This window comes from Simochromis diagramma, unplaced genomic scaffold, assembly GCF_900408965.1.
Source record: "Simochromis diagramma unplaced genomic scaffold, fSimDia1.1 OVJJ01000596.1, whole genome shotgun sequence".
Taxonomy (NCBI): Eukaryota; Metazoa; Chordata; class Actinopteri; order Cichliformes; family Cichlidae; genus Simochromis; species Simochromis diagramma.
Genome location: NW_024387245.1, coordinates 21,938,909 through 22,081,332, shown reverse-complemented (window position 1 = coordinate 22,081,332; position 142,424 = coordinate 21,938,909). Strand labels below are relative to the sequence as shown.

Sequence of the window (142,424 nt, the reverse complement as noted above, 5' to 3'; positions counted from 1 at the left end):
TTATGCTCACAGAGATGATGTCGCCCGAACGTGTCACTGCACAACACCACATGGTGTGCACGCGCAGAAAGGCTGAATGTTAAATGCAGTGCTCTTAATGAATGGATGTCATTAGCTAAGTGCAGAGAAGTTGGTTTGTTTTCTTTATCTTCTTGCATCACCATATGCAACACTTTAACCTCTTAAGCCCCAATGCCCCCTGATACGGGGGCAAAAGGCAGGAGATCAGTTAGGCTTGGGGCTTAAGAGGTTAAAAGACTGTTTGTATTACGGATGTTATTTAGCCTTATACATTTATGGTGTTTGGTGGTAAAAAGCAAGAAGTTACATTAACGATCAAAAGTATTGAGTCATTTTTCTTCCAAGTAGTCAGCCTTTCTTATTATTTCTAAAGTGATCTTGAGCAATAGTTCTCCAGGCTTTCTTCAGACATGTTTGTTAAGTCCCTGTTCTATGAATCAATCAGCATGAAAAGGTTTGAAATCAAAGGATGAACCAGTGTTGGGTCTGCACACATCAGACAATATAGCAAAGAACTCATTTTACATTGTATCTAGGGGCTCTTTGTTAGTAGCAGCCTGTCAGAAAACCCCATAATCTCTCTTTCACTGAATCTATGAAAAAAAAATCACAAAAATGATAAAGTTTTACAAACATGAAAGAATATTTTTGTACCAGCAAGGTGATTCTTAAAGAGCTGTGAGCTAAAAATCAGGCATGTATTGACATGGTTTGCAAAGTCTCCTTAAAAACATTTGAGGAAACTGAACAAGTGGCAGGCCTAAAAAATAATCTACAGCAGATGAACAGTATCTGAAAGTCATATCTTTAAAAATCTCTTAAGGAAGGGAAACAGAGAAAAAGGATGGGGTGTTCCAAATTACACAAGGGTTGGACTGAAAATCAGTGGAACAAGTCATGAATCAGCTGAAAAGTTTGCTTCACCTTTATCAGTGTGTACAGAGGAGGTTGGGAGAGATGTACAACAGTGAGCCGATTACAACAGGCTATGCACAGGATACACTGCAGATACATTATGAACATTCAACAACGTGTTTTGTCGGTGGGTTTAAAAAAATATTCTGTACATGGAGAATTAGCAATATTCAAATTATTAAAGTGAAATTCATTCCGCTTGTGCTGGTTATGGCCTCGTTTTGGTATATTATGTGTTGGAGTCTCTTTCTTTATAATTATCATTAATTAACTTCAGAAAAAAGTGTTAAAAAAAGGAAGGGTTTATCAGGAAGAGAAATGAGCTTCTCCATTGTGATTTGCAGGCTTGTTGTTTTGTTTGTTTTTGTTTCCTGTCTTCTGAGGGATATTTTTCAGTAGATTCTCCATGTTTATGCAGCCTGCATGAAGTCAAGCATGATCAGAGCACACAGGCCAAAGTGTCAGAGATCTGCTTTTTGTAGTCCATTGTTGACTTATAGTTTAAACTTTGCAGACTCACTGTATTCCATCGTATTATTATGGAGTGATCCTCTCAGCACTGCAGTTCCATTTCAAATGTTATTATGAAACCTCTCTGACCCTTTCTTGACCTCATGATGTTTTCTTTCAAGGTCAAGAAAAAGTGACTCAGAAAAGATCTAACCCCCTTTTGACTGCTCAGCTGCAGCTCTAGTAACTTGAATACTTGCACTCTAATAATTATTTGCTTCTTCATTTTTAAATTATTCACCTTTTTATAATAATCCGTGTGTGTTTTACCAGCCAGGTAGGCCTCCTGAAGTTTGTTTTATTGGTGTGTTGTCCTTTTATAGGGCTGGAGTAAATCAGCCGAGACAGAAGACTGATGAGTTGTTTGTCCCACTGAAAACTACTTCCAGATGAACAGAATCAGCTTTACCTGGAATAATGAGCATGCATCAAGACATGCCAAGATGTTGTGCAAGTGCCGTTAAGCAGTCAGGTGAAGCAAATTTCAAGCCTATCTGATTCATCAAAGACACCTGATATGCGTGACTGAGATTGTGTCAGTCATTGCGTGCAAATAATTGATCTAATTGACCATGGCAGTTTCATCTTTAAATACCTAAGTGATTTCTTGTGTGCAGACTAGACAGTTGAATGTGTGTGTGAGGATAAAGGTGATCTTTCTGGTTTGTGCCTGGTTAAAGTAGGGAAAAAAAATAATCCAAGAAAAAGAAAGTCTGTTTAGTTTGTAATAAAACAAAAAAAATCAGGAATTGAGCGCTGAAAAATTGTTCTGGCATACAGCAAATATGGCAACTTTGTCTACCAGGGCAAACAATATGTGATGAGCCTGCATGACCTGATGAATGGAAGAAAATTTGAATGATCACATGTAATCCATTCAAAAATTACCATCTACACTGTTCCTGATTGGAACTCTGTTCATATGAACAGTTCGGTTTTTGCTTTGTAACTCGCTTTGCTCCGTAAAGTTTTTTAAACAAATTTTCAGTTAGTGACCATAAATAAATATGTACATACTGTCATATGTACATTTTTAATGTTCAGGTATTTGTCAGATTGGTCACATTTCTATTCAGGTTGTACTGTGTGCAAATTCAAAATGTGCTGGGAAAAAGGTGCATGAGAGCACAGCACTGTCTGTGTTTGAGAGCAAGACGTTGTGTCTGATGAGGACAGATAATTGCAGTCAGTGTTACGCCTCAGTGGGTGTTACAAAGCACAGTGATTTTTAAAACCTGAGGGTAATGACAATAACCATCATTATGCTGACCCTTCTGTAGTTGAGACAGCTCCCTTAAAAGCCTGTCATACTTTTTCCTACTCATTATGATGTTAGAGAGAACAGCTATGGCCTAATATGGTCATCCCATGCAGGGACACAGCCAAGAAAGTTGCTTAAGAAAGTGTGTACAACCTTTAAATGATTGAGTGTGTTTATTTATGGTCTCTTCCTTCTTCTTCTTTTGGCTGCTGCCTTTAGGGGTTGATATAGTGGATCATCTACCTCCATCTCTGGCATCCTCATCTGTCACATGAACGCTCTGGATTTCTCATTGTTCCTGTGCTGGACTTTATTTTAAATTGAATGTTGAACCTGAACGAAAGGTTTGTTTGCTTTTTCTTCATTGTACTGTCTGCTTTGAATCCCGCGTTTGGCTAATTCTGCAAAAACAACCAACAAACTTACAAATAAAGACATTAAGCAAACAAACCAAAAATATGCTGTTTAAAATATGAGCTCATATTTTGGTAAAAGCATAAGTTAGGTCAAGAGAAAAACTATGGTACTAAAGTCAAAAGTGTGGCAGAAAAGTACGTAAAGGTGGTTCAGGACATGTTCAAACACAGAGAGCCTGTGGTGAGGTGTGCAGGGATACAGATGGTTCAAGGTGGGGGTGAAATAATATCAGGGATTTGCTCTGAGCTCCTTCTTGTTTGCAGTGGTGATGGACAGGTTGACAAGTGAAGTCAAACAAGAGTCTCTGTGGACTACAACATTTCCAGATGATATTGTGTGGTTTGGAGGAGAAGTTAAATCACATGGAAATATGAATAAAATATCAGGTAAATAAAGCAGACTGTTGAAGATTTATGAAAAACTCACCGCGTGAGGAGGGCTCCATTATTCTAACCAGCAGAAGCAGGCGACCCTTCATAATTATTGATGCTGAGAATCTCAGCATTTTACCAAACACATTGACATTAACATCTTTTTTTTTAAAATCATTTTGCAATCATCCTCTATAAACAGCAGTTCACTGTTGCTGTTGGTTGGTTTTCACAGAAATACTTAGCATACATGGTGGGTACACGTGTGAGAAGCCAGAATTCAAATGACTGGCCTTCATGATGTTTTGAGAGATTCAACTAATGAGGCCTGCTGGCCCCAATTTGCAGCTTTCCATATAATATTTAGTATTTCTTGGAAAATTCCTGATCATTACAGGTTGTATAAATCTCCAGCCTTTTCAGACAGGAGGGTAACCAAACGGTCTTTAGAAACGCAGCTGCAAGAACACAGCAGGATGTTAATACTAGGGACATCTTAAAAAAAGGCGATTATCAATTTTCAATAAAATGATCATTTAAGATGTTGAAAGAAAAATAATCTCATAAAAACCATAAGTAAGGTGTTTTACTCCCCATGTTACAGCTTTAAAACCAGTCATCCTTGCATTCACAGATAAAAAGTTACCAAATATTTATTTTGATTGGATCCAACCCTCCTTCTCTTTCTCCAAGTGAGCAGAACATTTTAACATAATGAGGACTGATTTTACAATTCTTATTAGAGAGTGATGAACAAGAACCTGGTTAACATTTAAAAATGATCAAACCTTTGTTTATAGTGCTGTTCAAACTAATTCACGGTAATAAGTGTGTGGTTGGGGGACATGTTTACATCAGCATGAAGTTCTTGGAACTGCTCTCAATGATCAGAAAAATCTGTATTTTTCACAGAAAGTTTCAGCTTTGGTTATTTTTCACCTAAACTTTAGTATGTACCTCTTTCTAGCTGGACCTCCTTTTGCCTTCAGAGTGACCTTAATTCCTCATCACATTGGTTTGCCAAAGTGCTGTAAACATTCATATAGAAACATCTATATTTACACTATCCGATTTGTATATTTAAATAGCATTAAAAACAAGGATAAAAATGAATTTAAGTGGGGACAAAGGACCTTCTGAACTGCTCAGATCTGCAGCGCTGTGAGGGCCTCCATCTACAGTATTATAACTTTTCCCCAACCTAACAAACTGAGAATATTCTATCAGGAAATCTGTTACCCAGGATCTCTCAGTATGAGGTGCTGGAATATATTCAAAAAAGATTACAGGCATCATAGATCTTGCAGGTATGTGTTGATCTTGTGCAGCATGTAGAGAAGAAGAAGAAGAAAGTGTACTTTATTGGTCCCCGTGGGGAAAATCCCTCTCTGCATTTAACCCATTCACTCAGTGAAGCAGTGGGCAGCCATTGGCGCCCGGGGAGCAGTGTGTAGGGACGGTACCTTGCTCAGGGGTACCTCAGGATAGCTGTTCAGGGGAATCGAACCCCCGCCCTTCCGATCATGGGGCCACCACTCTACCTACTGAGCTATCCCTAGGAACACATTACTCTCTCTGTTCTGATCCTGGAAGGCCAATTGGAATGGGAACCAATGCACAAGTGACTAGTGGTGGTTTTTGATATGGGCGACATGGGCGGTTGCCCTGGGCAGCATCGTGGAGGGGGGGGGCATCATGGCATTGGCAAAAAAAAGTTGCTTGCATCCATGCTGCCCCGACATCATGCCAGCGGATTTTGGGGACTGCACGGGCACCGAAAGGTTTTCTATTGCCCATTTGTGAGGAGTAAGGGCGACCTCCATTTACGAGGTGCATCTGCTGCTTGCTGCACAGGGAGGAGAGGGGCGTTAGCCCTTTGAATACTCTCTCTCTCTCTCACTATGTAAAATATTTATCTGGTTAAATTCAGTGTGGTTCTGCCAACAGTTTTCACAATAGGGCTTTGGAGTTGATGTCACGCCGCAAGGTATTGTGGGAGCGTGGTGTCATTTTCCTGGGCCACGAATCAAAACAAACACACTGTGTCGGAAGGACGACTGCAAGAAACATGCTTAAAAGCAGCTCAAAAGAAAAAGGACGGTATAGAGACCGATTGCATCCGGAGGCGAAGCGACGGTACTTGCAAAAAATGTATGCACATAAAATGAGTGCGTCGCAAATATGGACCTGTATGAAATACGCCAGTGGAGTAGAGACCCAGACGACTTACCGCCATTGTCCTACCCCGATATCTTTACGTACCTTGTTTGTGGAGTCAGCACATACACAGCAAACCAGTTTCGTAATTACATATCGCTGGAGGCGCACATCCAGTTTACTAAAGGCTGGATGCAAGATTTGGCTATTTTCAAGCTGCCAACCTGTGAGAACGTCGTCATTCAAACCAAGCTAAGTCAGCTGGAGTGCGTCGAGTATAATAGCCATTGTCCACCCCCCACCACAATTAATGTTATACATTTATCTATGAATTGCAAAAATCTCGTTGTCATATTATGTGTCCATAATTGCAAAGTAGATGCAAACTACTACATTGATAATCCGGTTAGATATTACTTAAAACCCTTTGGTTGGGGTGGGGGTGGTGTTTACCTCCGACTAGTGCTCTTTGTTGCTGTCGTTGCGTTCGCCGTCTGTGACGGTCAGAATGTGAAGTTCGGATTTCAGATTGCCCCATGTGTAGCGTTGGTACCCAGTCTGGATTTGTTTGATCCATTTCATAGGCAAGCTTCCCTACAGTTGTGCGAAAGAATTAGTGAATCTCTACATAGCACGTATGTCTGCAAAGTCACTCAATATGATGTTTGTTCGCAATTTCTATAACCTCCGAGCGCATCAACAATAAAATTATTAAGCTATAAAGAGTGATATGAACATATATTGAACTTACCGTAATGAAAATGTCTGGAGCACCAACAGATATTTGGAGATGGAAGAGAACTGGATATCAGCTCGTCTCACGGCGGCTATCCAGGCTAGACGCCTTCTTTTGGTAAGGTCCGCTATACAAGCTCCCTCATGTTGCTTCCAGGTTGGGAAAGAATAAAAAGATATACCATTCTCAAGCTTATTTCCTTGCCGGTCGTGCGATCAAACATTACAGCCGACCACACAGCAAATACGAACCATGGCTGATGTGTGTGCTTTCGCTTGAGCTTTGTTTGGCCCAGGAAGATGGCGCCTCAACCAAAAATCCGTGGCATCACGCTCCAAAGCCCTATAAAATATGTAAATGTTAACTCACCTTCCTGCACACTTCTCCACTGCTGTCCTCCTCTGCTTCCCCAGCCCATTCTTAACCTCTCCTCCACACAAACAAAGAAATATCCAAGTGAGAACTCTAACCAAAATTCACTCGTTATCAAAATCAATTCTGAAGCAATCACTTCAGGCCGAAACCTCCTCTTGTTTCCTCTCTGCCTCGCTCCTGTAAAAGAGACACTTACCTGCACAATTACCTGTAACGACTCCAAGTTCTTTCCTAGTAATTCCTGCAATGAAGCCTTTTTAAACTGCAGTCTGTCTCTGGGTTCAGCTCCTTTGAGTCCAAGCATTTGGTTAGTTATGACAGAGAAAGAGACAAATACCCACTAATCAGTGCTAAGCAACAGACTAATAAAATACTGTCAGTCACTAAAACTGAAGCACAAATCTCAGCGTGGAGTGTTTGGGCCTTCTGTAATGAGCCAATCTGCCTGTCTGGTGCATATTCTGTTGTTATCCAGAAAATAAACAGCAGCATTAGAAAATAAACAAGCGCTCTTCTTTTATTGAGTCAAGCAGTTGGTTAAACTGGCTGGTGTTGTACTATGCGGAGATAGTGCTAACAAAAAGCTGTAATGATCATTCAATATTTTTTGGGGAGGGGGACTCATGTCTATTCTCGGTATATGAAAAAGATAAGGGCCTAATCAAAGGCATTAGAAACAATGCTGCTCTGCCATCACTTAAAATAACTGTTCTGTGGCTGATAAAAGCTCAGATCTCTCTCCTAGACTGTGTACATTTCAGTCTTCTTCGTGGTTTTCCAGCCTACCAAAGTAATTCAGACATTTTTTGATTGACATATCAGAAAAGAAACTGTTTGTCTTTTATGTCTTAAAGTTTTTAAAGCGTTTGTATGGTTTGTGAAACGCAGGGCTAGTATATGATATATTGAATACAAAAACTGTATACTATTTTTTTTTTTCAAGCATGGTATTTCTTTCATAAATTTTAAGATGTAAAGATGTATTTAAAAAACAATGAGCAAAGTTGTTTTTTCTTGGCAGTTGCTCGGTCACCTGTCTGACTAAAAGGGTACTTAACAGCCGGCATAACCATCGGGAATCTGTACCTGCTGCTTTGTGAAAGTCATGAGTCAGAGGGCTGAGTGACAACTTATTCAGAGCATTTCAGATAAATCAGAAAGATGGAGCCGTCTGGCTGGGAATAAGAACCTAATTAATTGTGTTTCCTGAGGTGATCGAAGGCAGGTAGGCACTCCACCTCAACGTGATAGAGCTATACAGCAGAAACTTCTTAAAAGTGTTTTTTTTTTCTATTGCAAAATGTATAATTTCAACTGCAATAGAGTCCCTACAGTTGGTATAAATGTTTACTGGAATATACAGAGGCATATCTGCCCCCACACAGTGCACTGAGAGCATATGGATGGATGAATGGATGGATGGATGGATGGGCAAAGGCAGAGCATGCTTATGGGGTTCAGGCAACAAACTACAGGCAACCGGGGCAATCTGCTGGTCGTACTTCATATTCAGAACTCTAGTTGTTGTTTTTACTTGTGTTACATTGTCTCACTCAGTGAACAGAGTTTGTCACATCACTGAATTTTTCTGAAAACTTTAAGTGTCCCACTTGTGTATGCTTAACCTCTTGAGCCCATGTGATCCAGATTATAAAGCTGTGGAATAAGCTCATATGTGAGTCATACAAAAAGGAATTCAAAGTAACTTTGAGTCTGATTGTTGCTCAGTTGCTTTTGTTTTGCCTTTTCGCTGTTTTCCAAGGTCACAAATTAACTTTGACTGTCCACAGAAAGAAATACTGAATCAGACAGTCCTCGCCATAAAACTTGTTGTAAGGCACCTTGACAGTAATTCAAACTCTGACCTCTGTCACCAACATGAATATGCAAATAAGCCTGGAAATTATTCAGTCCAATGAGCCATCGCTTGATAAGCGTGAAGCTTTTGTCAAGCGTTTGGTTGGAGACTAATAAAAGCCGTTTAACCCACACCTCATCTTCACATTCAAGACAAACAATACTGACACTAATGTCCACTTTGAATTACGAGGCGTGAAAGCAGATCCTAAAATACACATTCAGCCATGCAAAGTTTGGAGTGCCTAAGAAGTTCTTGGATTTAAAAAAAAAAAAGAAAAAGTCCTGTGAAAATGCTTCTTAAAGACGGTTAAAAGCCATCAAAATAAAATGAGTACCAGTACAGGACATGATGAACACATTTCAGGTACACCTACTTTTTGGTTTTTGATGAGCTCCCACTCCAGGGACTTCTGGCCGTATAGAGGTGAGTAATGCACATTTTCTGCACCAAAAGGGTCTTTGTAAATTCAGACATTGTTTACACTGTATTTGTTTAAACTAACAAAAACAAACAAACTGGGGATGAAGCCTATAGTTCATGAGGTCTCACTATTTAGGGGAGTCTGAAAAACAGGTTTTTAAGCAAAGCCTTTGATACGTTCTCTCCCTCTCTTTAACATTTAATGAAAGATCTCTTTAAACTGCTGTCATTTATGTTCACCTCTTCTTTTTATAAAATGCCATTTCAAAATAAATGCATCGATATTTTAAAATAGTCACATGCCTCTTAAAAGATCATTTGATGGTTTTATCAGCAACAATTCAGAGCCTCATGCATACGGTCTGCAAACAAAGCTCCCATCATTTAGTTTTCACGTGTTTCCTCCTGACCTGGTCGCTGTTATGATCCATGATATCAGCTGCTCTCCAGAGTCAAAGCTGTAGACTCCAACTCCACTTTTCTGGACAGGAGCTGTTCTGCTCTGGATGTTCACTGCAAGCTATGTGGCCTCTTTAAGCAGCACAGGGTTCAGGTACCCCTACACCGAACTCACTATCAGCAGTGCAGAGCAAAGGCTACAGTCAGTAATTGTAGTCCAAGGCAGTGAAGTTGGAGGAGGTTTTAAGTAAGACCATGAATCTAAAACAGAAACCACAGTTATGCTTTTATTTAATCACATCTTGTTTTTATTTGTGTTTTGTGGATATAGAAACATTTGTACTATATCACTTTACAGGGAATGCAGAATTATTAGGCAAATGAGTATTTTGTCCACATCATCCTCTTCATGCATGTTGTCTTACTCCAAGCTGTATAGGCTCGAAAGCCTATTACCAATTAAGCATATTAGGTGATGTGCATCTCTGTAATGAGAAGGGGTGTGGTCTAATGACATCAACACCCTATATCAGGTGTGCATAATTATTTGGCAAAATGGGTCAAAAGAAGGACTTGACAGGCTCAGAAAAGTCAAAAATAGTGAGATATCTTGCAGAGGGATGCAGCAGTCTCAAAATTGCAAAGCTTCTGAAGCGTGATCATCGAACAATCAAGCGTTTCATTCAAAATAGTCAACAGGGTCGCAAGAAGCGTGTGGAAAAACCAAGGTGCAAAATAACTGCCCATGAACTGAGAAAAGTCAAGCGTGCAGCTGCCAAGATGCCACTTGCCACCAGTTTGGCCATATTTCAGAGCTGCACCATCACTGGAGTGCCCAAAAGCACAAGGTGTGCAATACTCAGAGACATGGCCAAGGTAAGAAAGGCTGAAAGACGACCACCACTGAACAAGACACACAAGCTGAAACGTACAAGACTGGGCCAAGAAATATCTCAAGACTGATTTTTCTAAGGTTTTATGGACTGATGAAATGAGAGTGAGTCATGATGGGCCAGATGGATGGGCCCGTGGCTGGATTGGTAAAGGGCAGAGAGCTCCAGTCCGACTCAGACGCCAGCAAGGTGGAGGTGGAGTACTGGTTTGGGCTGGTATCATCAAAGATGAGCTTGTGGGGCCTTTTCGGGTTGAGGATGGAGTCAAGCTCAACTCCCAGTCCTACTGCCAGTTTCTGGAAGACACCTTCTTCAAGCAGTGGTACAGGAAGAAGTCTGCATCCTTCAAGAAAAACATGATTTTCATGCAGGACAATGCTCCATCACACACGTCCAAGTACTCCACAGCGTGGCTGGCAAGAAAGGGTATAAAAGAAGAAAAACTAATGACATGGCCACCTTGTTCACCTGATCTGAACCCCATTGAGAACCTGTGGTCCATCATCAAATGTGAGATTTACAAGGAGGGGAAAACAGTACACCTCTCTGAACAGTGTCTGGGAGGCTGTGGTTGCTGCTGCACGCAATGTTGATGGTGAACAGATCAAAACACTGACAGAATCCATGGATGGCAGGCTTTTGAGTGTCCTTGCAAAGAAAGGTGGCTATATTGGTCGCTGATTTGTTTTTGTTTTGTTTTTGAATGTCAGAAATGTATATTTGTGAATGTGGAGATGTTATATTGGTTTCACCGGTAAAAATAAATGATTGAAATGGGTATATATTTGTTTTTTGTTAAGTTGCCTAATAATTATGCACAGTAATAGTCACCTGCACACACAGATATCCCCCTAAAATAGCTAAAACTAAAAACAAACTAAAAACTACTTCCAAAAACATTCAGCTTTGATATTAATGAGTTTTTTGGGTTCATTGAGAACATGGTTGTTGTTCAATAATAAAATTATTCCTCAAAAATACAACTTGCCTAATAATTCTGCACTCCCTGTAGAATAGAAAGGCATTTCTGTAAATACTTCTCACTTTATTTTGCATTCCACATTTTTCTTTTTGTGTATTTTATTTATTCTTGCACTGTGTAGCATTTCTCACATACTGAAGGGGGACAGGGTCAGGGCTCACTAATCACACATTTCCTCTTCACTATGCTGATGTCTGCTGACTGAAGCATGACGCTTTATACTGTGGCTTCAGTACACCATCACGATTGATTTGAGAGTGGACCTTCAGCTTAAAACAAAAATAATGTATTAATTTTCATATGGCAATTACATTTTCACATGCTGAGAAGTAATTGGACATTTCACTGATAAACAGTGGTATTCAAGTAATTCTTATATTTGCAAAAACTTAAAAATATGATAGAAATATGATATTTAGTTTTTAAAAGGATGGTTTTGTTTTGATCTATTTCTTTTTCCATTAGCTTGTTTTTGCTGTTATTTGATGAGGAGTTGTCCCCATTTGTGTCGAATAATTTAGGCCGGCTCATACGTCTATATAAATCTCACTCATTTTGACTTTTTAAAAATCTTTTGTAAGAACTTTATTTTTTTATGTGTTTAATTATTTATGTTTTATTAAAATCAAACATTTTACCTCTTTGTTGTTGCACCTAGAGTGCTTAAAACATCTTCCTGATTTCTAAGTTTGTTTTTTAAATATTTGTTACAAATCACATTCTAATATCAGACAAAGATAACCTGAGAAAATATGAAATACAGTTTTTAAATGATTATTTCATTTATTAAGGGAAAAATATCCACGCCTGCCTGGACCTATGTGAAAAAGTAATTGCAGTAATGAGAAACAAATTCACTGACTGATTCCTATCAGTCTGGAGAAGGTTACGAAGCTATTTTTAAAGCTTTGGGAGTCCAGGAGTGCCCGACCAACCAAAATTTCTCCAGCCATCAGTGACACATCCAGGAGACATGCAGCATCCACCCAGAACAACATTGAAGAACTGCAGGCCTGACACAAAGTCTCATCTCACATTTGCCAAAAAACGTCTCGATGATCCCAAAGACATTTGAGAAAATATACTGTGGACTGACGAAACAAAAGTTGAGTCCCGTTACATCTGGCATAAAACAAAAAAATAAAAACTAAACTTGATACCAATATCAAACATGGTGGTGGTAGTGTGATGATCTGAGGCTGCTCTGCTGCTTCAGGACCTGGACAACTTGCTGTAACTGAACCATTCATTCTGTTCTCTACCAGAAAATCCTGAAGGAGAATGTTCAGCAGGCCAAAGATCCGAAACACAAGAGCAGCTCAAATAAATTTGAGCTGGACTAGTCAAAGTCCAGATCTAAATCTAATAGAGAAGGTTTTGTGTTTTTGAGGGAGGGTTGTATAATTCCCATTTTTCTTTTCTCCCTTCTCTTTGAATGAGGCATGTGGGGAGGAAGAAGAGGTCAAGTCCAACCTATTCAAATATGAATTGCCAAGCAGACAATGTGGGTAAGTATTGTGGAGCTACATTTGGCACTGGGGGGAAAGGACAGGGAGCATCTTGTAAATATTCTCCAGGCCCACGTAGAGCAGCAGAAAGCTCAAGAGTGGAAAAAACAAGCTGCACAACAGCAGTTTGGCCTGACTCCGCTGGAGGTCCTGGTACTCATCAGGCCTTAGGCCTGCATTACAACACACAGATCAAGAGGATACTGGATGACTCTTACAGAGGCTGCGCCAACTAGGATCCTCCCAACCATGTGATTCATTTTCTGTTTCCTCTTTCTAAGCTTGAACTTTTTTAAAACTTGTAATATCACAAACGCTGCTTCAAATTGATCTAAAAGCTCAAATTCACCCTTTTTGTCCTTCTCTTTACTTTTTATGATGTCACAGCATAGCTATCTCAAGCCCCATTTAACTGATGCTCAAGTTATAAATTATGGCTGAAAAGACTAGCGGGTCATTTATCAATCAGGTCTACTCCCAGCTACTTTGTCTGCATGTCAAAGGATCTGTGTGTAAGATAGTGAACTCCAAGTTGCCCCAGTGTGAATGTCTGTGTGAATGTTAGGCAGTGGGCTTGGGTACAGAAAAAGCACCTGTATGAATGTGTGTGTGACTGGGGGCATGAGCCTTAAAGTAAAAATGAGGCTGTTTTATATAATATATAAGTACTGGTCAATTTGCCATTTAAGTTGTGAGAGGCAGCCAGAGACTGTGAAGAGAGAATATTGCAGCTCATTTCAGACAGAGGATGAAGTGAGGAGCTACACCAAGGCCCAGCTTGACATAAATGTTAAATGTTTATTTTGAACTCCTTATGAAAAAAGCATAGAAAATGCATAAAAATGAGAAATAGAGAGAGAGCTGGACATAAGCGTTAAAGGTGTACTATACAGGGAGTGCAGAATTATTAGGCAAGTTGTATTTTTGAGGAATAATTTTATTATTGAACAACAATCATGTTCTCAATGAACCCAAAAAACTCATTAATATCAAAGCTGAATGTTTTTGGAAGTAGTTTTTAGTTTTAGCTATTTTAGGGGGATATCTGTGTGTGCAGGTGACTATTACTGTGCATAATTATTAGGCAACCTAACAAAAAACAAATATATACCCATTTCAATAATTTATTTTTACCGGTGAAACCAATATAACATCTCCACATTCACAAATATACATTTCTGACATTCAAAAACAAAACAAAAACAAATCAGCGACCAATATAGCCACCTTTCTTTGCAAGGACACTCAAAAGCCTGCCATCCATGGATTCTGTCAGTGTTTTGATCTGTTCACCATCAACATTGCGTGCAGCAGCAACCACAGCCTCCCAGACACTGTTCAGAGAGGTGTACTGTTTTCCCTCCTTGTAAATCTCACATTTGATGATGGACCACAGGTTCTCAATGGGGTTCAGATCAGGTGAACAAGGAGGCCATGTCATTAGTTTTTCTTCTTTTATACCCTTTCTTGCCAGCCACGCTGTGGAGTACTTGGACGCGTGTGATGGAGCATTGTCCTGCATGAAAATCATGTTTTTCTTGAAGGATGCAGACTTCTTCCTGTACCACTGCTTGAAGAAGGTGTCTTCCAGAAACTGGCAGTAGGACTGGGAGTTGAGCTTGACTCCATCCTCAACCCGAAAAGGCCCCACAAGCTCATCTTTGATGATACCAGCCCAAACCAGTACTCCACCTCCACCTTGCTGGCGTCTGAGTCGGACTGGAGCTCTCTGCCCTTTACCAATCCAGCCACGGGCCCATCCATCTGGCCCATCATGACTCACTCTCATTTCATCAGTCCATAAAACCTTAGAAAAATCAGTCTTGAGATATTTCTTGGCCCAGTCTTGACGTTTCAGCTTGTGTGTCTTGTTCAGTGGTGGTCGTCTTTCAGCCTTTCTTACCTTGGCCATGTCTCTGAGTATTGCACACCTTGTGCTTTTGGGCACTCCAGTGATGTTGCAGCTCTGAAATATGGCCAAACTGGTGGCAAGTGGCATCTTGGCAGCTGCACGCTTGACTTTTCTCAGTTCATGGGCAGTTATTTTGCGCCTTGGTTTTTCCACACGCTTCTTGCGACCCTGTTGACTATTTTGAATGAAACGCTTGATTGTTCGATGATCACGCTTCAGAAGCTTTGCAATTTTGAGACTGCTGCATCCCTCTGCAAGATATCTCAGTATTTTTGACTTTTCTGAGCCTGTCAAGTCCTTCTTTTGACCCATTTTGCCAAAGGAAAGGACGTTGCCTAATAATTATGCACACCTGATATAGGGTGTTGATGTCAATAGACCACACGCCTTCTTATGCTTAATTGGTAGTAGGCTTTCGAGCCTATACAGCTTGGAGTAAGACAACATGCATGAAGAGGATGATGTGGACAAAATACTCATTTGCCTAATAATTCTGCACTCCCTGTAATAATAGCTTTGATTGTTGTGAGTGAGGTTATCAATTATTTCCTATTAGATGAATACTACTCTTTGGACACTGTGTGAAATGTAAATAAAAGCAGAATACAATGATTTGCATTCTGCGTAGACTCATATTTTATTGCATTTGTGGATGAGACAGGAAATTCTGCTCACAGTCAATGATTTCTGAGCACATTCAGGGATTCCCATGATAGACTTGTGCCTGCTTTTAATGCAGTGTTGCCAGAGAGCCCAACGATCACAGGCATCCAATATTGATTTTCTGCCTTGTCCTTTAAACATGATTTCTCTAAATTCTCAGAATCTCTTGATAGTATGTACTGTAGATGAACATTACTCTGAAGTTCTTCAGCAATTTGTAGATAGTTATTTGAAAATTGGTGAACCACTGCCCTTCTTTACTTCTGAGAAAGTCTGCCTCTTTAAGATCCACTTTTTATATTGCATTGTGAATAAAATACAGATTTACGAGATTTAAAATCATTCCATTCTGGTTTTATTTGCACTTCATACAGCGTCCCAATGTTTTTTGGAATTGGGTTTTTTAAAAAAAATAGTTTCCTTTTTGGAGCAAAATTCCAAAAATGAGCGGGCTATAGCATTTCTGAACATTTCTCAGTTTCTGTCTTTGTTATTTACTAGCAAACTAAATATCTGACATCACTTCAGAATTTTTTTAATGTAATAAAAAGTCTGAACTGCCTCAGCACCAAGTGCTTAAAGATTAAACTGATGTCAGGCGTCATACTTTAAGATGGACATGCTTGCTATGAGCGTGTTCGTATGTGTTTGTGTGTACAGATGAGGGTCTCTCCTGACAGTGGTGCCACCCTGATGGCTGGTGAGCGCAGGACAATGGATGGCTGAAAATGAATTTGGACAGCTGAGTGACCGCGGGGCAGCCCCGGCCGAGGGTCGTCGTCTGATGACCTTGTGCTGTCTGCCGTGGAAAGCTGATCTGACAGCACGAAGCCCAAGGCCGCAGACACACATGTGGAAGAGCAGATAGCCACCAGGACACAGACTGACTAACTGTCAGATGTGGAGGCAGGAGGAGAGTGAGGGCTGGGAGGTGTTGAGCCATTAACAACAACACTTTGCTCATCAATTAAACAATTGCTACTCTCCTTTGAATTGGCACGTTTAGAGTTAGCCTGATGAGTAGATCAGACTGCAACATATTAGACAGGTCAAGAGTTCAGTCCCTGTACTCAGTGCTGTGGTATCCAAAAGCAACATATTAAGTTCCTGATGTGTCGTTTTATTTTCTTTAAAAACTGAATTAATGAGTTGGGCAAACTCTCAGCAGTGCACTCATTAAAATTAAAAGTCAAAAAATGTTATGTCCAAATAACTAAAACAGTTAATTTCAGCAACTTGACCCCTACCTGATAAAAATTCCTACACTGTGGCTACATAAGGGGCAGCACGGTGGGACTGGCACTGGCTGTTGCCTCATCCTGTTCCAGATCAAGTCATGACTATGTATCACATGCTGACCGTTTTCCAGGAGTGGGCTTGAACTCAAGCATGCTCAGCTGTTTCCTATCTCCACTTTCTGTTTATTGCCTGTATTTCTACTCCATGTAAAATAGTGCTGGGTATCGATTTCTATAATTGATTCGATTCCGATTCATTTATCAGTACGTATCTATATTTTTATGTCTGTGTACAAAAACAAAGCTGACACTTGTGAGACTTCATCAGAGGTGTAAGCATCACAGCAGATGCCTTGGTGTCAAAGTAACTGAGGATAAAGCACAGAAAAACATGAAGGAGATTTTCCTGGCCTGGCTTTTTATAGCAGATAACCCACTTAAAAATACTCTGCAGTAGCTCAAAAACAGAAGAAAACCATGAATCAACATATGAACATTACCTGATGCTGCTGAAGTGAAACAGAGCAAAGGCACAGAGGTTTATAAGGGACACAGCTAAGCCTTTTGCAATTTGGAATAATTTTAAAAAGTTTAAATTTCTTTGGTGTTGAACAGCAGAAATTGTCCTTGGTCTACAGGACAAAAGTCACTCTTTTGACCCACACCAGTTTTCACACCTTGGCTCGTGTGATTAGGTAAAGGATCAACAGGGGGTCCATGATCCCTTTTGGGGGACACTACCATAGGGCTTAAAATCTGGGACTCTCCATCAGTTGCTCTTGGAATGAAGAAACTTCTCGGACGAGAGGTGAAACGTCTTCAAGGAAACTTTTTTAAAAAGTCCAGACGCTTTTCTTTCCAAGCTCCTTAGACTACAAAGACTTGGATGACTAAGAACTTTCACAGACAGCAGAAGTTAGGCTTTCTTCCAGGAGGTCATTTTAGAAAAGAAAAAAAAAGATAATACAGCAGCCGACAGCGCTGTACACAATGGTAGACTGGTGCATAAAAAGCAAGCGAATAATGCAGAAAACAGAGATTTGAGATCGGAAACTTTTTGAATTACACTGAGAGAGAAAGAGTTGTGCAGGAAGTGTGATTTTATCGTGGTGGAAGCAAAACAGCAAAAGTCAGAGGGAATTAATAATTGTGTTTTTCCAACGTCTAGCGCAGCTTTGATCTTCTTTTGCTGCTGGTTTAATGATTTTTGGCCAGAGAGTGACAAAACCTAAAGGTTCAGAATATGTGAGATGTCGGTTTTCATTACCCGACGGCGTGTCCATGTATGTGCCCTCGGGTGAACGATCCACGCTCTGTGTTTACATCTTTCTGTGGAATCTGCTTACATGCTTTTTAATTTGGTGTTTTAACACTCTGGTGGTTGTTGAAATAGTTTTGTGAGCTTTAACCTGAGATTCTGGCATTTCTGGCAAAACACATTTATATTTAAAAATCAATTTAGGATTTAATGAATCGATATTGCTTTATTCAAACTAAAATCATTTTGAATCAGGAAATAAATTTTTTAAACGACCCCTAATGTAAAACCCCTGTGAGTTTGTCTGTTCTCACCTGGACACTTGTTTGACCCACTGAGTTAGACTTACCTGTTCTGGAACTCGAGGAAACCAGACGGATAACCCTGTGAAAAACAAGTAAAAATACTTATTTGAAACTTTGTCTTGAGAAAACGTTCCCGAGTGATGTTCTGGTCTTTGGAGAAGTGCTTTTCAGTGCTGTCTTTTGCTACACCTTCCTGAAACTGTTCATCAAAACCTGCTAAGTCATTCAGTTGTGTCCTGCTGTTGAGTCCCTCAGGTAAAATTGACAAAAAAAAAAAAAACAGCTCAGTGTTGTGATGAAATTATTAATTTGGTTTCTGCGCCCTCTGAGCTTTATCAGTTGCTTCACTTACCGGATTCAAATGTTGCAACTTTTTTAAAAAGCTTCTTTTTATGAACATGTTCTGCTACTATAGACTGCTCTCAATACTGAGAGAAGTACAACTCTGTTTCTAGAGGTGACTGCTATTTTAAGGTTTTGTGGACATTACATAAATTCTGGTCATTGACTGCGGGGACCTCTAGCCTCTGATGGTTGACTGGACCAGTGCACTTATCACTTCATTTAGATTGCATTACACACTACACTGACTCTGTTTTTATAAAAGAAACCCAATTTCTATCAACAAATCAGTTTAAGTATTTAATTCAAGGGCTACAATGCTGTAATAGTTGATGTCCCAAATCAGAGTTGCAGATATTATGTTTAGAGTAGTGTGAGTGTTTTTGACCAACTATGCACACACTCTAAATATGGCTTTTAATATTTTTAAGTTGAGCAATGTGCATATTACTGTAGGGTCTTTACCTTATGAAATAAAGTGCCTTGATACCAAGGATCCCTATTTAAAATGAACTATATGTTAAAAGTGAATATATTTTACAGGTTTCAGTATCTACTTTCTGAAAGAGCAGAATTATTAGAGAAGTACTACATTGTCTGCAAAAACTAACACCATGGTATAGCCAAACTGAGATGACTCATGTTTCATAATGCATCTCTGTATACAGTTCAGTATGAGTTTCTTTATGAAGACAAACTCCCCCACACACTGTCATACTCATGAAGGCTGCTACAAAGATGAGGATGTGACGAACATGCTTGTGTTTAACTCTGCGGGTTAACAGTGGCCAGTCAAAGAGCACTTAAGAGCTCCCTGGGAGTCTTTAGTCATGCACACAGAAAAAAACAAAAGTCCAATCACGGAGATCCTACTTCTGCCGGCTCGTCAGCGTGTCAGAACAGCAGCTCCACACTCGGCCACATTAGCCCTTCACATTAAGAGCTCATGAATGCATTTACATCTCTGGGATCATTAACCAAAGGATTCGCTCCACTGCATTCACATCACCTCTTTTTTATTTTCATCAGTATGTCCAGCATCACTCTTGATATCGGCATAGTCATCATAACCACTATCATCATCATTTTAGTACTATTTTTTATTTTTTGTGTGTGCGTCTTCTGTTTACTTTTATTTTCAACTGGCTTCATTGTTTATGACGACTCTGCCTTAAACAACATCAAATAAACTTTAGCTCATTATTGTTCACATTACTGGTGCATGACTCTTCTAACACCTACCATATACTGACCTTTGCTGATGATGCCACAGTCATTGGCCTGATCAGCACTGAGGATTAGAGAGCATACATAAATAAGGTGGAGCAGCTGACAGCCTGGTGGACAACGAACAACCTCACTGTGAACAGAGACAAAACTAATGAGATTATCATGGAGTTCTTCCACAGCTGACCTTTAGTGGTAGGGATGGTAAAGTACACTAAGTTTTGGGGAATGCATCCGAATGATGGCTTGGCCATTGTGTAGAAGGCAAAATTCTCTCCACCTTCTTCATAAATTGACCCACTCGAGCACTAACAGTGTTTTAGAGAGGAGCCGTTGAAAGCATATTTACATACAGCATCACTTCGTGGCTTGAAAACAGCAGGAAAGAGACAAACTGAACAGGATTGTGAAAAAGCCTTGCTTCCATCTCTGTCTGATGTCTACAACCAGTGCTGCATTATCAGAGGTTGCATCATCATAAATGATGCCTCCCATCATTCTCACAGCCTGTTCTCACTCCTGCAGTCAGGGATAAGGTAGGCATTTGCATCAGGACCACAAGAGTGGCAAATAACATCTTCCCCACCATAATCAGACTACTAAACTAAAACATGTGACTCTGATTTCTGGACATAAACTTTCTATTATGCAGAAGATTTTATTCTGCATTTTATTCTACACTGTCTTTAATTAGACACAGTTATTGTAGTTATTAATGTTCATATGGCACTTATATGTTACATTAAATGCTTATTTGCCTAGAGCAAGCAGAAATGTTATTTTATTTTTATGCATAAAAAGAAATTGACGAATAAAGTAAAGCTCAGTTCAAATAGGTGTTGGCTGCAAAGTGAGTGCTGACTATAGTTAATGGTGCTATATAACCATAGCACCATTAACTTTCTGACTGGTCCCATATAAGCTTAAATTTCACTTTGCAATTGTGTCAAATTACCCAAGGAAACTAAATCTGGTCCCAAACAAGGAAGCGGATATTTTGTTTTACTGGGAACTATTAGTAGCTTTTCTGTGGGTAGAGTGTGGAAACTGAAAAATGAAGCTGAATAAAAACTGTATTCTTTCTAATGGCCAACAGGAGGTGACTCGTATCCTTGATTTATGATCTCATTAACCACTTTTCTGATGAATTTATGGTCCCAATTGCGCGGCAGATTGACAACCTGTCCTCTTGCCCTGCGACAGCTGGGTTTGGAAGAGGCTGGATGGGCAGTAAACCATGTTTTTTGTCAAGGTGGGCCTAACTTGTGTGAGTGTGCAGTTTCCCTCGGTTTCTAATAGTCCACCGCTCTTTCCACCAAAATGATGTTGGACAAAATGCTGAGCTCACAGATCACTAACCAGCGTCTGATGTCACAGTGGCTACATCCCCCTTTTATATAAACCGCCACTAAGTCTGATGTTATTAGCCATTCCTGGGTCCAAACTCTTCTTCTGTTCCCAGACTCAAGCAAACACTGTGCATCGATGTGTCATGTACTATGTGAAGTGGGCAAGAATGGAGGACCCAAAATGCAGACTTGTAGGCACTTAACTCAAAAGACAGTTTTATTGCTGGATGTATAAATATAGAAACTAAACTAACAGACAGAACACACAGTCGGATAATGAGGGAGATTGTGATGCTGGACAGAGGGAGACAGACACTAAATACAAGAGGGAATCAGAACAAAGAGGAAACACCTGGGGAACACGGCTGGCAAGAATCTAGCAGAAAAGACAGGGGGACTGAACACAACACACACCGGACAGGAGACTATCAAAGTAAAGCAGGAAGTAGGGGGAAGACACCGAACACACGCAAGACTAAGACAAACAGGACACGAAAGGGAACAAACTAAATAACCAGGAACCTGAGAACTAGAAATACAAACAAAGAAAGAGGCTTGAGAGCATTAAACTATACCAAACAAAGACAAAGAAACAGATCATTAGAACAATAAACAAAATCCAAAAAACCATCATTCAAAACACCAGAAACCCTAACACACTGAGAGTTTAAAACGGTCAGATTCTTTCTTCTTCAATAAAATCTTCAGTGTGACTGCTCCCCCAGGTGTTACAGCAAAATTTAACATCCAGGCATCCATGAAATACGGGATTCACAAAGTTTAATGGAGTTAGAAGTTAGTAGGAAGCTAGTTCACTAGTTTCCATTTAAAGATGATACACTTTGTTCTAACTGAGGGATTTCTAAAAAAAAAAAAAAAAAAAAAAAAAAGCTAAAGGCAAAGCTCTACTAGGAAATCTAAACAGAAGCAATGTTTGTAGAGTTACTGAAGTTGGTTTATCTGGCATATAACCATGTGTTACTTGGTGAGTAGCTACACAGCTATGGTTAGAATAATATAAAAAACATTAGCATAGTGAAACAGGAGGATGAACTCCTCAGTAAAAGTTAATGTGAGATGGGCAGAGACAAATGCAATCACTTTGCAGGAAAAAGATGCTATAAACAAACCACACTTCAGTCAGGGGAACACCTGCTATGGAAAACTTAACTATTCATATGTATGATTCTTTTCTGACACGTTCAAATATTTGGTGTCTGTCAAACCTGTTAGCCCAAGGGCTGTAGTTACACCGTAAGGTTTAAAAAACTAAGAAAAAGGCAGAGAGACTGACAATGGCTGTTTTTTTAAAAATATTAAATAGAATTATTACAACAATTATTATTATTACAAAAAGCGGATACCAAGATGGTGAGGATGGAGTAATAGAAACTGAAAGTAAGGTAAGAGGGTACGGTGGCCCCTAGAGACAAAGCACGTACAAACTCCAAAGCACATGCAAACTCCAAAACACTTGCAAACTAAAAAACACGTGCAAACTCCAAAACACGTACAAACTCCAAAACACGTACAAACTCCAAAACACTTGCAAACTAAAAAACACATGCAAACTCCAAAACACGTACAAACTCCAAAACACTTGCAAACTCAAAAACACTTGCAAATTCCAAAACACAACGGAAGTGCTCCAGGACGCTAGGGGCAGTGTTGAGCTTTTGTTACCTAGTAACTACACAAGCCAGGAAGTACCAATGACCGGATTTGGGGTTTGCAGCCTTAAAGGCCGCATTTTAAGGCCGATTACGTCACAGCGACAAGAGAAGGCTTTCCCAATTCAAAGGCTGCTCTACATGCGGCCCTCAAATGCGTCCTTAATTTCCCTGAATTTTAAGGATGGGTCGGTGTAGCCTTCATGGCCCAACATATCCCAGACTTCATAGTGCGGTGGTGGTGTGGATAATTTTGCCGAAAAAAAACCCGGTGGAAGCGGAGCGGAGGAAGAGTAAACTTTCAGAAGTAAGTACTGAATATTATGTCACTTATTTATGCGCAAATATTTTTTTAATGAAGAACATTAAACCATTATTGTTGGCCACATGTCGGGAAAGCTATGTGACATTAGCGATGTCTGTACTTTCAGAATTAACTTGGTTTTAAAGCCTTTACTTTAAAATATATATATATAGTCGACCTTAATCTTACAGAGATTGTGATGATTTTGTGGATAATTAAAGTCAGTCATATATCCACAAACACAACAACAAACATCAATGTCAGTGATGCTGCTCGGTTTGCAGTCCTGAATATCACGGCACAAGCAGGATTCACTGCACTGTTAATGTTAGCTATGTTATATTGCTGCCTCTGTTCGGTGGTGTCGAGCCAAACAGACTTTAACGTGTGTTTGAACGAGCTGATGGTTCACTCATTAAGCTGAAAGAAAGATGCTTTAATCACAGGAGTCACACATGTGTCCACTGTACCATCTGGGAACTCTTCTTGTTTCGTAATAACACAAGCACTAAATCCTCCTTCTTTTGTGCTGTTTTGTAGCAGTGTATACACCTGAGACTGCCACCTGTCTGTCTGTCCTGCACTCTCTCTCTTTTTCTTTCTCTCTGATTGTGTAATAAAAGTATGAACATGTATTAAGAAGTTACACTTGTGTTTGAATCCTGCAGCTTATCACACATTTGATTTCCATGTGTGACAACTGCAAGTGTCCAGAGTGAGGACAGACTGAGGGACCCACTGCTGCACATCATCTGTGAGGCTTTGCACCCCTGATGATCAACCAGGACAAACTCAACAGTGTGTGAGGAAGAGGAGGAGGAAGAGCCAGCAGCAGCTGACAGATGGAGAGAATAGACAGACTGTTCCCTGTTTGTGAAGGACTGCTAGAAAAGTTTAAAATAACTAATTGTCTGTCCTGAATCAGTCTTATTAGGTAATGTTCAAATAATTTGATCATTCCAGTGTTTTCAGTGTGGGAGAAAGTACTCAGGGCCTTCAAGTTACACACTATGAAAGGCAGCAACAAGTTTAATATTCAGAAACCTAAAGTATGTATCAGCAGCAGAATGGACCTAAAAATAAATGTTTGTTCCAGTTCTATGAAGCTTTGAGTATTTTGGATTAGTAGCACTGCTGTGTTTGTTGCATCATATTGCTGTAATTGTTTATATGCTTTATATATTCTGAGGTAAGTTGATCTATAGTGTTACATCATATTCTATAAGTATGTTATGTGTTTGTATACTTTCTGCCCAGTTTGACCCATTTAGCAGAAGTCAGCCTGTTTTAGGCTCTGATACCTATTCTGTATGACTTAAAGCAGTTATGACATGGTCTGATTTTCTCACCCAATAAAGGAATATTTCATATATCAGTCTACTCTTCATTTTATCAGAAACAGTTATCACAGCTTGTACATTTTCTTTTTATAAATATATGTAAGCAATGAGCCAAATTTAGTAATGCCAACATACTGAAGGAACAACATTTGTCTCTTATATATGATACACCTATATATGCACTGTCAAAGATACTTGTCTTTGAGTGAAGATTTAAGGTGATAAGACATATAAATAACTGCAACTTGAATCTGTACTGAAGCTCAGTATTTGACACAGAGTTCATGTTCACTGCTGTAATAGTTAATAATGATTAATATAATAACTATAATATTGGCCATATTATATTTACATTACCAAAGTGATATGACTTTACTCTCATGAACAACATCAGCTAATTCTTATTTACTAACTAATCTTGAAATAACTGTTCAGTCCAGAAATGAAGCCCAAAAATCATGTTTTACTGTCCTGTGGTCTCAGCCTCAGATACTTATCAAATCACACAAAGCTCTTGTAGAAACAAACAAACAAATGAACAAAATATGTTCTCCCTCATTTCTGTCAAACCAAGTTGTATGACACGTTTCCAGCGGTTAGTATCATGGTTGCTAGGCAACCTGGGAAGCGCGACGGAGACTAGACCGTCCCATACAGACAAACTTGCCGTTTATTTTGCAAATCGACCTCAACACTGCCCCTAGCGTCCTGGAGCACTTCCGTTGTGTTTTGGAATTTGCATGTGTTTTTGAGTTTGCAAGTGTTTTGGATTTTGCAAGTGTTTTTGAGTTTGTACGTGTTTTGGAGTTTGCATGTGTTTTTGAGTTTGCAAGTGTTTTGGATTTTGCAAGTGTTTTGGAGTTTGTACGTATTTTGGAGTTTGCATGTGTTTTTTAGTTTGCAAGTGTTTTGGATTTTGCAAGTGTTTTGGAGTTTGTACGTGTTTTTTAGTTTGCAAGTGTTTTGGAGTTTGCATGTGTTTTGGAATTTGCATGTGTTTTGGAGTTTGCAAGTGTTTTGGAGTTTGCAAGTGTTTTGGAGTTTGTACGTGCTTTGTCTCTAGGGGCCACCGTAAGAGGGAGCTGTGTTTTAGACCAGTATTAACTGGATAAAAAGAGCATAAAAATTCTCAGAAGTCACATTTAATAGAGAGTATTTTTGTTACATGAAAAAGTAATAAAAGCTGCCTACTTATTAGTGCTCAGTACTACAGTCTGAAGGCAAATCGCCCACATTTTGCTGCACAAGTAGCTATTTCCTAAGGAGAAAAAAATTATTTTCTTAGGAAATAGAGCCTAGACAGCCCCTTCTGAAACTGACTTCCAGTTCAGCTTGCTGTCAAAGTGGACGCCCAGGTACTTGTACTAACCCCCACTTCAACATCCTGTCCCAGAATAGACACAGGCCATGTAGCTGCCGTCTTGCTTCTAAATTTGACCGCCATCTCTCCAGATGGCGTTCAAATATGGAGCAACCCTGGAGGTCCCGTTCCGGGGTCTGCTTCTGTCCATTGAACCTCTCTAATAGCCAACTCGATCTCCCAGGTCAGGGCCCCAATTACACAGGTGGGCGGTAGAATAGGAGAGTCCCGAGCTGCGTCTTCAGAGGTGGCGAATTGGCGTGAGAGGGCGTCTGGCTTGACATTACGGGAACTGGGTCTGTAAGTGATTGTGAACTGGAAACAGGGCCCACCTGGCTTGCCTGGCGTTGAGGCACTTTGCCGATCAAATGTACTCCAGGTTCTTGTGATCGGTCCAGACCACAAACGGCTGGGCAGTGCCCTCCAGCCAATGGCGCCACTCCTCCAGAGCTAGCTTGATGGCTAGTAGCTCTCGGTCTCCCACATCATAGTTGCTCTCTGCAGAGGTGAGACGGTGTGAAAAGTAGGCACAGGGGTGAAGCTTATCACCTTGCTGCTGGGAAAGCACCGGCCCCACTCCAGCGTCCGAGGCGTCCACCTCTACAACGAACAGGTTGAGGTCGGGTTGGACGAGAATGGGCACCGAGGCAAAGCGGTCCTTCAGATGAGCGAATTCTTGTTGAGCATGGTTCATCCCAGCAGAAGGGAACCTTGGGAGAAGTAAGACGGGTCAGAGGCAGGGCAAGTTTACTGTAGTCGCGAATAAAGCGACGATAGAAGTTCGCGAACCCCAGAAAGCTTTGTAGCTGTTTATGGTTAGAGGGGGTCGGCCAGTCAACAACGGCTTGAACCTTCGCGGGATCAGTTTTGAGGTTACCTTGGTCGATGATGTGGCCCAGGAAGGAAACAGTTGAGATATGAAACTCACACTTCTCCCCTTTAACAAAGAGACGATTCTCAAGGAGACGCTGAAGGACTTGCCTGACATGGCGTTGGAGTTCTGTGACAGAGTGGGAGAAGGTGAGGATGTCATCCAAGTAGACGAAAACGAAGTGGTCAATGAAATCCCGGAGAACGTCGTTCAGCCTGACACACAGCTGGTGCATTGGTGAGACCAAAAGGCATTACAAGATATTCGAAATGGCCCAGGTGAGTATTGAAAGCCGTTTTCCACTCATCCCCCTCCCTTATTCTCACCAGATGGTAGGCGTTGCGCAGGTCCAGCTTTGAGAAGATAGTGGCCCCCTGGAGAAGCTCGAACGCGGAACTCAGCAGCGGGAGGGGATACTTGTTTTTAACTGTGATGGCGTTGAGGCCACAATAGTTGATACAGGGCAACTCTTGTCCTTCTTACTGACAAAAAAGAAACCGGCTGCAGCAGATGTGGACGAGGGACGAATGAGACCCGCGGCAAGGGATTCGTTGATGTATCCCTCCATGCTCTCACGCTCAGGTTGGGACAGGCTCTACAACCTACTGGTCGGGAGTGGTGCGCCTGGGAGGAGGTCAATCCCACAGTCGTACGGCCGGTGGGGGGGAAGGGAGCGTGCCTTATCCTTACAAAACACCAGTGCCAGGTCGTGATAAACAGACGGCACGGAGGACAGATCTGACGGTTCGGAGATCGCTGAATTGATTGGTGGGTTCATGGCGGGGGTGGCGGCTTTTAAACAGGACATAGGACGTAGCCAGGGGTAGCCTAAGACTAGCAGTGTAACTATGACTTCAGAGAAACAGAGCGTGCTGATCAGCGTGCAGCTGATCCGCCTGGCCGTGACAAATAGTTTTTCCTTATACTTAGTCTAGTTTTACTCTTTGAGCTTTGTGTTTCCTTGGATTTTGCATTCCTGACAATAGAGGCTACTTTCATTAAAGAGACATTAAGAATAACCAAACTAAATGTAGACGTCAGAATGAAGACACGTTTTTCTGTTATTGTCTTAGTGTTTTTAAGAAACAGGACAGCTGCTGAAGCCTCTTCTGGCAGGTTGCCTGGGCGGATCACCTCCTCTCTGAACTACAACTGGGCTTCTGATAAGAGATCTTTTAATATTACTCCCGACTTCAATATCAGAGGATTGCAAGGTTGCCAGGCAGGGATATTGAGTGAAAGCTAAGAGTTTCTCCCTTTCGGCTTGGCCCGGCATCAAAACTTATTAGATAGATAAATGAGAGCTGGACTTGTGCCGGAGCGGGCCTCTTTCTGTGCCTGTGTGTCATTTATTCGTCCCCCGAATAAAGGCTCCATCAGATAGCGGGTAGCCTTTCATGGCGGCCTCCATCTCTCTGCATCTGTTGACCCACCGCAGCACAGTCGGGATAATTTGGGCTGCTTTGGCGGCTCTGAAACAGCACTTTCCCTTTGAAACAGCTTTTGTTAATTTTGTTCTTTCTTACCAGATAAACCTCAGATTTAGAGGTCAGGAAGCATATATGTGGTTCTTCTACTCTATTGGGCATTTTGTTATCTTATTTATCAAAGCAAAGAAGCCTTAAAAACCCTTTTTATAAAGCATTTCTTTGTTATATGAGGCTGTACAGTAAAATAGGAGGCTTGCTTTTTTTATCGTACATGGTTGGATGATGTGAGTGGTATTTATAGCATTGTAAGAATTAAATATTGCTTCTACACAGTCGAGCGTCTGTCATCTGCTTTGTCTATCAGAATTAAGCTCAGGTCCTTGAAAAAAGCATTTCCTTGACTAGTTTCCTGTAACCATGGTAATAGGAAGTCCTCTCCAATCACGTTTCTGTACTGTATGTCAGGGAAGTGAACAGCTTCCTGCTGTTTTCACTGGCTTCCTCTCCACTGGTGTGAACTCAGGATTCCGCATTAGGTCCTGGAAAGCTGCGCAGCTCTTAACCACAGCTCTTGTTGTGAGCAGTTTTTTTCTGTTTTCTGTATTTTCTAATGAATTTGCCCTCAACGCAGTCACATTTGAATGACGTAAGTTTAAACTTTCTTGTAAAAATTTAGACCAAACAGGAGTTTAGGGAGTGGCAGTTTCAAGATTTCATTTTTATTTCTTATGTTTTCAATACTTTTCAGGTGATTACTCGAGTGAACAAAACCAGTGAGATCAATTAATTTCTCTAATAATGTGATTTTGAAGCTTTATCTAAATTTATTTTCATATCACTGCTAAGTGGGACACGAGAGCTGCATGTATAAAATCAGCTGTCAGCTCTGACTTTAAAAATCTTTTAAAGATTTGCTAACTTTGCCCTAAAGTAAGGTTTTAAAAGTTATACTTAAAGCACCATCTTTGCTATTGTGTGATTCTGCATTCGGGATTCTTCATTGACATGTCTCGTCTCTTCTACACTCTCTGGCTATTTTGTTAGCTACGTCTTGCTAGTTCTAGCTGGGCTCCCTTTGGTCTTCACTACTACATTAGTTCACAGAGATTCAACAAGATGCTGGAAACATTCCCCAGAGATTTTTGTCCATATTGACATTATAGCATTAAACAGTTACTGCGGATTTGTCGGCTGCACATCCATGATGCAAATTTCCTGTTTTTCCACATTCCAAAGGTGCTCTCACCAGAATCAGATCTGTTGACTTTGGAGGTAACAGTGAATTGCTTGCCACATTCAATAAACGAGTTAAGATTATTTGAGACATGATGTATTATAATGGCAGAACTGTGGTCATAAAGGGGTGGACATGGTCAGCAACAATACTCAGGTAGGCTGTTGTGTATAAACAGCACTCACTTGGTTGTAACGAGTGGTTATTTCAGTTACTGTTGCCATCGTATCAGCTCCAAGCAGTCTGGCTATTCTCCTCTGACCTCTTCTAGCATCAACAAGATATTTTCACACAGAGAAAATGCTGCTCACTGGATATTTTCTCTCTGTAAAGCCCAGAAATGATTGTGTGGGAAAATTCCAGTAGCTCAGCAGTTTCCGAAATACTCAGCCCAGCCTGTTTGGCACCAACAATCATGCCATGTTCAGTGTCACTTAAATCACCTTTCTTCCCCATTCTGATGCCCAGTTTGAACTTCAGTCGATCATCTTAACCATGTGTTTTTGACTAACTGTATTAGGTTGCTGCTGTGTGATTGGCTGATTGCTGCTGTTAAAGTGGTCAATGGGCATAATGTTTCCGATATAACATATTAAATATACTATATTAAACATGGTCTGTGTTAGTTTTAGACTGTTTTTTTAAACTCTTGAATTTTTAGGAATCAATAGAGATGGGATAAGTAAGACAAGCACAGAGATATGTTGGCAACTGCCTGGTAACCACTGGTTGTTTAGATACCCACCACTATAAAGTCTGTGTTTGGGTTACTGTGGTAATAGTCTGTTGGGTTCACAGTAAGTGAGTGGATGTCTTTTGTCCAACCTCTTATTTAGACATCTTCCTCTCACAAACCTAATGGATTCTTTCCAGTGATAAGGCAGTGTTATACATGTGGAAAAAAAACTGTAGAGGGAATATTCTGCCATTGTCTGCAGTGAGAGTGAAAACATCTTAGAATAACAGTGAACTACATAAAAGATAACAAAAGCATATCAGACAGAACAGGCATACAGAGAACGTTTATTTTATATTTCAGAGAGACTAAAAACCACTTCCTGGGGAGTCACGAACACACTTGCGAGAAAGAAATGGAGAACTGATTTACATCAAGCTGCACTCCATTACTCCTCCTCACTGGATCAAACTGGCAGCGATGCAGCTTGGTCATCCAGTCACCATCAGCACTTCTCTCCAAATCCCTCCCCAACCTCAGAGTCTGATATCCAGGAGCCGACACCCATTCCTGCTGGACTCCATCCAGCCCGTGTTGGTCAGGGCTATCATCAATCCAAAACGGGGGATGGAGGAACCTCTCCAGCCGCAGACTCCACAAAGCCCCAGTGACTGCAGCTCATCGGGACCTGGTGGGAAATCCTGCTGGAGTTTAGACCTGAGGGTGGCTATTCTTCTGCTTACTCTGGCAGGAGCAGTAATCCTCCTGCTGCTGTACAGACTGTTACAGCTGAGACACAGGTGTGTACATGTGTAATAACATGTAGCCAAAAGGTAAATTGATGTCAGGCTTGTTTGGTAAGTCATCTGTGTGCGTCTTGACCCAAGTCAGTTTGGCCACAGAAATGGGATCCGAGTTTTACCGCTATATTTACTTGGTGTTATGTTTTCTTCAGGCTGAGGATGGCCAGAGCGAGGCATGCTTTGGAGTACACCAGCTTCTACCACAGTGGCACCTACACACTCAAACACCCCACACCTTGTCAGGAGCTGCCAGAGAAGAACAGGGCAGTACCTGAAGACACTGCACCACTCCAAACCATAACCTCAGTGACACCTGCTGTCATCACCCCAGTGCCACCTCCATCGCTGCCCTCACCGGCACCCCCTCCACTGCCACTCCCCCCACCTCCTGTCCTACCACGTCCACCTCTTCACCCTCCAGTTTCTCTCCCTCCGACACCCCCTGTCCCGTCACTCCCTCTTCCCGTGCCTGTCATCCACACCACCCCGCCCAGCCCTCACCTGTCATGGGGTGCCTGCTCAGATGCAGATGTTTATTCTCGGATTGGGACTTTCAGGCCATCCAGGCTTTCCAACCTCTCCAACCAGTCGACGGTCATCCTGTTTGAACACTCATCTGTTTGAACTCTCACAGAATGTGTGTGATCTCCTCAAGGAGTCTGTGACTGTGACAGGGATTACAAGATGTTTCCTGTACTCTATGTTTGTGTGTGTAATATACAGCAAAATATAAGAGGTTAACGTTTCAAAAGTTTAAAACATGAAGTTTGCACTTTGTCAGCCACTGAAGGGCTTTATTGACAAAAAAAAGAAAGAAAAAAGCAGATGCAATAAAATTGCAATTTAATTAAAAACACTTCTATTATAACCATGTTTTTTTTTTTAACTGGATTGTGACGTCAGGAGGACAGATGAAACCCTCCACTTGTCCAAGAAGCAGGACTAAAAAACTACCAATAGCAGATGAACAGTATGTAAAACAGGGCTTATGAATACATTGACTTTTTGGTGGAGGATTTCAAGAGCGAGGTACAACAGTGAACATCTACAGTCATCTGTAAAACATGGCAGAAGGTTGCATTTCAGTCAGTGGTGTCAGGGAACGTGTTAAAGTTGATGTGAATGCAAAAAAAGCACAGCCAGATCCACCAATCAGAACCATTTCTCAGCATCTGATTGACAACAGCTTCATTTCTCAGCATGACAGGGATCCCATGAAAAGAAAAAATTAAGAATTTGAAAATTCATGGATTATAATGATTGTATTTTAGAGTTTAAAATAGTTTGATCAAAGACCTTTCAATCCTGGTGGATTAACCATTACAGAAACATAAAAAATAAATAAATAAATTACCTATGCTGTTAATTTAGGGCAGATATGGCATAACCCTTGCATTTTGTGGTGTCCTCATAAGTTTGTTAAGCACTGTATAACGAGTCCATCACCAGGTAGTTAGTAACACATTTTTGTGTTTTCGTTGTTGTGTGACCACATTCAGGTGTGAATAAGAAATTCTGCATTACATACTTCATCGTGCAGATTGAGAAAATACACACCTTGTTATTTGTCTTAAAATATTGTAATATAAAAAATAAAAATAATAACGACATTTTTAAATATTAAAAAAATAACCATGATCCCTAGTCACTTTAGCTATCTAGTGATCACCTAATGATTAACTCACTATTACTTTCTGGCTCTTTCTGTGGCTCCTTAATGAGCATCATAACTTGCAAAATGATCATTTTGTTTTCTTTAAAACTCGACGACAGTGTTCAGGAAAATTTTCACTACCATCATAAATCAAGAGACCTGTAGGTTCATTTTCTCATATTCTCCTGTACATTCTGATGTTTAATGGCCTCCTGAGTTAGAAATATGGGATTAATGTCAATGCCATCCTTCCAGCCCTCTCACCTGGATGCTGTTAGTCTCCTAAAATGAGACTGTTATCTCTTAGTGGCCAATACTGCTGAATCCTTCCATGAAAAATGGGGATTCAAGTAAACAGTGCATGTATCATCCAATTTTAAGAGGAACTTTAACTAATGATAGAAGTCATGTATATGTATAACCATGTATAATTTCTGCTGCATGAAGTAGTTTTGAAGTTTGAAGGATTCTTAAAGTGGATATGCAACATTTCAAAATGAAAAACTTTGATTAATATTCAACACATCCAGAAAACAAACACATTCATATTCATCCTTGCCTGACATTTCCTCATTTTATTTAATTGCCTCTGCTGTATATTGTTACAAATGTCTTTCCTCCTCAGCTTACAACCACTTACGAGACATTGCAGAAGCGCATGCACATATTGAATTAACTGGCTTTTAGAATGGAGACCGTGACCCCACGAGCAGACTTGGATGCAGAAATGACTAAAGATACAAGGTACACAAGGTCGCGGTTTTCACCCCAGCAGGCAGAGAGCAACAAACAACCATCAACTAAAACAGCTCCCCTTTACAAACTAATGTTGAATTATAAATGAGAGGTTGGTTGGAAAAAACATATTGAAATATTGAAGAAAAATTCACCTTGTTAATGTGGCCACTAAGATCACCATAGAAACAAGATGTTAGATGTCAGACGTTACCCTTGTGCCAATGGGGCTTTTTAATATGTGCTAAGTTCATCCACTGGGGAAGAGCACTAATGAAATAGTTAAGAGTTGAGCGATTGCATTGTTAAACATACGGTTTAATAATCATGTTTGAATTTTTTACTGTTAAAGGCTTATATTACTAAATGAAGCAAAAGCTTATGATACAGAAAGAGACAGAGAGAGGGGGGCATGAATGCAAAGAATGGTGTGAAACAGGGAGGGACGCTGCCATGAAAACCCAGCTCAGGAAATACCTCCCAACTGAGGAAACAATGAGCTCTGCTACTGCAACAATTCAGTAAAAATGGTTAAGATAAACAGGTTAGGAGCGCTACGTTTCCAATCGGGCAGTAGTTTATTTATTACAAACCACTTGAGTTTTGCGGAGGGCACCCTGAAGTAATTAAGTGCATGTTGTTATTCATGCAAAGTAAGAAAATATGTCAAAAGTTGTCAGTATTCCAGTTAAAAACTAGACTGAAAATGAGTGAAAAGAACATAATTGTTCTTTTCAAACTGGTCAGTCTACCTGTAACTTAGCTGCACAAATCTAGTGATACCTCAAATCTCAGCGCAGGGAAATTTGATTAATGAGGCAAACTGACCTCTACAGGCAATATTTGATGCTGGTGTGTTTTGTTGCTTACAGTGAATTTCCTGTTTGGCCAGATAAAGCTTTCTGCTTAGCCAGCATTAGCTTAAGTAATAAAGTGGACAACTTGGCATTCATTGTAGCAGCTAGCTGGCTAACATTATCTCTAGAGAAATGCTGTCTCTAGCCACAACAATCTTCATTGTCTTTAGTTAGTGATCAATGGACTCCATAAGCTATCATAAACTAGTGCTGCTCAATGATGAAAATGCAAACAGAGGTGATTTTCTTAAAAAAAAACGAAAAAAAAACTAGGGAACAAATAAAAAACAAGCAAGCAAACAAAAATAGCTAAGAGGCTTTTAGAGGAAACTGTATGTCAGTGTGATACAAGCCAATTTAAATGCTCCCATTTTCATATTAACATTCACATCAGAGTTATTAGTAGTGAAATACTGAAGTACTCCTATTCATTAAGTTAATCACTGAATAGCATATTGCTTGTGCTAAGAATCACTGGATTAAAAGCATATTAGGAGGAATAGATCAATTTTAATTACATGTACACCGATCAGCTCAGCAGCCACAACTGATCCCTAGAAGGTCAGCTGAATTGATTATCGCTACACTGGATTTAAGGGAACCTTATGAGATTAGGTAAGATCACAATCTTATTTCCTGCAAGAATTTCTTTCCCAAAAGGTAACATGGGTAGCACAAGTGCATGTTCTTCTGCAAGGTGGCATATTTTGTAGAAATATGTGACTATATAGCTAATGAATGTTGTCTCTTGGTGTTTTGTTTTTTTTGACAAGAAATGTTTAGATAGAAAGAAAGATAGTTAATGAATATAATTCATACAGACTGTCATGGGCCTTTGACCCAACATTTTGAGTTTTGGAATGTTTTGAGTTTTCTGTGAGCTCATGAGCTCTATATCTATATCTCTATATCTAGTTCTTTCAACATAACATAACATATTGTCTATGTATCCTGTTCATGGGGTCTGTAGGTTTGCACTCCTTTTAAATAAAAAAAGAGAAAAATATTCAATATACTTCAGGTATTTATGATAATTATTATCTATAACAGTGAATAAAAGTGTTCTAAATCTTGCTTGGCTGTGTCTGACTGGTAGGAACAGTGTTTGCAGTGCTAAATAAAATGAAATACAGTTTCTGTCCCTACTTAACTCATGTAACTGTGTATCAGATCGAGGATCATTACTTACTGTGTCATAGTCACCATTTGCTGGAACGAGTGTGTCGACGATCACACAGTCCAGTGACCAGGTATCGATGACTTCACACATCATGCACTACAATTTTAATGCCTTGAGTTTAACAGATTGGATATCCCTATCTTGTTTTTGTAAACCAGATGGCACAAGAGAGGGTGTTTATAACTTACACTTTCATTCCAAAAGACTACAGATGGGTTTTTAGGTCAGTACAGCTAGTTTTGATTTCTGCGCCACACAGTTTATTGAAAGTTATAAAAAATATCAAACATTAAAGACCTCATCCTTTCCTAAAAGCTGCATGCTGTATTTTTGTTATCGCCTAAAAACAAACGTGGTGTTAAACAATGAGGAAATGCTGAAAGGTAAATCTCAGTTACCGCTGGAATCACACAGCCAAATTCCAGAGAAGATTGCTGTCAGCTGTCGGCAATAAAAACAGACTTCCACCTTCACAAAGTTTATATGTGTCCCAAAACATCCATACAGGCAGATTTAAGAGGCAGATGGAAAATGTCATGGATTGATCCATCCTTAATAACACAGGATGAGGATGCGTGGAAATTGCTTTCCCAAGCGACATAGACAATATTGTGCTTTGAACATCGAGAGAAATTTTCCATTCCTCTGAAGGAAAACAAAAAGGCTATGCTATGACTCTGACGTTTTCGTCTTCCTTTCATTGTTTACAAATGAACCAGAATGCATGGACAAAACTACAGTGGGAGAAATGACGACTGCTTTTTTAAAATTAGTGACTAAATGCAAAAATCTTTGTGGAATCTATTTTTCCTTTGAGTTCAGTTCATTTTTAATTTTTCCAACAGCATGCTCTTTTCTTTATAATTATCAATATTCACCATTTCAATTGCTGTAGCAAAGAACTTCAGAAATCCTTAATAACTTAGTTATTTCCTATCTTATAATCACCTCATTTGGTTGATGATTAAGCTTTTCTTTAAATGAGATTTTACTTGCCTGGGTCCACACTATAGACTGTATATTAAAGATGGATGACTCCACTGTAAAGTTTGCCCTAATTTTCGGGTTTTAGTCACCAGTTTTTTGAAACTCGATCAGATCAGCCAATGCCAGCAAACTTTATCAGCAAACTGCATTTAAAGCTTTCAATACAATGTCAAAAATAGCTGCTAACTAAGAAAATAATAATGTAAAAACAGTAGCAATAGTAGGACAGCAAATCAGGAAAAAGTTGACTTAAAAGGATGAGAACAGGAGCTCAAACTGTAGGCCATGTCCCTCCTTTGGGAGTTGGCTGTTGGACTGCCAGTGCTGCTTATTGTCACTGATTTGGTTCATAAATAAAGAGAGGAGGACTCTGTGTCTTCAGGATCTTGTAACTGCTTTTTGCAAACGATGCAGTCCTATTGGCTTTATCAAGTGGGGACCTCCTGCTTTAATTTGGAAACTTTGCAACCGAGTGCAAGGCAACTAGTATAAGGAGGAAGAGCTCCAAGTCTGAGGCTGTGGTTCTCAGTCAGAAAAAAGGTGGCGTATCCGCTCCAGTTTGGGAATGAGTTGCTGCCCCAATTGTATGAGCTAAAGTAGCTTGAGGACTTGATAACAGATGAGGGAAGGATGGAGCAGTAGAGTAACAACAGACTGGAGCAGGATGCTGAACTGATGTGTCATGGTGAGGAGAGAGCTTGGCGTGAAAGAAAAAAGAGAAATAATAATAATGGATTGGATTTATATAGCGCTTTTCAAGGCACCCAAAGCGCTTTACAATACCACTATTCATTCACTCTCACATTCATACACTGGTGGAGGCAATCCACAGTTGCAGCCACAGCTGCCCTGGGGCAGAATGACAGAAGCGAGGCTGCCATATCGCGCCATCGGCCCCTCTGGCCAACACCAGTAGGCAAGTAGGGTAAAGTGTCTTGCCCAGGGACACAACGACCAGGACAGAGAGCCCAGGGATCAAACCGGCAACCTTCCGGTTACAGATGCGATTCCCAACCCCCTGAGCCACGGTTGCCCGTATTTTTTATCAGTTGATCTACATCCCCACCCTCATCTATGGCAAGGAGCTGTGGGTAGTGATCAGATGAATGAGATTGCCGATACAGCAGTGGAATTAGCTTCCTCCGTAGGTGTATGGGCTCTCCCATGGCGATAAGGTGATTAACTCAGTCATTCAAGAGGAGCTCAGAGTAGATCAGCTACCACTTCACATCAAAAATAACTAGTTTTGGGTGGCTCTAACTAGGATGCTTCCTGGATGAGACGTTTCAGGCATATTCAGATGAGCCCCACACTGAAAAAAAGAACGTGTTGGATTTATTTAATTCAATAGTTGCACACAGATGTTTTGCTTTGACAGCAACTTGAACAGCTAAGATAAATTAACACTTAATTTTAAAACATTAGGTAATTTCTGTTTAATACACCCAAGATGCTGACAGAAATCCAAGAGATGGCCAGTCTCCTTTTTTCAGTGCACCTCAAAATTCCTCAAAGTCCCCCCAGAAGAGCTGAAGCAGGTGGCTGGGGAGAGTTAGGTTAGAGTTAGGAATGACGGATAGATGGATGGATATTCCGATTGCCAAGGATTTGGATTAGGGTTATGGTTAGGGCTCGAGATGTCACACAACTTAGATCTCAGAGGGTTAAAAAATGTGGAAACATGTAAATAGCACAGTCTGGACCCATTACAGGGAACTCAAGATCAAGAGGTTGAGAAAAAAAGGTCATCACATACAACTCTGCACATTCTTACTCCTTTTCCTTTATAAACATGATAGTTACTCTTAACATCTTGTGCTCAATCTGCTGGAGATGCGATTGAACACCTGCTGAAGGTATCAAACAGAAGACAACAAAGAAAGATCTTCTGTTTGATGTCAAACTTAAAATGACGCCTGTGAAACCAAACAAAGTCACAGCGCTGACACCTGCTGCAGGTTCAGGAGGGTCAGACTGAGGCCGAACAGGCTCTAAGATTTATGAAAGGATTGAAGAGAGAGAGGAGCGAGCAGTGTCTGATTCAACAAAATGCAGAATAATACAGTGGTTTGGGCCTAAAAATAGTTACAGACCATAATTTCTCTTAAATCACTACTTGTTACACATTTTGTTTTCTATGCTGAATACTGGAAAATTTCATCTTCAACAGCCTGCTAAGATTTGATAAATCAGGTTAAGATATTAGATATGATACTGAGGATTTATCGTTTGCTTCAGTTCAGTTCAAATGCAGGATCTGAGCACTTAAATTCATTAAAACTTTGCTCCGGCCTCCAGTTGGCAAAGTTAATTTAATAAAGATGTACTCATAATGAGTCTTGACTTCATTACTTTTAGAGGAGCCCTGAGCTGCACACCGAACCATCACGACTTCACAGCAGAGGCTTCATTTGTTTACTTGCGCCTCCAGAAGAGACACTCGTGCATGACCAGGAATGTGTGTTTCACATGAACCCATCAACAGAAGCTTGATCACCAATGAAAGAACAGCTACACGTTCAGAACTCTGTAACTACACAGTGTGCTGCGATAAAAGAAGCAGGAGACTATTATTTCTTACAATAACACTCCAAAAAAAAACACTAAGGATTCTTCACACTCAAATAAACATGATATAGTAAATTTAGGCAAAATGCAAAAAAATTGTAAGGTTAATTTATTTAAATAATTAAGGAAAATGTGCAATAAATGTGTATTAACTGAATGCATACCAAAGTAAATTTAATTTGACCATATTTAATTAAATGTAAGATTTTACATTGTACACACACACACACACTATTATTATTATTATTATTATTATATACAAATATACAAAGCTTAAAGATAGAAAACATGAAATTACTGCATCATCCACTTCCTCCATATGATGTATGAAGGTGTATGTGCTTCCCCCACAGAGACAGGATGATGAAGCAGTTGAGAACTTCACCTTGATGAGAGGAAAGCATCTTTAATTCAGTTTAAAGAGATCCCTTGGATGAGGAGTGAAGACATGTTAAATATGTGAAGACATGTTAAATATGCCTTGCCTACCCAAGATGACAGCTTTATTTATTATTAGACCTTGGTTAGCTAATGTTTCAGACCTCAGCCTGATTGAAATGCTGGGGCGGGGCCTGAAGAGAGCGATGTATATACGAATCCCCGCAAACTTCGATGAAATAAAGAAGACTGAAACTCTACACAAGTAGAGGGAAGACTTATAAACTCATACAGAACAATTGCTTCACATTTTACTGTGTGTAAATGCCTTTGACCTGCCAGGGTGGTAGATTACAATTGGTTGGGTAAAATCTTGTGCATTTGCATGTTTGTTGTGCATTTGTCCCTTTTTGAATAAGATCAATATTAAATTTATGATTAAAGGAAGCAACATAGACTGAATTAATTTGGATGTTTTCCAAAGAAAATGTCATCCCATCAAAAAGTGCAAAAGCTGCTACACAACACATCTCATTAAATATAGTTTATGTACTTGCTCTTTATGAGTGAAACTCATAACAGAAAATAGAAGATTTGCAACAATGCTTTAAAAGTGTCAGTTCCTAGAAACAACCCTGAAAAAGATGAAGATTTATTTCCTATATATTTCTTAAATAATATCTTGTATATATCTTATATATCTTATATATATCTTTAATAATCTACTGTGAGCCCTGTTCTGAGTTTAATGCCTCGTTTTCTGAGCTGAACTCGTTAACAACAGTTTCAAGAAAGGAAAATTTAATAGACGACGAGGCTTTATTTCGCCTTTGCTTCCCGTGAGGTTGCGGAAACCCATAACGTAATTCCTTTGACAGCAGAACGCCACAGGCAGCCCAGCAGGGGAAACACGACGGAACAGTTCAAGAGTGTATGGATGAAATTTAATCCACACTCTTCACCTCCTCCAGTATGCAGGCTGATTTACAGCCAAGTGCACTTGGCTGCAGTCTCCGGAGGAAGTGCAGTAAACCAAGCTGGAGAACACACTAGCATCCAAACAGTGTTTCAGTGGCTTTGCTTCTGTCCTGCACATTTTTAAGCGACCACTCAGGGAAAAGTTTAATGCTTTGCTCAGCAGGTTTTGTGAAACTGTTGCTGCTGGTGTTTTGAGAAATTACCTCTAAGAGATGATGACAAATGTGACTAATATGTTCATTCAGAGGGGGAAACCTTGAGCAATCAGCCATGGGGGGGGGGACACACTTATTTTTGTTGTTTAAAAGTTATTAGGACACACAAATTGGATGCCTCACTGTGAAGAGAAAAGATCATTAAGCATTATGAAAGACTAAAAATACTTCTTTATTTTTGATTTCCCCATTGCTGTATATTTATGAATTAAGTAGGTACTTTATAGAACTTTGGATTTGTTTCTAAGGGAACTGCCTAAAGGAGTGATTCCTACTTCCCGTTATGCATCTCAATAGCATTTTTCTCTTCATTACTACCTACTAAAATCCCACATCAATCAAACTCTGTGAGTCTGTCCTAGTTTTAAAACATTTCTGCAACACTTCCAGGCTATATCTTTAGATTTATGTAGTTTTATGTTAAAATATTTCAAAGTAAGACTGTTAAAATCACAAGTTTTAAAACTTTTCCAACTTCACTATACCAGCAAACATCATATCTGGTCACCTGTCAATCTGCTGGGCACACCTAGGAGTCTTTAAACGCCACCCTTTTGACCTGCTAGGCCTTTTACCACCGTACTCAATATATAATGTAAAAGGCTATTCTGTCACCTGAATGTGCGTCTGTGTTACATTACACCATGTATTCCTATCTTTAAAGAAATGTTAATACTAAGATGGTGGATGCATTAGTGACATAAGTTGATGTTATCCTAAATTAGTGAATCCTGTCAGTAGCATGATTGTAATGTAATATGAACAGTATTTAAAAAAAACCACACAAAAATATGTAACTCCTTTTTGGTTTTTTGGTTGTTGTTTTTTTCCTTTTTGTGCAATTTCTCCCATTTCTCTGTATTTTACTGGTATGCAAAGTCCTCTGTTTTAGCTAAAGTGTAATCTATCAGAATCCATGGGGATTCTGGAGGCTCTGTTGTGGCAAGCTAAAATAAATAGTAATAATCATTAATTTAAGAAATATATATGATGACAAATATATTTTGGGTATTCATATAAAAAAATAGAAAAGCCAATCTTTGTGTCAGTTTAGATATTCTTCATTGGACACAGATGTAATTATAATATGATCTCCCCAGATATTTAAACTGTGGCACAGAGAAAAAGCCACAAAAGCACATTAATTTTTTAGCTCAATGTGTGAGAGAGCATCATTTCTTGTAATTAGTTTTTCAGGCCAGAAAAGAAATTTGACATGTAAACTTGTGAAGAGTTATAAAATATTCTGCATCATCCAAACTCATCATGAGAATTGTCTTGAAAACGTCCTTTGAAGAACTGAGCCAGAAAAAATGTAAATCTCAACAGTACTGTGCAAATGTTTTAGGCAGGTGAGGAAAAATGCTGTAAACAAAGAATTCTTTGAAAAATGAAAGTTTTAATCATTTATTTTCATCAATCAACAAAATGCAGCGAATGAACAAAAGAGAAATCGAAATCAAATCAATATTTGGTGTGGCCACCCTTTGCCTTCAAAACAGCATCAGTTCTTCTAGGTACACTTGCACACAGTTTTTGAAGGAACTCAGCCGGTAGGTTGTTCCGAACATCTTGGGGAACTAACCACAGATCTTCTGTGGATGTAGGCATCCTCACATCCTTCTGTCTCCTCGTGTAATCCCAGACACACTCGATGATGTTGAGATCAGGGCTCTGCGGGGTCCATGCCATCACTTCCAAAACTTCTTGTTCTTCTTTATGCTGAAGATAGTTCCAAATGACTTTAGCTGTATGTTTGGGGTCGTTGTCCTGCTCCAGAATACATTTGGGCCCAGTAAACAATCATTTATATTTCTCAAAGCATTCTTTGTTTACAGCATTTTTTCTCAGCTGCCTAAAACTTTTGCATTGTATTGTATATCTGAGACGTTTTGTTAAAACAAATACAATGACTGGCCACTCTGTTAGGTACACCTGTTTAGCTGCTCCTTAACCTAGACGTAATCAGCTGAGCATGGCTGAAACTAATTGCATTTAGGCATGTAGACATGGTCAAGATGACTTACTAGGGTTGAATCAGAGTAACAGAATTGTGGTGAAAATGTTACTTTGAATGTAGAGTTGTTGTGGGCTGGTCTGAGTGTTTCAGAATCTGCTGAACTGCTGGGATTTTCCTTCACATTTACCTGTAGGGTTTTTAGAGAATGGTCCAAAAAAACAGAAAATATCTAATGAGCGCCCATTCTCTGGGTAAAAAGCTTTTTTGGTGACAGTGGAGAACGGCCAGACTGCTTCAAGCAAATAAGAAGGCAAGAGTAACTCAAACAACCACTCATTACAACCAGGGTATGCAGAAGATCGTCTCTGATTGTACAACACATCAAACCGTGAAGCACATGGGCTACAGAGGCAGAAGACCACACCAGGCACCACTCCGATCAGCTAAAATAATGAACAATAGATGATCTGAAAAAAAAAAAAAAACATTGTCTGGACTGAGTCTGGATTTCTGCTGTGGCGTTCACGTTGTTGGGTCACAATTTGGTGTAAACAACACAAAAGTGTGGGTCCCTTCCATCGTGTAGCACCAGTTTAGGCTGGTGGTGCACTGTTTAAACGCCACAGCTTGGTGTTGTTTCTGACCATCTCGATGTCTTCATGACCACACTGTACCCATCTCCTGGAGTCTACTTCCTGCAGGATAACACACCATGTCACAGAGGTCAAATCATCTCAAACTGGTTTCTTGAACATGACAATGAGTTCAGTGAAGCAGTTTGAAATGGCCTCCACAGCCAAAACATCTCAATCAAACAGAGCAACAGGAGATTCAGGATGTGCAGCCACATAAAATCTATCATGTCAATATGAATCAAACTCACTGAAGAATGTTTCCAGCACCTCATTGAACTGCAACGAAGAATTGTCTGTGGGTGTATATGTGGCTCTGTCATTGTCTGAGGTTTATAGAGAAAAAACAGTTGAGTTCAAATAAAAGTTAAATAGGATTTAAAGCATCTTCAATTTCTATTCTTGAGCTCTTACCTCTTTTCATTTTCTATTAAACTGAACTTCTTCTTTAGTGTCATTTGTTTTTTTAAATTTTCAGAGTTTGTTCATTCTGAGTAATTGCTTTCATTATATTGAAATAAGCCACTTTTCATGTTTTAGCTGCCGTAATTATGATTTCCCAACTTCTAGAAAAAATAATTTCTTTTTTATTTGTTTTGGGGTTTTTTATTCAGATATGAGGAAGATTTCTGGAACTCTTATTGCTAGAAGACCACTTTTCAGCACCAGCCAATAAATAAATAAAATAAAATAATACACCTGCTTATTGTGTGAGGCAGCTGTGGGCCCCTCATACACACCTCCGTGTTCCTGTGTCGCAGCAGGCCTTTGATCAGGTAATTGCCCCTCGGCCCCGGAGTTTGCATCCCCCATATGTCTCTATGGCGACCACCTCTTCAGCATCCATCTGCAAGCCGCCTTCACACCCCTTTTAAGATGAACTTATATGTTACGAAGCCACAAGTGAAGTAGCACCGTTTCCACTTAAGCTGCAACCTATTTGTGAAATCTCACATATGATGAATGGTGTGTGTTTATTTTTTGTCCCCTCTTTCCATGGGTTTGTCCATATATCCGGCACATGCAAAAAGCTCCCACACACACACCTCAGTGGAATGGTGAAATACATTTTTTCAGACTGCCATAAGGAAGCTTTTGTTTCACTCTGAACGCTTTGATGTAACACCCATACGTGCATGACACGACATGATCAGAATGCAGGTGCCGCTCATAAGGAACCATCTCAGGACTCAGAAGTCTGTGTGAAGATGCTGTGCGGAGGGTGACATGCTTCAAATGCAAGGGATTAGATCCTGTAAGGAAGTGAGGTGCTTTTTTGACAGATTTAAATGCACAGCTGCCCCTTTAAATTTAAGATCACTTTCCTCTTTAATGCCTGCAAGATCACATTTCAGTTTAATTCATTCCTGCTCTTGTAGAAAGAAATTCTCTAATTAGAGACACTCTTTCATCCATTTAAATATTCTCATTATATTTAGCATTAATTTATGGCCACATTTCCCAGAAATTCAGTTTCATCTAAATAATTTCCTCTGGGATTGATGTTAATACAGTATTCTGATTCTGATTTAAGATTATTTTTTTAATTTAATAAACACCAAAATGGCATGACTCTGTAATGAGTCGGCTTCCAACAGGTCAGCAGTGGATGGAGAGGTAATTTAGTCATATTCAGACAGACGGATTTAAAAAAAAATCAAATCCACATGTGGAAGCTGCACAGTCACATTCTTAACTGTTGACGCTTCTGCTGGGAAAAGTGTCTCGTTATGCACCTTGCTTGAGGGCACTGCAGTAGATATTTAATGCCATCATTTGCATGCGCATGCATGGTAGTTTATAGAAGCTGGGTGGGTTATCACCAGAGACAATGACAATCCTTCAGAAGGTGAAGGTTATGTTATTGTGACTAAATCCCTTTCTGTTTTGCTAATTGCCACATTATTGTATCCATTATTATTGCATCCATTATTAACGTATGTAATTACTTACGGTGTAGCAGAGCGACATCATAGATACATGTCATTGTCTATAATTTAATGTCCAAAAAATTGTCGTCTTAGTTTTTTGTTTTTTTTATTCTACTGGTTTTTTTTTTAAATTCAATTAACAGACTCCACAAAATGCTTCATATTCTTCTTCTTTCTTATTTTTTATACAGTAACATATTACAACAACCATCGCCTCAGTGTTGTAATGTAAACCATCGGATTAAAATAACCCTAAAATTTCGACTGGCACCTGAGGAAAGCATCAAATTTCTAAATTTTTTTAATTTTAAATATTCACAGCTTAGCTACTGGAAACGTGGATTCACAGTTTCAATTTAATAAATACTTCCTGGCGCAGAATTTAAAAGTGTTAAAATAATGACTTCAGGGGGGGAAAGTATTAAAAAGTTGTTTTTTTTATTGGACATCAAAGAACAGGATGAGCAACACGGAGCTTGAATCAAACGATCACAGCTTTATCTATGCATAGGCTATAGACATCTCTGGAGATATTTAACGATGGTGATGAGCGGCAATAATCATTGTGAGCCCTCAGTTCTTGTTTGAGAACAATCTGTTCGCAGGCTGTTGGTCTCTTTTTCACCTGGATGTCTCCAGATCAGCCCTCGGTGATCCGGTGAGTCTTGAACCATCACGGTCTGCAAAAGTGACACTTGATGATTTTCTTGAAAGCGCTCTGAAAATCTTTGTTGAAGTACGCGTAAATGATGGGGTTCAGTAAAGAGTTGGAGTAGCCCAGCCAGTTAATGACATCCTCTAGCCAGCGGGGCATGTAGCACGACTCCTGGCAGAAAGGCATGACCAGGGCGACGATGAAGAAAGGCAGCCAGCAGAGGATGAAGGTGCCCATGATGATGCCCAAAGTCTTCACCGTTTTGCGCTCCCGTGCCAGCGCGATCTTCCTCTTCGCCTCCGTCGCTTTCTCGTGCCTGCTCTCGAAGAGCGGCACGGAGCTCGGGGTGTTGGGCAGCGGCAGGTTGCCTTTGGAGTTGCTGTGAACTTCGATGATCTCCAGAGACTCGCCGTCTTCGGCGTGTCTCACCGCGCCGTTGACACTCGGCAGCGGCCGGGGCTCCACGCTCCTTTTCCAGCTCTTGCCCTGTGCATCTCCTTGGATCTTTTTATGAAAGAGCGCGGGAGAGAGCGCCAGGCAGGAGTCGGACACTTTCTTCTTCTCCGTTTTACGCACCGTCCTCCTGATGCGGAACCGGGCAGCTTTGAATATCCGCCCGTATAAAACCAGCATCAGAGTTAGCGGGATGTAAAAAGCCCCGAAAGTGGAGTATATTGTGTACCAGGGGTCTTGCCTTATCTTACACTGCTTGGGGTTCGCCCTGTCCTCTGCCATGCTGCTGGGCTGGGAGCGCATGATCAGCATAGGCGGCACGGAGATGGAGAACCCCACTAGCCAAGTGACGCTGATGAGGACCGCGGCTCTCCTCGGGGTCCTCTTCTTCATATAGTCTATGGGCTCGGTTATGGCCCAGTATCTGTCCAGAGCGATGGCGCACAGGTGCAGGATGGACGACGTGCAGCATAGCACATCCAGAGAGATGAAGATTTCGCACGGAATCTGCCCGAGAGTCCACCGATTCAAAACCTGGTAGAGCGCCGCCATGGGCAGCACCAGCACCGACACCATCAGGTCCGTGACGGCAAGAGAGCCGATCAGATAGTTGGCGACATTCTGGAGAGAGCGCTCCAGCGCGATTGCTGCAACCACGCACGCGTTCCCAAATATTGCGCACAGGATGAGCGCGCCGAGCAGGAAGGATGTGACCACTTGGTAGCTGAGTTTCACCTCCTCGTCTTCTGGTTTTGGGGCTTTGTTTGAAGAGTTGTCGAGTTGAAGCCAGGCGGTCGTGTTGTTTGTGCCCTCCATCGTTGGGCCACTTCGATGAGACTGGAGAGGTTCTACTCTGCAGAGCGCATGGCACGGGAACACCGTGAAGAGCGCATAGCGGTCAGCTGGTCTGCCGAGAAGTGCAGAGAGGCTGTAAACTGCGAGTGTTGGCTGCTGACGGAGAATGATGCTGCGGTTTTATACCGGTGATGGAAAATGCGTCATTTCTGTGTGAGGCTGTAACAGAGGCATGGTTATGTCTGTTTAGTCCACAGCGCAGGCAGTGAAGATGTAGGAGCTGTGAAAAAAACACAGTAGTTTCCTTTTACTCCGTGGTCTCCAGACTGCAAGTGGATTAAGATTTATTTATTTATTTATTTATTTGTGTAAACTTTATTTAAAAAGTGGATTTGCTCATTTTTGAATGGCCTAAAATTAAAATAATTTTTTAATTTAAAACAATTTCAGTTATTGTTTCAACTCAATATGAGTTTATATGAAATGTGTTTTTCTTCCCGTGGATTTCATTTGTGGCAGTCGTCTGCTTTCAGCACCACGATCAGCGCAGTGCAGTCAATCTGAGATGTCACACTGCCACCCAGCGTTGAGTCACAACACATAAACAATTATTACATTTTTGTTATCTTAAGCTTCAAACGCCTTCAAGTAAAAAGTAAAATAAAATAAAATAATTAAAAAGTTTGGCCATTGTGCCAGATTGTTGTATTATTATGACACTGTATTATTTTCATTCAGTTGTTCAATGTTAAAAACCAAAAAACGTCAAGAACAACATAAAAAGTACTGCTTTGCTGCACCTCCGAGTAAACGAGCTTTAATGAGAGCCTAAAATCTTTGAGTAATTCCATATTGTTTCCTCTATTTGATTTGGAAAAAAATATGCCATCAATTTAAATAAATATTTAAAAGTCATGAAAGTTTAGCTGGATCTTTGACAGACATAAACATTGGACAACCAAACAACTTTAACAGGGGGGCATTTTCCCTACATCACTTTTCTGTTCCATTAAAGGCAAAATTAACTTTTATCTTAAGTATCTTTTATGTGTGCTGTTGCACTTACACACTTTGTCCACAAATCAGAGGTTATAAACTCAGATGCACAACCGCAAAATTACATGCAAAACTGGAGTGCAGGATGAGTTCCTGTATAATTAATAAACTCATACATTGTGTCATCTGTGTCACAGGTTACACAATGTCAAGTATAAACAAGGATAAACATCCTGCTTTAAATCATAAATGGCCTGCATTAGTATACAACCATTTGCACTCACTGGCCATTTTATTAGGAATACACATGGCAGGAACTTGATGCTTTTACCTATGCAGACATGGTCAAGGTGACCACCTGAAGGTCAAACTGAGCATCAGAATGGGCAATAAATGCAATTTAAGTAACTGTGATATGTGGAAAGGGTGTTTCTTGATCTGGTTGGTTTTGAGTATTGTAGGTTTATGATTCTTTTGGGGTTTGAATATTGATTTATGGTAAAGCTTTCTATCATTTTTTCTTTTGAGTTTGTTATTATTGCTTCTTGCTTTTTAATTTCTTTTTTATGCTTCTAGTTCTTTGTTTGTCGCTTGATGATGTTAGGTCTCTTTATGTCCATTCTGTCCAAGCCTCATCTTTGTGTTTTGTCCTTATTTTTTTCTCAGGTGAAGTCAGCTTTTTCTTCATGTTTACCTTTCTGTCCTTGTGTCAGGTTTTGTGGTTTGAGTCCGTGTCTCAGTGTTAGCTTCTGTTAAATTTTGATAATCTCTTGTGTTTTGTATTAAGTTCTTCTTCCCTTGTCTATTCTTCTGTGATTAGCATCAGCTGTGCACCGACCTGTTTCCTCTTCCTTCATTACCTGGTGTGTAGTGTGTGAATCTGTCCTTTCTTATGTTCTCCCTCTATGTTGTATCCCTCTGTTCCCTGTATTTTTAAGTTTTCCATGTGTTTTGCACCAGCCTTGCTCCATATATGCTTTGTTCTTAAGCTGAGTTTAAGTTACTCTCCCAAGTTAGTCTCCCAAGTCCTGTGTTTCGGTCTTTACCTGTCACATAGCATTTCATTACAGTTAGCGCCAGATGAGTATTTCAGAAACTGGTGATCTACTGGAATTTTCCTGCAAAACCATGTCTAAGGTTTATAGGGTATGGTTCAAAAGAAAAAAATGCTTTGTTGATGCCAGAAATCGGAGAAGAATGGCCAGACTGCTTCGAGCTGATAAGACAGTAACTCATGTAACCACTGTATGCAGAAGAGAATTTCTGAATCCAATCAAAGCTTGAAGCGGATGGTCTACATCAGCAGAACACCGGCCAGCTAAGGACAGGAAAGTGAGGTTTCAAAACTGGAAAATGCAAGACTGGAAAAACATCACCTGCTCTGTTAAGTCTTCTGCTGAGACATTCACAGGGTAGGTCAGAATTTTGCATCAACAACATGAAAGCATGGATCCATGCTGCCTTCTATTAAAGCTCTGGGCTGGTGGTGACTTATTTTCTTAGCATACTTTGAGCACTTCTAAAGGACAAAGAGGGTAGCATATTGTGGAAAGGAGAGAAATTTTCTCAATGTGCACAAGTGGATTAATGAAGTCACCACACACGAGAACACCTGGAGTCACAGACAAGAGCAGAAATTCACCGCACTGCAGTTTTTTTTTTTAAGTCAAAAAAGGAAACTAGTATTTCTCAAAATCTGACTTTTATAGTTTGTATCCTCAGTCACACTCTTTCCCTCCATTGCTGCTGCAGGACTAAGCTTGATCTTTGTGTGCGCTGCAGCGTGAGCGTTTAAGTCTGTCATTACAAAACTAAGAATCTCTATGTTTTACTCATAGATGTAAAAACATATCAGTAGATTTCATCTGAGGGGACACAATGACCTTACTGGACTCCCAAGGCCAACCCATAAAAGTAACATAACACTGTGTTTAGCTGTTAAACAAAATCAGTTTTATTTTGCGATTTACAAATGAAATTGTTAAAGAATAAATTAACATCCCGCAAGTCTGGTGACTGCTTATTCCTCAGGCTCAGAGTTAAATATAGTTTGGTATTTTCGAATTATTGGTTGTTGTTATTTTAATTGATCTATTTAAAATTTAGTTCAGTTCCATTTTAGTTTTTGTTTGACAATGTTGGGTTTTTAGTTTAGTATTTGTTAGTTTCTGTCTTTCCAATTATTGCTGTGTGCAATGACGTGTCATAGTTAAGATTAGTACAGGTATTATTAGAATAACACAATTTTTGAACGTGTATCATAGTATTATAAACATCCAGAGTCTCAGTAAACTTGTCTTTCAGTGACTCATCAGGCAACTTGTAATGTTTTTTAACCAAACTAAAAATTACTTAAAGATCTGTCCTCTATATTTTCATTTTATTTTAGTTTACAAGTTCTCTCTTTTTTTTTTTCTTTATTCAAGTCCAGATTTTATTTGTGTTTAACGAAAATTGTACTGATCTGTACAATGTAGCTTGCCGTCACCAGTGTGTGTGTGTGTGAATGGGTGAATGACTGAATGTAGTGTAAAGCGCTTTGGGGTCCTTAGGGACTAAGTAAAGCGCTATACAAATTCAACTCCATTTACCATGAAGTTGAAGCGACAGCAGCGGCCTTTACGGTCCTTTTTGGCCCATTAGACGTCCCGTTGAACACTTTTCATGACGTCACCGAGCTATTTAAACTCAAGAGAAATATTTTGTTTTCTTAGCGTAGCCGTGTTTACCTAGCAAATACGTGTGTCTTAAAGGTAAGCTTATTTTATAACAGTTGTCGAAATGTTCTTCGTTGTATTTGGACCGAAGCCGCTGTCGTTTAATAGGGCTCAGTAGCTAACTAGCGACACATTTAATTGTTTTACTTGAATTATGTTTTTCTTATTTCATCGAAACCGTTAACTTTAAACTATGCACGTTAAGCGAAAAGAGGGGAAAAACCCGTAATTTTGCCCTCGTAGTTTAAACATCGATAGTGAGAAGTTTGGTTGTCTCAGGCTGATGTGTGTGTTGTGCACGCCAGCGTAGAGTGTCCTTTATTCTTTTAGTGACTATTTAAAGATTGTTTGGAGCCGCAAAACACCTGTGAGCGTTAAAAAAAATAACGTTAAATAAGAAATACTTACTACCACTAAAGTTTGGAAATTGCTGTGGTACAGCAGCCAAAACATGAAAAGGCCACATGGCTCAACATAGCAAACATTATAACAGAACTACATAAAATAAAAAAATACAATAAAGCTAATTTATACAAGAGCTTAAAAAACCCTCTAAAGACACATTAAGGAGTTAAATCTAGAATAAGTAGCACGTATAGTGCTATGAGGCGGTAACGATACTCTCTGTAGTGTTCATCTCCAGTAGGTGGTGTAGAGGGTTATCGGATCAATAGCTCACCTTTTGATCACCTCTTTGTCAGCTGATGAAAGAATCCATGTAATCTGTTGAGAATAGATTCCTTAATGTACATCAAAGTTAAAGAGAATATAGTTGTGATTGCTTGCAACATTATAATATTGTGGTAATGGGTGTAAGGATACAAAATAGAAAATAGGCCTGGGATGGGAACAAAGAACTGAGGTGCAGGGCAGAAGGACAATCAACCCCCGACCCCCAGGGCATGAAGCAAGAGTTACTGAGGCTGAGCAGACAAAGGGCAAACAGACACTACCTTAAAAGGAGGTGGGGGTCAGGGTGTCAGCACCCTTGGCCACTGTACTAGTGTATTTCCATTGTGGGGGTGTTTACTGTAGGGGGGAGGAGACCAGAGGTTATAACTGTAACTGTTGTGTGGAGTTCTTTAGATCAGCCTTTAGCATAGGACTGCATAGGAATGCAGTGTGCTGATCTCCAGATGCATCTGTAAGAATAATGGGTAATAAAAGGATTGTGCAAAACATGGAAACATCTCAGTGTGATCTCTACCAGGACCAAAAGAATCGCAGAGACCGATGTTGTCTCACCAAATCCATGTGACAATAAAAGTGTTTTGATTTTTGAAACATCTCATGTCCAGGATTCATCACATTGCTTCTCAGTGCTCAGATTAACGTCCCTGTCAATCCAAAAAGTCCTGAAGGTGAGTGAAGTCGCACTTTAGTTAACTGTAAAACCCTTGTTCATCCATACTATTGTCCAAATGCTTAACAATCCTTCTGATGACTGCTGTAACACCTCCAGCACCTTCCAGGATTACAGGCCTAGCTTTAAGTGAGTTTAACTTTGCACCTTAAATACTAAACAGTAATATCCACGTATTTGCTGCAAACTATAAATGTATTTTTTTTTTATCATCAAAATGAAACAGCTGTGGACCACATGGAGCCTATATCTACTTGCACGTGTAGGCTACTTCCAAAGGTAGTAGCTTTAAAATGATTTGAGCCACTTCAGATCCTATCTGGATCCACGTCAGCAAGCGATTGAACTAATTGATTTCCAGCCTCCAACCTCTGACTCAGAAATCAATCTCTGTACATGTGGTTTTCCTAATGCCTCTGGAGGAGAGATGGGAGGAGGACTCTTCAAACAACCAATTGTTTGTATTCACAGCTGATTATTTCAGCTGACAGTTTGAATGTCCAAATATTTTTGTCATTAGTTTTGTTTTGATTTGTTTTTTTTGTCCTTTATTTGAGAGTCAGGACCAGTGCAGGTGAGTTCATCATTATGCATTGACAGCCTTTGTCACCATGTACAGATGAAGGACCCACTGCAGGAAAATATGCAGAGATCCATGCTGCGCTGCAGGAAGTGTCGGAAAAGCATCATAGACTCAACATGTTTGTTAACGGTAACAGTTTATTTTAAAATCCTAAATGTGTTTTCTTTCATTAACTTCATAGTTTACTTTAGGAGACGTTTTATGGTATTTGATTGGGAAATTAATGTGTGACAGAAGCTAAAACAAAACTCACAAAAAAGCAAATTTGGCCCACTCTTTTAATGCTGCTTCAGTTCATTGAGGTTTATGGACGAGACCTCAAACTAATAGAGCTCTAGTCCACAGATGTACAGAGGAGTTCATGGTCGACCCAATAACCAAAGGTGCTTAGGTCCCATGGCTGCAAAACAAGCCCAAATCATCACCACCTCCACCACTGGACTGTAGAAACTCGTGTGAAAACATCCTTTCTCACATGGCACTAACTGGCTATCAGTACCTGATAAGCTGTTTTTTCATGTAAACCGTCTCGGCTGTCTGTGTGTTTTTTGCTTTGGAGCAGATTCCGTACACAGATGAAGCCTCTGCTGATGTTTGCAGTATTTGGCACCTCGATGTTGACACATTGCCAGAGTGGATTTTGACCTCAGTTCACCAAGTGAGTGTGACCCGTGTGAACAAAGATAATATGTCAACATTTTCTTTTTAAAGCTGTGTTGACTGTTATTGTTGGAAGAGGAGCAAGAAACTGAAAAAAGTTAATCATTAAGCTTTGTTCCTTTGGTGTTCCCAGACCCAGTGGACTGCTGGAAAACTGAACTGCCAGAATTGTAGAGCTCGTCTGGGAGGCTTCAACTTCATTAATCACAGTCAGTGTCCCTGTGGCACTGACGCCTCCATTCACTTCAGCAAAAGCCGCCTGGATTACGACTACAAGCACTCCATCCTGATCGGCCAGCCTTTAAAGTCGAGGCTCAACAGGGGACAGATGGACGTTTCTCAGAATCACGAGGAGAGGGCTGAGTTTAGCACCACTACACTGGATAGATTTCAGGGTTTTAACTGTGCTGCTACAATGCCTCATGAGAGTCCTATGGAGGCCCCAAATCCACAAACTGATGGACGAACTCCTGTAGAAAGAGAAAATGCTCCCTGGAAGAGTGTACCAGCTTCCTGTGGTCGTGATTTTTACCCTGATGTTGTCTCACATCCTGCAAGCGAGCAGCTTCACACAGATGGTGAAGCCTCTTCATCTGTTTCTGAGGGTACGCAGCCGCCTCTGGATCAGCATCTCTTGCTAACAGAGGAGGGTGTTGAGTCTTCTGTAGAGACTGCAGCTCTCTGCGACGAGGTCTCTGATCCTGCTGTGTTTCTCAGAAGGAGATGGATCTCTGACAGTGTCTCTGAGCATGAAGAAGAACCAGTGGTATATTCATTTTTATTTATTTATTTTCTCTCTGTTTGGATTTATTGTAAACGGTCTTTAACCTGCCAGACCACGTGATTACGTGTGAGTACAGAGTAGTAGAAGTAATGGTCAAGTGAATTCTCGACTCTTTTACTGACTTTCATCCCAAAACCACACTGAGTATTTCCAGTGTTCAGAATGCATCTGAATTTGGGAGGGGGTGCTGAAACCTTGGCAAGGTTATTTCCCATTTTCAGTCTAACTTAGCAGCCAAGAGAGTTTTAAGGCACGGTTAACCTCATTCTCATATAGCAATGTATGCTGTAGCCTACCATAGCTGGTGGGCAGATAACTTCCAAAGTGAGCAGCAAAGTGGTCCAATGGGATTGTCACCTACAGCAAGAAGGTCCTGGGTTCAAATCCAATGACTAGGACCTCTGTGCATGTTTTCCCCATGTCTGCGTGCTCTGGCTTCCTCCCACACTCCATAGACCAGCATGTTGGGTTAAACTGTGATTCTAACTTGGCTGTAAGTGTGAATGTGGGTGCAGCTGGTTGTTTTTCTCTCCAATTTAACTCTGTGACAGATTGATGACCCTGTGTTCCCAACCTCTTGCCCCCTGATAGACAGCCCAAACTTGTGGTTAAACTGTCTGCTTGCATACCAGTGGAAAAAAAAAAAAAAAATTGACTAGCTGATAGATTGTTTTTTGAGCTGCTAAATAAGTGACATGTGTGTTATTGTCTCAGCCTCAAACCTCTGTGGGCTCCCCACCCTCAAACAGCCTTAGCAAAAAAGAGAAGAACCATATGAAGAGTGTGAGACGGAAACAAAGGAGGAGAGAGAGATGGCTGCAACACCAGAAGGAGAAAGCACTGGTGAGAGAGCAAAGTTCACACTGAGTTAGTGTCAGTATGAAGGATGCAATCAAGTGGCAGCTGCTGTGGCTGAAAAAGGAAGCCAACATAGAAGTGCTGAAAACTGCAGCTTCTCCAATGATTCCTTCATTCTAGCTCAAAAAGCAGGGCAGTCACCGTTATCATGGTAAAATACCCCAAAACATTACAGCATAAAAAATCTGTTTGGCACAGAATGGGGGCTTTGGCCTCTGTGGATAGTTTTCCCTTCATAACAACTCTATTTTAAGACTGAAACTTGAGGCTGTGGCTGCTTTATTTGATGGGGCTGATAGCTCTGCTGGACTTCACCTAAGTGTTTGTATGTTGGTGACTTTTAGATGCATTTTAATAAAATGATCTGATTTGGCTTGCTGTGTATAGATGGAAGACCAAATGCATGAAGGCCGTGCTTCAGTTTTGGTTAGCGAAAATCCAGTGTTTTAGTAGTCTGCTGTTTGGCACTAATCAGCTGAAGTGCTTTTCCCTGTGGTGTGCAAAAGTCTGTGAACTGAAGTGACATGGTAAAGAAGAGTGTGCCAGAATTCCTCCACAATGATGTGAGAGACTGAGTCATACAGAAAATCATTACTTAAAGTTGCTGTTGAAGGTGGTTCTAGATGCTGTTGAATCATGGAGTGTAGTTTTTCATATGACTGCCTGGAGTCCTGTGAAAACCTTCAGACATAACTGTATCCGTAAGTGTAGAAAAACACTATATAAGAACCAGTGCAGTTACCATATGCATGTAATAATGAGCAGGACTTAAATTATTTTAGATACAAGATTCAAAATGTGATCTGGGCAGTTTCTCCTCCAAAGTATGCTTGTAGAAGCGTTTTTTCCCTCCACCGTTTGGGACCAAAAAATAAAAACTCGGATGTTTATGTCCAGGCTGAACGTGTGAGAGTTTTGCTGCTGGATGATGATGATGATGATGAGGAGGAGGAGGAGGCGGAGGAGGAGCACCAGGAGAACAGGGAGAACCTCACCTGTCCCGTCTGTCTGGATGTCTACTTCAGTCCTCACAGAAGTCAGGCCTGTGGTCATGTCTTCTGTGAGCCATGTCTTCGCGCACACGCCATGAACAGTGGAAATGACAAGACCACCTGCCCTCTCTGCCGGGATGTCATCTTATACACCAACCTACAAACTGGTACGTTTGTTAACTCGCTCCTTGTGTTCAGAATAGCAAACATTTTCTGGTGAGGATATGCTCTTTAGTTTGTCCCCTGTTCCGTCTTCTTCAGAGCTCGATCAAAGGGCAAAAACCCTTTTCCCAAAACTTTACAAGGCTCGCAAGTGTGAATTTGAGGCTTCGCCGTGTGCATCATGGCCTCTGCCTGAAGGTGAGAAGCTTTGCTGTTTAGTTTAGGGCATAAAACCATAATTATGTTTGTTTTGAGATCATGATTATTTACCACTATTATGGTCACTTTTTTTCCTTGAGCTTTAATTAAAATTCAAATGAAATATACTCAAAATGTTAATAAATAAATGAACTAAACCTTTCACAGCAGCCTGGCAACGAGTGAATCTGGACTTTCATGGAGAAACAAGAGTAAAAGAAAAGTTTGCTGAAGGGCAAAAGGAGTAAATTATTGAACAGAATGCAGTTCAGTTCACTCATTTTGTTTTAATACTTGTTATAAATCCAAATTAATTACTCGGATAACCTCTATTATTTTTACATGTTCAGACATGTCATGTCTAATGTGAGTATCTAGCACTGGAACAGTAATAGAACCTAAAATAAGGAAAAAAAACCTGAGTCCCATTTTTTTTTTTAAAAAAAAGAAAAAAAAGTCTGGTTTTCTAACTTGAATTCTTTATGTAGAGCTCCTTATGTTATTACAGATCAAAAGTAAAGGAAAGAAACTGATGAGAGATTGAAGGATCTGATGGTTGTGAATAGACTCAGGCAGAATTACCAGATGAAGGTATCTGGCTGAGGAAATGATGTGTAGTGCGCTTATCTGCCGAATGAATTGAATATTTTCATATGTTTGTCTGTTTCATCTAAAAGCTAATCATTGTTTTATAGGTTTAATATTCTTCCACTTTTTAAAATTCTGCTCTTATCAAAGGTTTATTTGTATTTGGAGAATTTTTTTTTTTTTTCCGTTAAACATGTATCACTTTGTAAAATATAAAACTTGTATTTCTGTTGTTTAAAAGAATAACATTTTGAACCTCGGCACAAATAATGACATTACACACAAATTTTGATTGGTCATTAAATGTGGAACATTTCATCTCTTTCTCATTAGGTATCAGAGACGAGGATTTTCCCGTGCTTCATTTTTACGGAGTGCAATTGGGCCACATTTTGTTAAAGATATTTTTTGTCATCAGCTGCATCCTGTGCTGTTTCCTGGTTCTAGTGTTCCTCTGTTTTATCCTATTCCTCTACTGTTTTAGACCTTATGGTCTAATTGCATCATTTCCTCTAGATTAGGCCTACTGAATCGCATGTCGGATGTTAATAGAGTCCGGGAATACCTCCGAAACAACAGAGGGCATGTGAGACATTTGCAGAAATTGTTGAGAAAAGTTTATAGTATTGAGTGTGATTAGGGTTTAATAACTACCTAATTACTTGAAAAATCTTCAGTCTGATGATTTTTGTCCTGCTAACATAACAAAGCACAGAACTGCAAAACTGAGCTTCTTGTGTCATGTTCACTAAGGTCACTTGACAGCAATTTGAATTTTGAATGCCATATTTCTTAAATTCAAAGGTGCCAAGCATCACCTGAAGACGACAGTATCAGTGTTTTTATTTTTTTCAACCATCTGCTGAAAACTGTTTCATAGGTCTTTAATTTCTGTCTGTCATGTTTCACAACGTATGGATGTGAAAAAAATTGAATGTAAGTACATATCCTTGACTTATGTACACTTCATCTAAACTGTGAAGCACTTTGTGTTTTCAAAAGTGCCATCCAAAGATCTTGCTGCTGTTCTATTTTCTGTATTAAATGTACAGAGACACGCTGCTTCTGTGAAATGTAATCCATACCAGGAGTCTCAATAAAGGTTAGCTGGCTGATTTTTGGTTGAAAATGTGTTTTTATTTATGGTCTTTAACTCATTGGAAAATGCTAAACTATAATAACTCTGCTCGGTACACCTGTTTTGGGCACTTTCTCTCATTCTTCTCAGAACCTCTCAAGCTCTGTCAAGTTTGACGGGGAGCGCTGGTGCACAGCCGTTTTCAGATTTTTACAGAGATGTTCAGTCGAGTTAGTCTGGGCCCTGACTGGGCCACTTAAGGGCGCTCACAGAGTGGGCCCAAAGCCCCTCCTTTGTCTCTCTTTACCCAGCTAAATCAGCAAACACCTGGTCATGGGCAGGTTTTAAATTGTGGTTTAAAAATGGCTGAAGCACCATGTAATTAAATGATTAAAATTCTCTGCTGTCGCAATGTTGTTCTTTAGTAAAACCACGATATAAAGCACAAAATGTGCATTGCATAGTTGCATGCAATAATGTGGTGATGGAGAAAATCTATACATGTTCTTATACTTGATTCTAATCTACATCAGTATCTGCTGACAAAGTAAAGCCCTAAATCACCACATTAATGCTTTTCTGTCCCAGTATAGTTTGCGTTTTACTGTTACGTTTGTTTTATTCATTACACATTTTTATCATCCTCTAACTGTGAGTCTGATTGGCGCAGGCAGTACTCGGAGAGCATTTTGGTCAGAAGTCACATGACCTTGATATTTGAGCATACATGGCGCCTGCAGCAGAGAGCCTGGTTTAACAGATAAAGTTGATAACCACCATAATGATGCTGGTTATTTCAGACTGAGGTCTGAGGTTGCATCAAGCTAGCTTAAAGCACAGGAAGCTGTAATCTAGCCATCGAGTGTCTGTATTTTGAAGCCTAGTTTCTTTACATACATGACATAACAGTACAAAAGATGGATGAAGTTACATGATTCATTCATTCAAGTCATACTTTGAAGCCTTGAGATGAGCATTTATTCTGACAAGGTCTTGGTTTCTTAAAAAAAAGAAGTTACCCCATGTGATATTGGGGTTGTTTCCAGGACTCCTTTTTTAATAAGGTGGCACACTGGGGACTAAAAAAAACGTAGCTTTGTTTTCACCTGTTCTTTTGTAGTGAATATCTTCATTTAAACCAGGGATGTCAAACCAACTTAATGTCATAGGCCACATGCAACCCACTTCGACCAGTGAAAGGGAGGTGGGCTGCTGCCACCACAGTCCACTTCGCACACGCCCCTGACTGATAGTAGGTAGGTAGGTAATGAGTTTAAATAACGTGCATCTCGTGGATGCAAGAAAATCATATCGTTTGTCCTGTATGCACAGAAACGGTTAATTTTCAGTCGGAGGGTGACGACTTGTTTTGCCGTTGGCTCTCTCTGTATCCTCCGCACACGTGAGCGTGGGGCGGAAGACGGAGGAGCCTCCCTGTCGGCCTTCAGGAGGGGCTGAAGGTGACTCTCCGCTCGGCTGGGATGTGGAGGGAGCTGCTGGGATATCTTTTCTGATCCTGTTCTGGGGAACAGTCACGCACCGCTGCGGGAGGGGGCTTTAGGCATTAAGCAGGGGGGGCGAAAAAGAAAAGCCCACACCCAGCAGCGTCTGCGTGTCGTCTTCTTCTCCACAGAGGACACAGCAGCCACCAGAAAAGAGAGGGCATCGCTCGCTGCGTCTGGCTCGGCTCCGGTGGTGGGTGTGCATGCATGTGTTCTGCACCGTACGGGCGGAAAAAACGCCCAAGATCCACAGGGAGCATCTTTCCGCTCGGTAAAGCGGCGCAGACGGAGACGGATCGCCGGGAGAGTACTGAGGGGGCTGTGGACGACAGCAGGATGGTGGGTACTGAAATAAGGATCGTAGTCATGTCTGTTAATGATTAACTTGAGTTCAGCTCTGCACCAAAGGACAGATTCATGCGTGTAAATCCGACTTTTTTACGCGCAGGTGCAGCAGCATTGGCGCATAATGGATAAAAAGCGTCGCGATGAGCCGCATTAAGAGTGTGTTTGTTGTATTTGTTGCATTTGAAATCACACACAGTAATATCGTGTCCTTCCTGATCGCGTGATGGTTTGTTTTCCTTAAGACTGTGCAGGAATTCAACACCCTCGTAGCGCTGTACCGGGAGCAGGTCATCTCCGTCGGCGAGATCTCCGCCGACTGTCCTTCTCTGCGGGCTCAGATGCACCACACACGGTCCAAAGGATGCTCCATGGCCCGGGCTGCGCATCAGGACCTCGCCGTCATCTCTGTTTCGGGGTTAGACACGAGTTTGAATGATAATATTTTTTTAAGAAGAAACTGTGGCTCCCTCATTTATTGAATTTATTTTGTCTTTTTTTTAAAACGTTTATGAGCTAAAGTTTATTCAGGTAGAACAGGTGAGCATCACAGAGTGTATTTTAAGTTAAATCAGTAAAGCAACAATTTTGAAAAAGGAGTCAGTGATAGATTTTATCCACAGTTAGTCATACATATACACATATTTTATTTTATTAAGTGAAGGTTAAATATGCTAGATACTAGGTGTTCCCAATCAGGGTTACATACAAGCCAGATACTAATCAATCAGTTATCTAAACAACTACACCTGATGAATTAGCTTTGAGCAGAAAAGGTAACAGTTAATGCAAAATAAGACTTAGAATATAGACAAAATAAATTAATTTGTGACTGTAATAGAAAAGTAATGATCAAAATAAAAGGTAGGAATAAAAGGTTGAAAAAGCACGATTAGAAAAATATTACATGCATTAAACAGTTTAATATAAACTTAACAGAAAAACGTGGCTAAATTATGAATGAAAAGTTATAGATTATTGTTGATTTGAGACCACAAAAAATGAAAAAAAAAAACAACAACAAAAAAATGGTTTAAATACAGTAAAAATATAAGTTGAACTTATTTAGCTAAAAGTTTGTCTAGCAGTTTAATTGTTATGTATTGGTGTGGAATAACAGATGAAACTATTGACTGTGAGTGTCTGATTCTCCTCTCCTTAATGCTGCAGTCCAGAGGACGGGGAGATCCATCCCGAGATCTGTCGGCTCTTCATCCAGCTGCAGTGCTGCCTGGAGATGTTCATAACGGAGATGCTCAAGTCGATGTGCCTGCTGGGGGTGCTGCAGCTACACAGAAAAAGTACAGTTACAGTAGTGAACACACGGTGTGATGATGCTGAATTGCTGAGTAAAGATAAAAAATAAAAACCGCCTGTGGCCAGGTGTTTGATCGTCTGCAAGTGTAGTATTTAAAAGCTTTAAAAATCAAGTGTTACTCCCAACTGATTTCATTTTGCTTTCAGATAACAAGAATATTATTATTGTTGTTTTAACCACCTTCCAAGTGCAATATGCTGCTACCATGGATATTATGTTTTGGTTTGTTTGGGCTGTGTTTGTATAGTCGGAGTAATTGGATATATATGCCCAATAACGCACAGTACAGATGTTTGATGCAGCTTGATGAGATGCAGACTTTACAACCTGAAATCCCCAAAAGACCTGAGTGGATGTTTGTGGTTCAACTTATAAATATTTCTGACGTATATGGAGAAAAAAGTTCCGTGTTTTCCAGGCAGTTGTGCAGCATGTCTTGCATTTTGTGCTAATGGCTCAGTCACACTTGGAGTAAAAGTAGAACACCGGTCTCCTTGTCACTAGTATATCACCAGGTGGTTGCTTGGTGATTGCAGTGATTATTCTTCACTTTCATTAACCAGTTGCAAGTCGTTGCAGTAACCAATTGCTTGTTCAGAGGTGACAAATTCATCTTCTGGGGGAACACATTTGTGTACAGGTCGCCTCATGGTAGCTGCTGTCTCCAACCAATCTCACTCCGATTTGTGAATGATCACCGTGTAACAGCACTTTGACCAGACCCTTTGTCACTGTGCAGTTAAGTTGCCATCCTGCAGCAACTACATCACTACTTGTACACTACAGTGAATTTCTGCACCAGATACAGTGGCTTGCAAAAGTATTCGGCCCCCTTGAACTCTCCCACATTTTGTCACATTACAGCCACAAACATGAGTCAATTTTACTGGAATTCCACGTGAAAGACCAACACAAAGTGGTGTACATGTGAGAAGTGGAACGAAAAGTATACATGATTCCAAACATGGTGACTCTGAACGAGCTGCAGAGATCTACAGCTCAGGTGGGGGAATCTGTCCATAGGACAACTATTAGTCGTGCGCTGCACAAAGTTGGCCTTTATGGAAGAGTGGCAAGAAGAAAGCCAGTGTTAACAGAAAACCATAAGAAGTCCCATTTGCAGTTTGCCACAAGCCATGTGGGGGACACAGCAAACATGTGGAAGAAGGTGCTCTGGTCAGATGAGACCAAAATGGAACTTTTTGGCCAAAATGCAAAACGCTATGTGTGGCGGAAAACACTGCACATCACTCTGAACACACCATCCCCACTGTCAAATATGGTGGTGGATGCTGTTCACAAACGCTGACCATCTAATCTGACTGAGCTGGAGCTGTTTTGCAAAGAAGAATGGGCAAGAATTTCAGTCTGTAGATGTGCAAAGCTGGTAGAGACATACCCTAAAAGACTGGCAGCTGTAATTGCAGCAAAAGGTGGTTCTACAAAGTATTGACTCAGGGGGCTGAATAATTACGCACACCCCACTTTGCAGTTATTTATTTGTAAAACATGTTTGGAATCATGTATGATTTTCGTTCCACTTCTCACGTGTACACCACTTTGTGTTGGTCTTTCACGTGGAGTTTCAATAAAATTGATTCATGTTTGTGGCTGTAATGTGACAAAATGTGGAAAAGTTCAAGGGGGCCGAATACTTTTGCAAGCCACTGTATGCTTTGAAGACAGCAGTCACTGCGAATGGTTGCAGACATGGTCCTCATCTTTGAAGCAAAGGCACAAGCTCAAGTTCATTGCACACTGTTAAGCTCATTTGTTTGCGCTGCAGTCTCCAACTGCTGTTTTCTATAGGGTGACTGTATCATAAGAGAAAATCAGTTTAGTTTGTTATTATTTAATGCTGAACTTAGTTGAAGAGTATATGTAGTGTTTTGATCTTACATTGCCTCCAATTTTAATCTTTCTCCAGATCAAAAATATGTCCACAAACAAATAAGTTTAGATATTACTAAGGAAACAAATTAAATTATAAACAAGCTGCAAATACAGATTGTTTGTTTTTTTACAGTGCAGCCTTTACTAATGTTACGAAATCAGTTTCACCCCGGTTCTTTTTATTCCTCGGGCATCCAGAGACGGCACCGGACTCAGTAGTCATTTTCACAAAAACCTTTATTCATCTTTATTCATCTTCATTTAAGCATGCATCTTCTAGAACAGCGGTACCCAACCCCCAGTCCGTGAGTCGTTTGGTACCGGGCCGCGAGAGTTGAGGCTCAGGTGTGAAATGTATAGTTTTCAGGGGTTTTATCGGTTTTCAGCGTTATTTTGTTATCGTTTTTATCGTTTACTCGGTTTTCCTTGGTCTTTTCTCGTGTGTTATGAATAAATTTTCTTTTTTTCGGTACCGGTACTAGTTTTATTTTGTTGTATTTATCCGCGACACCTTAAAGGCCGGTCCATGAAAATATTGTCGGGCATAAACTGGTCCGTGGCGCAAAAAAGGTTGGGGACCGCTGTTCTAGAAGCAAGGCCGGTGTCCCTCTGAAAATCTTCCACTCCTTTGTTTGTTACAGTCAGCTTTATAGAAGCAACCCCATCATAAAACCCCCATGGTGTGCTGCAAACAAAAAGTTTGTGTGTGTATGCACGAGTACCTGAGTGAGTGTGCATGTAAGTGTGGGTGCGTCATAACAGTCAAAGCACTGTGTGTGTGTGTCTCTGTATACGTGACTTCCTGGGGGTCATAAAAGTAATCTCCTCACCCAAGCTACACCAAATTCCTCTAGACAACATACAAAACACAGTTAACATATTACAAACACTGAGACCCCCACTCTGCATCCACTGGGCCATTGGCCTCTTATTGTCTTACATTTACAGATAAGCATGTGGAGAGTCTCCTGCAAACCTGCTTCTAAGTTATAACAATTATGAGTTTTTATTAAAGGTACAAGCATCAGCATCAGCAATCCCCAACTGTAGCTTCCTGTCTCCTTTTATGACAGCAGACCCCCAGTGTCAATAAATTCCTTTCCCTCTAAACAATTACACACACTCGCAAGCCTACAGCTAAGCCAAACTGAAACACAGACAAATCCTTCCCTATTCCTCTGATCTAAGCAAATAAAACATTATATTGTAATAATTATTTTCTTGTACTCACAAATCCCTCTTTTGATCTGCCCCATGGCAGATCGACAATACACTATAGTCACTTCTCCCCTGTAATATTCAACATTTTCCCAAGAACACACTGTAATAGCATAATCAACATATAGCCTGCAAACACAGTTCCCTTCACTCATAAATCCAGTGATCCTGTAGTAAAAAAAACATCAACCAGTTGTGTCCTGTTATAAATCACATGATCAAATCACATGAAGAACTGTAATGCTGTAGAAAAGAGAATGCAAATGTTAGCGCTGCGCAGGTGTATACACACTTTCTCACAGTGACCTCTGTGAGCAACACAAGCCCATGAATAACACAGCGCTGGTAAATCCACAAACACAGAAAGTGGCATTTAAAAGGTCAAATCGGTACGGCCCAAAGCTCATGCAACCTAGGATGTTGCTGTCATCTTTCTGCTCCTGTAAAAAGAAACACACATAGATTCATCCACCCTTTTGTCCTGTCTAGGTGGAGGTTAACCTTGAGTAGTGGTCAAGTCAGTCAAGTCTTGTGAGCTTTTGTCAGCTTTTACCAGTCAGTCAGTTTTGGGTTTTTTGTTGGGTTTTTTTCACTCATTCATTCATCCATTCTTTCTTTCTTTGCTGATAGTGGAATCGATCGTCGCATTTCGTTTCCACCCTCAGCAAAATGACGTCATTTCAAAAGAAAAAGAAGAATTTAGACTGGATTACCTCGCTGAATCCTTTTTGGGCAGGGACTCATTTTCTAATTGTCCCAAATAAGTGACTTTCTCCCGAGCCCATTGTAATTTTGGAGAAACTCACTTGCAACGGTTTTCTCGACGTGTCGTATACAGCTTTTAATTCCCATCGTGCAGATCTGCTTAAAGAAAAGAAATTCCCAAACAAAACTCCCAGTGCACTGTTCAAAAACCAAAAAAATAAATAAATAAATAAAATAAAAATAACCAATCAAAATGAAAAATAAAATACAGAAGCCCGGTCTTAGGACTTGTCTCAGAATATTCTTCCTCTATTAGGTGAAAACACACCAAATCTAAAACTTGGTGAAAAAGAAAAATACCTCAGCTAATTAAATCCCCAAAACTTTCATCAACCAACCAATGATCAGATTGAAATGATCAGTTTCTTCCTTTGTCCCCAGGTGTGTGCCATGGTAAAACCTTCCCCATACATCAGAAACAAAAAACAAAACAACATTATATTGTAATAATTATGTTCTTGTACTCACACTAACTATCACATTATGTTCTGTTTTTCCCACTGTATAGAAGGAAAATATAAACTTCTGACACTTTTGGGATTTACAGCTTCAGAATTTGGGTTTCTCCATTATTGAACTAATTAAAATATTATTAAGTAAATTATTAAAATACAAAACTTTTATGCAGTTCATTTACATTTAGTCAGGAATTCAGATTGACCTACTGTACTGGACCCTCATCTAGGAATAATTTCTTGTGATCTGCAATTCATTTCTAGCTCACTTGGTAATGAGTTCAAACTGCATTTGTCCAAAAGTGCTGTTTTCGGCTTAAAACACATTTAAATACATATAAATATTAAAGCATTTGCTGAATACTTGTTTTGTTTGCTTATAGTTATTAAAACTAATTATGCTGAACATCAGTAGTTGATAGCTAAGGGCACAATGCAATAAAATATATCATATGCTATTTTTATATGCACAGTTTTCCCCAGCTCACTGGGGCTTTGGGGGTGACTGCACAGGTTTTGTCCAAGTGCAGTAAATGTTCCTGTTACTTCTAAAAACTGTTCGGCTTAATGAAAAACGAATTAAAACTCTAAAAGTTCATTTACTGCAAAACTGGTGATTTTATTTTGGATCTGCCTGAAACCTCACTGTTGGCCACCTGAAATTCTTATATGCAGGAAAACTCCTGATATATTTAAATGTTATATGTAAATAGCTGTTGAATAAACGTCACAACTTTCCCATTTGAGATTGCAGTGGAGCTGACATTTTGTATTGAAACAGTAGGGGGAAGCAGTTTGCTGTATTCACTTCATTACATTTTAAAAACATAATTAAAAAAAATGTTAAAAGGAAGAAATAATTTTTGTCAAATATTAAAACTAAAGTATTTAATTTTCTTGAAATCATGAATTGCATTACAGATGTAAGTGTTTTATAGTGTGTGAGATTTCTTTGTCAATCATGCTTGAGTGCTGCTGTATTTGTGCGGTCCTGAAGGAACAGACTCGGAGCCAAGGGTGGATTTCAGGCTGGACGAGAGCTCAGATGTTCCCATCCTGGAGGACCGATCCTCCTCTCCCATCGACTTTCCTCAGGAGCAGTGGCTGGTGGGAAATGATATTGAAAACATAGAGAGGTACACACACTGCACTTGCTTTTAAATTTATGTTCTGAAAATGTTTTACCAGTATAAACTCTGCTTTTGTCCAGGATTATCTAAACTACTCATAAAACACTGCTGGTTCTTTGTGTGCAGAGATATGCGAGAGATGCGAAATCTACTCAGCAAACTCAGGGAGACGATGCCCTTGCCACTGAAAAATCAAGGTATGTAATATTTGTTATAGGTAAAATATATGTAAGAGAGTTGATAAAGAAGAATGGAAATCAGAAAAGTCCTTAAAACGTTTCTCCAGAAGGCATTTGGTTTGTTTATGTGGGCAGCTGAAAATTTCAGAAGGTGGAGATTTTGGAGCAGGGTCGCTTCTTATTTTGGTCGGCACCCTCTCAGTCCATGGTGATATAAAACTGGCTTCACTGTGGACAGTGACTCTGGTGTTCTAGCAAATTCCAGTTCATGGTAGGTTTGAGCCTTGTTGGTTCCTGGGTTTTTTAAAAGTCATCAATGGTTAGATTTTCTAAAGCCTTCAATTAGAGTCCAGAGTAGGTGAAGAAGCCTAGTTCCCCCTCAGACCATTGGAATTACAATATAAAGAAAGTTTATTATGAATTGTGTTATTACTGGGGTCCAACATGTTGTCTACCAAAGCTTAAAAGTGAGACATCTTTGATTTTTGTGTTTGTTTGTTTGTTTGTTTTGGGGAATTTTCTTCCCAATCTTTGTGTTTTTACATAGCGGAAGCTAACAAATGTACATATTCAGGCTGCCATAACGGTTACTCAAGATGGATGTTGGTTCCTAGTTGTTTAGAAATGGTTCCAGATACCTGGGAACTTGAATGTGACATCACTCCCACCTAGCGCCTACAACTGGTAGTTCCTCTGGAAACTAGCAGAATGAGAGCAAACAGGAGTTGTTTTTGGTCTTAGCAAGGCAGAGCCATTCAGGTATCACTAGCAATACAGCATAATACTTGTGGTTTTGCACTGCTGCAGTAAAATCATGGATAAAGCCTGGTCAGTGCTCTCTGAATGGCTTATTTAGGGAGCCACAAATACACAACAGTGGCAGTACAGATCAAAGGTTTTCTTTTCTTGGAGGGCAACTCAGGGTTGCCGGCGTTGCTTCGACTTTCCAAGTGGAAATGCGAGTTGGTGTTCTAGATTCAAATTCCAGCTGGCAACTTGGAAATTCTGATTTCTGACTTATTCAGGAACGTAGAACAAGAGACTTTGCCAATTTGTTTAAGTCTACACTTCTCTTTCCTAGATATTCATTGAATTCCTTGGACATTCCCAATCAATACTCTCTTGACTGAGTATTGGTCAATCAAGTGAGTGCTGTCCTTTTTTATGCTGGCAAAGAGAATCTACCAGTTGTAGTTGGTCATGTTCACTGACTGACTGATTGCGGTGTCCTACGACAACAGCTTCCGGACACCTATAATGCCGTGCTGAGATGCATTCCCAGGTGATTTAACCACCATTCAAACACTGACCCATGTGACCTTACCAACATGATAAGAGGGTTGGGCACCAACTCACAAATCTCCTGACAATATGCAAACATGCCCTGCCATGTCTGTGTATGTTGGAGCGACCTCCAAGGTGGCAGTCGGACTAGAGTTTGAAGTTGGAATTTTTGAGTTCCCAGTTTACTTTTTCAACTGGAATGCCACCTGTCAATTCAGATAGCCCCACCAACCCCAACATAGCAATTCAAGCTGGTGCAGTGCATGTAAACAGTAGTAAAACTGTAAAAATTGTAGTCTGTCACTGTCTTGTATTTATGATTTGCCACATGGAGAGCATTGACCAGGCAAAACCAAATCCCGTTTTTTCTTTTTTGTGATGTAACTCCCAAGTTCTGATATTTAGGAGGTGACCTCTGACGGTGGACTTTCTCTGGCTGTGATGGAAACAAGATAACATGTTTGTTTATTGCAGATGACAGCAGCTTGTTGAATCTGACTCCTCACCCACTGATAAGGCAGAGGAAGAGACGCTTCCCTGGACTCTGCTGCATGGTGTCCGGCTAAGAGTGTGACAGAAAAGGACTTTCATTTTAATTTGTTTTATTCAATAATGTCTATTTATTTAGAGGCACTTTAATATTATTTAATCCCATCTTTCATTTTTTTAACCAATATCTGAAATTGTAATCTTGCAGTATCTGTTACCAGGCTCTATTTGTCCTCGTCATCTTGATATTTACTGTTTCAGACTTCTCAGCTCATGTGTTCAGGCAGCTTTGGTGCTTGAAGTTTCAGGATTGATTTTTCAAATGTATCTTATTAAGACATTTATCTTCTAAGCTCTATATACCTGAGAGCGCGTAGGCTAACTGTTGGTAATATTGCTTTGCCATTCTCAGATTCAGGTTCCATCTTGTTGGGTTTTAAATACAGAGATAATTTTCTGGTGCTATTTATGACATACAGAACCACTGGGTGATGTATTAGAGCACCAGCAGGTCAGCCCAAAACAAAGGGCCCACCGTCAGCCACACCCTGCTCCGTTTAGATTTTTTTCTAACAACCTGAAAGTGTGCACTTAAAAATAAACAGAAAGGAAATCCAGCAACAGCCACTATCAGATGCTAACAAGGTAAAATACAAAGATGAAATAATGTTAGCTTCAGTTCACCAGTCTCTTCTCTGCTCACTCTGTTCCTGTTTCACCAACACCGCACAGAGCAGATGAACATGGTGAAACAGAGAGCAGAGGAGAAACCAGAAAAAACATGTCCTAAATTAAGTAAATGTCATGAATATATTTTTATATTTTTTTTGGTTCATTAGAGCACTTAATACTGCACTTTGGCCAGTATTCACCTTGTGCTGCCATCAGAGTGTTGGCAAATTAATAACTTTGACCAATAGCAGTTGGTAAAGATTGTTGCATAGAATCAATTTACACTTGCTAAATAGCGTGTACGTTATTTTTCAGGTCTTAAATTATAGCATGATGTCATGCTGAAAGACTTTAAAACTGTTTCATGCTGTAAATTTATTTTTATAATTAGTGTTGTAGAATTAAAGAAGTATTTTCCTGGGGAAAAAGGACACAATTGAAAATTTAGCTATCTACTATAAGCCCAAAATTTGGAAATTGTTTTAACCCCCTTTTTATTTTTGCAATAATGTGGAAACCATTAAATGTAACACAGGATATGAACCCTTATCACCCAGATGAAAGTCCCTTAATTGACCTAGCTGGCTAAAAGTGCACTAGTTCTCCTAAAAAAGACCCATGATTAGCCAAAGTCATCAATGGTTAGATTTTCTAAAGCCTTCAATTAGAGTCCAGAGTAGGTGAAGAAGCCTAGTTCCCCCTCAGACCATTGGAATTACAATATAAAGAAAGTTTATTATGAATTGTGTTATTACTGGGGTCCAACATGTTGTCTACCAAAGCTTAAAAGTGAGACATCTTTGATTTTTGTGTTTGTTTGTTTGTTTGTTTTGGGGAATTTTCTTCCCAATCTTTGTGTTTTTACATAGCGGAAGCTAACAAATGTACATATTCAGGCTATGCACAGGCAAAGTCAGTTTTCAGCTATCTCTAGTGTGCTTGTGTCAAACTGCCATGGTTGAATGTGTCACAATGTGAGGCTGGTGAGTCTCTGTATACCTGTGTGGTGTAGGTTAAACAATTCATCTACAGCCTTATGGCGCATAAACATAACTGGCTCCTACGATATTTGCATTCCTCTTACTGTAGAAGCTAAAGGATTTAGAATTTATTCAACTATGTGTGTGTAGGCTTAAAATAAGCTTTATACCAGGAAAGAATGAGCTGTTTAGCACACTTCCTGAATTTTGCCTTTTAGATTTCATCAGCCTCTTTGTTTCCCCCCCCTGATATGTGTATATGTTGACGCTGACAGTGTTTTTCTAGGGGAGTTTTACTGAAGTTTAACCTCCAGCAGATGATGGTTTTGTAATGGCTTTGGTGGTGTTTTCAGCAAGGGTGGGTCAAATGTTCCATTGACAAACACTTTAAAGCTGCTATAACGGTTACTCAAGACCCCTGGAAGATGAATACTAACCATTTTCCTGACTTTACCACTGTTTTCAGTTTTACAGTTCCATTAATATCAAGAAAAGTCCAAATCAAACATATTAAAATGTACAAACTATCTAAATAGGAAGGATGCAACAAGAAATGTAATGTCTGGAAGTGTGTCCAGGGGATAAAGCCAGTTGATGTTCATGAACGTTTCTGTAGTCCCATTCTCTGGCAAAGTCACTATTACCCTATAGTAACACTGTCACATTAGAATAAAGTGTTACTCTAGTTTTAAGAAAATCCATCCATCTATTTTCCAACACTTATCTGTGTTTGGGTCACGTGAGCAGCGGTCTAAGAAGAGATGCTCAGACTTCCTTCCCCCCAGCTACTTCCTTCAGCTTTTCTGAGGGGACACAGATTCATTCCCAAGCTGGAAGAGACATCTCTCCAGCATGTTGTCAGTATTGCCCTGGGCATAGGGTAGGGACATAAATCAGCTAGGAAATAAACAGCTTTGCTTTCAAAGTAAAGAAATGCATCATAAAATAAAAAATTAAAAGTAAATCATTTTGTCATTTTGCCCTTCATCCTAGTAAAACAACAAGAGTACTGAATCCAGTTTTGTGTAAGAATGATGTCTTTTAATATCTTGAAAAAATATCAAACTTCCTTTCATAATATTATAGTTATAGTTATTTTCCTAGCTGTTGCACTAAACTAAGCTAAGCTGTCAAGGATGTATTTCATTCAGTAATCTGGGATGTTATGCACACTGAAGCCTCTAGGGGACACTAGTATTATCAGTCTAAAAGAATAGTTTTGACGGGAAGAAAATATTAAAAAAGCCGCACACACAAACACGCAGACAAAATCCATATGAAGCATTCTACCAGAGCCATTTTCCTCGCTGAATGTAACGGTCACCTGTGTTGTAAATTAGTGTTTGTGCTATTTATTACTTTAATGTAACATTGGTGGTGTTTCAATTGAGGAATGCGTTGTTTTATTTTTGTCAGGCATGTGTTTGACTTGTGTGTAGTTACCGTGTCCTGCAATGTAGAGAAACACAGCTAAACTTATGTACAGCCAATAGGACATTTTCTAATATGAATAAAGTTTTATATACAAGATGTTTTTTTGTTTAATTTCTAACCTAAAATGTTTTAATATTTTGGGCAGCAGACCAATTTGCTTTCTTTCTATGAATGAAACGATGAGGTGGTAAGTATGACTCCGTGTTCTTAGATTACCTACAAAGCTGAAATCCAGATGTGCTTAGCTTAGTTTGGCATAAAGAAACTTGCTAATGCAAGAAAATCCATGTGTCTAGATGATTAAACATAATTGGAGCTAAAATGCTTGTCAGTGAGCCAATTATCAATTTTTTATCAATTTACTACACCAGTAAAAATCTCCTTCTGAACCACCTCCAACAGTGCGAGAGAACAGGGTAAATGGTCTTCAGCCAGGAGCCACCTCTCCCTGCTGGTTCACTCCCTACCGTTTATTTCCTGGACTAAGATCATTGTCCCACAACTTATCATTCCTCTGGAGCCAGAGCCAAAAGCTCCCCTGCTCTGCCTCCTACACAATACCTTGGATAGCTCTTCTCCTACTCTTACCACCCATGACTCCAAGAGATTTCAGGAACTTCTATGTGGATCTTCCAATGAAACGTCTCTATCCATCTTCCACTGGGAAGATCAATGCTCTCCACTCTGCTTGTTAGCTTGCTGCCAGGAGCTCTTTTCTCTCAAAAGCTGCCTCTTACAGAAACTCAGCTGTACCACGGACCAGAGCATGATGTCTGGATGCAGTGATGTTATGTTGATCTCTCTGGGGAACTTCAACTGCCTGCCAAGGGCTGCTGTAATTTACCAATTACCTCCTAATGACAGAAGGGACCTCAAATGCATGGGACAGCTCGGCACTTTACTTCCCTGTCGGACAAACTTGATCAGCTGCTGGGATGTGATTGGCTGGCCATCTTTTCATCTGGTCTGACATTTGGTCTAACAAAGAGAAGGAGAGAGAACCTACCCAATATAGGTGTCTTTAGACTGTGGGAGAAAATCAAAGTACCCAGAAGAAACCCACATTGGCAAAAGGAGCACATGCAAACTCCATGATGAAAGGTCCCTGCCAGCAAGCACTGCATCACCGTAGTACCCAAAACCCACCACATAAGAAGAAAGAGTTAATTTGCATATTAACAGTTTTCTCAGTTAATTCAGTCTTTTTTCCTGTTATATCAGAAATTTTACTTTGTTGTCCAAGGATTCAATCCCAGTTTTTCCCTGTGCACATTTAGTAATACCTTTTAATTGTAATGAATTAAACTTCTCCAATTATACAGCTGAAAACAACGTATAAAGTTCTGTTGTTGCATTTTAGTTTCTCTTATAGTGTTGCACAAGAACTATGTTTGGTGCCAGATTGTGAAAACACTTGGACAACTAAAGAAAGTGTGGGAAGACAATAAGCGTACTCCCCCCTTCGCTATCTATATCTGTCGAGTGTCAAGCACTGAACATCTGGTTTATGTCTGAGCAGCTGGGAAACTCCAGAGCTTTTTACTTCCCGTAACAAGGAGGACTTTATGTGCACTGATTATTGTGGGGTTTGTTTTTGTTTTTTTGGTAGTTTAAAGTTTTTGGGCTCTGATTGGTCAAAGTAAGTCCAAATATCAAGCAGGTTTCCAAGAGAAATAACAGTGGGAGGTTTATGATTATTATTATTCCTGCTTTCAGGACCCTCAGAGTCACATTCAGCTCTGCCTGCAGTGCAGAGACCATTTACTCCACTTACACTTAACTTTAACATTCAGCCAAACAGGTTAAGTACAGAATTGCACTTGCTGAACAGGACATCACTGGTGAGTCTGATTTTTTTCATGTTTTTAAAGAAATGCATTAAAGGGAAAATACATTTTGCTGAAAGCTTGCAATTCACCAGTTCACACCTGATTGCTTTGTTCTTTTATTTCTGTATAGTTTTCACTTACTTTAGTCTTATGTTATATTCATATAATGTGTAAACCACTGTGTGTTAAATGTGATAAAGCATGCATTTTCCTACAAGAAAAAAGCTTCTCGCTTGCATTAAAAAGGAATTTTGTCCAATTGCAAAACCCCACTTATGATATTTACCTGAATGAATAAAAGGAGATTGGGGACTTTCAATAATGAGCTGGGAATTACATCATCTTCAGTGGAGGTGAAACCACTTTGAGTTCCCATGATGGCTCCCTCCAGCAGCTTGGCCCTGCTGCTGCTCCTCAGCTGCATATCAACCGGTCTGGGCTGTTTCTGCGACCGATACTCCTGGAGCTCCTGGTCTGCCTGCTCCAGCACCTGCAACCATGGCACACAGAACAGAGTGAGGTGAGACACACACAGAGCACAGACGGTGAAACCAATATAGACGCAAGCGATAGGTGAGAAAAGTGTATGATGCTGAGAAGAAACACAGGTGAGATGCAGCATAGATATCACAAACAGGTGGGACACTCTACAGAGCGCACATGTAATGCCTATTTAATGCAAAACAGATAAAATGGCATGCACAAGTGCCCTTTTTAGGATTTCTTTCAGAAGTTTTGCTTTTTCTTTTGTTTGCTGTTAAAGCCAAAGTAATTGTGCAACACTGTAAATCAAAAATGAATCCCTTTCCTCTCCCATTTTCAACTGCTGTAGTGAAATGCACATGATGCCAGCAGATGCTGCATGTAAAAGGATTTCATGCTTTTTTGACAGGCAGTTTCGGCATGACGAATATTTCTGGAAGAGCAGCTGCTTTCAGTTATGTCAGGAATACGACAGCAGAGCTTGCAACCAGCACGCCTGTCCAATCAACTGCCTGCTCACTGATTTTGGGCCGTGGTCCGACTGCTCGCCCTGTGCCAAGAAACAGGCAAGGAACTCGCAGTCACGGTGTAAAACAGTGACTCTCGTCTTAACTCTACATTTTCTCCACACATTTCTAAACGGCCACATTATTGTCCTTGGATTAAATGGACAAAAAAATGAACGACCAAAATAAGACGGTGTTTTTGAAAGCTCTGAAAAATACAGATAAAGGGTTTTATTTTTAAGAAAAAGCCTTTCGTCTAAGAAAATATTAGGTCTATATAAGATTGAGTAACATAGATGAACATTTTTACCAAATAATAAACATAAAAAGAGTTGAATATATATAAAATAGATTTGATCAGCATTTGGGTCATACTGAGGGCTTTAGGTAACCAAATAGTTGGTTACTGGCTAAAGGGTGACTCCATATAATATCAAATATAATATTTATTCATCTATTACTGTTACAGTATGTAGAGCTATCACTGCTGCTACAACACTGCTTGTAATAATCATGATCATTGTCATAAAAATATACCTCTATTTGTAATGGCATACTAAGGAGGAGTAATAATAATGGATTGGATTTATATAGCGCTTTTCAAGGCACCCAAAGCGCTTTACAATGCCACTATTCATTCACTCTCACATTCATACACTGGTGGAGGCAAGCTACAGTTGTAGCCACAGCTGCCCTGGGGCAGACTGACAGAAGCGAGGCTGCCATATCGCGCCATCAGGCCCCTCTGGCCAACACCAGTAGGCAAGTAGGGTAAAGTGTCTTGCCCAGGGACACAACGACCAGGACAGAGAGCCCAGGGATCGAACCGGCGACCTTCCGGTTACAGATGCGATTCCCAACCCCCTGAGCCCCGGTCGCCCTAATGCTATATAATTGATGAAATGAGCACTTGCCAATGCCTTACTAATACCTTGATAATGTTTAATAGTGTGATATTTTTATAAAGTGCTGATTTGAGATTGGAGGAACAAATTAGTTTATAATGGAGGAAACTTAAAATCTAATATAATATAACCAGAATGATCACCGGCCTCATTCTCGTGTCACTGGCACAGTTTCGGACCCGGTCTGTCGAGAGGCCGGCTCAGTTCGGTGGATCCGACTGCAGCCCCGAGCTGACAGAGGAGAGGCAATGCTATCCATCCACAGAGTGCAGGATAGAGTCTGTCAACTGCAGGGACAACTTCAAGTGTGATAACAGTTAGTGGTATATTAACATAAATGATATCTACATAATTGCTTCACAGTAACAGAAACAGCTTCACATTCTTCCTGCAGGGCGCTGCATTAACTCGACACTGACGTGCAACAGACAGAACGACTGCGGGGATAACTCCGATGAGAGGGACTGTGGCGAGTTCACTGTTGTGTGTCCTGCAGAGAAGAGAGTGGCTCCAGGGTCTGACCTGGTGGGGAACGGGTAAGCTAAAGGTCAAAAGGTCACAGCTGAGATCCTGACTCATGTCAGTCCTCTTGCATTCCTCCCTCCTGTGTTCATATATTATGTTCCTCCTCCTCAGTGGTCCAGTCATATTTCTACTTGTAAACAGATAATCACCGTTTTGTTTTGTTTGAGGCTGATATCAAGCTTTGAAAGCAATTCAAATAGGAAAACAAAGCATCTGACGACTTGAAATTTTTGGTTTGTGCATAAATATAGAAGCATAATATTTTAAAAATATCAATATTTTAAAAATATCAAAAAATATATAAAAAAATCCTTGAAAATTAAATGTTTAAATCTTCACGATAATAGTGAATATCATAAAAACATTTATAAACACAAAACTCTGACATAAAAATGCAGAAACTGCTTTCAGTACTTTTTATTACACTTTATTCCAGTTTATTTATTCAGAAATTTCAATATAAGCCAATAATGACATCGGCCTGTGGATGTACTTTTAGACTTTAAAATTGACTTTTTTCTTACAAGCGAATGAGATTTGACTTTCCCCCGATTTGTGTTCGTGAAGGTTTGATGTTCTCGCCCAGGAACCGAGGGGAGCAGTGCTGGACAACATGTTTATGGGAGGAACCTGCGTCATTGAGAGGCCTCCAAGCACATTACTCTACCACCGAGTTCCTTACAACTTTGAAACTTTGAAGATCAAGGTAGGTCTTGGTATTGGAGTCTTGCATTCATATGGAGCTGTTGTCACTTCCAGGTAAATAATCAGCAGTGACAGTCTTTACAAAGTCATTTTACTTGTGTCACTAAAGTGGTTGCAATAGAGTCAAATCCTACCCAACTGGCACTTAATGCAAACCAGCAGCAGCCTGATCAAGCTAACACATGCACTGCCAGGTGCATCGAGCAGCCACCTTAAGACATTAACAGTATTTTCAATGTAATCTTTAAAAAGTGGAAAAGCTGAAGTGTTCCCAGCAACTTCCACACTTGTTAGCACCTAAGGAAGCTCACATTGAGTTGTACACAACACTGCTTGACATACGTTTATATAAACTGCTTGTGCAGCACAATGTCATGATGTGACGAACGACCATTGAGCAGCAAGGCTACAATCACTGCAGCAGACACACGAGTTAATGGAGCCTGTTCTTTTATTTTTATTTATCAAAGCTTGAATTTACTAAGCTTAACCCGGCAGTTCTGTGGAGCATTAGTGATGTATACCAGCAGCCCTGTCTGGGTAATTGGTAGCCCTTTATACCGTGCTGCTGATGAGCCACACTTTTCTCAAAACCTTCAGGGGTTTTTCCACATTACAAAAAGGCAGATAAGCCACACAACCATTTGTGCACATTTATAATTAAAGCTTTCAAACAAAAGTATCCATAATAAGTACATTTGTGTTAAAACCGAATAACCCTAGAAATCCCAAATGACACCTAAAACCCCCAAGCGACTCTCCAACCAAACTTCCCACTTGAGCTCTACCAGAACCTTTAAATAGTGTTCAGACCCCCAGGGACACATTTGCTCAAACACATTGTAGAAGGCAAAAGAGAGAATAGGCGCGTGATCGCTACACCACAAATCCACTTACACTAAGATCTATATTCATAATAATTGCGCAAATGCATTACCCGCACTTTTCTAAACTACATAATAATCAACTACATTTGTGACAAGTACTGTCTCTTTAACTTACAGTATCTGTCCACCGTACGCCAAGTAGCTACTCGAGTGCAGAATCACACAAATCATTAAAATGTTCAATAAATAATCAGTATATATTTAAGATCTCTAATGTGTACGTATGTTTCTTGATGTGCAAATGGTTTCCTAAAGTGCAGAGTGCTAACTAAAATGCAAATTTCCCCGAAAAGGCATCTGCTAATCTCTAAAATAAAAATCTAAATTATTCTAGACAAATAACGAAACGCCTCTTTATTACATGTGGACATTAGAAATGATGTACAGTATTTTTTATTGGTACTTATTAAAAAGCACTTTTTGTTTAAACACTGTGTGAAACATTCAATCAAACCACTGCTGTGCTCAGCCCAACAAAACATAACAAAATGTGTTTTAAATGGAAAGGATGGTGCATTGAATGCCCTGCTATGTTACCCAAGAGTTGAACCGGTGCACCGCCTGTTTTATATGGCAGGGTTTGAAAAGTCCCAGGTAACAGATGTAGTTGTGGTTGTTTAGGTTGGAGAGCCAGAGGACTTCAACACTGAGCCTCAGCCGCTGCACGCCGAGTCCATCGATTTGAAGACCTCCCAAACGACGCCTGGCAGCAGCACGCAATCTCGAGACTCGTTTTTCTTCCCGATCTTTTTCTTCAGTGCATCGTCTAAGTCGCACTCCGATTCTAAAAGTGAAGCTTTTGAAGCTTCAAAGAAGAAGGTGAGTCCAGAAAACTGTGGGATGCACTCACAAGTTTGACATGATGTAGTTTTGAGAAACCCAGATTCACATTATGCTTTCCCTCCTTTTCTAATCATAGATGTAATGTTAGAAGGAGAAAGGAAAAGAAAAGGAAAGAAAAGACACGATGTTTACATTGTATAAAAAATGCCCGCACTAGTAGGATCTGAAACACAGTCCCCACAAAGATAAACAGGTCAACATGTGTGCAGGAACACATATTTCTTTTTTATCTGTATTTTTTCCCCTTATGATCTTCTTATTTATTTCTTGGATGTTCTTCTGTAGGACTCCAAGTTTATCAGAGTGAACCAAGTCCTTCCTGTGTCAACATTCAAGATTCGGGACCCGGGGGACCTCGTCCTGTCACAGCCCTTCTTACAGTTCCTCCACGCCCTTCCTCTCGACTACAACTACGCACTCTACAGGGAAATCTTTCAGCGCTTCGGGACACACTACTACAGCTCAGGGACATTGGGAGGCCACTATGATCTGCTGTACCAGTACAGCAGAGAGGAGCTCAAGAGTTCAGGTACAACAGCACAGCCTGGTGGAAAAAATGGAAAATGCAGCACTGGGCACATACAGTAAACTGAAAAATTAGTTAAACACTAAAAACTGGAAAGAAAGAAAATGAAGGAAACACTCAAATACCACAGTACAACACAAAGTCAGTTAAGCTTCAGGGATATCAGATCTGTCCAATTAGAAAGCATAAAGCACTGTGAGGGCATTTCACCGGCTTCGGTGCAAATGAAATTAACAGCAAGTGCACTAGAGGAGCAACAATGAGACATGACATGTCACACAATGACTTCCACGTGGTTATTTGTGAATTTTTCTGACCAGTCTGTCAGAAACATCCTTCGGTGGCTCCTGTGCTCACAGCCCAGCACCGTGCCTCTTGACTGGCATTTGCCAGAAAACGCCAGAAATATTTTCGAGCAAGTCTAATTTTTTTTTTTTACATCTGGTTAAACGAGGCTGAGTAACCATTCCTCCAGTTTTACCTCACTTTCATCCTGACCTTTTTCTTTATATTCTCAACATATAGGGGAATGGGAGAAATACGCTTTGACCTGTTCACTCCTCAGAAACAACATGTTGTTGTCTACAACATAAAACACACAACAGCTTGTTTTGATTTCCTGCATTTCTGCATTTCTTGCTCTTTTTCTCTCTGCAGGTGTAACTGAGGAGAGCGCGATAGACTGCCTGGGCCGAGAGACCACCTGGACTATCATCCTCTACACAGAACACAGGCGTGAAAACCGATGCTCTAACAACCGGATGACTCAGAAATATGAAGGTAACAATAATACTATATTTCTGCCTCACTGCCTCAATAGAGAGCATTGATTTAGTTTCTACCGTGTTATCTTCTTCACTCTTTCCCTGCACATTTCTTTTGTCCAGGCTCATATGTTCAGGCATCGGAGAAGTCTTTCTCCATGGTGAAAGGAGGTCGAGCTAGAGAGGCAGCAGCTCTGGCCTGGGAGAGGCAGGGCGCCACTCCGGATAAAATATCCTTCAAGAACTGGGCAAAGTCTGTCCTCGAAAACCCTGCTGTCGTCGATTACAAGGTTAACTGTAGTATTCTTTCCTCAAGCATCACAGAAATAACCATCTACAAAAAATCTTGCACTTACATCTGAGTCGGCGTGTCCAGCTGCTTCCTCTCATAGATCTGGTTCATGGAATTCCTTGCGCTTCCACAAAGAGGAGGCACCTGAGGAAGGCCCTGCAGCAGTACATGCAGGAGTTTGATCCCTGCAAGTGCGCTCCCTGTCCCAACAACGCCAGGCCTGTTCTGTCCGGCACAGAGTGCAAGTGCGTTTGCCAGACTGGCACCTATGGAGCCAACTGTGAAATACGGGCTCCTGATTACACTTCAGGTATATCTGGTGCTCACCAGGTCTAGTTATAAAAACACTGTTGCTGTGTGATGTGGAAATACTTTGAATTTAAAGTGTCCTTAGTGAAATAGCATTGATATAACAGTGGGTTATTTCACAGTGTTCATTAAAGTGAAAGCCTGGGGGAAGGAACTGCCTCTGTGGCGGCTGGTCTTCATAAACAGTGCTCTGTAGCGTTTGCCTAAAGGCAGCAGTTTAAACAATTTGGGAAGATCTGCAGACTTGATTGTCCGTTGCAGTCTGGCTCTGTCCTGATGTATGGCGAAATGAAGCTTGTAGGCTAAAGCGCTTCGAGAGGTCAGTGAGACTAGAAAAGCACTGTTTGACCGGCAGTCCAACCCACAACATGAAAAGATCCTGATCAGTGACGGAGCTAAAAATGAGGATTTTTTGTTGTTTCTGGTTTTTATTTGTAGACCGAGTTCTGCTAGTCAGTCACATTTTTTTTATTTGATTAAATCCAGAATATCTATTCTAATATGCCCCTCATTTTCTTAGGATCAACTTCTTATTTTGAACTTTGAATAATACTTCAGGAACTGCTAGCGAGTCTCAAAACCTTGAAGTTAAGATGAAACACAGATTCTAATCAGGTTTTACTAACATTCACACTGGAAACATTATCTGCTTTGCTACATCCACAGAGGCGGTGGATGGTTTGTGGAGCTGCTGGGGGTCGTGGAGCAGCTGTGGAGCCTCCATGAAGAGACATCGGACGAGGCGGTGCAATAACCCCGCCCCTCTCAAAGGAGGACAGCCCTGCAGTGGCCCAGACAGACAGGAGGAGGCCTGTCACATCTCCATCTTCACAAAGTACTGTTTTTATTTTATATTTCAGTATAAGGAAAAGTTCTGTCAACCTTATGTCTTCGCTGCTTTTACCCTGACACATGGACATGAGGATACACTGCTGCTCCTGTACAACAGCTGATTGTTTATTTTGACTATTCAGAATTACTGGACGATCTGATTTGTGTCTCTCGTTCAGACAGGAGACCTGTGACAATGATGACGACTTCACGATAGGCTGGAGGGACGAGCTGCCACCTGGTGTGCAGGGATGTCTACGGCCAAAGAGCCCTGAGAACAGCTTCCTCCGGGTAAAACCAGACACACAAGCTGAAATGCGTCAGATTATGACATATGCTTTATATAGACGCTCATATCTGCATTACATTATTTTGTGACAGAAAGCGAAGCAGTATTATACCTTTGGTGAGGACGAGGAGTTTGAGTGTGTCACTGGGTTTGATCTCGACGGTTTTCAGTACATCAACTGCCTTCCTGATGGAAGCTGGAGTCAAATAAGTGGGAGATGCATCAGTAAGTCTGTTTTCCCATTAAACCAGTCCACAGTTATCTTAGTGGTTTGCTACAATAGTCCTTAACGCACAAAAAAATGACAAAATGCTTAAGGATTGTGTGTGTGAATGTGTGTGTGACTGGATGTGTAAAGCGCTTTGGGGTAATTAGGGACTAGTAAAGCGCTATACAAATACAGGCCATTTACCATTTACCAAGGATTAGCTGCGCCTGACGTCTATGTGATCCTGTAACCTTTAGGGAAGATTTGCCTTCCCCCTGACATCCCTGATGACACAAGTCTGTCTCCCAGCAAAGACGAGTACAAAGTGGGTGAAGTGGTGCGTTTGAACTGCAATGAGGCGGGACTGCAGCCGCTGCCGCGAGGTTTCTACAAGTGTGGCGACAGTCTCACCTGGGAGCCCCCAATACCTGCTGAACTGCGCTGCACTAATGGTACACTACACTGCTGGAGAAAACGGGGACCCTACTGGTCAAATTCTGATTTCTGACCTGCACTTTTCATTCATGTGTATTATTCATTAGATAAAACTCTGATTGGTTGGAGATACTCACCGGTCAGTGAGAGCAGGTGGTGATGGTTTTAATGAATAAAATGACATACACAGTTCTGAAGCTTTAGCTATTTGACAAGATTTCATTAAAAAACAAAACAAGTTCCAGGAAGCAGCCTTTAAAAGTAAAAAATTGTATCTGATTTGAAGTTTGGCAGAGGTTCCATTCAAGATCAGCTGCTCAGTTTTGTGCACCCACAGTGAAAAACCTCCTTTGCAGTTTTTACATTTTCCAAAACCACCCAGTCAGATAGATTGGAAACTTTGGCAGGACATTCCCAAATGGTCAGAAGATTGTGCCAAAAACTGATTTTCGGTATTTGTCAAAATCTGATTGTCAAACATATCTCTCATGAATTATATCAAGACATTTTGAGCCAGAAAGAACATGCCAAACACAAGGTAGAAGTTGTAATGAGTTTTTGGCAAAGTGAATTTTATTTAGCTATCCTTTATTTATCGATGTATGGAGGCTCATTGAAAACATTGAAAGAATTCCAGGCAATTATCTACAAACCGCAGCAGCGCTGGTGGACATCTGGTCGTTTCCCAGAGGAGAACCTTGAACAACAAATTGGCTAAATTTAAAGATTTTGGATTTTTGTGGACCTGTTCTCAGAACTTTTTATCTCAGATTTCAAATGAGAACCACATGTGTAAATGAGCAGTTTTGTTAAAAATTTGGCTTATTTACATCAAAATTTTTACACCTTGATCTTTTTTGTTTTTACTTCTGAGTAGTTTAATCTGCTATAAATGATCATATCCATTAACCTGCTGACATAGTTTCTGTGGACAATACTTAGTTTATGCTGTTTCTGTATGTGCTGTGTGTAGAGGAACCATTTGTTCCTGATGTTCAGTGTGGTCCAGGACAGATACTGCGAAACTCTCGCTGTGTCTGTGTCCCACGGGAGAGCTGCCTGTAAGTATTTACGAATGAACTGGTCACATTTGAATGGATTTTTCCATATAATGTATGTACTTTTACTTTTACAACAATCCTCTTTGAATGTTTGAAATGTGATTGACAGCCCTGTGTGTGTGTGTGTGTGTGTGTGTGTGTGTGTGTGTGTGTGTGTGTGTGTGTGTGTGTGTGTGTGTGTGTGTGTGTGTGTGTGTGTGCGTGCGTAGTTCACAGCCGGAGAATCTCTGCATCCTGAACGTAGACCTCGGCGTCACAGTGTCAATGTCGCTCTGCTCCTTCCAAGCTGGTCGTTGCCACGGTGACCCGCTGTTCTTCGTCAGCAAAGCTGCGTGCGACGCGGGCACTTTGGACAAATTGGAGTGGGCCATGTTTAGGGCCAACATGTCCTCTAAGAGCTCTGTTCAGGAGCCTTGTGAACTTGACACTTGCTATGAGTGGGAGACCTGCTCTGGTGAGTTTCACCTCACAAGACCTTTAGCCTAACAGTATAAAGCACAAATAACTGACCTAATGTTAACTCACGTCTGTCCCTCAGTGTTTAAGAAATGTGAGTGCAGAGCTGCTCGGGAGTGCCCCAGAGTGAAACAGCACACGTTCTGCATAAAGCTGACCCGGCTCCAGAGGACTCGCAGCATGGACCTTTGCTCTATGGCTGCGCTTAAATGCTCAAAGTACGAGTTTGAAATTCTCAATGAAGGCCAATGTGAGTCGTGATGACGCTTTTAAAGCTTTTCTGCTGCATTATACTCAGCAGCACCTAACACTGAATGTTGTGTTTAAAACTGCATTCAGCACATATAGTTTTAGACCTCGTTGAGCACCACAAACATCAATTTAAAGACATAATAAACAACAACATGGTGTGAACTTTGACATAAAAAATGATTTTCAAAGAAGAAAGAAATATTACACAGTTACAACTTTTATATCTGGTAAAAGTAAAAAATGAAACTCCATTTCCAGGAAATGTTTATGAGGTTAAGAGGTGCTTTTAAGACTTGCATCATCATAACTTCCTGGTTGAAAAATATCTGCTTCTTCAGTTTACACATTGAGTGAACATGCCTGTGAGCACAAAATTTGGGGGAAAGTTAACAACCTCTCCCAAAGGGGAGCAATAGACTAGGCTGAATTGCAGGTTAGAATGAAAAACCACGGCGAGCTTCAATGAGCTCACCTTTACTTTGTTCTGAGTCGCTGTAATGGCCTCTGAGTTGCATGCCTCTCATTAGCCTGTGAATATCAATAGCCTCACTTTAGTGATACTCTATAATGAATGAAGCAGTTTAAAAAAATCTGACTTATGTGTGAAGGAGGAAGAAAGCAGCAGCAGTCTGTCAGTCAAATCTAATTCCAGGTATTTTTATCCTCGCTAAATGTGCTTCACGTGCAAAAATAAAAACATAAAATTGTAACTTTGTTTTCATTTTCTCCTGCAGTACTTCTCATCCCTTGCCTTTTTTACACTGCAAATTAATGTGACTATATCAAATGGCAGCAACTCCGTGCACTTAGGCAGTTTGACATGCTGAGGTATCAGAATAACTCTCAAAAATCAGGAAAGATGCCGAATTAAGTGACATGCAAGGATTTATAGAGAATAATAAAAAAATAGAAAATAGTTAAATAAATTTTAAAAATGACTTGATGATGTCAGAGATCAGAGGAGAATGGCCAGACTGTTTTGAGCTGAGAGGTAGTAACGGTAACTCAAATAACTGTTCACTGCAACGAATGTATGCACAAGACGATGTCTGCATGCACAACATGTCCAGCCTTGAATGAGCAGCAGAAGACCACACCAGGTACCACTCCTGTCAGGTAAGAACAGGAAACTGAGGCTACAGTTCCACCAAAATTAGACAATAAAAGAAAAAAACACAGCCTGATCTTATGAGTCTTGATTTCTGCTGAGACATTTGGATGGCTGGGTCAGAATTATGTGTAATGGCTCCACCAACAGCAAAAATAAGTCCTTAGATTGTATGATACAGTAACAAAAACGTTTTATTAACTTTCCGTATGTAACTAAAACAAGCAATTAGATTAAAACATTTGTGTGTATGTACAATGTCAAAATTTTCAGAGAGAAAAAGCCAAAACCAGCATCTTTATTATTGGCAGGGATCAATACTGATCACGTTGAGCTGCTCTCCAGCACATCGCCTGGCCCCCGCCTCACATTCAGTCGTGGTCACGTGAGTGCTGCCGTCACCGGAGCTAACGCAGAGTGGAGCAGAGTCTTTGGGGCATTCTGATGCATTCCTGCACACGCATTTCCTCTCTGCTTCTGCAGTTAAAAAGCACAATGGTTTTATACAGCATTCTGTCACATATACATCCTGTTTTTGGCTTTTATTTTGAGAAAAGAAAAGAAAAAGTCTTCTATAAAGACACCTTGACAGATTGTCCCCGGCTGGCAATCCTCGCAGGATGTAAACTTCTTCTCTGGCCACCGGCAGTCGCTGTCACTGGTTAACACGAAGTTCTGGCCCATACACCGCAGAGCTCCGAGCTTACAGACATCTAGCACCATATTACGGTTTGCACGAAGTGTGGCACACAGCTGCAGAGAAGTCCTAAAAGAAGATAATACACAGAAACGGAGAGAATTTGAATTAGGTTTTATAAATAGATGGAGCATTTCCAGTGTGCTAAATACAGAAATGGACATCAGCTTACGTGCACTGATTCGGCATTTTACAGACACACTCGTTCTTTCCCAGAGTCTCCCATAGTTTACATGTTAGGCCAGAAGGAGGAGAGGGAGCTGTGGGGGCTGAGGAAAGCATACAAAAAGCAGGATTCAACCATAAATTAAAGCAGATATAACGTGACAAAAATTGACTGCACCTTACCAGCCCACCACCAAAATGCAGCCAGAAAAAGTTATTGAGAAGAAAATACTGAACATATAACAGCTAGAGAGACAGAAGTCACCCTTAGAGAGCAAAAAAAGAAGAGCAAGATGAAATGTATTTTACCTGCTGTACAATGAGCAACAGCAGGAGAAGGAGACCACTGCAGACTGGGAGTGCAGATGATCTCCGACACCTCTCTGTCAATCACCGAGCCCTCGGGGCAGGACAGGGACACACTGTCTCCAATCTCATAGGCTTGTTTGGTTGGTGTGGCTACAACTAAATTGTTGAGTGAGGGAATCCCACATGTGGAACCTGGAACAGGAGGACAAAGCTTTTGAGCATCAGGGAGTGAGAATTACAACAAGACTGAACTTCCAATACAGTTATTAACAATGGAAAAACTTAAAACATGGAGATCTTTAAGGTTTTACTCAGTTCTGGGACTTAATTTTACTCCATCTTACAAGGCTGTGTAGGGTTTATGATCATGCTGTGTGCCCTGTTCAGCAGGTTGCTATGTCCAAAATTCAAGTGGTTATAAAGCAGCAAGGGGGAGGTGGTAGAAATGAGGCGAAACCTGCTGGTTCCCACAAACTGTACAAAAAAGATGGGCATCGCCACCAAAGACATCACCCGTTGAAGTTCTGCTATGAAGCATCCAACCATGGTTGAGGAGCATCTCTGACTGTTAGACTGTTCATATGCTAACAAGCACTCTCATGACCTGGATTATCCTCCTTTCTGGCCCTAGAAATAACGATCATTTACAAAATTAACTTCAACTTTTATTCAGTAAGACCTGAAAATAGCAACTGAGTCCATGCAGTCATTAAAAAAACGTTTCTTTTTGCAACCGGAGGAGTCGCCCTCTGCTGGCCATTACAAAACAATGCAGGCTTCAGACGGTTCATTTATGTTGACAGCAATATCCAAAATGTAATTCAATTATCAAAGTCTTATTTGAATGATTACCCTCATTACAGATGAGAGAGTGAGAAAAAGAAAGAGACTTGGGTGAGCTACAACTTTTCTCAACAGAAACCACCTCAACCTGTCTTACGTTATGTTCTGTAGGTTTTTTACTTTCAGTGGAAGTAGCTGCATTAAGTGACTTCATCCTCACTCTGAACGCCCTTACTCCCAATCTGAGGCTTCAGGTGTACATGATCCCCGTGTCAAAAAACACGGCACCCACAGCAGAATAGAAAACAACAAAATGTAAGGAAAGTTTCTTCAATCTCTTCTGAGCAACATTTGATTCAGGACGAGCGGCTCAGATTTCACAGATATGGGTCAGCGTGAAATGGGCTGCTGCAATGGGACAGATCTGCTGACTGTCTTTTAGAAAAGAAAACACATCTGGTCGTATATTTATTTTGATAACTGACAAAAACACCTAAGAAAACAATTCTCACAGTCAGGATGGACAAGTTGTTGAAGTGAGTGGACCCAGGCCCCTTTGAACCACGCACAACACCAATAATTTCTGACTCTTTTATCATCTAATCAGACAGCAAGAAATTTTTATCTGAAGAAAATATCGTGGTGTCTCAACCAACAGATAAGGCAAAGTTTTGACTTGGAAATCACCTCTGCATTATCTCAGTAAGTAACAAAGCTGGCTGTAGCCATCCAGTTCCCTCTTTTGCTGCACAAACCGTTTACCTTAATGCAACCTGCCTAATTGTGACTATTGAAATTAATTTAAGATGACTGCAAAAAGAAGCCTCAAAGCTCCAGAAATCTCTGAACAGGAGCACAAAATGCTCATGTGCAAAGGTGTCAAGTAATGAAGTACAAATACATTGTTGCTGTACTTAAATAGAGTTGTCACTTTACGTTTTTGTCACCTCTGCTCATGTGAAGGAATCCGTTCATACATACTGAAGAATTCTCTCTGGACCAAAGCACTCATAAATGACCACATGGCACACAAAAAAATTACTCCATGACTCCAGACCCCTGAGTCCTGGCTTCTTAGCCAGTGGCTATATTCACACAGCAGTTTCTGGGATAACCTGATAGCAAAGGAAACAATGATACACACACACAAAAAAATAAATAAATCACAAAACGTACTTTTACAAACCCTCGGTCCTGTAGTCCACTTCTGGTTTTCAGCACATGTTGCTACTGCATTTCCACTGAGGTAATACCAGTCCACGCAGGAGTACTCCACCGTGTTTCCAACCAGGTAAAAATCTCTGGGATTCTAGAAAAAAAATGACAGGAAAGCTCAATCATCCTCAGCCTGATGGACTTAAAGAAGATTCTCAGTCCCAAACACCAGAGGTTCAGTAGCCTCAACAGCTGCTTAGCCTCACCTGAACAAATCCATTCCTGAGGTTTGGAGGAGGCCCACAGGTTTTTGGTGGAGTTACAGAAAGACTGAAGCACTGGGGCTCCATCATCCTGAGAGCAAACAGTTTGCAGTTAGATGACTCTGATACTCCTAAATGAATGTCACTGGAGTGGATTAATTTGCAATATCAAAATCACAACTTGTGGATCCAAATCATTAAGGACATTGCAAATAACCTTTAAAACCTTGAGATTGAAATGAATGAAAACTTTGGGTTTTGCTTTTTAAACTGTTTTATTTCATTTATTTATTTGCATTATATTGATTAAGTTACATTTACCAGACTAATACTTAAATAAAATGATTCTTACTGTAAATATTGGATGTCTGGGTCATCACAGGGCTTCTGTTCCACCTGCAGTCCCGTGCAATGTTGACCACCTCTGCTGGGGGTGGGGTTATTGCAGCTTCGGGTTCTTGACTTTTGGCCTCCAGAGCATGATCCCCAGGAAGACCAGCAGCTCCAGCTGCCGTGGATCACCCCTGAAGAAAATCAGGAGAGCTTCAGTTTCCAGTTCTGTCTTGTTAGGAAAGGAGTTTGGATGGCACAAGTTCTGACCCCTCTGGGTTTTATGGCTGGTTACCTGGTTGTTCTCCAATCACAGCTCCGTTCTCGCATGCTCGTCCTGAGGTTCCCGGGCGGCAGACACAGCGACATTCGGAGCCCGTCAGCAGTGGCTGACCGTTGTTCTGACACGGCCGGCAGTGACAGGGATGCTCCTCCGCCAGGTACTCCTCTGTGGCCCTTTTCAGGTGGAGCTTCTTCAGTCCTGCACACTGCACTTCCTTAACCAGCTCATACAGAGGGCGCAGCTGAAAAAAACCCAACACATTTAAAACAAATACACATAATCCTTCATCAAGGAAGGTTATTTATTATGAAAAGAAACCAAATTATATCTTCTTAAGTGCAAAAGCATAGCTGGCAGAAGCCAAGCCTAAACTCTAAACAATAATTTATAAAGGCAACTCTGCAAAAGATCACGTCTCACTTCACTGAATCCAAACTCTAATTTTTCCCTTCCTGTGAGTCTGTTTGAGTTTCTGCCCAAACCAAAGAGTCACTTTATTTTTTTGCCTATGCTGTTGGTCCACTTGATTGATCTTTATTATTGTTATTATTTATTTATCTATCATATTTTAAGTTATTACAGAATGGACAGATATGGATGGGGGATAGAAAGGAAGAAAGCAAGAAAGGTGGGAAAGAAAAACAGAGGGGAAGAGGGACAGTGAGAGAAGACACTAAAAAAATCCTCTCGATCACCTGATGGAACAAAACAAAAAGAAAACGAGCAAAAAAGAGAACAACACAATAGGGAGACCACAGCAACAACCTAGATAAGTAGAGTAACAGAGTTACTGAGCAGCATGCAAGACCGACAGCGCATGGTATGCTTTGAGGCAGCAGCCAAGGAAGATATAGTGTGTGTCTATGAGCGCCTGCGTGCACACCTGTGTTTTCAAAAGGTTTCTCCATGTAACTATCTGCTAGAAGGTGTGGAGAACCATAGCGCTGCCCCCGAGGGCATGAAGCAGGCACGAGTATGGTGAGGGGAGATAGGCCCCCACACCTGGAGGGGCCTGAGAAAGAGTCACTTAACCAGGATGAAGCAGACAATAGAAAGAAAGCAAATAGATGTTTCACTCTTTTCACTGTTATACCTTCTGGTTTATGACTTCAGGGAAGTCTTTGACAGATGAAGCCCAGTTATCGTAAACTTCTCCATTAGCTTCTGGGTTTTCTAGATCCAGAACACTCAGAGCACCAATGAGTCCTATATCTCCTCCGAACACATTGACCTTAATGGGCATCTTGTTAACACTGCTTCCTGTAGAAAGTAAGCGGAGGTTAAATCATTTATTTGGTTTCTTTGACCCTTTATGGGCCACTGTGTATGGTTCAAAAGTCTTGATATAAAAACCTTTCACCCACCGTGGCTGCTTGATACAGATTTTGTCAGTTTTTCACAGACTGTTTTGACTTTTTTCCTGAAGAAACGGCGCTTAACTTTCCTCCAACACCTCTGGTAATCTATATCTGTCGTACCTTTACAGAAAACAAGCCAGGATCAAACAGATTATCTCTAATGTGTGTGCATTATTTTAAATGGACTAAAATGCCTGGTGTCATTAATACCAAATATTCTTACTGGTAGATGCGAGTGCCTGACGGTCTAACTCCAACAAGGCTTGGTATTCGCCTCCAAGTGAGCCCTCGGAAAGGTAGTGTGTGCCATACTTCTGGAGCACCTGATGGTAGGCCGAGTAGTCATATGTGAGGGGCAGCAAGGACAAGGCCTTCCAGAAGCCTTCGGCCAGAGTCAGATACTGGGGGGCAGAGTTTTGAAACTGGGCCAGCTCCACTTTATTCTTCAGGATTATAAGTCGGTAGGCCTGGACAACAGATGTGGAAGGAAAAACTTGAGCAAGATGCTGACAGAGACGACTGATCTGAGCATAGGTACAGTTTGTTAATCTCATTGGAATTAAAGAAAAGACATAAACTGTATTTGTGTATACACACCTTGTTGTTAGTAACCTCCTTGTGAAACGTGCGCCGGTCGTGCACCAGAAAGGCGTTGCTCTGGATGTGCTGCATGTAGGACCAAGAGCTCTCGTAGGATTCGTCGCTCTCGTCATTGTCTACTGTCACCTGCAGCACAAACATCAGAGTTCAGCATTTTCTAAAATCGGACGGCAGCTTGTCACATCAGCTCTGTGTTGTTCAGGCTGTCAGTCAGCTCACAACTCAACAACTGCAGGCAATTTTCTGCAAACATTTATTATCCCAACAGTTGGACAAATCCAACAGAGTTTTCCTCAAAAGACCATCATCCAAAGCAAATTTGTCACTTTGAGTGAACTTTTACCTGCAACTACTTGATGTCAAATTGAGCATTCTTTTATTATCTTACTGGGTTATTCATAGGAGTCAGCTCACCAACTTTATTTTGCATGAAAACTACAGGCTCCTGTTTGACTCACCTCAAAGTTATATCTGAGGATGTTGTGTGGCAGTCTGTACAAGACTTTATGGTCACCGCTGAACACCTTCCTACACTGCCCTCCAAAGCTTCGAGTGTTGATCACACCTGCTCTCAGTTTCCCTGTTAGCACATCGTACCTGCACAACACACACACACACACATCAGTTTTACACCAAACTGCAGCCTCAAAGGCTAGCAGGGGAAACAAATTGTTGAGTCCAAAACTTAAAGGAGAACCCACTGAGGTTATGCAGTCTATATTCTAGACACATAAGTTAAATATTCTCCTTCCCAAAAATCATATTCTGATCTGCAGTCACATTCCTGGTGTTGGGAGCTGTAGCTACTTACCCTCGACCTGTGAAGTCAGAGTTTGGAGGTGTTTTGTCGAGGTCACACGTGGCCAGGCTATTGTCTTCGCCGCAGTTTCGCTCGTCCAGCCCGTCCTCACAGTCCTGGTCTCCATTACACACTAGAGACTGGCTGATACACTGATCTGCATGATGGTTTCAGTAAAGAGGTTTATCCACAGATTGCAAAAAACCCCCCCAAAAAACGCTGTAGAAGGAATTTTAATTATTTGCGATATTTTTGTTTACACTGCAATTTACCAGAGGTGCAGCGAAACCTGTCTCCACAGCCTGCTTCCAGTGGACATCTTTTCTGTGGGACACATGTTTGTGTTTGAGTGGCCTCTCCTGAGCACGGCACACCGCCAAACTGGGCAAACACTTCCACGTGTCGAGTTCGTACCTGTAAAAAAAAGTGATTAAAAACATGAATAGTCTTTTTGCACGCTAATACTGCTAGTGCACCCTATGTAAGCTTGCTTATTGGCATGGTCACATGCACTATTGAAGCTCAATTGCCTACAATTGTTGTTTATCAATACACTGCTCTGAAACCCACTTCCACCCCAGTTCTTCCTTTTAGCTAGTATCTGACTTCATAAATATCCAATGCTTGGTCACTCACTCCTGCTCTGTTTGGTGATGACCTTGCTTCTGCTAAGATAGAAACATTACTTCTCCTTTGACTGCAGTGGCTCTGACTAAACTGTAGGCATGCAAGTGTAATGAATAGATGGAGCGCTCTCACTGTGTTTCCTCTCACAGTCCTGAGGCCTATCGTTTCTGTTGGCCTGAGGATTACACAAAGTGCAAATCAGAGTCTTCGTAATGGACTTGGGGGATCAGGCATCACTGAATATGTGACTGCTGTGTAAACAATTTGTGTGTGCACTATATTCATTATGTCACAGCAAAGGGAAAAACTGTGCAGAAATAATGCACATCTCGGGACAAAACACTGATCTCTAAAACATTATACTATAAGGATTGGCTTTAAAGTGAAGATCAGAAAGTGAAGATCAGAAGAGACAGAACAAAAAAACCAAACTTGTGGGGTGATCTTTGCCTATGCCTCACCAAACATTTTTTGCATTATGCAACAGTTTGTTTAAACTAGGGGTCAGGCAGGCAAGCCAAAACTAAAGTTTGTTTTTAAGTTCCTAAAGATATTATTCAAAAAGTAGGGCCAAATTACCCATACAGCAAGATGCATGTGTAAAAATTAGATTTCGCTTCTAGTTCTCAAAGTAAAGCTAAAGTGGAAGTGCCATAAAGCTGCATCTTTCTAAAGGCCTGCAGGGGGCGACTCTGGAATCTTTTGTTGTCTAGAAATCTATGTGGAAAAAAAGGCCTAGGCTGTAAAAAGTTTCTGTATGATCTCAATAACTAGTTTTAGGCCCTATTTAATACAACATGACACTAATATTTTAAATTATCACTCCATTTAAAGCTCCTCTTCAGTAATAAGTGCTGTATAAATGCTACTCTTCAGAGTACGGAAGGGCAACTGGTGTTCGACATTTACACACGTCTTATTTCTGACTCCATTTTTGTTTATAACTGTTTCTGGCATGTGTGATTGTCAGCTTCCCCAGTCAAGTCTGGGGCTGTAGTTTTTCTCCCTCCATGCAGTGCCAATTTCAAAATTGCAGTTTGGCGTTCAGCTTGAGGTTTCACAACAGGACTTCTCAAATCAGTAGTTGATTTGAGATCCCATCTTTTATATACAGTCTATGGGTTTAGAGCTGTTTTAGGACTGGAGAGTTGATTCCGAGGCACTCCTTGTGCTTAAGTGTCCTTGAGCAGGAGTAGAAACACAATTACTCGTTAGAATTTACAGTACCTCAGGCTAAAAGGCACTCTATTTACGTGCAAAGCTTTTAGCTACATGTCTCTGCTGCATGTAAGTGAATGCTGAAGCAGTTCTAATGTACCTTTGTACTTGTGCAGCCATCACACTCAGACCAGTCTCCATAAGGCCCCCATCTGCAGTTTACAGGCTGCTGACAACTGGGGATGAGGATGGGACAGTGTATTCATTGCAAAACAGTTATGTTATATTATATTATTTAAAATGAACAGATAGTAGAAAAACCTTTGATAATGAAAAAAAAATCTAAACTATGATTTTTGACAAACAGTGTACCAGAGATAAGTTTAACAGCCAACAGTGTCAAAGATTTCTGCATGTGTGCACCTACCAAACAGGAGAGATGAAGGCAAGTGACAATGCCAAAGCAGCAGCCAAATTCAGCTGTGAAAAAAAATGCAGGGAAAGAGTTCATTTAATGTAAAAACTCCTCATTTAGTAGTAATTATGCTCGATTAGCCAAAAAAAAATACCTCCCAATTATTTTTAGATATAATCTAAATTTGATAAGTGCTTACCTTCATGATGTGCTCCTCAGAGTTCAGCCGTCTCCTCTGGACTAGCACAATAGCACTCAGGCTCATATAACCAGCTGGAGAGGGTTGGAGGAGGGTTGGTGGTTTTTACTCATTAGAGTTCAGGAATTTCCACACTGAAGAAACACCCACAATTCATGACCTGTGAACAGAGACTTGGCGTTCTTTTCCACTGCTTCCATTTCTCCACCAAACTTTGTGTCACTGTGTGTCTATTTCCAGTAAAAATATGTGATAATCCTGTTTGCCTTGGGAACAACAAGAACGGTGTGCTGTTTTTTTTGTCCTTTTTTCATTGTAGGAGAAAAGCAGCAGCTACGTCACAGCTGTTTATCCTGGCTAAGGCTTCCATAAGCTGAGTCAGCGTGATTTAGCCAAAGGTCACACAGACTCATATTTGAAAACATTCGATTTTTTTGTTGCACAATCCATGTAGAAAAGTCCCAGGTATTAAATACTGGTATAAGTCCAGTTGCCTTCATTTCAAGTACTTAAAACTCCCGTCAGAGGTAGAACTTATACAGGCAGACTGGATTATAGCCCAGCAGTGGTCTGTCATTATGCAACAAATAGCTGCAAGAAATAGTTCAAGTCTTAGGAATTAACCAGGATTTTTACATTAATTGGTGCTAAAATGACGAAGTTGCACTTCCGTGGTCTAAACATAATGTGTAAGGCATGATTGAGAAAGCAGAAATTCTTTCACCTGGTGTGTAAAATCAGTAGATCAAGAAGATATTATGTGTGAAACTGAAAAATAGAAAAGAAAGATCACACCCAAAAAATGTAAAAGTTTGCTAATGATGTTTAAAAGCACAGTAGCCTCTATTTTTGTCAGCCTGATGGAGCATAATAATAGAAGCTGTAGTTCTATTGTGTTTCTGCCTGTGTGCACACTTGGTCCTCTAGAGGGCACTGGTTACCATTGTGACAGCATCACAAGCCTGTGCTGTAGTGGTGCTTGATGGATGCTCAGGACACAGGACTATAAATTCTTGCTCATGTCTTTTTTTTTTTTTTTTTTTTTTGTGAAGTGTTGTCGTTCGGGTGATTAGTATTTTGAATAATAATATAACTCTAGCATCAAATGTGCGAGAGCATTTGCTCTTACTATTTTTACATACTATACTGCTGAGTGACTGTCTGCTCCTCGTCAAATACATTTCATTGCAATGTTGACCCTGTGCTAACTTGCATATGACAAATAAAAACTGAAACTGAAATGTCTTAGAAAGATTAACATGTTTTCTTTCCCTAAACCTTGCCAAAGTAACATGAATATATGGATTTTACACACATGATACATAAGTGAACACTCACACTTGTACAAACAGGATATTCACTATAGGCCACACAACACAGCACAGACTCACTTTGCACAGCAGACACAGTCCACTTGAAGAACTACACATAGGAACCAGTTTCCCATCAGGCCTTTCAGGGGGTGACTTCCAGGTGAAATCCAGGTAACAGTTTAGTAAAATAGAATAGAATAGAATAGAATAGAATTCAACTTCATTGTCATTGCACATGCACAGGTACAGGGCAACGAAATGCAGTTTGCATCCATCCAGAAGTGCTTTAGTGATATAGATATATTACAATATATATTAGCAATAATACAGATATGTGAGTATATTACAGAAATGGGTCTATTATGGTATGTTATAATGTACACGGTATGAAGTATGTTGTGAATATTCTATAACTATAAGTATGTACAGGCTGTAGTGAGTACAAGCTATGTACAGAATATGGACAGGATATAAATATGAAAAACTATACAGAATATGAAATAAATAACTTTACAGAATCTGAGATATACAGCTATACAGAAATGGGAACTATGCAAGTTGTAAACAGTTGTAGGATTAAAGATTATCGAATGTACAGAATGATTATTTACACAGAGCTATACAGTAGTGCAGTTAAGATAAGTGAGGGTGTAGATAGTTTCTACAGAGGTATATAAAGTGCTAGTGGTTGTGAGTGGTGGTTCAGTCCATGTTATTATTGTGTGTTTGAGGGTACAGTTGTCCATTGTGGGTGTGTGTATGTTCAGTCCATGAGTTTAACGTGGGTCAGATGTCAGGAGGCAGAGTTCAGGAGTCTGACAGCTGTGGGGAAGAAGCTGTTCCGGTACCTGGTGGTCTTAGTCCGGAGGCTCCTGTGGCGCCTCCCAGAGGGCAGGAGGGTGAAGAGTCCATGTGATGGGTGACTGGGGTCTTTGATGATTTTCCCAGCCCTTTTCAGACACCGCTTCCTGTAGATGTGGAAGGAATGGCAGGAAGTGGTGCTCCGGCGATGCGCTGGGCAGTTTTCACGACCCTCTGCAACGCCTTCCGGTCCGAGGCAGAGCGGTTCCCATACCAGACTGTTATACAGTTGGTCAGGATGCTCTCGATGGTGCAGCGATAGAAGTTCACCAGGATGTCTGAGGACAGGTGGTTCTTCCTCAGAGTCCTCAAGAAGAAGAGGCGCTGGTGAGCCTTCTTGACCAGCTTGGAGCAGTTGGTCGTCCAGGTGAGATCCTCGGAGATGTGGACACCCAGGAACTTGAAGCTGCTCACACGCTCCACAGCCGTTCCCTTAATGTGGATGGGTGGATGTGGGTCAGCATTCCTCCTGTAGTCCACGATGAGCTCCTTGGTCTTCTCGGTGTTAAGCAGCAGGTTGTTTGTGTCGCACCACTCAGCCAGACGATCCACCTCCTCCCTGTAGGCGGCCTCATCGTTGTCACTGATGAGGCCAAACACCGTGGTGTCATCTGCAAACTTAATGATGGTGTTGGAACCATCAGCAGGTCTGCAGTCGTGGGTGAAGAGGGAGTAGAGGAAAGGGCTCATCACACAGCCTTGTGGTACACCGGTGTTCATCGTGATTGTAGATGAGCAGCGGTTATCCAGCCGGACATGTTGGGGGCGGTTGGTCAGGAAGTCCAGTAACCATTTGCAGATGAGGGAACTGATGCCCAGGTCTGTCAGTTTCCTGATGAGTTGTGAGGGGTGGATTGTATTGAATGCTGAACTGAAGTCTATAAACAGCATTCTGGCGTAGGTGTTGTTGTTGTCCAGGTGTGAGAGGACAGAGTGCAGTGCGATGGAGACTGCATCCTCTGTGCTCCTGTTCTGGCGGTATGCGAATTGGTGGGGGTCCAGGGTGGGGGGGAGACAGGATTTGAAGTGTGCTAGGACCAGATGCTCTAAGCACTTAGTGATGATGGGGGTGAGTGCTACTGGGCGGTAATCATTGAGGCAAGATGGGTTGGAGTTTTTGGGTATCGGGACGATGGAGGTGGATTTGAAGCAGGCCGGTACCACAGCGTGGGCCAAGGACAGATTGAATATGTCTGTGAGCACTCCTGCAAGCTCCCCAGAACACGCTCTGAGAACACGCCCGGGGATGCCATCAGGGCCTGCAGCCTTGTGGACATTGATCCTGCTCAGCACCGCTCCTACATCGGTGGGGGAGAGAGTCAGAGGTTGGTGGTCTGGCGTCATGTCTGCTTTGGTTGTGGTTGTGGGGTTCCCTCGCTCAAAACGAGCATAAAAATTGTTGAGCTCGTTGAGGAAGGAGACATCAGAGGATGCGGGGGAGGGTTTGGTGGTCCTGTAGTCTGTAATGGTCTGGAGTCCTTGCCACATGCGTCGGGGGTTGGAGTTGGAGAAGTGTTCTTCTACCTTCTTTTTGTAATGGTGTTTGGCTTTTTTGATGCCCTTCTTTAGATTAGCCCTGGCTGTGCTGTAGGCATGTGCATCTCCTGACCTAAAGGCAGTGTTGCGGGCCTTCAGGAGGAGACGAACATCCCGGTTCATCCAAGGCTTCTGGTTGGGGTACATGGTGATCCGTTTCTGGGTGGTGACACTGTCTGTGGTTTCGGAGATGTAATCCAGTACAGATGAGGCGTACTGGTCCAGGTCTGTGTGGGTGAACATATTACAGTCTGTGTTTTTAAATCTGTCCTGGAGCACTGCGTCTGTCCCCTCTGGCCACACTTTAATTGTCCTCACAGCAGGTTTCACACGTTGGATGAGTGGTGAATACCTAGGTGTGAGGAACAGGGAGAGATGGTCCGATTGTCCAATGTGGGGGAAGGGTGTGGCTTTGTAGGCTCCAGCCAGGTTGGAATACACATGGTCTAAAGTCTTGTCTCCTCTGGTGTGGCAGGAGACATGTTGGTGGAATCTGGGGAGGACTGTCTTTAAGTTGGTGTGGTTGAAGTCGCCAGCAACAATAAAAGCAGCCTCGGGGTGTTTATTCTGGTGTTTGTTAATGGCTGCAGAAAGTTCTTTCATGGCCAACCTAGCATTAGCGTCGGGGGGTATATACACGGCAGTGAGTATGATCGAAGTGAGTTCTCTGGGGAGATAATAAGGTCTGCATTTGACCATTAAAAACTCCGCATTAGGTGAGCAGTGACTCTCAGTAGTAGTGGAGTTCATGCACCAAGCATTGTTAATATAAATGCACAAACCTCCAAAATAAGAAGGCATGTATGCAACAATAAACAAAACAAAAAACTAGTATAGAGATAATTGTTAAATATTTTGGGGACGTCTTTATTGAACCTCTGTAAGTTATGCCAAACACATCTTCTTCTTCTTCTTCTTTCGGCAGTTCCATTTAGCGGTCACCACAGCAAATCCTCTTCCTTCACCTCACTCTCTTCTTGCATCTTCCTTTGCCACACCAACCCTATGCACGTCCTCCTTCGCCACATCCATGAACCTCCTCTGCTGCCTTTCTCTTTTCCTCCTGAATATATCCACCACCCTTCCCCTGCACATGTCTAAACCATCTCTATTGGAATAAATTCAGGATTCTTACTTTAAAATACATCAACATATGAAAAAAAGTCAACCTATTTAATGCATCTTGGTAAAGTTTCAACCACATCTGCTCTTCATCCGACCAAAAACAAAGCAGCTCCAAATCATGATGATACTGATGATAATAATTTTTATGAGATTCTTTGAGTTACTGTGACTGAACTGTAAGAGCAGTCTAAGTATATACCTGGTGAAAATTTCAACATATTAAATTAACAGGGTGTTCTGTGATTTTGTATCCTCTTCCCCTGAGAGTCTAATATCACTAACAGCAGGCTTCTTTTACAACCATAACTTTTCACCTATATTGACTGAGTTTGTGTCCTATCTCAAATATCAAAACTGCAGAATATGTGTGTGTCTCTGTGTGTGCTATGAGATCCTATATGTTACCATCAAACCACCCAGCATGTGGAGAGTGCTGGGTGGTTTGAGGGGTGGTCTGAGGACAGGGTCAAAAACAAGCTGTAGCTGACATATGATTGGGTAAGGACTCACATGTACTGCTGAATGAAAAAGCACTGAAATGTGACTCCACAGGCTGGGAGGCATTCGCTCTGTTAGTCCACGTGTAGAGTCCAAGCTGAAGCTGAGCTTTTTTCAGCCATTTGTTAAGTTTCTCTCACAGTTTCTCTCAGCACACATGGCAGCTACCAATTAGCTGTAAGAGCTTTATTAAAAAGGTTGACTAATGCACGTAATCACGTAAATATATTGAATTGTTTAGATGATACTGTGTTATCCATTTTTTCCAGAGCATTTTCAACATTGACAGAAAAATATTGACATTTTTTATAAAACAAATAGAGACAAATGCACATGATGCACTTATGATTATTGCAAAGGAGACTAAGACTAAGAAAATACTAAAAGGTTTAGTTTTTTTGTAAATTTTGTAAATCAACAAGAAAAATTGTTAAATTGGGAAGAAATAAGGCAAATGTTTTGGAAAAAAATTGGTATATTACTTACTCAAAAAAAATAGAAATATATAGGGAAAAAATAAAGATCTAGCAAATTCACATGAAAAAATATGAATTTGGTCATATTCAGGAGACAAAAAGTGTCATATTTAGGAGAAATTGAGAAACACAAAAACAGCAAATTGAGAAAAAACGTGGCAATTTTTTGCATTTTGCAAGAAAAAAATTGCCACGTTTATATTTAGTCAATATTTGACAATATTGACTAAATTGAATTAATGAGAACAAATGCAGATTTATTGTTAAATATGTGACAAAGTTATTAGAAAAACCTGAAAATTTCATGAGAAAAAAACTTTACAAGACAAAAGCTGCCAACAAGGCAAATTTGGGAAAAATAAATAGCAAATGTCCACTTCTCCTAAATTTCCCAGCATGTTCTTCTCTTGCCCTAACATATAGGATCTCAGTATTTGTGACACCAACTCAGTACACTTAGGCATGTAGAAATGGTCAAGAGGGGCAGGCTGTTGTGTGTATTTCAGAAACTACTGATCTAGTTTTCCCACACAACCATCTCTCGAATTTACAGAGAGGACACTGAGTAAGTGGCAGTTCTCTGGGTCACAAGTCCTTTTCTCTGGTAAAAAAAAAAAAAGGTACTTGTTGATGACAGAGTTCACAGGAAAATGGCCACACTGCTTCAACCGCAAGACATCAGAAACTCAAATGACCCATCATTACAACCAAAGTGTGCAGACAAGCATCACATGTGGTTCTTATGCAAAACTTTGAGGCAGATGGGCTACAGGAGCAGAAGACCACACCAGGTGCCGCTCTTGTCTGCTGTGAACAGGAAACTGAAGCTACAATCCACACAGGCTCACCAAAATAGATTTCTGCTGTGACATTTGGATGGAAGGCTCAGAATTTGGCATAAACAACATGGATCCCTGGATCATTTACCAGCACAGCCTACCTGATCGTTGCTAACCTTGCCCATCCCTTTATGAGCACAAAGGAGAACACACCATGTCTCAAACTGGTTTCATGGACATGAAAATGACTTCACTGTGCGTAAATGGCCTCCACAGTCACCACATCTAAATCCCACAGAGCCATGAAGACAGACAGGAGCAAGGTGTACCTAATAAAGTGTCCTGTAAGCGCTTTCTCACTGTTTTCCTGCTGTTCTCAGACTCCACCGGTAGATGGCGCCACTCTTTGCTTCTCCACAGCGTAAACACATCACAGCTGCTGCCGACTGACACACAGCGAGGCGTTCTTCGACAGCGCTGCCAGCTCATCCCGCATTCTGTGAACAAATACAAAAATAAAAGTAACATAAAAACCATCACGGCTCGCAGCAGAGATAATCCGGAGGTCATTTTTTCCTGAGCGAAGTAGGAGTTTTAGTTTTTTTTTTTCTTCTTGCATGCGTTCGCCTTTGCTACAGCTTTACCCAGGACAGCAGTGAGACCTCCAGGACCGAGCACACTGCGGTGAGTTACATATGTGTGTTGTAACCCACGCGGATCTAAAAGCCACCAGTGGATCTGGGAATCCCACACGCAGTAGATTAAGCCTTGCTTGTGTTGTGTGTGATACTGTCAGAGCTTCTCGTTCACGTTTTCATGAGGTTAGCCTGAAGAGGGGAAAGGACACAACTCCGACTGTGTAAACAAACCAAGAAGTCATTATTCTGGGACTAAACGGGGTTTGTAAGGGTGCTGCCACCTGCTCATTACTTTTGTTTAGAACTACTTTAATACTAATTTAATTTTTACTTTGGTTATTTATTATTATTATTTTGAGAAAATACTAATTAATCAATTAAGCTATGTAATGTTTCCAAGCAAAAATTCTCTAGTCGTGTGGTTTTCTTTTCATGTGTCTTTTCGTGGGGATTTTCTCCTTTCCTTCGTCTTAAATGAGTAAACTGAGCAATTTTGGGGTTTTAGATCTTTACGAAACCTAAAAAAAAGTTTACTTTTTGGATTGTCACACAAAACAGAACTTTGGGGGAGATACATAATAAGAAGAAGCACATATTAATCAATTCGTTGATTATTGGAAAAACAATTAAAAAATAATCAAATGTTTGGCAATGACACTACTTGTAACTTGAAAACCTAAAAATGAAATACTCCAAATGCCTCATGGATTTTAGGAACGTTACAAAGGGAAATAATTAACTCCTACAATATGATGAATTGCAGCGCATTCCATTTTTAATATCTTCAGCTAACATGTAGTGAAAATATATTTTGATAATATGAAAGTTAGAAATGAGGGTTGACTCAAAAGTTTGGCACAGCACTATGTGATTATATGACTCTGAATTTAAAGTGGCATCAGATGCATCTTGTTTGAATCAGCAATTTTTGAAAATGCATCTAGAACCTGTCTAGGCTCCTCTTGTGGCAACCTTAGGGGACTAGACATAATAGTTTAGAGACATTCAAAAGTGTGCATTTAAGCTCCTATAATTAACGCTGCATGTCAGGACAAAAACCGTTAAAACCTGTGGCTAGGTGCGGATCAGGGAGAGGGTATGAAACCGTTTCTAAAGCTCTGAGGGTTCCTGTGAACACGTTGGCCTCAATAACTCAAAAACAAAAGATATTTAGGGCCACCAGTAGTAACTAGGGCCTCAAAATAGCCTGGGATGCCTCTACCACTCTAACAGAGCTTTAGCGGTCATCTGGAGTACTTGCTGTGCTGGAGGACTCTTGGATTTCCAGGAAGAAGATTCTCTAACTGAATGAGTCAAAAACTGAATCATCTGGGGAGAATGCTAAGAACTAAGGTTGACAATGTCTCTGTATTTTATCAGGAAAATAGGAAGTAGGTGCAGAGATTTATTGAAACATGCAAATGCAATTATTCTTGTAATTTCTTTATGTAGTTTTCAGGACTACTTCTCCGGGTCTCTCAAGGAACGTTCAAAGCTCTTTTCTATCCAGGTCTGCTTTTACTGCACTGGCAGTGTGTTTGAGACTGTCATGCTGAAAAATTAAGCATATCAGATGCCTTCCAGATGGAATCAGAATGGTAGATCAAAATCTTACTGTACTTTCTTCATTCATAATTTCCTAATCAACTTTAACAATATCCCCAACACTGCAAATTTAGCCCCAAACCATGACAGAGCCTCAACACAATGACAAAGCTCCTCTTTTCTGAACTCCATGACAACAATTTGAACTATAAATTTGGTTTCATAAGACCTGTTGTCACTGTTTTTATTCCAGTTCTTGTATATTATGGCATACTTCAGTATTTTTTCCCTGTTTCCCTTGGAATGGCTTCTTGATAACAAACCTTACACTGAGACAATTTCTGAGAAGCTTCAGTGAACAGTAGATGGATCTGCTGAGGACACAGATGTATCTTTCAGGTCCTGTGTCAGGTCTTGCTGGAATTTTTCCTATTTCTTTACAGCATGACTTTTAGATACTGTTTAAACAAACAAACAAATAAAACAAAATTCCTCTGAAAATGATCGGATACAAGGACTGCACTGAATGTGAGTGACATCCTGGAGAACTATTCCTCAGACCAGTTTGAAGAATTAGAAGAAAGTCTGGTTTTTAATGAATGGAGGGTGGTGCTGGAGATGATGTGCTGAGAAGAATGTCTTTCCAAAACATCTCGAAGCTGAAGGGAAAAACTGACTTCCATCAAATATTGAACTAAGAGGCTTTTCTTAATGAGAAAATTCTCTTCTTATTTGCAGGTATAAAATCTCATTTGAACGTGGCTGAATGTTTTGTGAAGTAACTGAGTGCAAAGCTTTAAAGTCTTAAACCTAAGGTGGAATTTCCCTGCCTGTCACGGTGTTAAGTTTCCTGTTTTCATCAAATCTGACAGCCCTGTCCTAGTTAAAAAAAAAACAAAAAAAAACCCAATGCAGTCTCACCCAAAAGATATTTTACTGTTTTGTTTTCATTTTTTTTAAGGTCCTGAAATGTTTAAACTGAGAAAATGCATAATTTCAAGACAAGTATGAGTAGTTTTAAAAGGGCTGGAAAATGGAGTTAAAGCTGTGCTTACAAATTGTGAAACAGTTTTAGTTCCTCAGTATAAAATGACCAAGGGTTTAATATCTCATCATCCACATTGCATGATGCCATTAAAAGATCTGGAGAAATCTCTGTGTGCAAGCGCCAAGACTGAAAATCAGTATTGGATACTGTGATCTATAGTCCCACAGACAGCACTGCATTAAAAATAGGCATGATTCTGAAACCACTGTCTGTGAGCACAGGTCACTGTGTCATCCACAAATGCAGGTTAATGCATTTGTTCATGCAAAGAGGTAAACATGATCCAGAAACACTGCCATCTTCTCTCGTCCAAAGCTCATTTAAACTGGCGGTATAAACGGTATACGGTAGAAACAATATGAATTTGGCCAACGGTAGAGATTTTGACTATACCACTCTACCTCGATAGCACATGTTGATGGTGTCATCAAGCCTGTTTTGGTCGAAAGCATCGCAGTGGCTGCAAGCAATATCATCTGCAAATTATGCCGTTTGGCAGTAATAGCAAAGAGAAGAAGCACGTTTTGGAATATGAGGAAAACCAAAAACTGCGCTTCACTTCCGTGCCATTGATTCATCAATGTTGAATTCTCTCGCAGCTGCTCTATTCCCATGTTGCAGTATATTAATGACTAACCTCGTATTGTGGATGGATTATCTCAGTTGTTCTCCTGACTGAAGTTTGGTCCATTTAAAGCATCATGCCATGCAATTGCATTTGTCTCTAACCATCAGGAACCCTCACGTTAACTTTTATCGAGTGGAAAAAGTTAGCGTTCATCCTCTAGCTTCACTGTGTTTGTTATGCTAAAATAGCTGTGTCGCTAGTGGTCACGTAGCACATCATTATATACCAGCTAGTCCAACTTCACTAACTCTACAAAAGTCACTGTTGTTTAGTTTTCTGTCTTCATTTATGCTGGAAGTGATAGCAGAGCTGTATGTTTTAATTTTTCAGAAATCTCTCAGTCAGAACATGCAATATCATGTTTAGGTGGAAACTAGCGAGCTAACTTCCTGCTAACTTCTAACTCTGTTAAATTTAATAAATTCTGTTTTCATGCTTGGATGTTAAACTTAATTGCTACACTTGGTAAAGCAGCAACGCTGATCATTATACTAAAGATGAAAAATTTAGACAGTTTTTAACTCTCAGTGATGCCGCAGTGTTCGTTTGACTTTGGGACCTGAAGCAGACGGAGTTTTGGACCCAGATTACTCCGCGAGGCTCCTGACTATGGTAGTTGTAATGCTCCCACAATCCATCAAGTGGTGCTTCGTAGCTTACCAAAGTCGTTCTAAAACATTTTTACAGATTTTTGAGCGCTTGTACCACATAAAATTGGTTTCGAGGTCAGTAATCACAACCAGAATTCATAGATAAAGTGGATTATAAGGTGCACTGTCGATTTTTGAGACAATTAAGGGATTTTAAGCGCACCTTATAGTGCGGAAAACACGGTATACAAAGGAAAAGAATATATCGCGATATATATCGTTACCGCACATGCTTCAGATTATACTGTGATACGGATTTTAGGCCATATCGCCCAGCCCTAGTTTCAAGCATAAACAGATTTATGATCTTAAATAATTTCTCACAGTTAGTTACTGTATTATCACAAACAGGTTGGATGTATTTGCCAACTTGACCCATTCAATCTCAGAGTGATGGCTCTGACTCTGTCTGTGGGCAACACTTTTTAGTGACAAGGTTGGGGAGCAAAATAAAGACTTGACATGAGATAATTTAATCTTATTAGATAAAACAGATACTGACAAAATGTAACTTTGAGGGGAATCATTTGCAGTTGGAAAAAAAAACCCATGATAAATCGCAGTATATGTTAGCATAAACATATAATATATCACAGTGTTAAAAATTGCAATCATATCAGATTCTATTAAATGCTAGTTATTTTTTTAAAATAATGCTTTCACTAATTAGCAATATATTTGTGTGATTATACACAAAAACTTCAAGAATTTCAAGCTGTTTTCTTTTTACGTTGTCATTATTTGGTAGTGTGTGTGGAATTTTGAGGTGAAAAAGGAATTTAATCCATTTTGGAATAAGGCTGTAACATGAAAAAATGTGGAACAAGTGAAGCACTGAGAATACTTTGTGTACTTCCTCCTTTGTCCCCATTATAATTACTGCTGCTGTTGGACACAGGGCAATCAAGCCTGATCATTAGACATAACTAAGGCTCATAAAGATTATGAAAACTGAAATGATGTCTGTTTGTGAAAACACCGGTACAACGAGGCCCTGAATACATGTTAAAAAGTTATGATAAGCTTCTCTAGAACCTGGTATTGGCCTTGAACATGGTAGCGGAGCCCAGGTGTGTTTATTTAACAGGCTCTGACCTCTGCAGCTGTGAGCAAAGTTTAGTCTGGAAGAGCATGAGTTAAAAAAAAAAAAAAACCCTCAAAAAAACTACACATGTAAGAAACCACTTTCTTAACTCCGTGTAGACAAACAGAGGTAAACACTAACTTACACTACTGTGTGCATTTTGACTCCACTTTATAAATTAAAGGTTATGTGTGATTTACCTATAGAAGTGTGGTATCTGCAGGTTTCCAAATCTGCTGTCAGTGATCACATATATTGAAACATTTTAGGGCCAATCTGTGTTAGCTGCTGAGAATCTGTTTTCTCAGAACAATACTGTGAGGTATTTATCCTAAAAAAGTTAAGCTCAAGGACTTTAGATAATGGGATTTCAAATGGGCCCTCTGAAAACGATGCTAGAAAATCATCTAAAAACAGCCCTGCCTGTAGAAAACTAACCACAGTAGAGACTTGAAATTTTGCATAATTCCCGGTAAGTGCAGCTTTTGTTTTTTCAGGCAAATCCAAGATTGTCAGACGGGAGGAATTCGATAAACTGACATCGAATAACCCCGATCTAATTGTGTGAAACTAGCTGATGCATTTATCAGTCACTTTCTTCATTTTTAATGATGTTCTGTATAAAATGAGTTTGAAAGAAAAGGAGGAAAGTTATCAGTGATTGCTGTAAACCAAGCAAGTGTCTAATTCTGATAAATATTTAAAGTTAAAAGAATACAAAAATACACTTGTACCTAAGTCCTGATATCATTCAGTAAACCTTTAGTAAATTAATATTGGGTGATTTGTAAATTAAGTCTAAGAAAGTCAATGCTCCAAAGTGAGCTTAGTTGAAGAAAGAAATATGACCTTGCTGCACATCTTTGAATAGCATGGCAACAAATAGCAGTGAATATATTAGAGTGGAGACGGTAAACTGGCAAGACGGCAGACGGCAGAGAAACATTCAAGTAGATCGAAGCTGAACAGGCTTAGAGAACAACATGAATGGGTTTGCATCAGAAGGTCTCTGCCTCTTCGAATGGAGATCAAACCACATCTTTGTTGATATGTTCTGAGGCAGGGATCGCAAACATGAGGCCCAGTGTCCAAAATTTTGCACATTCATGTCTTACAGTTTAAACCTAAGAAGTCATGCTGACACATTTCATTCATTTACTAGAGCAACATGTTTTTTTTTTTTATCATGTATAAACACTGAGACATGCTGTTTAAATTGCACTTTTTCTTATTTTAGGATATGTCAGGGATTAAATGTGGAGGACTTTCACTGGTCCGGTCCACTTAAGCAGTATGTAGCCCACGGTGTAAAATGAGTTTGACATCCCTGATCTGAGGTGTGAAAACTCATCATTATGCATAGAAGATCTTTATTTGTGAAAGAGTTAAATTATTAAAAGATAAACGTTTTGAAACCACTGAAAGTGTTTTCTGAGTTGTATGTGGTGCAGTGTCATTCACAAGGCCTACAACAAATACCGCCTTCATCCTAACATATATGTGGTTTTGCGTTTTCTTTAACTTTTGAAAATTCCTTGGCACAAATTTATAAGCTCCAACAGTCTGAGCAGTGCTAAGTTTTTAAATGTTATAATAAGTGTTTGTGAGAAATATTTATACAAAAAGACCTTTATTATCATCCCTCATTAACACCTCTAATCAAAGCTCACAGAAGTGAGTTCTGGGTAGATTAATTTGGCATCGAAAAAATTGCAACTGATGTCAGCAAACAAGAGCTACGCAAAGCCCAGAGAAGTAGTAAGGTTGGATTTCACAAGAGCTGGCAGGACTCCAGCACCACTGGCTGGGTGTCACGTTCAGAAGAAATCTGTTTAGTATTTCGAAATATGCCTTTCCAAGAAAGATGGATTGTTTGTGAATACCAAGAAGCATAATGAATAAAACACATTTCTTAACCTGCTTGTCCTTGCTGCTTTCGAATAACTGGTGTTGTCTCATTCATCCCCATCTTTGTGTAGCAAAAAAAGATAATAAAAACATGTCATTAAACAGGTTGCAGTTTTGAACAGCTGCTAAAATACTGCTATGGATATGCACTTACTGGCCACTTTGTTAGGTATACCTGCTCAGCTGCTTTTTAATGCATATCTGCTAAACCTGCATTTAGACATATAAACATGGTCAAGATGACCTGCTGAAATTCAGACTGGGCATTGAAATGGGGGGGAAAAGGTGACTGAAGTAACTTTGAACATGGCATCGTTGTTGGTGCCAGACGGGTTGGTCTGAGTATTTCAGGAACTGCTGATCTGAAGGGATTTTCCCACTCAACCAACAAATCTGCAGCAACTGCACGATGTTATCACCATGTTTGCACCATGTTTAACCTATGCAGTGAAGAATTAAGGCAGTTTTTCAAAGGAAAAAAGGGGATCCAAGTCACCACTAGCAAGGTGTACCTAATTAAGGTGCCAGTGAGTGTAACTGTCTTACTGCTTCATCATTTCGTTGCGTTAAGAAGCTGCAGTTTCTGCTTCTGCTGCTGCTTTCTTTGTGCACTCTGAGCTTCATATAATAAAGTGATTTGAAGTGTGGATGAATGAGACTTAGTCATTTATTCTTTTCTTGAGTTTAATGCAGGTAACAAGAAATGTATCCATTAAATTGTGATAGTGCAAAAGATGTAGCACGTAGTGGTGTCTGGAAAAACAAGCAACATGCAACTAGCTTAAAATGGACACTGGGCTAGCTTGTTAGCTCAGAAATTTCTTAGACATGTGGATGGACGAATCTGAAAATGTCACTCACTCTTAAACTGAAAGCTTAACTATAAAGAATTTTACTAGCCAGTTTCCCAAACACGGATTAAACCTAAAAGACTAAAAGGAAAAAAAATCTGTGACAACTCTATTGAAAAAAGGGTTAGTCTACGATGAGGCTTAATCCATTTTGGGGGAATTGAGCCGTGTATTTAACAAAGGCCTCAGTCATACAGCGAGCCCCCGGCAACCACTGGTTGCTAGTGAAAAATGTGTATTCCCTAACTGGCTGGCGGATGCTTGTTAGCTTCCAGCAACCACTCAACCAATCAAAAACCATGAGTCAACTGCTTTCAACAACTTCTGTGTTCTTATTGTAACACCTCTACTAATGTTCTAGATAAGAATTAATAAATAGCTAAAGCTGCTAAACAGAAACAAGCAAACAAACTGAAACTACACTGAATTAAAGGCAAAATGTTGAAAATAAATAAAAAATAAAAACTAATCAGAAAAGAATTTTAGAGCGCTCAAGCACTCCCAAAACCATAGTAGCCCTGAAAATAATAGCAATGATAGTTTGGAAAATAATGCTAAAATGCTAACTTCTAACGCTAACCCAGAAGGAAGATGAAGAGGGAATCTAATGACACAAATCAGTGGTGCGGATTTAAAACACGTCTTACCTGAAGCGTTAGCAGGCAAAAGTGCAAATTGTTGTGATGATGAAGGGTGATTAAAGTGACTTAATAAGTTTCTGCTTAAGCATATTTGCTGTTTAAATAGCATCAAAAACACTGGCTGGCTAATTTTAACCTTCAGTGTTTGTTTACAGTATAGGACAGTTACAGATCCAGGTATGAACAAGTGAAAAGAATGTTACCTGTTCATGGCCAGCAGCAGCCCGTATTGATTTAGGATATTGGTATGACTTTATTGTTATAAATTCTGTTTCACTGTTACCTTGGCACAGAGAAGGAGAGAGGAAGACAGAGAGGGGGAGGACAGAGATTTCTGAGATAAATAATATTTGTGTTTTCTTGTTTTCAGTACAGCTGGTCTTCTACATGCTTTAAGCACTAGGTCGTTATATATTATTTTAGAATCTTTACTCAAGTCATGGATTTTTTTTATCAGTTATTGTGCAGAAAAAATGCAAAAGAATGCAAATGTGCAAAAGTTTAATAAAGTTAATCCAATTTTCTTACAAGCAAGCTGAAACTATAAACATACAGAGATTGTTACTAATGTACAGCACCTGCAGCAGTGTGGCAGTAGTCAAAGTAGTAATAAGTTCAGCATGGGAAGCTGGTATAGAATATTTTAGTAAACCAGGAAAAAAAATTCTTTGCCTTAAATAACAGTGCCTCAGCAGAGGTTTAGATCTAGTTACGCCCCCGGTGGGAGCGTACTGGTTTAATGGTGGTAGTGGGCTGGGCTTTCGTCAGCTGTGTGGTTCAGCTGGGTGGACTGCCCTGAGAAACTTAACATTACCCACATGTCTCCTCCACAGCTCCACACCATGGCTCCCACTCTCACCATGCTCCTCTTTGTGCTTCACATCCTCACTGCTTCGGTGCTGCAGTCGGCCTCAGAACCAGGTAGGATTTTGAATATTTATTTCAATAAATCAGCATGCATGTTTGTAAAGCTGTGGAAGACCTGATTCAGGTTTGAAAACACAGTCATTAAATGACATTAATTCGTGCCTTTGGTTGTGTTTTGCAACTCTACTGCTATGACATCTGGTGCCTTCTACTAGCCAGATTTTCAGATGCTGTTGAACTGTTTTGTGGGAATAAAAATTGAGGAACATCATAATAACTGGGGAAGTATTACCAGAGATCAGGATGCTTTTAATGGTCACAGGAGACTTTGAGCCTAGTATAATGTAAAATACTAATAGTTGCATACTTACTGAGCTGGTTTGGCTTTAAATGAAATGGGTTGCATAACACATTCACAGAGAGCCTCGGTGAGCAGAGAGCAGATTTCTAGTGAAGTGGCTTCCCAGGAATTCTGAACAGAGAGCACTCGGCTGTTGTTAAACAATGGGAAGCTGTTCAGTTCGTAGAGGCCTGGCTTTCTACCAAACACTCCGCAAATGGAAGTGGAAATGCTGTGTATGTGGACACATAGGCTGTGTTTTATCCACAGTGATAAACTATGTCTGTGCTGGCTATTTATGCCACACACGGACATCCGGTGCTTTGTCTTGTTACATAATACTCAGTAAGTTAGCAGAGGTGTGGACAGAGAACATAATCTCCTGCTGTTTGCTATTATCCTCTTTGTGCTCAGTACCCTTTAGGTGGGATTTTACAAGGCCGCTGTGTTTTGACAGGAGTGTTTGCTGCTCTAGAAAAAAAAAATGAGACTGAGGACAACTTGTTGATTGAAAACAGTGAAGTCACAAGTAAAAGAGTTCTTTTATAAAAACAGATTTGGCAACACGCTAGCCAGCTTGTAGTGACCTGTACATTTCTGACTCACTCCAGTGATCTCAAATGTTGTGGAGGGATTCTTATTGGTTTAGTGTCACCATGGTTAATGGCTGCTTGTCCAGTGGGTGGAATATCTACAGAACCAACATAAACTTCGTGATCTAATTGTGTAATATGAGAATCTACACTGTAATTTTTTAGTGTAGACAAGATTTTCAGAATCAACATAAATTTAAAAAGGCTGAATCATCATCAAAATATAGCCAGAGGCCTTGAAATTGTATTTACGCAAATGTACACTATATGGACAAAGGTACTGGGACCCTCTTTGTAGCTATAATAGCCACTATTTGGTGTTGTGCTTTGTGATGTAATGCTTGCGTGCAATTGCCCTGCCATAGAAACCCAATCCATGAAGCTTCCACTGCACAGTTTCTGTGCTGATGTTATATCCATAGGAATTTCTAGCTCTGCAGTAGCTGACTCAGCAGATCATTGGCGATGTTTATGCACAGTGGTCCCTCGTTTATTGCGGGAGTTACGTTCTTAAAAATAACCCGCGATAGGTGAAATCCGCGAAATAGCCAGCTTTAGTTTTTACAATTATTATAGATGTTTTAAGGCTGTAAAACTGCTCACTACACACTTTATACACATTTCTCAGACAGGTATGAACATTTTCACACTTTTCTCTCTTATTTAAACACTTTCAAAGTTCAGATCTGATGGTGCAAAACATTTCGTCGACATTGTTGTGTTTGTTGGGGAGAAAACGTGCAAACATACAGTACAGCACTTCAGAGTCACACTGCTAGCGATCGAAGAATTATGTAAATTTGACAAGCTGAATGCATTCTGTACTGTACAGTAGGGCTGGGCCATATCATACTGTTCACGGTAATACCGTTATACTGTTGGGCAATGATAAGAAAATGAAATATCGCGATAGAATATGGGTAAAACGTGCATGCGCAGTGCCTTTGTTTTCATATGCACATGACGGAAAAAGTATGGCAGCGGAATGAGAAGAAATGAGAATGAGAAGGGCGAAAGCGGATCGTTGAATGAAACGGATGAACCAGAATTAGTTTGTAAAAATGCTGCAACTTCAGTGGTGTGGAACTGGTTTAGCTTTCATCCGTCAGATACACAACAAAGCACTATTTTTGGTAGAGCATGCTAGCGGGCCGTCGTTATTACCGTGTTGTTTGGAAAATACGGCACACTTAAAATCAATCCTTTGATTTTTCTGAAAATCGACAGTGCCCCTTATAATCCCGTGTGCCTTATGTAGGAATTCTGGTTGTGTTTACTGACCTTGAAACGATTTTATGTCGTACACGGCGCTCGAAAATCTGTCAAATGTTTTAGTACGACTTTGCTAAGCTAGAAACCCGCACCGCTTGATGGATTGGCTCCTGCTATTGTAGGCAGGAGCCTCGCGGAGTGATACGTACTGCGCTTCAACATAATATTACCGTATTGTGCGTGTATAACGTCTTTTTAAGTTTTGTGGATATTATACAAGGTTATGCTGAGGATATGTCGGCCAATTTCCACTGGAAATGCCTTTTGGTTAAACTGTCAGCAAGGAATTTGCATTTGGACTGTTACATTTTTATATAACTTTAATGCACATAAAAAACAGCTGCTTGTTTAAGTGAAAACACATTGATTTTTATTTTATTTTATTTTTTTTGCCCTAATAAAATGTGGAGTTGCAAAGCATTTTGTCTAGTGTCAATTATATCGTCAGTTATATCGTTATCGCAAATTTTCAAATGTATATCGTGATAAATAGTTTTGGTCATATCGCCCTGCTCTACTGTACAGGAGACACAGCAGGAGTCTGATTGACAATGGTCTACAGCCGATCAGGATGCAGAACACAATGCGTGTAAACAAAAGAAAAAGAAAGAAAGCATGCAAAATTGCACAAAATAATCTGCAAAACAGTGAGGTCGTAAAAGGTGAACTGCGTTATAGCGAGGGACCACTTTATATCCTTCAGCGCTCGGCAATCCCATCCAGTAACTTTACTTGGTCTGCCATTGCTGTGGGTCCTAAATGCTTCCACTTTGTGTATAAAAACGTATTACCGCTTACAGTTAATTTTGATTATTTAAGAGGAGGTAAATTTCAATTTTTGCAGCAGTCTCATCAGAGTACTATACTTAAAGTTTAGAGAACTCTTTAGAAACAACCATTCTTTCACAAATGTTTGTATGATCTTGCTACTCAGTACCAAAAATATGGTGTTTACCTACAGATTCTGCATCAGGTATATTTATAGCGAGTGCTCAGTGTTTTATGTTGTCATGCCGACAGTATAAAAGCCACTTAAACAAAGATAGGGTGGCTATGCAAACTGGTTGTATTTAGCTAATTCTCAGCATCACTTTACTTCTAAACCAACCTCTTAGTTATATTACCATGTCCAATGTTAAAAGTTCAGTTTAAATACATATTTACAAGATGAATTTAAAAGGAAAACCTTGAGTTTTGCTGAACTTTACGGAGCCTTATAACCACAGCCAGATTGATTCCAAACCGTTTTCATTCTGGCAGATTTTATAATGCAGATTTTAATTTGTCTCCCCATTACACACAAGGTGTCCTTTCACATCACTGCTTCTGAGAGACAACAGTTTCCAGGATCAATAGTGGATGGCTTGAAGGCGGGTCATCTACCAATCAGTTCAATCGCTGGCTGCTCCAGTCTCCAGACTGCATGCCTAAGTAACCTTTGGCCTAGATACTGAACCCCAAGTTGCTCTTCGATGTGTTCATTGGAGTATGACTTTGTGTAAAAGGCCTTAGGTGTAGAAAAAAGTGCTTGTATGAATTAGGGCTGCCACAAACAATTATTTTGATAGTCGACTAATCAGATCATGCATCCACTGGACGTAAAGCGTACAGCTTATTGCAGCAGCATGCGTCTGCTCTTATATAACTATCATTAGCTTACAGCTTGAAGTGTTTAAGGTATGTGCTAACTAAAAATAAAGACAAGATGATAGTTTATTAAACTTTTAACGAAATTTGTTTTTTTTTAGTTTTTGGTGTTTTTTTTACTTTTAATTCCACTCACTGGTTAGATTTGGCACTGAAAACGACTGCTGAGTTTAGGTAAAATCTCCATGGATAGGATTAGGAGAGGACTGGTTTGGATTTAAACACACCCTTTCACAACAATGGCCCTGTTTGTTGTGAAATAATGAGTTGGGAGGGACCAATTGGGCTCAATTAATCCTTAACATGGTGCATCAGGGCAAGATGCAAAAGGACAACTTGTGCCTTTTTTCATCTGCCATACCAGTAGTTTTGACAAAGGGGCACTAATTGATGCCCTGGAGATGAGAAAGGGCTGTAACATCTGAGGCAACCAGTGAGGCATAAAATACCACACTCAATCTGGCATTTCCGCTAGCATTTTGAAAATGAAACGGTTAAACATAAATGAAATAATTAAGAAATGTAACTGGCTTTCAAAGTAATGATGATGAAAGCAGAGGAAAAAGTTAGAGGATTTTAAAGAGTTAAAAAATAGTCAACAATCAGTCGGCTTTAACAGTTTTGTTCTTGTTTCACAATAAAAGTCAACATTATCTGTTTCAAGTTTCAAAGTTGTTTTTTTTTCACCTAAGGTAACAAAACTTTTACAATAGCTCTGTCACATCTTAAGGGGTGTTTATGCTCTTTCTTTCCTCCTTTCTTGTTCCATTTGGCCCCTTATATGCTCATCTGGGTCAAGCTACAGCATTGGAGCAAATAGTACATTTCTTTTGAGAGCACACATAGCCAAAAATAACTCCTCTCACTTTCCAGCTATACTGAAGCACCAGCTGTGGGAGGTACTACTTCTAGGAATTGAGTGGTCTCTGTAGGGGTCAACAAGTGTTTTTCCTCTTTGCTACTAGAGCACCACAGGGGATATTACTTAGAAATCAGGACATTTGCCGTTGATAAAACAGCATTTCCTCTCTTAGGAGGTTATATTGTTGCTTTTTGGCATGAATACACTGTTTTCCTGCCCATGATTTGCCCATAAAGCTTGTTGGGTCTCTAAAAGGCTGGAACTTTAATCACCGATAAGGGCTTCTTGGCTCTTAGCCAAGGAAGGAAATGGCTTTTCTAAATGTAGCGCGTAAGGCATTTCCCCCCTGAGAGTGCACTTATTGATGTCTGAGCATGTGAATCTCTGAATCACTGTTTTCGCTGTCTGCTCACAGGAAAGACATTAATGAAGGCTTCCCACCAATATGCTGAGCACAGGTTAACAGGTGCAATAAGGGGAAAAACATGAACTGATTAATTAGGTGGATTTGGTAAGTGTACGAGGCAGTCCGTCAAAAGGAAATTAATTTATCTGCTATTTCCCTTCAGAGCTAAAACATAACACATCTTATCAAAACAAATCACACAAGGGTGTTTTGTTTTACCCTGAAATAGGCTGCCAGGAGGCCTCTGAGAAATAAACATGCAGTAAACATGTTTACGCCGTAAGCTCGTGGCAGATCTGTAAGAGAAGCCCTGTAATGAGAACAAGCTGTAAGCTGATATTGCCATCTTGGAAACCGTCTGCGTGTTTTGTAGCTCTAATGATATCTGCTGCTCCAGAACTACTGCTCACATGTTTACTTACACCACAAGTGAACTCTGCTTGGTGGCTGCTAAGCAAACACAGCAGCACTTTTGATGCACAAGCACAAAAATGAAAACCCTTTGCAAGCCAGTCTAGTTTTTTTAATCACTTCTCTGCCTGCAAATGGCCCAACTACACAACATGTGTATAATACGCTAACGCGTTAACGAGCTAACTCGGTAACGGAGATTTGCCACGTTAATGCGGTTATGGCGTTAATGTCATTTTAACGAGATTAATGCTGACAGCACTAATTATATTATATTATTTGGTCGCAACTTATCTTAAACTCAAACAAATAACAGTGCAGCACCCCATTTGCTTTTTCCTTTTAAGACCATTTTAAGCAGGGAAGCTGTGCTTTTACCAAATCAAATCATGATTATTTCACAGCAATGTTGTTACCATCGATTGAGTAATAATTTCACCTCTTATCATTTTATTGGGCCATAATTAAAGTCGCATTCATTTGAAAGCACTTTATTGTTTTAGCTGGTGGAGCTGAATGAATTACGATTAATTTGCAACCTGCTGGGCATTCTGACTAATAACATGCCTTATTTAGAAGTTATTACATATCCACATAGTGTTACTGATTGACCAGAATGGTCAGCATACCTTCTGCCCATTGAAACAAGAGTATTATTTAACACTTTTCATGGCATCAGTAATCTCCTTTTTTAATTCGAATCATACAGAGACCATATTCAAACCTCTGTGTCATTGTTTTATGCAAGCTATACTTCCCCAGTCATGTGCCTACATGTCCCTTGAGATCATAGATTATATATGAAGCTAGATAAGATAGATGGTGTCACTGTGGTGGTAGAAACACACTTCGAGTCAGAAACATTCGAGGAAAACCGTTTGAGGGTCAACACATGAGATGCAGATAGCTATTTTTGCATTTTGAATGAAATTACGCACTTTACAAGATGACTTTGTGTATATCAAACTACAGTATATCACTCTTTCCAAGGTTAAGATTTTCCATGCCGGCACTACAGTCATGTGAAAAACCGAGTGAAAAACTAAGTACATCCTTGCTGCTTCCATTATTAACAAGCGTGACTAGCTTTTTTGGGGGTAAAAAAAAGAAGGAAAAAAAAGAAGAGGTTTTGACATGTTGCCGGTCTGGAGCATCCAGGTTCATGTTAGCACAATGCCAGAATTTTTTTTTTCCAGGAATGGATACCCAGCAATTCTACCCCAAGGTCATACTGTGTAATACTCAGAAAAACTGTAAAACCTCCCCCGAGCTAGATCCTAAAATCTGCAGGCCTCAGTTAGCATGTGAAATGCTTGACAGTACAATTAGAGAAAGACTGAACAAGTCCAGCTTGTTTGGAAGGGTTTCTTGGAAAAAAGAAAACTCTTCTTCTCTCTAAAAAGAACATGGCAGCATGGTTTAGGTTTGCATCTAAGTTGCATCTGAACAAACCCAAAGGCATCTGGAACAATGTCCTGCCATAATACATGCAGATCACCACACCTCATACCAACTATCAAGCATGGTGGTGGAGGGGTGGTGATTTGGGCATCTTGCGGTCATTGAGTTGTCCGTGAAGTCCTTTGTATTCAAAAATATTGTGTCTGACTGCAAAAGTGTGTCAGTGATCCAAAGTACATCAGCAAATCTGCAAGTTACTCATTTATACAAAAGGATCTACAACACCCCCCCGGAGACAGGCACACGCAGGCGCGCGCGCGCACACGCACACACACACACACACACACACACACACACACACACACACACACACACACACACACACACACACACACACACACACACACACAATTTCTGTCAATGATTAACATTACAAGGAGATCAAAGTTGAATTTCACTTTAAGTGCAATTGCATCAGAAAGTTCTTATTTGTTGATTTTTTTTTTCTTTTAAAAAAGGAAAAACAAATATCTGCATTGCTCCGCCTACCGTCAGTGGGGCCCTGCCTACAATTTAAGAGTGATTAATAATAATTAATATGAAGTAATGTTCTTGAACGCTCACATTCAAGCGCATACCAACTCAAAGAAATGTTCCATGTTTTCATTTATCACTAAACTGAGCTACAGGAATCCACCACATAGCTGAGTGTCAAATTAATTATTCTCTTAATCCTGACACAGTTCTAAGGAGGAGCAGGGGATCGAATACACAGGTCATTCTTAACCCGTGACGGCTTTTTCTCTGAAGCAGGCCAAAGCTATTCATCTGCTGCCTCTCAGAGTCATCTCATTGTCACACTTCTATCTCATGTTTTATCCTCTCGGACATGTTGATGTAGTCAGCTGCCTGCGGCTCTACTGCTGTGTTTACCTAACAGCCTGTTTTGTTTTGTTTTTAAAAAAAAAAAAAAAAAAAAAAAGCTCTCAGCTTTCTATTTAAAAGGACACCTACTTGACATTTCACAAACATATCCCCATTCTCCCATGCAGACTGCTGTCCATACACGCCCTATTTAGCCAAAGCAAGTCACTTTTAACCACCCAAGTCAACAAAATACACAAAATAGATAGCCCCAACATACAAGATGTACTTTGCTGTGTCTCCCAGCACAGACTCAAGATTCCAGGAGACGGGCGGTTAATTCTAGGAGCTGGACAAGGCTGTAGAAGGTCCTTAACCCATCAGCAGGATGGTATCTGCTCCTTTGTGGACGGAGGAACAGGATAAGAACTGCCAGAACTACAAAATGACCTTCAGCAGTCTGCTGTTGTGAATGTCTCTACATGCATAAAGGACACGGGGTCCATACAGACTACAGAATACAATTTTCATTTGCAATGAAATTTCAGCAAAATGGATTAACCTGCTGTGTATTCTTTTCATTTCTATCAAACAATGTAGCATCCTTTCAAATCTAACACATTGCCCAGTCCATATCAGTGTAGATATCCAGTGTTCCTTTGGATTTTTTTGACCAGTGTACAATAAAATAAAATTCAGGAAAATAATAAAAAACCAACATATAGTGTAAAAGGACATGATGGACACACAAAATTTAACTGTTTTTAAGATGACATAATACCGGCTTTTATTTGGTTTTCACTTGGAGGGAAAAAGACCAAAAAGTCACTCTTCCCATCAGCGCTGCTGATTTGTTTTGTGAAAGTCAGGAAAAATCAGCTGAAGCGCCAACATCCTTAATTATAAGTTTTGTGCATATGTGGATTAAAAAGTGCCTTTTTATTTGGCAAAACTAATTACCTTGTTTTGTTTTGTTTTTTTTAATTCCCACGTCCCTGATTTGATATCAAATATTATTAAAAAAGATGAACCCAAAAGCGGAGAGGCGGGCTGTTTTATTTATACCTTCATGCATGCAGATCTCTAACAGCAAGAGTCCAAAATAAAGAGAAAATAGAATCCAAAACTAAACTAGGAACGCTTGGAAGTAAACAGGTGGAGGACCACATGACACAACCACAAAAATGAGGATTGGATGCCTTTATACGGAGACACATAAGGGCTAATAAAAAACAGCTGAGAACGATCAGAAAAGGGCAAGGGTAGGAAGTAAAAGTGCACACAGTTTCTAAAGGAAGCAAACAGAAAAGAATACAAACATTTACCAAGTGCGACAAGAAAACATACTGAACATGTCTACACAAGAAGACAGGGGCGAGGAAACACTAAAAGACGAAGACAAACAGGGAACTAACTAAACAAAAACTCTGTAAAGACATCAGTAAATAAAGATAACACCTGAAGACTCAAACAACAAAGGTAGAAAAACAAGACACCATAAAGACTGAATAGGGAAGCTCAGAAAATAAACATGTCAAAACTTCTAAACACGAGGCACTAAATTAAAACTGCTCTACAAACAGTAAACTAGACACAGAGAATCCAAACCTAAAAATAACCAAACAAAATGCAGGGACTACGGTCCCTGTGGAGATGATACACAAATCACAAACAATATGAACAAAACTGAAAACCTTTCATTTAAAAAAAAAAAAAAAGGAACAAAGTGTAAACCAGGAGCTCCCAAAATTGTAGCACCAGTTAACAGCATTTTGTTTTAAGGTAAAATCTCTATAATATTGGAGAAAACCGTTGCCGATCTTGCTCTGAGCTGCACAGTGGTGGACTCTCAGGGAGGGGCAGCCATCTGGTGCGACTAGTTGGAAAGCGAGGGGAAGGTGCGAAGTTTAGCAGAGAGTGATGACAAACAGCACACAAAGGAAACATTTGGTCGGTTAGAGGCTTCATTAAACACACACCGGGAACACAAAGCTCCGGAAACCGAAACATCTGCAGGAAGGAACAAGAACAAAGCAAGTGAGACTTCATGGGGGAAAAGACACAAGGTTAATGGTTTATCATCATTATGAAAATATGATGATAAACAAGGACAGAGGGGAATAGGGGTGAGGTGCCCAGCACAAAATCACAGGAGGTCCTCCAGATTTGTAGTTTAAAGCCCAATCTGAAAAGTAGAGAGGGTACCTGCCTCCTGAACCTAAACTGAGAGTTTAGCTGATAGCTGAAGACTTCGTCTCCCGTTCCTCTTTTAGAAACTCTACGAACCACAAGCAAGCCAGCGGTCTGAGAGAGAATTGCTCCAGTGGGATAATATGATACTATGAGGTCTTTGAGATACGATCAGGTCTGGTCCTTAAGAACTTGGTATGTGAGGAGGACTTTAATGTCAAATCTGGATTTAGCAGGCAGCCAATGATGATATGGAAGAAATGTGATCTCTTTCCTAGTCTCTGTTAGTGCTTTCACTGCAGGATTCTGGATAACAATACAATTACAATACAATACAATTTTATTTATATAGCCCATTTAAAAACCAGATATATGCCAAAGTGCTTCACAGAAACCAATTAAGAGCAATAATAAATACAAGTAAATACAATAATAAAATGAAACTAACTAACTAACCAATGATACAGCAGGCATAGTAGGCACGAGCCGAAAGGCTGAAGGTTAAATCATAAAAACATTAATAAAAGCAAAAAAAGATAAGTTACAGTACACTTAAAAATGCAGGGTCTAGGAGGCAGGAAAGGCAAGGCTAAATAAATACTTTTTTAATCGAGATTTAAAAAATCGAATTTAATCAGCTGCATTAGGTAGTTTAAATCTGATCTATCCGAAAGGTCCTTTTCTGTTACGATGGGTACCCACTCTTCCTCCATTGCCCCTGTTACCTCTGGTGTCCCCCCAGGGTCTGTGCTAGGTTCTATGCTGTTCTCTTTATACTTGTTACCCTTGGGAATCTTTGCTAAATACAATTTTTTATTTTTAAATTAACTGAAAATTTTCCCCGATAAGTTGGGAATGAACAATCTTCTCTAGGATTTTAGACAGAAACAGGAGTTTGGAAATAGGTCTAAAGTCAGCAAGATCTTTCTGATCGAGGCAGCTCTTTTTGAGTATAGTTTGCACTACAGCATGTTTAAAAGCAGCCGGAACACAGCCCGATAACAATGACAGGCTAATTAGTGATAAAATATGGGGCCCGATAACGTTAAACCCATCTTTAATAATGCGAGATGGGTGGATGTCATGAACAGCGTTTGAGTGTTTTAGGTGATCAATTATACCCTTAAGAGTATGGAGTGAATCTGGATGAAACTGATTGAGGTTAGTGGAGCATCGTAAAGCTGGGGCCTGACTCATCACAGGCGGGTGCAAGACTCTTAGAGATAAGATTCTGCCTGCAAAATGATTTAAAAATTCTTCACAAAGAGCTAAGGCAGACGATCTAGGCATTTCAGGACAGGGATTAATCAATAAGTTAAAAGTTTTAAACAAAAAATGTGGATTGTGACTGTTATTTGTAATGACAGCCGACAGGAAAGCCACTTTAGCCAACTTAACAGATTTCTGAAATTCCAGGCGGGTCCTGCGAAGGATATCAAAAAACACCTGGAGCTTATCTTTTTTTCCACCATCTTTCAGCTTGGCGGCAAACGTGTCGTAGAGCACGTAAAGAGTCATTTAACCATGGCTGAGAGCAGCTTCCAAGCCATTTTACCTTTATAGGGGCCACGACGTCAAGTAAAGAGGAGCATGTATTCATTTAAACAGTAACGTATTGTGAAGGTTCAGACAGACTTAGTGGATTTTTAGTTAAATACTGAAAGTTTCTGGTGTCCCGTGCGACACCCATTTTGTGTCATCTTTGCACTGAAAGTTAGTTTAAGGCCTTGGTGTTCACTTTCAGAGCTCGTCATAGTAGATCTAAGGAGCTTGGAAAGAAGGTGACTGAACTTAGAACTGAGGAAGCTTCTTGGATGAGAGGTGAAACTTCAGGAAACTTAAAGAAGTCCACTAACCTTCTTTCCTTAGACTACCATGACCTGGATGACTGAGAACCGGCACACACATTCTTGTGTTTTAATATTTGTCTTTTTATTTGTTATTTGCTGTTGGGAAGTACTTTGAAATCCCCAGAAAGGTTCTATATAATATATATATATATATGCTAAATATATGTGTCTAAACGTTTGCATAACTATAAATTGTGAATGTGAACATATACACAGCATTTTGATATGAGTTCAGCATTTGCAGTAAATTGAAAAACAACACGTTTGTGCTTTAGGGTTAAAAAAAAAAAACCTGCTAATCTTTTCCACATAGTTTTGGAAACTGCCCACATTCAATCAAATTGCCAAGCCAAGTCCAAATCAGTTTTTATGACTACCACAAGAAAAGTCCCACGCATATCTTGCAGAGTGCAGTAGATATTTGGCGTCATCAGTATTGTTTAAACAAATGTTTAAAGTGATGTTATGTTACTGTGTTGCAGAAAGCATTGAATAAAGGGGCAAAATGACCTCATGGTTGAACGTGTTGAGCATGCACATCAGTGCTTGAAGAGAAAAAGAAGCAGTGCTAAATTACTAACTATATGCACTGAATATTATGCACCAGTTAAACTTTGGTTTCTGCATTAAATATGTTTTTCTTCATTCTGTACAGAAAAGACCAGTTAAACCACATTATGCTCACATTTTTCACCTTTGCATTGATCACAGTTCACACAGACAGGATCTGGGACAGAGTATCGTAAGGAAACTGCAGAAATGTGCTCTCTGCACACGTGTTTCGAGTTTATTCAGGCAGTAAAACAGATTCCCGGAGGTTCTTTCTGTGTAACTGTGTTTCTAGGTAAGGCAAAAGCAAATAGCTTGTTCCGTGAGCGTCGTGGCACTGAACTCTCCAGCTGCTGCTTTCTCTTAAAGAGCAATAAAATGACTTCCAGGAAACTGCTGATACTCGCCTTGTGGCTGCGCTCCTCAGTGGAGTTAGATTACCATTATTAGCTTGTCACTGAAGTGTATCTTTGCAATCCTCAAAAGCAACAAGATTTTATAACACTTGCAACAAGGAAAAGAAAAGAGAAGTAGATATTTGCTGTATTAAAGATAATTATGCGTAATCATCCCCTCTGTTCCTCTCTCCCCGTTTCCTTCAGTTCTCTCTGAGGGACGTCCACACCTCACTGGCTGTGCTTCCTCAGACATGATGACTTTCCGTTGCAGATGGAATGTTGGCCCTTTCCAGAATCTCTCTGATCCCAGAGCTCTCCGCTTATTCTACTTTATAAATGTGTAAGAAGAAAATATCTCTCATCACTACCAGAGTGCTTTTTTGGGAAAGATTAGGAAGGGGAAAAAAGAAGAAAAACATGGGACATAGGTGCCTGTTTTGTACAGGCATTCGCACATCTGCAGGTTCTTAAGCACAGCTTTAAAGAGTTTCTACACATATGTAGTGTGAGGAAAACGCCAGTTGTTTGCAGCCTTTGAAATGATTTTAAAGTATTAGAATAGAAGTATTTTTAGCCTGTTAAGTGAGCAAAAACACAGTAGAAACACTTTACAGGGAGTGCAGAATTATTAGGCAAATGAGTATTTTGTCCACATCATCCTCTTCATGCATGTTGTCTTACTCCAAGCTGTATAGGCTCGAAAGCCTACTACCAATTAAGCATATTAGGTGATGTGCATCTCTCTAATGAGAAGGGGTGTGGTCTAATGACATCAACACCCTATATCAGGTGTGCATAATTATTAGGCAACGTCCTTTCCTTTGGCAAAATGGGTCAAAAGAAGGACTTGACAGGCTCAGAAAAGTCAAAAATAGTGAGATATCTTGCAGAGGGATGCAGCAGTCTCAAAATTGCAAAGCTTCTGAAGCGTGATCATCGAACAATCAAGCGTTTCATTCAAAATAGTCAACAGCGTCGCAAGAAGCGTGTGGAAAAACCAAGGTGCAAAATAACTGCCCATGAACTGAGAAAAGTCAAGCGTGCAGCTGCCAAGATGCCACTTGCCACCAGTTTGGCCATATTTCAGAGCTGCAACATCACTGGAGCGCCCAAGAGCACAAGGTGTGCAATACTCAGAGACATGGCCAAGGTAAGAAAGGCTGAAAGACGACCACCACTGAACAAGACACACAAGCTGAAACGTCAAGACTGGGCCAAGAAATATCTCAAGACTGGTTTTTCTAAGGTTTTATGGACTGATGAAATGAGAGTGAGTCTTGATGGGCCAGATGGATGGGCCCGTGGCTGGATTGGTAAAGGGCAGAGAGCTCCAGTCCGACTCAGACGCCAGCAAGGTGGAGGTGGAGTACTGGTTTGGGCTGGTATCATCAAAGATGAGCTTGTGGGGCCTTTTCAGGTTGAGGATGGAGTCAAGCTCAACTCCCAGTCCTACTGCCAGTTTCTGGAAGACACCTTCTTCAAGCAGTGGTACAGGAAGAAGTCTGCATCCTTCAAGAAAAACATGATTTTCATGCAGGACAATGCTCCATCACACGCGTCCAAGTACTCCACAGCGTGGCTGGCAAGAAAGGGTATAAAAGAAGAAAAACTAATGACATGGCCTCCTTGTTCACCTGATCTGAACCCCATTGAGAACCTGTGGTCCATCATCAAATGTGAGATTTACAAGGAGGGAAAACAGTACACCTCTCTGAACAGTGTCTGGGAGGCTGTGGTTGCTGCTGCACGCAATGTTGATGGTGAACAGATCAAAACACTGACAGAATCCATGGATGGCAGGCTTTTGAGTGTCCTTGCAAAGAAAGGTGGCTATATTGGTCGCTGATTTGTTTTTGTTTTGTTTTTGAATGTCAGAAATGTATATTTGTGAATGTGGAGATGTTATATTGGTTTCACTGGTAAAAATAAATAATTGTAATGGGTATATATTTGTTTTTTGTTAAGTTGCCTAATAATTATGCACAGTAATAGTCACCTGCACACACAGATATCCCCCTAAAATAGCTAAAACTAAAAACTACTTCCAAGAACATTCAGCTTTGATATTAATGAGTTTTTTGGGTTCATTGAGAACATGGTTGTTGTTCAATAATAAAATTATTCCTCAAAAATACAACTTGCCTAATAATTCTGCACTCCCTGTATGTGTAGATAAACCATCATTTAGCTGCTTAGGTCAATCAAGGCCACTGGGTTTATACCTCCAATGCGTAAAATTTAAACTTATGGTGCAGACATTCACTCTGTTGACAAAGCAAAGTCCAGCTTATATTGTAACGTTTAACACGCCTAACTTCGGGCAGTTTACGCTTTATTGCCTTAAATACTCTTTTTAAGTACACACGTTTTCGCACAGGGAAAGTAAATTTTCTAATTGTCAGCAAATGCAATAAAAAGATAAAAGAGGAATAATGGAAATCCCAGTTCCAATCCATCTCCAGACTATCACCAGGCCGACCTGCACTACCTTCATGACCCATGAATCCTTTGGCTGTATTTTATGTGTTATCAGCTGTGTTGCTTGATTGTGAAACTAGGAAAAACTAGATAAATTGCTTTAATTTTACATACATGTCATACTTGATGAGTTCATATAATACAGTTGTTTATTCCTCAAAACTCAAACAGAATATTTAAAAGATTAGTTAATCATACTGCCTCTTTTCATTATTATCTATAATTCCCCTCAGAACAAAATGCCATTTATTAGCAGGGTAGGTCATAATCTTATCTGCAGATTACCATGAAATCGCATTTCATGCATACATGGGAACAACCCTTTTTTTGTGACCTTGCACTGCTCATGGATTTCTTAACTGACTAATGCACTGATCCTGTCCCCCACCATTCAGACCCCCTCATCTGTCTTCTAAAAATTGGAGTGAATGTCCTCACTACAGCAACGAGACGCCAAACGAGTGCTTTTTCGATCAGAACCACACCTCGGTCTGGACATATTACAACGTCCAGCTCCGCTCCAGGGATGAGACCATCCTCTATGATGAGAAGGGTTTCTTTGTTAATGACATTGGTGAGTTCACTGCCTCTTTACACACACTGAAATGATTATGTTAGAAAAGACTAATAAAAAGATACAGTTGTAAAGTTTTCGCATGTTACACTGTCACCACTTTTAACTGTCACAGCATCACAAGTACGCGAGGTGGATATATGACATTTTCAGGGGTGAACAATACTTTTGAGCTCTGTTACAAAATTTTGTTTCTGTTTGATCTTTTTCTTATAATTCACTAGAGAAAACTTCAAAAAGGGAATTTTTGGTTAACATAAAGGGTTATGGCCAAAGTTCAGGTCATCCCTCCTATGATTGCCTGTGCAATTATGGATAACATCTCCCATGAGTCTTAGCATTTGCATATTGTTCAGGCTTCATAGGAGCTGCAGAACAGGTTTAACAGAGCTACAGTGGTTTCTAGTGTCCTGCAGAATTGATTATAAAATGCTCTTGCTTGTATATGAGACTCGCTTACATGGTCAGGGCCTTGCTACATTTCTGATAATCTGTCACTTTACGTTATCCTCGACTCCTAAATTGTTACACATCCAGTATTCCTCAAAAAGAAAAACTGGGGATGCAGTTTTTCACCCGTCAGCCTGAAAGGTTTGGTTTATTGTCGTCACCCCGCCATGCGGCATATCTCTCACCTCTTCTCTCTGTGTGTCTGCTTTAGTGGTTTATTTATGAAGGACTTATCTGTATTGACGTTTGCAAAGGCCAATAAATGGAACATTTAAAAAATAGAGAAGAGACATATCTTCCAGCTTTTCCTCTAACGCCTCGTGCAGCTCAAAGTTTTTCACTTACTGTTGTGAAAACACTTAGTTAGGATCTTTATAGTGCACAGAGCACACATGACTTTCATCTACTGATAGTTTCATAACATTTTTTCTTCCCCCCCCCTTTTTTTTATTCTTTAGTCTAAGCCTATTTTCATAGAAATATCTACAACAATGTGCTTACAACTTTGTGCCAACTGTTTGGGAAAAACTCTTCCTGTTTCAACATGATTAAATCTGAACATTGACGGCGAGCCAAGCCATCAGTGGTTGACTTCACTAATTCTCTTGGGCCGAATGTGACTAAAGGCTTGATGTCAGGTTTTGAAATCTTGCTTCAGGATGACTTTCAGCCAAATTCCAAGCAGATGCGATTACAGCGGTTCATGTATTCCATTTGCTTTGTAAAAACAAGTTCAGCAATCATTTGCAATGTCCTGGTCTTTGCTTGCTTTCATGTAGGCAGTGAAAGAGACAGTCGAGGACAGTGATGTAAGGATCCGTCTGTTATTACTCAACAAATTAATTAGTTCAGTCCAGTGGAAGACTTCCTGACACCAGCCCCCTTACTGATGAAAAAGTGCTCTAAAGTGACCTTCTGTTCCGCAGTGCAACCGGATCCTCCTGTCAGCCTGAACTGGATGCTGCTGAATGTGAGTTTGACTGGCATCCACTATGACATACTGTTGAGCTGGAAGCCTCCTCCATCTTCAGGTGTGGAGACAGGGTGGATGAAGCTGCAGTATGAAGTTCAGCACCGTGACAACAGCTCCAGTGTGTGGGAAATGGTGGGTGTGTCATGAATCTAATACACAGCTCAAAAAAATTAAAGTAGCGCTTCAAACTTCTGGGGTATTTATCTGGTCAGTTAAATAGCAGAAGGGTTGTTAATCAGTTTCAGGTGCTTTGGTGTTATTAAAATTAACAACAGATGCACTAGAGGGGCAACAATGAGACAACCCCAATAACAGGAATTGTTTTACTGGTGGAGGCTACTAACATTTTTACCTCCTATTTTTTTGTTTTTTGTTTTTTTTGCTTGCAATTGTGTTTTTTTTTTTGCATTTGGCTAGGGTCAGTGTCACTATTGTTAGCATGCGGCAATACCTGGACTCTAAAGAGGTTGCACAAGTAGTCCAACCTCTGGCAATGGCCATCAATACAAGATGAGTACTGCCGAGGTACAAAATGCACTCCAACAGGCTACTGGTGTGAATGTCTCTAACCAAACAATCAGAAATGTCACGAGGGTAGCCTGTGGGCCTGACATCGATACCGCTGACTGGCCCCGAAATTCGCCTGACCTAAATCCAATAGTTATGTTTTGGTCAATCTGACACTGTCAGGTTGCACCTTCGAGCTCAGTGACTCCCAGATATGGGATAAGATCCCCCAGGACACCATCCATCATCTCGTTATGATGATGGTGTCAGTCATGCATACAACCACATGGAGGCCATACAAACTACCTGGTATCATTTTGAGTTGCTGCAGTTGAATTTTGGCAAAATGGACTTGCCTGCTTTGATTTTGATGTGTCTTTGAATTCGGCCCTCTGTAGGTTGATCATTTTCATTTCCATCAAATCCTTTCATTCCTAGCACCTTATCCCGGTACATATCAGTACAGATATCCAGCATGATTTGTTTTGGGGGTTGTTTTTAACCCATCGAGCTCTGATGCATTTTCAAAAAGTTTTTGGGGAGCGTGCACACTGGCTGATTTTGGTAATAATCTTTTTATTGTTGTCAAAGGAAACCTAAATGTCAGACTTTGAAACCTTATTTTTTCACCACAGGTTGACCCTGTTTTGAGTACAAGGTGCTCCCTTTACGGGCTTCAAACTAACATCAATCATGAGATCCGGGTTCGGTGCAAAATGATCGGTGGGAAAGAGTTTGGAGAATTCAGCAAATCTGTCTTCATTCACATCCCATCGAAAGGTAAACTCACTGTTTGACTCAGTGTTTGAACCGGGTGTAAACGGTGTTGTAAAGACTTTTCAGTTTTAGATCATCTTATATTTGTCATGAATTAACATTTGAGTACTATTTCACGTTTTATGTGAAGTTTAATGTGATTTTTTTTTTTGTGTGTGTCCATTGTTTTCATCAGTTTCAAGATTCCCCATGGTGGCTTTGCTCATCTTTGGTGCCTTGTGTTTAGTGGGAATCCTGATGTTGGTTATCATATCACAGCAAGAAAAGTAAGCATTTTAGATTTATTAGGCTTTTATGCTAAGCTGAAACGGTTTTGGCTGCTTAACTTTGAAAATCTACCACAGGCTCAGACGTCAATTGTGTTCACTGTTTTCTAATTTCTTCCGTGCATTGTGTGGAATTTACTATTCTTTTTTTATTTATTCCTCAAGGTGGATGGTTATCCTTTTGCCTCCTGTTCCTGGACCCAAAATTAAAGGAATTGACTCTGAACTTCTCAAGGTGCTTATCCAAAGTTGTGACACTTAAAATAGCTTGATTATCTTAATTACAAAAAAATAAATAAAATAAAAAAAATATATATATATATATATATTAGGGGTGCAACGATACACAAAATTCACGGTTCGGTTCGATACTTTGGTGTCACGGTTCGATATTTTTTCGATACAAAAAAAATGTTCATGCATTTTTAATTTGTCATTTATTAAAATTATAAATATATATTTTAACTCAAAAGTACAGTTTTTAAATTTAACCCTAACCCTTGTGCGTGTTTTTTATTTTGACAGCGAATGCGCACCTGCGGACCACTTATGTGCAGCCCTGGTTATTTAGCTCATCATATTGCAGCCACAGAAATTCTTTTGTCCATGAAACCATAAAGCTGCACTTTCTTTTTGCCTTATAGTCTGATTTGTCATAACTTCTCCGTTTTGTGGTAAGCTTTTCTTTGGCTGTCACTTCTTCACCCTGACCTGTCTTATTTGGCTCAGCAGAACTGAAATGCTTTTACACGCTCACTCACATAAGCTCAGCGATTCTCTGCGCGATCAACCTCTCACATGTTTAAGCTTGCTGCGGGAGATTTCACTTGTCATGTTTGCATAGTAAGCTAACGATTAATAAGACGATGTCAGAGGAATTGGTGCACAAATTATCATCACTCACAGATCAGTGCTGTCGCTCTCTATACACAGTTCGCACGATTGCAAAGTGAAAGCAAAAAAACAAGCGCAAATTCAAACGCGACTTCAATATGTCACATATTGACAGTGGCTCACCGATGCCAATGACATAATTACCCAGCTACATTTCTGAAAGAATGCAAAAGCATTGACATATATTTTTCCTACAATAGCCCGACGGGCAGGGAAGAGATAGATTTTGGTAGCCCGACTGAAAAAATCGCTAGCTCCGGGACGTTGGGCTAGCGATATTGCAAGCCCTGTATCTGATTGAGGAATCACTCATCTTTGGAAAAGAGAGTTTATTACAGAGAAATGGCTCTTTCCAAAATAAAAGCTATACTATCCGCTTCTTCTGGGCTATATTCTCAGCAGCATAAGGAGAATCATGTGCTAACAGCTGTCTAAATGACTCGGCTAAAGTTAGTAGCATGCTTGCTTTTTTTTGTCTGCTTCCACTTGTCTTTGCACTAGGATGATGTCGGCGTAAATGTGCAGTCATATTCGTTGTGTTCCCACTAGTGCTTTCAGGTTAATCTCGTTGAAATGACCTTAACGCCACAACACGGCAAATCTCCGTTAACGCGCTACCGCCGATCGCTCCGTGCATGGGGCTAGACAGCAAACACGTTAACGAGCTAACTGCGCTAACACACTAGTTCACACCAATGTAATTGAGCATTGCGTAGCACATCCAACATACTGTTTTACTTTAGTCCATGACTCGCTTACCTTCAGGGTCATACGTCACATGAAAACCAAAATAATTCCAAACGCCAGATCTGAATGAGGTTCAATTTGCCTGTTGCAAGGAGAGCTTAACTTCTGTCTCGCTAGCTTGCCCTGCGCTCTTCCTTCTGACTATGCTGTCTGTGTTGAGCGCTCAGTGGATCTGCGCTCGACAGTGCAGCCTAGGCGGAGTAGTCGAACACAGATTCACTGGGCGCTCAACACAGACAGCATCGTCAGAAGGAAAATTGATAAAATAAATTACAAATGTTGTATTGTTCGATACATATGCGTACCGAACCGAAAGCACTGTATCGAACGGTTCAATATCGATACGAATATCGTTGCACCCCTAATACATATATATATATATATATATATATATATATATATATATATATATATATATATATATATATATATATATATATATATATATATATATATATATATATATATTCGAATGACTCTACACTATGAGTACAGTCTACAGGTTAAAAACAAGACTTAAATTGCAATGATGGCCTCTAAGTGCATTGGTATATTTTCTTTCTCACAGAGTGGGAAGCTTAGGGAATTGACATCAATCCTGGGTGGTCCTCCTGATTTGAGGCCGGAGCTCTACAACTCCGACCCCTGGATGGAATTTATCGATCTGGACATTGAAGAGCAAAGCGACAGAGTGACAGAACTGGACACTGACTGTCTCATGAACCACCACCTGACTTCTAACTGCTCCCCACTATCACTTGTCTTCAGAGATGACGATTCAGGTCATGCAAGCTGCTGCGATCCAGATCTCCCATGCGACCTAGAACCATCACCTTTCCTTCCTCTGTTCCCAAATCTTGCCCTCAGTCAGGAGACATTATATGCAGCAACCTCCGAGCCAAGCTCTCCCATCCAAAGCTGCAACTCTGGGGAGCTTCCTTCATTCGTCACAGACAGAGACACTTTGTACACCCAGGTGAGTGAGGTGAGGTCATCGGGCAAGGTGTTGCTCTTACCTGAGGAACAGACCGAGGCGGAGAAAATGCCTAGTAAAGAGAAGGAGGACGAAATTGTGGTAGAGAAAGAGAAGAAAGAGTTTCAGCTCCTCGTGATGAATGCAGATCACAGAGACTACACTTCAGAGCTCAATGCAGGAAAAACAAGCCCAGAATTATCCACAGGGGACCTGACTGAACCCTGTAAAACATTTCCGTCACCTCCCTATGAATCAAACACCACCTCGCCCCCACCAATCCCTGCTCCTGTCTACACTGTGGTCGAAGGTGTTGATAGACAGAACAGTCTCTTACTGTCACCAAATTCAGCTCCAGCCCCACATCTGATAATTCCAAAGAACATGCCGACACCAGACGGCTACCTGACCGCTAACCTTCTGGGAAGTATCACACCGTAATTCAGTGTCGAAGTGTGCAAATTAAAAATCCGGAGGTTGAATGTTGACTGCATCCTTTGGCAGAGTTTTGTAAAGGAACTGAATAAAAATGTGTTTTACTCTGATTGTGGAAAAGGGAAGCATTAAAAGGGAACGCTCGAGCTGAAAACTGCTGCAGTCGAAAACCAGGTCTGCAACAACTTAACTAACCACCTTTGTTAAAGCCGTATTAACCAGTAAAAAAGTAAATATTGATTGCTTATGAAGTGCACCATCCAGTATACATGTATTTATTTTATTTGCATTTATAAGATTTAGTAAAAAAATTAATTTCCTTTCATCCCTGGTGGTCCCCTTTGTTTAAATCTTTGCTAATGTTTTGTCATTTGGTGCTGTAAGCCAAACAAGGACAAAAATGGATTGCAGGTGTACAATTCCCTGCAATATTTTAACGAGCAACACCTTCTATGCTACAGATTCACATTTTAATCAGTATTAATGTTAAAGGCGCCACGTCCTTGTGCATATTGTACATATGAAAAGACAATATTTGAAAAGAAACAAATAAATAACCTTCTTTTTGATTTTTTTTTTTTTTTTTTTTTGAATGACATTTTTTTATCTGTCAGATCAACTTTGCCTCAATGCAAACTCAATGCATTCAGTTCTGTGCTTTTCAAAATGCTCAGTGTATGTCAACATATTGATTCCTAAAAAAGAATAATAAAGCATGATTTATGTGTGACAGGATAAACAGGAGCTCAATGTAAGATGCTAGTTTAATATTAATATTATCACATATTGTGTTCTTAAAAACTGTGAAAAGTTTTGAGAGCTAAAGCCAAAACGATATGAACTGAAATTATTTTGCTTAGTGAGTATTTGTGTTTATAGTGCATTGATTCTTTTGCTGTTTTTTTTTTTTGTTTTTTTTGTTTTTTTATTTCTGGTTGGCTTATATGCATTTGATGCAATGTAAAAGCTAAAGGTATATGAACAGTGTTAATTTGTATGGTTATTGCAATAATCTAAAAATATTGTCAAATAAATGAAATAAAAAATCAGATTTTGACTTTATGTGTCTTAATAAACTAAAATGTGTTTTGTTTTTCTGCATTATTTATGTAAAAACCAGTGACTCTACGGCCATTGGTAAAAACCCACAATCTACTAAGTATCTTGATTTTTGGGTTACTTCTGAGTAAGTCAAAATCATAAAATATCAAAAAAATTCTAAATTGGGGACAAGTCACAATATATATATTTTTTTATTTACAATAATAAAAAAATAGAACATGGTAACAACTGTTACCATATACATTTTTTTTTCTCTTAAAGGTAATAATTTATGTGAAATTTATATAAACTGCAGATTTTTATTTATTTATTTTACTAAATATTAAATCATCATAGCACTGCAGAGAAACCGCTTCACTGCTAGTAAGCTAGCTGTATGCCCAAACGAGCTGGGGTCTTTGTTAGCGTCATGTTAAGATCACTTATGGGGAAGATAATAAAGACAATACTATACTGACTTGCTCTCGGCCTTAAAATATGACAAAGTTAAACTGCGTTAATCTTGAGAAATTTCTGGAGGAGTTTTGTCAACTAGAACAGGTAAAGTAATTTACATTGCCCTATTAGCCAGCTAACTTGCTAATAGGCTAACTTCATCTGCTATTTACTTTCTCATTTTTTTACTTTCTGCCTCTTTGTTAGACTAGGAGTTTATCTATGAACTTTTACAGGAAGGCTTTCAAATGTTTTTATTAATGTCAGCTATCTTTTTTTCTTGTGTTGTTTTTTTATTGCTCTTAGTCACTTAAACATAAGAAGGAAACCTAGTAAGTAAAAGAGGGATTAGACTGTAAATAAACTTAATCCTAATGAACATACATCATACATTTGTAATAAATGTGGATTTTACTTTATAATAAACCTGAGACTGTTTGTGTTTTATTATATATGTGCATATGTGTCCATATGGAATAAAGTATTTTCTCTGGATCTTTATTAAACAGAACATAACTGAAGTTAATGGCAGAAACAGCATGTTGGAGATCATGTTGGAGGATGCTAATAGACTGGTGAAGTTTTACCAGACCAAGGAGAAGAGCCTAATTGAGGGTGAGTGTTAAAACTCAAAACCTATCATTCAGTTTAATAACATCTCCCTCTGCTGGTGGTTTTGCATTCATTGGGCCCTACTGGAGTAGTGCTGTATGATTCATATATAAAAATAATCGTTATTCAGCTTATACTGGCCTTGGTGAAGGCCCTGGGTTCATCCTCTTTATGAAGTGAGATGTTATAACTTGTTGATCTCATTATTTGACATTTTAGCCACATTTCATATCAGTATCCAGCATTGTAACTCCACATATGTCATAGAAAAATACCATCTGGCGGATATTAATAACAAGCCGGATTTGGTAGCGATTCACTTTACAGAAGAAAAACATTTTAAATATTTGGGGATTTTTTTCTGTAAATTATTAAATTAATTTCTGTTTTATATATGTATTTGGAGCATGAAAGTAGACTTTGTTTCTGAACCTCTTTCAGAAAAAGATAGCCTTCTTCTCACAGTGAACAAACTGCAGCAGACTCTGCAGGAGCAGTGCAACCTCAGAGGTATCTCTAATAACATATCAAACACACATACACATATATACAGCAAAAAAAGGTACCCTATGTCAGCTCTAAAGTTTTACATATCAGGACATAATAATATAATAGTTCTTAGCAGGTCTTAAAATGAGGTTTAAACATGTGACATATTAGTGACATATTATATTGTGTTGTTATTTATTTAAGAACTAAACCAGAATGCAGAAATGTTGTGTTAAAGACTAAGTGCACCCTGTGCAGTTTGTAGAACAGGTTTTAGTAGCAAGAACTTGAAGTAATTGTTTTCTTCTAGGATCACTGCCTGGTTTTAATATCAATATCCAGTTTTGGATAAACTTTAGCTGTCGCAGAGATGGCTGCACATTTGGTCCTGTATGCTGGAGAGGAAGCCCAAATCATCAACCCTCCACCACTGTACTTAAAGTGGGTATGAGGTGTTTCTATTGAGATGCTGTGTTTAGTTCTCTCCAAATGTGACACTACACATCATGGCCAGACATCTTCACTTTGGTCTTGGCTGTCCAAAAACCAGTGTTCAAGAAATCATGTGGGTTGTTCTGGTAACCCTTCCAAACAAGCCATACTCGTTCAGTCTTTTTCTGATTGTATGTCACGAACTTTAACATTTGAAATGTGAAAATAAGGCTTGTCTGGGTTGTTTGCGGTTTCTCTGAGCATTACATGGTCTGATTTTGTGGGGGAATTTGCTGCAATGTGCACTAAATAAGGACTAAATAATTTTTATTATGTCTTGATATGTAAAACCTTTATATTTTTATATATTTTTGATAGGGTGATAATCAACTGAAAATGACTCCATATCATCTTTTTCATGTTTCAGTGAAGAATGAGAGACTCAAGAATGATATGGCAGATCTGAAACAGCAGAATGAGAGAACAGCAGAGGTACGAACAGAAGTAGGAGCAAGCAACAGGTGTTTCCTGTAATCACTCTGGCTCCTTAGACCTAAACTGTTAGGCTACAAAGCAAAACTAAAGGGTTTATCAGGTACATAGAGTGTTTCTACCTAGCTAAATCTCCATAATAACATATGCTGAACACATATCCAGAGTAAGTTTTCAGGTTATGAAAACGAGTTTGGTTTAAAGACCATTGTAGGTTGACACTTTTTGTTTGCCACAGATGGTCTTACCACCAATATGCTCTCTGTGTTTGATTTTTCTTTTCAAAGTTTTGAAAATACAAATTTAACAAGCAGATCATGTCTTGTTGGGTCGAATCTTTCTTTATCTTGTTTATGTGGTGGTGCTCATGTGTTTCATAAGCAGTCTAGGCTCAGTACTTTCAATACTTTATATAAATTTGGTGGTGCTAGAAACACGAAGACCGACATTAGTGACGTCTGAGCACCTCAGCATACAGGACTGAGCACGTCTGAGAACCTGTTCAGCTGTTTATGATGAGTGAAGGAACTTAACCCTCTCGGGCTCAAATTAAACTTTTTGTTGCTAATGCACAACCAAGTCCTGCAGTGGTACTTCTGAGTAAAAAAAAACTCATAAAATATGTATGTGGGTTAATCCGGTTGTTAGTTCTCAACTGTTGCAAATCGGCAACGCCTGCCTTGAGAAGGTTAAACTGATGAACATCTATCGTAGAAATGATACAAAGCTTTTCCTAGAGTTGGTCAAGTGAGAAACACAGAATTATACCTGCACATTTTACTTTCTCCTTTGGTTTTTTTGATCATGTAATGTGGAGGTCTTGTTCAGTCTTGCTGTTGGATGTATTTGATGCTGCCTCTATGCAAGACACCTTGAGGCAGGAAGGTGCCTTTTCCTGGATTATATCCAGTATAGATGTTACAATATGATGTTAACATGTTTGGCTGTCAATCTGTTGTGTTTGGCTAAGCAGAAGTTTGCTGCGGTGTTGTATTCGTTGGGATTGCACCATGTTATCAAAAAGTCATAAATCAATTTCTCTTTTTTGTCGTGAACAGCAATGCAGCAGGGTGCCAGAAATTTGCAATAGAGCATTCGGCAGATGATGCAGAACGCACATAAATGTGTTTTCACAGAGGCTTTGGGTTTGTTTCAGATTTAAACGTTGTTTTTGTACAAGTGTTTTAAAAATTACTTTTCTTAGAGCCAAGTAGTGTAAAGAAATTTCCCATTTAGTGCAACATAATGCTTCAGGTCTTGTGCTGTTGTAGCTAATAGCAGACAGGTTAGAGAACTGATCAGCCTATTTTGTCACAGAATATTTAATAATGAAATTACTTTTTACTTCTTAATGCTTAGCATATGATGTTAAAAATATCATGATTAAAGTTTAAGAGGTGTAAAGTGAAGCTATCACTGAGAGTGCACAGAGGGGTAAAATATAATAATAATAATAATCAAATTGTACAAGATTATGAGTTTTCTTTCTGCATTATTTGGATCACCAGTGTTTCATTTTGCTGCAACAACTTAAAATATTCTTTACATCTCTTCGGAGCCATGGGCTTTCTTTGCCTTCAACAACAGCGTTTATTGATGCTGTTGTTAGAGGCAAAGAAAGCCTGGCCAGGTCACACATGCTTCGTAGTGCACTCTTTTGCCAAGTATGAAACAAGTGAAGCTATGCTTGGATTTACCCAAATTTATAACTTTAATGATTAATTGTAATAATAACAATAATAAATCATGATAAGTGTATCAATGTTATCTAAATACAAAAATATGCCTGCAAGTGACAGAGCTGTCAATCAAACTCGGTTTCAGTATGTTGAGAGGAAATCTTTAGAAGTGAAAACATCTGAGGGGTATGAGCCTGTCGGAGCCTGTGCTAAAACTTTGCTCAGCAGTAATTTCAGCCTTTGTATGCTGTTATCAGGTTGGAAAAGCTGAAGTTCAGCGGCTGGTCAGAGAAATGAGAGCAGAAGAAGGGAGACACAAGAGGGCGCTAGAGGATCTAAGACAGCAGTGTGGCAGGGAGGCGGAGGATGCCCACAGGGAGTATTTTAGTCAGTGTAAGGCCTCACAGAGTGCTCAGTGCACTGAGACACTGGTTCATGTCCAATGAACCCATTGCACCCTGACATGCTACAACAAATGTATGAGAACAAGTAGGATGGAAGAGCTCCAAACACTGTCTGATAAATGGGATACCTAAATCGCATTGCCTGCAGACACACCAACACAAAAAAACCATTGTCAGCTTGCAAAATCCTTTCATAGTTTATCTTTTTATGATTTGCATTTAGACATTTCAGTGCAGCTTTAATAAAGTCTGCAGAGGGTTTGCTTCTCCCTCTTATTTAGCTACATGCTTGCTACTCTGATCAGGAAGCTCTGCAGAAACTGTTAAAGGCATCAAACAACTTACAGTTTGCTCAGATTTGCAGGAAATCTTTAGTTTTGTTGATTCTAAAAAATGTTTTTGTGAACACGTGCACTTGTTTTGTTGATTGATTGCTTTTTATGGCTGTAGACAGAGTGAGACAAAGCATCAAGCAAATTATCTCACAATTTGACAGCCTTGAGCTCTTATATGCATAATGGGAGCACACTCCATTGAGTGCATGAGGGGGTTGTAAGATTCAGAATAAGTGAGAGTGGTGATGTTATGCAATGTTTCAGGGAATACTGACACATTATTTATATAATTTATGGTCCTTGAGTCCTATTGCACAACACGGACAGCTAACAACAGATCTGTTGAAGTTTCCTTACTTTACATCAGTTTTTTACTGACAAAATCAGAGAAATCTGCCTGTGGTTTGTTTTATTCAGTGGAAGCTAAAGATGCTGAATGTAAGAAGCTGCTGGAGAAAAAGGATCTGGATGTAGAGGACATGAAGAAGAGACTAAAAGATCAGGAAAAGGAGAGTCAGAACGAGCTACTCAAGTTACAGATGGAGGTAAAATAACATAATTCAAATTGTAACCATCATACTTAATTTGATTAACATAGATCTACATAAATATCTGTCATTGCTTTTAATATATTTATGATGTTTAATAATCAGGTTTAAATTGTGTGTGATTTTAATGAATAATATTAAGAACACAGGCAGGAGCAGGAGTCTAAATCTTTGAAATCAGAATAAACTCGCTTTGGATTTGAGTGTCTAGTTTCAGTTACAAGCTCATTGTTTTGCTCTGTGTGTTTTTGGCAGTTTGGTGCAAAGTTAGCGAGAGTTCAGAGTTCAGCTCAGTGGAGCCAACAGCAGCAGCAGCAACATGGCCCAAACCTTCCTCAGAGTATCTTTAAAAGGGTAAGCAGCCCACACAGAACCTGTTACACCCCCTTGTTTAAACTGTTGTCAATCTGTAACTGAGTGTTTTGGTGTGATTTACCGTATTCCAAAAGCACAGGTGAGTAAACACCATGCGTGTAACTGTTACTGATGTACTGATGTATCCTTCTTATAGAAACTACAACTAAGAGTAGAGCAAAGTCCATTAAGTCTTAACTAGAAAGCTTATCTTGTTAGTCTACACGTTTTAAGTCATCAAGCTACTTCCCGGTATGCTGTGTCAGCTTTATCAGCCTTTGTAATGTTTTAACAGACATAAATTCCCACTTAAATGGTAGGCTGACTGCCTGTATACGTTGCTTTTCTAGTCTTATTTGACCACTCAGCTTTCAACATGGGCATGTCTTTACCCCGAAAGTGTCAGCTGGATCATTTTTGAAGCATAAATTAAACTCCAAGAAGTGAAATGGCAACTTTAGGTTCATTGCTATAAATGAACTGCACCACAGTTAATCTTGATGCTGACTGTCACAAACACCTCCTTCAGGTTAACACTAGCTGTCCACTTTCTTAGGTATACCAGTTTGGTATGAGCAATACTCATCACACCAGGCATTTTTCCAATCTTCCATTGCTCAGTTTTGGGGAGCCCCTGTGAACTGTAGCCACAGGTTCCTGTTCTTAGATGGCAGCGGTGTCACCTTGTGTCACCGTCCTCCATCTACATTCAGAGATGCGCTTCTGCCTTGGTTGAATACAGAAAATGCACACTAGATATAACCATCCAATATTCAAATTCACTTAAATGACCTTTCTGAGTCATTCTGGTGCTTGGTTTGAACTTAAGGAAGTCATCTTGACTGTGTGTACATTGCTAAAATGCACTGAGGTGCTCCCATGTGTTTGGCACGTCAGATATGTGCAATAACCAGTAGATGTACTCCGTAAACTAGTCAGTGAGTGTACTTAGCCACTTAGCAAAAACATTCCTTCAAGTGGGGTAGTTGGTTGCTCATTTTATATTACAGAAAAAATGTCTAATGCTTGGGTTATTTTTGGTATCTCATAAATCCCAGACAGGGTTTTGTGTGTTTTGTTGAAAACTGCTAACCAAAATTTTCATTATTATGATTTCAAAATTTATTTCATTAGGGGGGAAAACCGTTCAGTTATGTGTTTTCTTACATTTTGGGCTTTAAATGATTGAATAAGAAAATAATTTCAAAAGGCATGAAATCATGAACAGCAATGAAAATATCCATCAGCTTCAGCAGCCACTCAGTGCAAAGCACATGGCAGACTAGATTTTTCATTTAAACTCGTTTACCTGGCATTAATCTGAAGAATAGAAGCTAGTATTTACAGGGAGTGTTTTATAGGTCAGCAGTGATTTTGTGTTTTCAGAAGTGTGTTGTATGTCTTTTTATGTTTTTCTCAGAAGCTGCAGTTTTTCCAGGAGGAAAAGAACAAAGAGATTTTTGCCCTGCGTCAGAGAATCAAAGAGCTGGAAGAGAATCAGCGTGCCAGCAGCATCCTGGACGGCCGTCCAAAGAGAAGAAAGATTTAACTTGTTTAGAGGCTAACGAGCTGCTGACCTGCCAGTGGACGTGCATGATTCCCATAGAGCATTCTGAAATTTCCAATCTTACATATTCAACAGGACATTTACTTGGTGCTTGTGCAGTGTGACTAGATTTGACTGCAAATCCAGTGCTCTTCTTGCAAGTGACCAGTGTAAAGAAAGTACAAACACATGCTGTGTTCCTGTCTAAGGATTTAATCCAATTAGACGCCTGCAGGGAAGGATGGAGTGAGAGAGTGTAGGTGGAGTAGTGCGATTGTGAATGAATTGGCTGAAAGGGCAGTCTGATTCAAGGATGTAAATCTGTTTATCTGTTTTCATTCAAAGAAATCATTAATAGTACTTATCCCCCTTTTTTCAAGGTTCTTGTAATTCACACTGAGTTCTCTTTGTGTTCATATAGATGCATTTTCTCTGTGGTTTATTGTTCTGAGCATTATTAATTGACAGAAATCTTCAACTAGCAGAGTGTCTTGCCATAAGCTAATGTTTTGTGTGTATCATAGACTGTGTAAGAAAATGTGTATTAAAAAAACTTCAGTTGATCCAGTGAAACATCGGGCACAGCTCCTCTGTTTCAAATCTTTTCTTCTTTTTCTTTTATAAATTGCAGCTCTGTTTAGAATAAAGTAGATGATACAGCAATTTATACTTCCTGTATCATTGTGTGAACAGCATGGGTGTTGTCAGTGTGACATATTGTCAGCTTCTTTAAAAAAGAAAGCATTAAGTAGTAACACAAAGCCAATAACAAAGTTGGTGAAAATGAGCTGTAAGAGCACTTCACAGCGGTTTACACGTGGAAACAGTTACAGGTAGGCTACAGTGCTACAAGCCTGTCTGCTCAGCACTGCTTCGATTAACTGCTGGAAATCAAGCTTTGGCTGGTTGGATGGAGATTATTTGCTACTAGCTTTTATGTTAGCCTTAGCCCTTAGTGTCACGATTCCATCTTTTGCACAGTAAAAATAAAACTTCACACGTTCATATATCCACTCGCCTGCTGCATCATTTTCACTTTGACTTCCAGGGTGTTTTTGAATTCAGCCCTCTGCAGGCTGATTATTTATCCTTTTATTCCTAACATGTTACCCAGCACATATCAGTATAAATATCCAGCATGATTTATTTTTGGCAGTGTTGTTTTTTGGGGGGGGTTTTTGAGCAGTGTGTATAATAATTATGATTTTGTACATTTGCATGGTGTTTGACTGCTGTCTGCTGATTAATGTCCTTCCACTACTCTACACAGGGATGACATACCTGAATGAAGATGCTCATGCCTGCTGAGGCGTTGACCTTTCTAATCTCGTTATCTGTGCTGTTCTGCCAGCATCTAAAGGGGACAGAGAGCTAATCTCTATGGGAACATTTGCTAATGCCGTTGCATAACATTTCATCTTCACAAAATCCAAGAGATCAACTTTACCTAGATAGCACATGGATGTCAGTTGCACAGGTGTATTATGTTAGACATGAAATCCGCATTCTGATCATATAAACTCTAAAAACAACTTATTTGTGCATATCTGTTTTATGGCCCCTTTTTTGATGTTTGAATTGATGTTAGCTGTATGAAAGGACTGGGGCAGACTCAGATTAAAGCAGGATTAGAGGTCATGACATCATCTTAAGCTTTCGTTTCTTGGACATGAAAAGAGGCAGAAGATAAGCAAAGGTAAGGGGTGTGGCCAGAGATGCCCACACTGACTGAACACTTTACTAATCGTTGTGACGCTCCCCCTACCATGCTGCCTTGCATGTGATTTTCCATGAGTGCGTAGTCATCTGATTTAGAGGACTGAGAAGAGAGCGAGGCCATGACAACGCTGCTCTGAAGACATTTTTTAGGGTTCTGTACAGAAAAAATAACCCCCTTTTTAAATATCATTTGCAAGGGGCTCTGCAGCCATGGTTTGATGCAGAAAC

General features: G+C 40.0%; 8 protein-coding genes across 18 annotated transcripts in view; 6 read left to right on the top strand and 2 right to left on the bottom strand.

Moving 5' to 3' along the window:
• The first annotated feature begins 28,603 nt into the window (after positions 1-28,603).
• LOC120714527 (inverted formin-2) lies at positions 28,604-35,204 on the top strand. 2 transcript variants are annotated; one of them, XM_040000789.1, is made up of 3 exons: positions 28,604-28,741; positions 30,369-30,805; positions 30,961-35,204. In XM_040000789.1, exons 2-3 carry the CDS (start codon positions 30,486-30,488, stop codon positions 31,430-31,432), a joined length of 792 nt encoding a protein of 263 aa, XP_039856723.1. In that variant the 5' UTR covers positions 28,604-28,741; positions 30,369-30,485; the 3' UTR covers positions 31,433-35,204. The 2 variants fall into 2 exon arrangements, with proteins under 2 accessions (XP_039856723.1, XP_039856724.1); XM_040000790.1 differs by lacking the exon at positions 28,604-28,741 and adding an exon at positions 28,761-29,367.
• A 10,119-nt stretch (positions 35,205-45,323) lies between these two features.
• On the bottom strand, positions 45,324-47,203 carry LOC120747499 (5-hydroxytryptamine receptor 1A-beta). The gene has a single exon (XM_040053411.1). The coding sequence runs from the start codon at positions 46,805-46,807 to the stop codon at positions 45,557-45,559; it is 1,251 nt and encodes a 416-aa protein (XP_039909345.1). The 5' UTR covers positions 46,808-47,203; the 3' UTR covers positions 45,324-45,556.
• A 3,098-nt stretch (positions 47,204-50,301) lies between these two features.
• LOC120714611 (E3 ubiquitin-protein ligase RNF180-like) lies at positions 50,302-57,802 on the top strand. 6 transcript variants are annotated; one of them, XM_040000932.1, is made up of 10 exons: positions 50,313-50,535; positions 51,798-51,860; positions 51,962-51,991; positions 52,482-52,574; positions 53,008-53,103; positions 53,239-53,871; positions 54,604-54,732; positions 55,645-55,906; positions 56,001-56,099; positions 57,021-57,802. In XM_040000932.1, the coding sequence occupies exons 4-10, from the start codon at positions 52,482-52,484 to the stop codon at positions 57,206-57,208; spliced, it is 1,500 nt and encodes a 499-aa protein (XP_039856866.1). In that variant the 5' UTR covers positions 50,313-50,535; positions 51,798-51,860; positions 51,962-51,991; the 3' UTR covers positions 57,209-57,802. The 6 variants fall into 6 exon arrangements, with proteins under 6 accessions (XP_039856868.1, XP_039856866.1, XP_039856864.1 ...); XM_040000930.1 differs by having other exon boundaries at positions 52,089-52,574; XM_040000931.1 differs by lacking the exon at positions 51,962-51,991.
• A 1,407-nt stretch (positions 57,803-59,209) lies between these two features.
• Positions 59,210-84,245, top strand: c6 (complement component 6). 3 transcript variants are annotated; one of them, XM_040000924.1, is made up of 22 exons: positions 59,210-59,606; positions 59,858-60,030; positions 60,783-60,913; positions 66,259-66,397; positions 73,074-73,093; positions 73,673-73,778; positions 74,151-74,307; positions 75,324-75,468; positions 75,547-75,688; positions 76,245-76,383; positions 77,891-78,088; positions 78,398-78,641; positions 79,296-79,418; positions 79,526-79,692; positions 79,779-80,004; positions 80,670-80,838; positions 81,014-81,125; positions 81,216-81,348; positions 81,589-81,783; positions 82,740-82,827; positions 83,037-83,281; positions 83,366-84,245. In XM_040000924.1, exons 1-22 carry the CDS (start codon positions 59,475-59,477, stop codon positions 83,542-83,544), a joined length of 3,363 nt encoding a protein of 1,120 aa, XP_039856858.1. In that variant the 5' UTR covers positions 59,210-59,474; the 3' UTR covers positions 83,545-84,245. The 3 variants fall into 3 exon arrangements, with proteins under 3 accessions (XP_039856858.1, XP_039856857.1, XP_039856856.1); XM_040000923.1 differs by lacking the exons at positions 59,210-59,606; positions 59,858-60,030; positions 60,783-60,913; positions 66,259-66,397; positions 73,074-73,093 and adding an exon at positions 73,094-73,270 and having other exon boundaries at positions 73,560-73,778; XM_040000922.1 differs by lacking the exons at positions 59,210-59,606; positions 59,858-60,030; positions 60,783-60,913; positions 66,259-66,397; positions 73,074-73,093 and adding an exon at positions 73,095-73,270 and having other exon boundaries at positions 73,607-73,778.
• Positions 84,246-84,816: 571 nt separating this feature from the next.
• Positions 84,817-93,885, bottom strand: c7b (complement component 7b). Its single transcript, XM_040000925.1, has 18 exons — positions 93,785-93,885; positions 93,598-93,650; positions 93,331-93,406; positions 91,658-91,799; positions 91,398-91,542; positions 91,045-91,183; positions 90,584-90,712; positions 90,210-90,453; positions 89,993-90,106; positions 89,722-89,888; positions 88,641-88,869; positions 88,368-88,539; positions 88,019-88,106; positions 87,774-87,906; positions 85,815-86,006; positions 85,513-85,609; positions 85,228-85,409; positions 84,817-85,120 (listed from the first exon to the last, which is right to left on the bottom strand). The coding sequence occupies exons 1-18, from the start codon at positions 93,848-93,850 to the stop codon at positions 84,945-84,947; spliced, it is 2,544 nt and encodes an 847-aa protein (XP_039856859.1). The 5' UTR covers positions 93,851-93,885; the 3' UTR covers positions 84,817-84,944.
• A 6,812-nt stretch (positions 93,886-100,697) lies between these two features.
• On the top strand, positions 100,698-132,311 carry ghrb (growth hormone receptor b). 2 transcript variants are annotated; one of them, XM_040000927.1, is made up of 9 exons: positions 100,698-101,056; positions 110,199-110,286; positions 123,220-123,355; positions 125,889-126,067; positions 127,444-127,622; positions 128,633-128,777; positions 128,950-129,040; positions 129,206-129,275; positions 131,250-132,311. In XM_040000927.1, the coding sequence occupies exons 2-9, from the start codon at positions 110,208-110,210 to the stop codon at positions 132,093-132,095; spliced, it is 1,725 nt and encodes a 574-aa protein (XP_039856861.1). In that variant the 5' UTR covers positions 100,698-101,056; positions 110,199-110,207; the 3' UTR covers positions 132,096-132,311. The 2 variants fall into 2 exon arrangements, with proteins under 2 accessions (XP_039856861.1, XP_039856862.1); XM_040000928.1 differs by lacking the exon at positions 100,698-101,056 and adding an exon at positions 101,076-101,271.
• Positions 132,312-133,407: 1,096 nt separating this feature from the next.
• LOC120714614 (coiled-coil domain-containing protein 152-like) lies at positions 133,408-141,140 on the top strand. Of its 2 annotated transcripts, none has more exons than XM_040000937.1 (8): positions 133,408-133,691; positions 134,096-134,201; positions 134,640-134,708; positions 135,547-135,611; positions 137,548-137,677; positions 138,447-138,574; positions 138,833-138,931; positions 140,352-141,140. In XM_040000937.1, exons 1-8 carry the CDS (start codon positions 133,629-133,631, stop codon positions 140,478-140,480), a joined length of 789 nt encoding a protein of 262 aa, XP_039856871.1. In that variant the 5' UTR covers positions 133,408-133,628; the 3' UTR covers positions 140,481-141,140. The 2 variants fall into 2 exon arrangements, with proteins under 2 accessions (XP_039856871.1, XP_039856870.1); XM_040000936.1 differs by having other exon boundaries at positions 133,411-133,691; positions 137,548-137,683.
• A 158-nt stretch (positions 141,141-141,298) lies between these two features.
• Positions 141,299-142,424, top strand: part of nim1kb (NIM1 serine/threonine protein kinase) — a 6,370-nt gene continuing 5,244 nt past the window's right edge. The window contains exon 1 of the mRNA XM_040000935.1: positions 141,299-142,424. This exon is cut by the window's right edge and continues 3 nt beyond it. The gene's annotated coding sequence lies outside the window, so the exon portion shown is untranslated.

What these genes read in the sequence shown, in the direction of transcription:
- LOC120714527 (XM_040000789.1), top strand. Translation starts at nt 30,486, where the DNA reads ATGCAGCTTGGTCATCCAGTCACCATCAGCACTTCTCTCCAAATCCCT. An exon ending in CTGTTACAGCTGAGACACAG is followed by an intron (nt 30,806 to 30,960) that starts GTGTGTACATGT and finishes TGTTTTCTTCAG; the next exon opens with GCTGAGGATGGCCAGAGCGA.
- LOC120747499 (XM_040053411.1), bottom strand. Translation starts at nt 46,807, where the DNA reads ATGGAGGGCACAAACAACACGACCGCCTGGCTTCAACTCGACAACTCT.
- LOC120714611 (XM_040000933.1), top strand. Translation starts at nt 52,482, where the DNA reads ATGAAGGACCCACTGCAGGAAAATATGCAGAGATCCATGCTGCGCTGC. An exon ending in ACCAGAAGGAGAAAGCACTG is followed by an intron (nt 54,733 to 55,644) that starts GTGAGAGAGCAA and finishes GTTTATGTCCAG; the next exon opens with GCTGAACGTGTGAGAGTTTT. An exon ending in ATACACCAACCTACAAACTG is followed by an intron (nt 55,907 to 56,000) that starts GTACGTTTGTTA and finishes CGTCTTCTTCAG; the next exon opens with AGCTCGATCAAAGGGCAAAA.
- c6 (XM_040000924.1), top strand. Translation starts at nt 59,475, where the DNA reads ATGTGTTCTGCACCGTACGGGCGGAAAAAACGCCCAAGATCCACAGGG. An exon ending in CTGAGAACAGCTTCCTCCGG is followed by an intron (nt 81,126 to 81,215) that starts GTAAAACCAGAC and finishes ATTTTGTGACAG; the next exon opens with AAAGCGAAGCAGTATTATAC. An exon ending in GTCCCACGGGAGAGCTGCCT is followed by an intron (nt 82,828 to 83,036) that starts GTAAGTATTTAC and finishes GTGCGTGCGTAG; the next exon opens with TTCACAGCCGGAGAATCTCT.
- c7b (XM_040000925.1), bottom strand. Translation starts at nt 93,850, where the DNA reads ATGAGCCTGAGTGCTATTGTGCTAGTCCAGAGGAGACGGCTGAACTCT. An exon ending in AGGAGGTTACTAACAACAAG is followed by an intron (nt 90,454 to 90,583) that starts GTGTGTATACAC and finishes TCTGTTGTCCAG; the next exon opens with GCCTACCGACTTATAATCCT. An exon ending in TGTTGCTCATTGTACAGCAG is followed by an intron (nt 85,610 to 85,814) that starts GTAAAATACATT and finishes TGCTTTCCTCAG; the next exon opens with CCCCCACAGCTCCCTCTCCT.
- ghrb (XM_040000927.1), top strand. Translation starts at nt 110,208, where the DNA reads ATGGCTCCCACTCTCACCATGCTCCTCTTTGTGCTTCACATCCTCACT. An exon ending in CATTCACATCCCATCGAAAG is followed by an intron (nt 128,778 to 128,949) that starts GTAAACTCACTG and finishes TGTTTTCATCAG; the next exon opens with TTTCAAGATTCCCCATGGTG. An exon ending in ATCATATCACAGCAAGAAAA is followed by an intron (nt 129,041 to 129,205) that starts GTAAGCATTTTA and finishes TTATTCCTCAAG; the next exon opens with GTGGATGGTTATCCTTTTGC.
- LOC120714614 (XM_040000936.1), top strand. Translation starts at nt 133,629, where the DNA reads ATGACAAAGTTAAACTGCGTTAATCTTGAGAAATTTCTGGAGGAGTTT. An exon ending in GGAGAAGAGCCTAATTGAGG is followed by an intron (nt 134,202 to 134,639) that starts GTGAGTGTTAAA and finishes AACCTCTTTCAG; the next exon opens with AAAAAGATAGCCTTCTTCTC. An exon ending in TACTCAAGTTACAGATGGAG is followed by an intron (nt 138,575 to 138,832) that starts GTAAAATAACAT and finishes TGTTTTTGGCAG; the next exon opens with TTTGGTGCAAAGTTAGCGAG.